A 144,179-nucleotide genomic window follows, 5' to 3' on the forward strand; every position below is an offset into this window, starting at 1 on the left:
TCGTGACCTGTTTATTTCTAGTTTTGTACTTTAGCTTGATAATAATTGTATTAATATTTGCATGAAAATGCAATATACATGCATGAACCTTAATATTTGGACGATTTCTTAAAAACTTGCTGTATATGTTGCATTTGACCGCGTCATTCATTCCATATGCATAAACTCATTACATTATATGGTATTGTTTATTAGTCAACAGCTGTACAGCTCATAGACATATACAATTAATATACACATGTTATAATACATATAATGGTCACTTGAAAAAGGCAAGTTTATACATGAAGTTTTCTGATTACAAAAGCATTCTTAATATATTTACCTAAATTGCACAAATCCTTTACATTTTGTGTTGACAATAATAGAATTAATTTAAAGACAGAGGGTTTAATATAATAAAACTTCTTAAGAGTTTTTTTCTTAAGTTACAGTAATAGGGACATTTCAATATAAAATGATATTCATCTTCTATATCTAAAGTACAAAGAGGACATAAACGTCTTTGTAATGGAACATTGTTATATCTGCCAGTTTCGATGGTAAGACAATGGGATGATAATCTTAATTTACATATAAGTTTCTTATATTGTAAAGGAATTCTTTTTGTTAGATATGACTGCAAGGTACAATGATCAACTAAATATCTATAGATTGTACATTTGGAAGAGGCATTTATGTCAGCTAGTAAAGACTGTTTAAAATTATCAAAAATACGTTGCTTGGCGATCGTTAAAATAATTTCTGGCTTTTCAAAAAATTGGTTTTCCCATAAGTTCATTAGCTCAATACTTGTTAACATATTCTTGATCTCTGCAGCCCAGTTTTTACATTTGTTTTTACCTAAAGTTTCATTATACATATTAACATAACATGAATTCAAAATGCAATTTCTTGATGATAAAAGTTTCATCCAGTATCTTAAAATACGTATTTTTCTGATACATTGCAGAGGCATTCTGCCCAATTCACAATAAATAACTGCATTAGATGTGCCCCTTTTAACATTAAGTATGTTTTTACAATAATTAAGATGAATTTTTTCTATATCTGGGGCAGAATGAAAGCCCCAGACTTCACAACCGTAGTAAGCAATGCTTCCTACATAAGTGTCAAAAAGGGACAAAAGCGTAGTAAAATTAAGACTCATATTACAACATTTCCTTTTCAGTGCAAAAAGCGTTTGTATTTAGATTGGAGATGTATGGATAAAACGCTGAATGCTCCATAAGTTTAATCCAGGAATGTGGCTGGATCGATTTGATTCCGTGAGGAAACTTCCGTCCCCATCCTTACATATGGATGCTATATTATTGAGCAATAACAAAAACTAAGCAATACTGATCCTACCTAACTATTGGTCGCAACGTATGTTTGTCAAAGCAAGGAAAGATCGACAGGAAAACTTCACCATCTGTAAAATCAATATAAACAACAGTTTTATTTATGTGTAGAAAGGTCAAATGTATAGAAAATCGTTATCTATATTTGTTAACCAAAAATACATCATCTTTAATGTTGTTTTTTTTTTTAAATTAAGCAATGAAATGTTTCAGTGAGCAATCCATTATTTTGAATGATGAGCTATTTCTGTCGTGTGGTGGCGATAGTAAATAAGTTATTCATCTTAAGCGATGTGCTGTTCACATTTCATCTGTTTTTTGTTAAGGCGGACCCCTTCTTTCTTCATTACATGCCGTTTAACAGGTTCATTCTGTAGAGGAGCTTGTTGTGGAATGGTGGCAGATTCTGGCCAGTAATTACCTCCCCAGAACAATTTTCCATGTTCCAAATATATCGCTAATCATCTTTTCCTGACACTGAGCCAAAGCGAGGCGATTGGAAAATGAAGAATCCGATTTTCTGCGGATCACATCCACTGTAGTCTGAAGAGCTTTTTTCGGGGCAGGGTTTTATGGCGCCTTGCAATTTGTAAACTGACCAGACCAAACAGGCCGGATTCATTCAATTTAGACAGTTTGTCCATTTAGATTTATTTCTATTTTTTCACATGTACATGTGAATTCAATATAGTGATGAATATGCTGTGAAAACGGGCGGTTACAAGAGTACTAACTGGAGTAATGGAATAACGCAGAGAACTAAGGATGATAAATATGAACACACAGAAAAGGTGAGTAGTTTTTACTCAGTTTAACTCTGCCTAGTGAGTACAGAGAACATACATGTAGTCTCTGTTAGCCTTTAACATTCCAGTCTCGCCTCCAGTACTTAGCAAATCGATTTTTTCTGTTGTCACGTTTCGTGAAAATGAGTGTCTTTTCATTGTGTGTTTTAAACCATATCATAGAAAGAAAAACAGGATCGCCCCTAGTCTAATATGTTTGTAAACATGGCTGCATATACTAAGAATTGATCGAGAACTGCAGAAATGCTGTTATCTTCGGATTTAATCAATTTTCCTCCTTACTCGATATTTTCCTTCAAACATTGCCAGATATTTAGATCACAAGAAAGAGAGAAGGCATGAGAGACTTCAGTAAAGAGGTTCAAACCACTTTCAATATTTTGTTTACATACAAAATACGTTATCCATAAATATGGCTCCTACAATCACCACCTCGTGGAGAGACCACCCAATGAGTGGTTCCGTAGTGCACATATGACTGTTTTCTTTTACTTGACTCACTTCAAACATGACACGAGAAAGAAAAAGTATCGCCAAATTGGCTTAGTTTAGTATTGTAGTTCCACTTTTTATTAACAGCTGTGTGAAATTTTCCTGAGGTTGGCTGTACTTTGGTCACTCGCGGCAGCAAAACAGAATGTTGCTTTCTAGTGTACTTGTTTTACGAACCAATTCTTATTGATTCAAGAGAAGTGTCTGTGTAAGGAATTCCTGTCATTGATGAGATAATGAGTTCTATCGCGTCAATGAAATCCCCTGAGATTAGAATAAGTTCCCCGCCCCGAACCTTGTCCCCTCCCCTGTACCCCCCCCCCTTTCCTGATGTTGAAATAACGAACAAGCAGATGATGATTCATTTACTTTTCAGCAAAATTGTCAGACTTTTTTTTAAAACTGGAATTCTTTCTCTTCTTTTGAAACGACCTAGACTTGGGTCTGAATGCATCAAACACAAAAATTAAACGAACAGCGTAAAAAGGGGGTTTTGCATCGCAAAATCCTAACGAACTAGAAACTTATATTTAAGTTGTTTTTTTTAACTGTTCTGATTTACAAAAACTTGAATGTTTATTGGCATACTGTGTTGAAGTCATCCAAAACCTTGAGCACTGACGAAATGGGATGAGACGCGAGGTCTGGGGGTATAGGGTAACTCAGATCGTTTAAAGATGCTGGAGAGATTCCAATGAGTGACAAGGACGGGCTTTATCTCGCGCGTGACGGGCGGCTAATTGTAGAAATCTTCTTCCCTCCAATTGATTCGATGCTATTAAATCAGTCTTCTAATTTCAGAGGATGAGGCCTTGTGAAGGTTTCTTAACCCATAGCTTTGTAGAAGTTGATTAAAACCAGCTCAAACTGTGCGAAAAAACTTCACATTAAATCCTAAGATTGCAATTACGCTCCGTGAGTAATGATGCAAATTCTTCTCAGATATGAGGTCAATGTGGTTAGTAGCTATTGAAAAAAGCTTTTAAAATTGGAAATATGTAGGTCAGCGTGTTATCCAGATCAGCAATGTGTACCCCTACCACAATGTTAACTAAAGCCATTTTAAATAATTTTAGATAAAGAATTTAGAACTACAGTTACTTAGGGTTTTGGCTGCATCTTTGCGTTTGATGCAAGATTAGAATACTGTGTGTGAGTTATGTTCAACTGTACGTAACTCAAGTAGCATTTGTTCTGCAGGGTTTCTTTTGGAAGTAAAGGGTCAATGGTGGAAACCTGGATCATTGAAGACTTTCCGGAACATCACACGGAATCTGAGGACAACTTCTTCAAGAATTTGGTCAACAGTGCAGACATTAAGTAAGTTGTCTTCCAAACCAAAGAAAAGTGATAGAACAACGTACAAGATAACTTCCCTCTCGCACTGCATACATAATCGTCTTATGGCATTTCTGAACTAAACGACTTTACTGGAACAGTATACAATAAAGAAACCAACATCCCAATGAGGTCATAAACTACACGTGCACCGTAAACTCACAAACTTTTACCAACTGCACAATATTGAACCGTAATAATTTTATTTATTATATGATTGATTAATCCTAGATCTTTGATTGGTTAATATTCAATATTATAGAAAAAATAAAACGTTATATTTACCGCATTTGACCTACTAGGTGAATTGTTTTTACAATCATACGATTGGTAATTATCATATTTTTTCCTTAAAATGTTTTAGTCATGTTTAGTTTTTTGTTTGTTTGTTTTTTGGTGGGTTTTTTGCGTTCACTACATATACGTATGTGTAGCTCGATCCTAAGACGGGATAGAAGGTTATGGGAGGTGATTGTCAGAAACCCTATCAATACATGTATACTTCATCCTCATCATTAACTTGCTAATTATGACCGATCGTTGAACCACTTATTTGGCCCGATTCCACCGTGCACATTCCAACATAAAACTACAGGAGAAGGGGTGGGGTGAAAATCATCCGACATGCACCACACATATTGGCAGTGACGATTTAATTGATTTGATCAAGGACGAAACTATTCATGTGGAAAAACATGAAAACTTGAAATTAATGTCGTACAAAAGACGAAAATACGTATAGGTTCTCCATGGACAATAAATCGTACATGTGTATACACCTACAAGGCGGTGGAGTCAAGGATCGATCGATCAGCTAAGCATGCATGGCGGGCAAAAAGAAATATGGAATCTCAAGTAATTTTCCTGAAACAATATTGCTAAAACGTCACTTTCTATTTGTCAATGATATGCAGAATTCTGGCAACAGCTCAGCACCATCTTTCACTAATATTTCAAGACGGGTTTTGACAGCTAGATGAAGTGTTTCATCGTTAACTTTAAAGAGTTCATCAAATAAACCTGGTCCTCTCAATAACTTATTGTTAAATAGATGGTTCATGACATCGTACACAAATCTATTTCTGACATTTTCCATTTATTCTTTTAGAAAGAGTTATAAGAAAGAGGATCATCATGTTAATACATGTATAGACTTCTATTGTATACTGAATGAAACCTTAATTGCGGCGCCTGTTCTGGGTTCCCCTTGTAAATGATTTTATGAATAAGCGATTTTATGAAATTATGATCACTGGTATATGTTTTAGGTTCAGATGTGGTGCACGCTAATTTAATTATTGGTTACAGAATAGATTTCATGCAGATTTTCTCGGTGCAGAGCCTTGCAGCATTAGCAAAAATTAATGCATTCTATTGTATTGAAACTAGAATTGCGAGGTCTCTCTGTAATAATGCGAGCGGGTCGACGCACTTCTTGCATCGATTTCTGAGGATATCATTGCAGATTTAAATTGCTCAATGACAGACATTTATAATAATTTTCCTGATTCTCATTAACAAGAACAAATGAAACTGACATTTTAAATAAAAGTTGCTGCTTCTCTATCTTCCGGTCCAAATCGATTATTACATAATCAGGAGAATATCCCCCATACACATCAATACTTAACGGAGTAAGGCCTCCAGTCACTGACCGCCAATGTATATGCAAGTCACAGGAGAATAAACTTCACTGGCTCGGACTTTTAGCTGTTGAGATAGATATTGTTGTCTCGAGAGTAGACCTGTCGCAAACGGTTCAATAGAGTATAGTCACGGTTTCCGCAGTCATGCTTACACATTAAGGGGAAGACGGTATTTAGGCTGACCTATCGTTAAAGCCAACAATCAATCCGGCATGGGTACGCTTTAAGTGTTGATGGTGTGTGATTATGCGACTGATCATGTCTCGAATCTTCTTACCTATCAATTAGCTTAAATTGTCAGAAATTTAAGTTAAATTTGCAAGTCGAATTTATATGTGTGCGTGGCCCAGGTAAAATCCATGAGTCATAGCGAACGTTGACGGAAGGCAAATGGAATATTGTGCATTATTTCAGGACTCCGGTGCATGTTGTATTGTACTGATTGTATAGTTGATGTAATCTATTGGAAAAATCATGTCTACTGAACCCAGTGAGGAGGTCTGTCTTAGTCCGGTCCCTAACCACGTGAATACTTCTGTAAAATCGGTGAAGTTTGCCCCGCTAGAAAGTACGCGAAACGAGGAAGGCTATTATAGTGACAATGCTGACATTAGCGATTTCAATTTCAGGGAACCTTCACCAAAAACCCAGGAGTGTGTACGTATATGTGACCTTGACGATCTAGTGGATGATATACAGATCAAGAAAACATCCCAACCAAGGTAAAAATGTATGCCTGAATTCACCTTAATAACTTCATACATCACCTGCGGAGTCGCCGTGTTGACATTTGTGCTTTCTGTTTACGTTATATTGTTAGGATCAATATTGTAATCTTTAAAGAGGTTTTGATATCCACGGCCACAAAAGCGCTACTTTTGTAAGGTTGTGGCGAAAGTAAGAAAAAAACCAATTACAGCAAAGTCAATCTCTAGCCCCCCGTTAGCTATGTCGTACTTATCAAGATCTATGTACATAATCATATAACTGTATCAAAACTCGACCAAATTGATCAGTTTTGTGGCTTTTCCACACGTGGATGGCGATTTAACGTTGATGTAACGAAACAAATAGTCGTTATTACCTGTGTTATGAATGGCTTAAACCGTGGCAGTCAACTGTTAAACATACGAATCAAGCCCTCCAAAATTAGCATTACTCAGGTATTAATGAAATCAATTATTGAAATTAAGTCTTCTTAAGGCCCTATTACTTATATATTGATTTTCACAAAACGTTCACACAGCGTGTGTATTTTTCACTGTATACATTAAGGTTAAGTTCGCTGTGTCTAACTTATCTGCAGGTTCCCTCTTTTAATTTGAACGTAATAATTCGGTGGAAGAATTTTCTCGACCAACTTCTTCAAAGAAGCTCTAATCCAATTAAAAGATACAAATTACTAGACTCAGAAAGATAGGGCAGATTCTGAAGTCTCTCGATACACTTGCCAGAAACTTGTTGCTTTTTTGCGTAGCTACAGAAAAATTTGAATGTAGCAACCGGAAGCACTCGGGGGAATATAAACACATACTTCTGTTTTCTTCTTTCATCTTAGCAACTGCTAAATGTTGAAAAAATGGAGAAATCTGCCGTACTCATATACAGTTACAGTAGGTAATCGGTGGCAGTCTTCTCCTATACCAGTATTAGACAGTTTGTATTCATCTTTATCGTAAAGAGTAGTTGCTATTCATTCAGGTGTTTTTGTTTTATTTTGAGAAAGTAATTCTATGTAAAAAGAGAGAGAGAGAGAGAGAGAGAGAGTTGTATCCTATTAAAATAATCGATGCACGTGGAATTTGCAGCTGTTTCTAGATCATCAAGATTCCATATCTTATATTCTCCAATCAAACTTTGCTTTTTTGACATTCCTATTTCTTTATTAGCTAAATCTTAAACGTTCCGATACGCATATTAAGCTTGCAATTTTTAAGACAGGAAGTTTTTTTAAACGATTTTAAAGCTTGAGTAAAATATTGACTTTTCTGTTTTAAACAAAATGACATGCTCAACATCAATATGCAGTGTATAAATTCGATATACAGAGGTTCAGCTGTAGAATATTCTCAAGTACGACTGCCATTTTACACAAGTTCTTTTAATTAACTGAAAGTAGATGATGTAAGCCCCTGAGGAAGCTACATGCAGATGGTTATGTTTACAAAAGAGAAAGAGAGTAAACGTTACTTCGTTAGAGACGTGTCAATACGTCGAGTCTTATTAAATGAAGGCTCTCCAACGTGTATTCACCTCATGCAGACTCTCTCTGTGCAGCTCAACAAAGCGCCTATAAATCGTCGAAAATTTCCAGGAAATGAATAACGCCTTTCCATATTCAAGAGCAACTTGTTATTAACTCATTTGTTCGAGTAGTAAAAAGGCAAAGAAAGCACTTGTAATGTCATTTATATGTCCTTTATTTTGTATTGAAATTGATTTCCGAATTTTGCTAGTAAACAGAACCTTCCCTTATTTCGATAGATATTTATCAAAGCCTTGGTGAATCCGCCAAGGTTGGAACCTCTGTTTTTTTTGTTGTTCTTAATCCGAAGAAATGTGTTAGAAGCTCATGAATTTATGAATTCATTGATTTGCGCTCAGTATACTACAGTGTCTTCGACCTTGCCATTGCTTGCTTCTAATCTATTATGAGTCTAGTGTATTTCCATAGCAATATTCTGTAATATTTTTGGAAGGTTTACAAAAATGCCTCTAGGAAGCAGGTATTTTAAGGTTGTAGGCGTTCCGTTTATAATTGTCTCTTACTCATTACTCTAAACACCGCTCGTTTTGTAGTCAAGAAAAAAGAGAGTTTCTTCCGAGGACATTATTTTTTCTCTTTGGGATTTGGGGTTCAGAGAAATTTTCGTTTTACACTGAATCGTCTGCCAATAGTTTGTGCTTCTATAGATACGCCGTGTTGTTTTGAGATCCTGGGATGCCATCGCAATCAGAACAGAATTAGCTTCCGTGTTTCTGCGAGAAATGATTGTTTTCTGGAAATTTTAATTTAGTGCTTCTAGATGTTCTCTTGGAGTCTACTGCGGTACAGTGTTGCTTGTGGCTGTCGTTTCTCATCTACACTTGAAATCTATTGACTTTTTCCATTTTCTTGTGTGTGTGACATATATATTCATATATCAAAGCACAACATGGCGGATTGATTTTTCTAGATACTTTAACTGACCAAAGGTTTCGATTTTCTTAAAACTGATGGAAAAAGAAAATAATTCGGAAAATAACAACACGGTTGAAGCATGGGAGTTAAATCCGAAAAAAGACGGATGTTGTTTGAACTGTACTTGTAAATGGTATGTAGAAACCAACGGTTTTCTTCTGATTTCTCAGCAGAAAACCTTTTGTAAGATATACAGAAAATTTGAATTTAGAATTCATAAGATCGAAATTAAATTATCATTGTACTTTTAACGGCCTACTCGGATAAAACATTAAATTTTTTACTACTCAGGATAGTTTATAAATTAGAAGAAAAATTATGATTTAATTATTGATTTTGTTAATCCTTCATTGTATTTTGCCTCGACAAATGAGGCTTATTATTCTTATCAATAATGCTTATATTTTGTGTGTGAAAATAAAGCATCCATAAAACAATAGAAATAGATCTTGGTAGTAAGAAAGTCAGATGCCCATCTGTAAATTACGTTATCTTGACATTTATGTATCGAAGGAAGGTGGACCATAGCAACTATAAAAAGGAAATGTGTTTCAAGTTTTGGAATTTTTGTAGTATTAAATTTAGCTCCCTACGATCAAAGCTGTTGTTTGAAGGCGAAAATATTGTTGCCAGTTAGAAATACTTTAAAACGTGATGGGTAACACCTTTGATTATCTGAATATTAAACTTTAGTGTGAAATACAGCTTATCTTCACACCGAACTGATAACTCCACGCCACATGATAAGGCAGATATTTATTATTTGACTTCAGAAACACGTTTTTTGTGGAATCAAACAGTCAATATATTTTACAACCTGCGCTCTATTCTGTGAGGAAAGCAACAGTAGTCCCTGTTGTTTGCACACTTTATTTTGCTGGCAGCAATTTGTTGGTGATACATGCATTGAACTTTTTTTTTTATTCTATCTTACGTCAGTTGGTTTTAGGAATGTGTCAGATCTCCGATGTTCCTTCTGTGTAAGAATCTTGATAGGAAATACTCGCATCAACGGCCTCTGATGAATTATTAAGTGGTTTTAATTTATTGCTCGCGTGCGGTGATTGCAGCAACTTCGTTTTTGTAATGTGTTGATACACGTGTTTTACTCTACGTGAGATAATAGCCAAAAAAGTTCTTGTACATTGTACTCCAAACGAAAAAGACATTTTTTATCTCCTATCTTCTTTTTCTATTTTCTACCAAATTATATTAGACAATTGACAAATTGGACAAATTTATAACCATACACCGAGATTTTGCCAGATTTAAAGCGTAATTATTCGATTGGTTTTTTTTCCTTTTTCTCTCTTACTGGAAATGATAAAACTAGATGCTGCCAGATCTGATGCATTGTTAATTAACTTGTTTTTTTTCTCTGCCTTGTTATTCAAAATGATGATAAAATGTAAGTGATAAACTAGATAGCTTTAGAATAGCTATGAATTGAGATAGGTCTTTTGTATAGAGATGGACATCTGACTTCAAACGTGTAATGTTGTATTTTTTATGCTTTGATTAGCCACGAAAAGGCTCGGAACAATAAAGTGACATTCTGTGATACTCCCAATGAAATTGCTTCCGCATCACCAGCGCCGCCTAGCGAGCCAGCCTCCACAGGGACTACAGAAATAGTTGTCCTCTCTGACTCCCCCCTCGGAATCTGGCCTGTCAAGCGCTCGGCCAGGTACGTAAGGCGTTTGGTGTTCTTTGGATGTAGCCCCCACTGCTTGTTGGTTTAGGAATGTGTGAAGCCTTCAAAGACCAACTGGAGGGAACAGAATCCCTCAGCATGCCCCTTTTCCTGTATGAGTTCATGGTATAATAACAAAAAGCACGAATTTCCCTTGTTGTGTTAATATAGAGTGACTGTGGAATGATAGATTGCAGTGTTGTATTTTCCTCGGAATTTCTAATGATGTATAGCTCTATTCCATAAGGCTAATATGTTCTGGTAAATCTATACCCTTTTATCTTGATGAAGAAAATTTCTTACTGAACTGAATGTGAACAATTCGCAGGGCTCGCATGCAGCTGAAGTACATGACAACGATTGCTTTGTCTGGTGCTGAAGTAAAGTACACTCTATCAGACAGAACTAGAAATAACATGTCAGGATAAAGCCAAAAGAACAAATGAAGTAAACTACAATGTAGATAAAATGTTGTTAATGCATTCTATATAAATTACATATGTATGTATTTATCTGTAACATCTGTTGTACAATAACATGAAAACGTTCCATGTTTAAAACCCATTTTTAAATCATCTGCGAGGTTAAACTTTATTCATCAATTTACAACCATACGGCATCTTCAGGTATGTACCCATACCTGGTTGTACTTTACATGTACTATAATATAACGACTTCTGAATGATCATTTGGAGAGGAATAATAGAAACGTTGATCTCCATCAGAATGTCAAGGTCACATTTGTTCCTTTGGTGTTCTTGCAAATAGAGACTGATATAATTGGGTCAATGTTGTTCTCCAAATGGAGGTCACTGGTGATTCTTATCAGAGGACATTGTGAATCTTATTGAAGGTCATAGGTAAAATATTTGAATGTGAAGCAGATTTATAGTGTACATACGATATTGTATAAATTTGGTATCCTAGCTGTAGGAAGTATTTCAGATAGAATCTGTATACATGATATGTAAATGTTTCGTTGCTTTATTTTGTCTAAAATTGTTTCTTTCTATCAGTAGTCTATGTTGTCAGTTGTTTCTGTTCAAGGAATCGGGTGGTCATGTACATTTGGGAGGTCAAAGGTCAAAAGCATCAAAGCACCAAGATGCATGATTGTCAAATACTGTAATAGTGACAAAACAATGCATGTCTGTGTCTGTTTATATACTGTGGTGAGTGTCTGGCTTGTCCTAGTTGTTATATAACGTGTCAGTTTTGTGTTGGATAGAATGCATCATCATATTTTTATCTTGCTTCTTGAGTATAGTTTGGATTTTTCATTTTTCGTGCTAAACATTGCATTCTGTAGTCTATTTTATTTACTTTCTATATATTTATTTCACTTGGATCCCTTCCGCTTATTTCATCCTTTCTGTTTCATCGTCAGTGCGAGGTTAATTCTCCTGTCTGACCGTTAACTCGCGTTCCGGCATATCGTACGTCGATCTGGGTTCCTTTTTTATGCTTATTTAATTGTTGAGGTTCCAGACAAGTTCTTTGGTCTCGTTATGATGACAAGGATATGCTTTTAAAGTCAAGCTTGTCAGTCTCCTTGACATAACATTCACAGACGCTTATTTGTAATTTTGTAAATAATGCAGATGAAACCTTCATTTTAGCTGCTTTGTCTTATGTACGGTTCGAGAAAATGTTGCTTTACATTTCAATTAGATCAACAAACTTTTATTTTATTAAAACGCTTGTCAAGTCTGAGTATAGCCTTCAAATTTATGCACTTTTCTTTTAATTTTTTAAGCCAAAATCAGAGTTGAGTGATTTGAAAATTTTGGTGACAGTGGAGTCAGAGTATAAATCTATAATAGATATAAGGTTAAATTTTTTCTGTCATATTAAGTTGTTATCTCTGGAATACTTTCGATGCGATCTTTTACACATTTATATTATTTCAATAAGTGCTATGATTATCTATCAGTGACGTTGTGTGTTAATGTTAGGGTCTGATACCTATGCTAATATGTTATTATTGGTACAAATAACTTCCTTTGACTAATGCAGACACACAAAAGACGAACAAATGTTTGCACTTCATTTTGAGGCAAGTTACTTTGGTATTGATTAATTACACCAGAATTTCATCTAAATAACAATGCGGTTAATACTGCAGACAATGGACTGTTTTCTCCGGGGGAACTTCTCGCCTGGTTTACCTGTATATTACATAACGAATGGATTAACGACTTCTTCCTTGGCAATACAGTGACACGCGTAACAAAGGAAATGAATTAAAAGAATCTTTCATCATTTCATTGTCAAGAAAATACTTAAAGATATAAAAACCCTTGATAAAATTTAGTGATTCCAAGGACTCAAGAAAATACTTAAAGATATAAAAACCCTTGATAAAATTTAGTGATTCCAAGGACTCTAGTTAATGAAAATATAGAGGATTCCTGCTGTGTAGATGTGTTACGGTAGATTACTTGTTTTTGTATATCAAATGACCTGAAAAGTTGTTGCTCCGATGTCACATGCCAAGGAATTTTTTGTTGAGCAATACCATGTGGTGGCGTATTCGCGCCCAGTATAATCGTTTGTTAACGCTTAGTAGAAAGTAACATATGTGTCTGCTCTTAATTACATGAAAATACATGTACAGCACATGTTGATACGTACAAAACCAAGGCACTCCGAATTACACAACACGAAATTGATCAGCAGCCGCAGCACGGGGTATAACTTCTCTATTGTTTTCCTCGAGCGCGGGTCATAAAGGTGAGAAGAATAGCGTGCAATTCTCCCAACAGAAAAAAAAACCTCACCAGACCTAGCTTACAGTGAGTGATCAACGCTGATATCGCAGCAGATGAACCGTGTCTGCCGGTGGCTCAAGGCGTAGTGATATTTGGTAGCCAAGAGGAGGAGGAGGAGGCGGCAAAATCTAGCATTGTAAACAACGCGTGCTATCACTGGTGTCAGGGGACAATTACATTTTATGCAGCGGCTCAATGACAATTGTTGTAGTCTGATATTAGATTATCATAAATTCTGCAGTAACTATAGAAACTAACGGATGCATCTCTAGGTCTGTCTTTGAGTGGCAAAATGGAGGAACCGCGAGAAGGGAGGTAGGTCATCTCGTCTGATGGCGGACAGCAGACGTTACCATTTCTCTAGTCATTGATTAACGCTTGTTTTATGCTTAGTATTGCTCTTGGTTTGTTTATAGGAATATTACGTATCGATCACCTCATTGCATGGAATGTGCCAATTGTAGATACTGTGGTATCTTTGAATGAAAATAACCCATGTCCATTTCATGTTTTGTAAAGAATCTTTACTATTTACATATGTTTTGGGTGCAACTACAACGAAAATCACGGGCTACTTAAGAACTCTGTTGGAACCTAATTTTAATCGAAATCATATTTTTCTTTGTAAAAATGGCATCTGAGGATAACCTTCTGAATCTTGGCTTATCACGAAATAGCTCTGTTATCAGAACCGGGCGGAAACTTCCTGTCGTGTGAGAAGTTACGACTGATGCCGCACTGTGCCCTGTTCGGGCCATGTAAGAACCGTACTTCAGTTACATCCTAGGAACACGTCAACCTAGTGTTATATAACGAATCCTAGATAATGTACTCAAGTTTGCATTATTTAGTTCTTCGTTTATCTTTTCTTAATTAGAAATTACGTGTCGAATTGTAATGCATGTCATACTGAACCCCAGCTAGAATTCTGTAACACGTGTGCATCTTGACTGAAACTTTGAAGTCAGTCGGAATATACATGTATATGAAACAAATAGAAACCAAAAATGTAGAAAATACTGAAAAACCTAAATTATATTTTTCATGTTGGTTTGGATTGATTGGGCATAAAAAAAGGTGTCGTACAATACAAATTAAAGTATCGAATTTAAATTGATAACAACAGGAAGCGACATTTGTGTACACAATAAAATGACAAGTGATGATTAACGCGCTACTAATCGACATTAGTGTTTGTAAAGATGTAAGTAGGCAAGTGATTATATATAAACAGCCCCAAGGTTAGAACTGCTAAACAAACCATTGCTTTCTTGCCGCGACTTATCTGATTACGAAAATTAATACCGCTACACAGCAAGTAACAGCAAAAGGGTGTGTGAAAATGTTACAATGGCGGACGAGTCACCTCTCGGCTACATAGCTTTGTAACAGGGGGTTTGTTTGGGCAATTTTCTTTAAAACATAGCACCTATTCCTCAACGGTCCATGGTGCGAGTTTTACTAGATGAGTAACTCCGGGATTTCCATCTCGATGGATGCTAGGTATTGATCCCCCGTCGTTTCTCTGGAATCTCGGGGTTTTGATATTGATTCGTAGATGTAACCAGAATTCTCCGTAAATTGCTAAGTATCACATACACAAGAAAAATACAAACTCCAAAGATACCATATACTCTTTTTGTGCGAATTTCGCATCAAAAATAGATTAGTTAGAGCCGCCTGAAGACATATGAGAGACCGTCTGCATTGATTGGGGTCGACAATATGATCCATTTTATGGAACAGTTTTCATCAGCAAACTGATTGCTGAACGTACGTGTAGTTAGGTTACTGTGGGGCGGCCACTTAGGTTAATCCATTCCTTACCATGATTAGGGTGTGCATGTGTGATGGATAAATATTGTAACGCTAATTTACGGTAATTGCTCTTGGTTATGAAGTTTGTGTGTCGTTTTTTCAATAACACGACGACTTCAGATAAAATAATAATCTGTTTAGAAGACAGCTTTCTGCAATTCATTGCAACATACTAGTATATATGTACAATTTATAATCTTTTCGTTTTAGCTTGGAGAGCAGGGATAACCCTTTCAAACCAGACGGCGAATTGTGTAAAGAGGCAGAAGACATTTTAAAACGAGCTACAATAATTCGTGATAAGTTCATACTGAACGAAAATCGAGAAAAGGGTGCTTCAAAGACTAGTCTGAAAGACACTGCGAATGGGGACTCGCCTCTACAGGCGGTGCAGGAGGAAAATATATCTCAGACTACTGTGAACCAATCCAAGTCTTCGCCGGTCAGTATTCAGCCCAAGCAAAACGGAGTGGAGGACAAAAAAGTTTCGCCTGATTCTGTTAGAGTGGATGTTGTGGATTCACATGCCATTAATGACGTCAGTTTTAAAGACAAGAAGAAACAGAAGAAGTGTTGCAGTGTTATGTAGCACAATGAGTGTCTTAGTGTTTTTAAAATAGCGGGAATATAGTGCAATGCGGGCTAACAGCCACTCCGGGGTGTATTCAGGATTCGTCCAAAACTTAGCTGTACACGCCATGTAACAGTACCTATCATTGGATGTTGCCCATGTATCGAAATATGTCATTGGTTGTTGCCATTTTCAGCATTCAAACTTGCTTTCTGTGTTAATAGGGTTCAATGCAGACGACACCAGTGTAATAAACATCTGGATGTCAGTTAACTTAATTCTTGGATAGGATAGTAATCCAATGTTCTTCGATGTGAAATCCACTTAACGAATATCAATTTGTTTGAATTCCCTTACAAAGAACGAATATGATAGTGTGTTCTGTGAAAGGATGGTAACTAATGCAAGAAAATCAAAGTCGGTTTGGAGTATAAATTATTATTTCATTAAAGATATATTTTTGTCATTTGTTATTTTGATGTAATATATTTGTGCAAGTTATGGAATACATTGCTTCCTGTTTGACCACGCTTTGTGTTCTGTCCTTTTGAAGGTTCTGTTGGTCGAAAGCCTTGCCGTAAAGCTACATCATCGTTGAAAGGTCGTACAGATCCGTACGCATCCCAACACAAAGGAATTTCAATTGTCAGCAAGGCTTATATGTTATCTTGTCTATTATGACCAGATCTCGCGATATTTCTCGCGCCTTCTCCTACTTTACGGTTGGAGGGTTGAGTATGCCATACCCCTCTCTCTTCCTCTAGCCTTCATAATTTACCGATGTTAATTATTGTTTGATTTCGTGTACAGACTCTACTCTCATAAACTTTGTTATCTATACATATTTAACTAGGGTATACACTATTTATGGAAAAGAAATGTCAATATTTTGTGATGAAAATTGCCGCTCTTGTGTTCCGGAGATCTCTTGAGATAAGATTTCAATTTTTAAATTGACTATTATTCACGAAAATGGACTGATGTGATGACGCTTTGGTGTTTTGTAGAGACTTGTTTGAAATTAGTTATGCTCATAGGAAATCAAGAATATTTTAGTGACACTTTTGGTATGCGAGATACAACAATAATATGACAGAGCTGATAGAGAAATAATACAGAATTATCTGAAAGAGCTGCGATATTCTGAGATTCTGCATATGGAACAAATTATTGGAGAGGCATTGTTACGGTTTCTACTAGAAATTTCGTGCCTTCTATCTTTACCACAAGAATCTCACATCACATACAAATTGTGAATGTGTTACTGTACTTACACACGCTCGTAATTAGGCGTGTTCTTCATCTACGATTATGTCAAGATATTTATGACTAGTGCTGTATGAACAAGAATGGAGTTCCTAGCCGAATGTGGTTTGAGTTTCAGGACACTGACCTACAATTCATAGAGCAAACAATTTCAGATCATAATTGTTTAAGAAAAAAATTTTTTAAGAACAAAACATTAAACACATGATGAAAAACAAAAATAAGAACGTATTTTGAACTTGCAATTGAACAACTTTGTCTCTTGTGCTAAAAGGACTTAATCGTTTAATGGACGATTATTTAATTGAATATATTTATACCTATTTCACTTATCAATATTGCACATCCGAATCTACCTTTCAACTTACTTAATTAAATTGAAAATATAATTGATAAGTTATTGATACATTTTGCATAGAAATTGATATACGCAAAGCATTTGATATTTTCATGAGATATACTTATCATATTAAAAGTTAAAGCTTTAAGTTAGTGTTGGTTTGAATAGTTTGCATTGAAGCACAGTAACACTTCACATCGACACAATTTTAATATGCAAGGAATTTTAAAAAGGTTTTGATTATTTCAACATATATATATTTTCATGTTTCAAATACTGTTTTGATATTTGATTTTTACTTGTAATCGGTCATTTCAGTCAACAACAATTACAGTAAACATCATGTCTTAATTTTCCATGGCTTTCTACATATTTTTCATTTTTATCCCAATAAATTCACTTTTAACACCTAATTCTCTTCGGGATTCCTGCTTTTAAAATTAGAAATTTCTGATTTTGCTGAAAGATCTTGACACGATTTTGTTTTCCGAAATCCCCCGTACCATTTATTTAAGCATTCCATAGTGGTATTTCCTGTCTGAAATCGTTCTGTCCCGCCGCTTTCAACCAACGAGTGAAACTTTCCTACATTATCAGAAGCCCCCTCGGAATTTCCAATCAATTAACGTGCAGATAAAGCCGTCCAAAGACAAGTGTGAGTATAAACCACAGAATGTTACGTCATAGTATCGATTGTCGGTCCTGTTCCGAGGGAGAGTCTCGGTGAGCATTCGGACCCCTCTCGGCCATTTTCATAAAGAGCGACGAATAGGGCGAGGTGATCCGAATGTCGGGGTGAGAGGTTCTCTTGCTGGTGACCATCCCCATTCTGAAGGGGATCGATTTGCGTGACCACTGTAGCAGCTGGAGATGTGGAAAGAAACAAAGTTCTGTGTTATTAAGATAAAGTATGGACGCAAGTGTATTGATTCTTTCTAATCTGGTATTAATACGTGCTAGAAAAAATAGTTTCAAGATAAATGATAGCAAAATTGTGTGTCTTGCTGCAATGCAACGTTTTCTATAGTATAATATCGTCTATTGTGATTTTTTTTTTTGCTGATAATATGTAAAACAAGTAATTCATTTATTGTCTTATAAATTGTTTATTTGGATAACATATTTGCACGTGTAACACCCATATAAATCGCTAAAATTTAACAGGAGCGAAAATAAGAGAAATCAGTACGCTAGCGCTCGTGTTGTTGTTTTCATTTTATAGTCCTGAGATGTATTTATCGATTACAGACGCTGAAAAACATTTTACAGAACTAATGACCCGTGCAATACATCAAACAGAATAATTCATATTATATCCCTATTTTACTGAAAGGCGCAACATCTGCGGACAAAATGTTCGCCATTGTTGTTCAGTAGATCGCTATATATCATTAAAGACAACCCGTCTGCATGTGGTTATAATGAATCGAAGTAAGAGCATTCGTGAAATTCAATGAAACTTCCATCATTTTGCGCTGAAAAATTTTTGTATCAGAAATAAATGATACAAATCGGCGGACAAAAGATCAGTTATCCGCATCTGCAGAAGACATGCTCGGCGTAGTTGAGGGTGCTGCATGGTATACAGCACTAACGACATTCATCGCATACCGTCTCTTCAGCGCCAGTAAATATTCACTTAAAACAGAAAAGAGGAAAGACTGGGAAGAAAATATCCAAAATATTCTTTGTAGCGGACATTTAACCGAGAAAGCCGGAATGGAGTGAGATCTATTATTAGATACATGTATCTTTTACTTATTAACAATAACATGTATTCCAGTTATACTTGTTTATTCTGATCAATTGAATTAAGAACAACGCTAGTCACCCCAATGTGTTATCTATAACAACCAGCGGACATCTGTTATTTTGTTTACTTCGTCGTAAATGTGCATGTTCTTTTATTGAAGTTATTAGGGAACCGCCCTAAAGCTTCTATTGCTTTCAGTTACAGCAACACTCCAGATGTACAGATCACGTGTGCGCGTGAGAAATGGCACATGTGCTAAATGGAACTTTCTACAAATCTATAGAATATCAAATATAGAATATTTCAAGCAATATACAGTTTTTTCTTTGTTTGGGATAATACATGACTATTCTCTTTTGAGAAGTGGACATGCAGGCATAGCCTACATCCATGGATGTAGGCTATGCCTGTCCACTTCTCAAAAGAGAATAATACATGACAAATAGGTGTATTGTCATTATTGGTACTGTTATATTTGTAACAACTGAATATTTGCTCCTATTTTTATAAGAAAAGATGCCTTGTTCAGCTATTAAATACGCTTATTTTCCCAGTATAGATCCAGTTAAAAAACTTCATGCATGTAAATAAATTAAAAATTCTAACTGCACGAAATGACCATCAAAGAGGTATACTTGCCCTTTCGTCGATGTCTTATATTGTAGATTAATGTATTAAATGCACGACGAAGGATAATTTTTGAGCAACTTTGAATAACTTAAAGTAAGCTGTTTATGGCCATCGTATTTATTTCAATTCAATGGTTTATTGACATCACCATGTTGGCATACAGCTAGTTAAAATGAAATCAAATGACAGACAAGAGAAAAATTATAACATAAAGGCTATTCATGACATGACAATAAACCAAATTCACCAGACTGTTCGAAGTTATAGCACTTGACTTTTTTGATACTGAGTTATCTATACCACTTGTAAAAATGAGAAAAAATCAGAATCTCTAAACTTTTTATTACATTGTCTGATAAAGAGAAAGCCTTGCATCTTTTAACCAATGCTTTAGAGATAAATCTGATAAATGTAGAAAATATGCTTTTCCGATAAACTTCAATGAAAAATTCAACGGGCAATAAATCAATCACAACTGAATCATTTGGCATCCTGATAATTGTAAATGATCAAACCCACTATTTATAGTATATTAAACTGGCCGTTATACTTTGAATACCTTAGGAATATCTGTTTAGTTTTGGGGTTTTTTCCCCCGATGAATGATGGCGGTTAGTCGTTTCAAACCACGTGCATTATATTGAATTTAGATACATGTACCTAAGACTTTTTAAACCTGGCAGTTGTGCAATTTGCATTTCTTTTAATATATTCTAACTAAGTATCGCACAATATCGAACATGGCTAATGTTTGCTAATGCATTACATTTAAGGCGAATTAATATGCTATATAAGTAGATAGAAATATTTATTTGGTATAATGCCTTCATACATATAAACATACCTATTCTTATAGTACTCTTCTTAAATGGTCTTAATTTCATAGGTCTACATGGTATTTGAAAGACATAAAATATATGGTATCAAGATCACCCATAAAAGCTCGAAAGCTTATTTCTAATGGATTAATAAATAACGTGTGAAACATTGCGTTTTTGTTTTAGTTTTTACAGCAGTACTATATTTGGTGGTAACAAAGATGTTGGGACTGTGTGACTTAAACCATACACAACACTATAAACTATAGTTAATACTGAGTATACATAAAAACTAAGTTGCTACAGCATTTTTAAGCAAAATTTTGGCCAAGAGAACTACCTAAGATTACTTAAAAATTTTGAGCAGAGGAGAAGTTTAACTCGTTTTCGCATTTCCGCTCATAGACTTAATATTGAAAGAGGACGATATCAAGACATTCCACGACAAGAAAGATACTGTAATAGATGTAATGTCAAATCAGTGGATGATGAAAAACATTTTTTATTCTCATGTGATCATAATAAGGCATTAAGAGATACTCTGTACAAATTAGCTAATGACTCCTGTAAAAATTTTCAATATATGGACAATAACCAAAAATTTTACTGGCTTATGACAACTGAAGATCTACAAGTACTTGTACAACTCAGTGAAATGATTCTTAAAGATGGAATATAATGGTTATAGTTATATATACAGATATATTATGCAGTGTATTTACTTTGGTTTGGGGGGGGGGGGGGGGGTTATGTTAAGTATAAGCATACTGGCTTGAACACTTTGAGTACAAGTAGACCAGTCTAATCGACTGTGCAGGCACCGTCCCTTGGTACTCTCTGTTTTCAGGCCACTTTGTTTCTGTATAGCTGTTGTATTCACTGATGTGTAAATCCCATACATATATTTCATTGTATTAATGAAACATTTTGCATATTGTTGCCTGGACATTGTGAGCAGTATTTCATTCATTATTTGTTATAGTCATGATATTATTATTATTTATTTTTTTTTTTAATGTATATGCCCCCTGAGGGCCCTTGATTGGTGAATAAATAAATAAATAAATATAGGGTATACACACTAAATATATATGATTAGTGTGTAGAGCTGTATTTATGATAGATATAACATTGATAATACCGTATGTGGCTTTTAAGAAAAAAGGGTGTAAAGAAAGTTCGCTCTGTTTGTAAATTGACAAAAATCTCTGGAATATTCTGGACAGTGAGGCCTACAAGGATCCGCGCCCGACATCCATTGACCAATTACGCCGCTGTCTCTAACGAGCATGGATGGAGATACCTCAGAAACATTTGATTTCTTTAATTCATTTAGGGTATGCCAAACAGAATTAAAAATGTACTGAAAAACAAAGGTGGTCTATCTGGGTATTAAAAATAAAAATAAAAACTTACACACGGGTTGTTTATTAATGAATCTAGGCTAAAGTAAATCACGGAACGAACTTTCTTAACATCCTTTATATACTTCTTTTCGACAAGGACATATCAAATTTTTGTAATTATAAATTCACAAGTCCTTTAAGATATTACATTACACGTTTATGTATCAGTTTGTACCATGGACCATGGTCTTCTAAGTCATATCAACATGATCAACATCCTCCAACTCTGATTCAAGACTTTTGTACTACATGCATTTTATACTGTTATTAATAACGAATATATACCTCTATTCATTTTGAATACATAGGCGTCGGAACCGGGGGGCTAGGGGGCTTAACTCCCCCTTTCCTTTTTTTGCAAAGTTAGACCTTACCGTTATACACATAGCATCCGGGAGGGGCCAGCCCCCCCCCCCCCCCCCCCCCCCCACTTTTTCTCGCAGCAAACGTAATTATTCCCAAACCGTAAAACCTAAAAAAGAATGAAATATTAATAATGATATTGTCATGTTGTAAATTTTGAATTTACTGGGTGGGTGTAAATACAAAATTTACAACATGACAAGTAGTCATGTTGTAAATTTTGTATATACACCCACCCAGTAAATTCAAAATTTACAACATGACAATATTGAAAATTGGAAATTATACTAGCGCCCCCCTTCCCGAGAAATCAGTGGGGGACTGATAGGAATTTCATGATTTGGGGAATTTTTTTTTTTGGTAAGTAAGATTTTTTTTTGAGGTATAGATATACCCCCCCCCCCACACGGATTAGGTGGGTTTTTTTTTTATTTGCTTGTCAAGATTTCTGATGATAAGTCTAGCCCCCCCCCCCCCTTCGATTTGCTTCCGACCCACTGGAAAATAAGCAAAATATATACTTATACACAGAAATAATTATTTTTACATTTTATATAATTTACTTAACACTGATGGTGAGGTAAACCCGGCTATTTGGACGCAGGTATTCGTGATATTACAGGCACGTAGCATCGTTTTTTAAATTGGGGGGGGGGGGGCCAGACTCAGCCAAAAAATCTTGACAAGCAAAAAAAAAAAAAAAAAAAAAAAAAAAAAGGAAATTTTAAGTTTTCAAAATTCTCAAAATCCTATTCCGGGGGGGGGGGGGGGGGGGGGGGGGTAGTATATAACTTCAATTTCACTCCTCATTTCCTTATTTTCATATCAATTTTTTACATACTCCCAAAAAAGTGGGGGGGGCCAACTCCATGATACTGCAATTTCTTATATGTAAATTTAAAAAAATTGGTTGTTGCGAGAAAAAGTGGGGGGGGGGGGCAGGCCCCCCCCTTGCCCCCCCCCCCCCCTGATGCTACGTGCCTGTATTAATTTTAGATAAGCAAAAGTGAACCAACGGGAGATCACTCTGGTACATGCAGATCATCGATCTGAGCTCTTTAGTGTGAGAAGGTAACTTTGGAATATGGCTAACATATACTCAGGTTTGTCCACATGGTTTTGTTTACAATGTTGATTTTGTGCATAAGAATACATAAGATTAATAAAATTATCCGCAGATCACTATTGAAACAATTGAATTAACAGTCTGTAACGATTTGAGGTTATTATTTCAAGAATTAACCAAGAAGAAAAAGAAGTAAACCGAATTTGCTCTTCCGTTTATATATTTTTTTCTCTCAAAAATAAACCCCAGTGATCATTGATCAACTTTAAAGTTGCTATTAAAATAATAGTGCGAATTTTACATAAATCTACAGAAGTTATAGAATATGTTGTTTCGCAGACACATTCGCGTATTTGGACCTTTATACATGTTATAAAAAAAGCTGATTTTGCTTGTCAAACTAGTCTGATCACTGGATTCCGATTTTTTTTATTTTTATCAAGAACAAAAGGAATAAATAACACGGAGAAAACAAATATGTACTGTTGTTTTCTTATGTTAATTCTAATGTCCCTGATTGAAAAAATTCAGACTCATGTGTGGATATTGTAATGATATCTCCTGTTCATTCTTTATGTCTTATGTGTAAAACTTTCTCAATATGACTGCAATAGGATCACACTGATTCAATTTACCTGACTATAGATATTCAGGCAGTTCAGGTTCAAATCAATGTATATAGTTCGTTATTATTTCTCCAAGCCTGTTACATTTGCAACCCCTGGAACTGACAGGTTAATTCCTGCCAGGGTAAAGAATTTGGGGATGTTTCTTTGAGAGTGAAGATCATCTTAAGGGTACGTTAGGTAGGAATGTGACAGTCAGACCTGTTTAATCACCAGCACCAGATACTAGTAGTTCAGTTGGTAGTCAGTAGAGCACCTGACTTGAGATTCAGGGGTTCAAAACCCACTCTGCCCTGTTATTTCTCCCATCACTTTACATCAGATCTTGAGACCTTAACAAAGCTGTCAGCCATTTCATGCAACAAGGTATCATTTTTTGCCAATACATGTTATCTAAGAATTCTGGTGTGTTTTTTTATTGTACTGTTTGAAGAATCAAGACTTCCCCTTATGGCAGAGGAATAACAACTTTCAGTATCTGTTTTTCAAGTTGATCATATCAAAGTGGTTTGTGATGAAAACATTTGGTGATGAAAGTTTCATTTATAGCAATGTTATATGTTTACACCTGTTAAAATATTTGCATTTAAGAGGCACCTGCAAACATCACAAATATATTTTGCCCAAGTGACAATATGCAGCAAAATACAATGACAACTTTTGTCTTTTTTTCTAGGGATTTATACTAAGCTAAAGGATAGAAATTGTGACATAAAGGACCGATTGAAGCTTGCAAAGTTTGCCTGGTTCTCAGATAAAGTTATATTGCCCAACAAAGAACAGGTTCTCATTGATTTCCTAAGTGGGCTTCTTTTGAATAAGAAAAGGTAAGTTTTCTAAAATCTGATGTAAGCACATTAGGAGGAAAAGTACATGTACCTATGGCAAAGAAGTTCATGTCTTTACAGGGGATATGCTTTTCAATACCAACAGCAAAAATTTTTTAATATCAGCTAGTTTGTTGGACTAAGATGTTATGACTAAGACTAGTAATGTATACTTTGTGAGTGATATGAAGTACATGTACTTTTAAACAGGAGTAATGTTTCTGAGAATGAAACTTGTCTAGTTTGGAGATGTTTATATGAAGTCCTACAGTCCAAGAAATGTCACAGTCCAGGCAAATCCAAGCAGACCTTGATAATCAAACCCTCCATCTGTCAGGTAAACGGCTCCGCAAGACCTCAGCCATATTGTTTTATTGATTCAATAGTCATGATAAACAAATTGACACAGTCGTTCATAGAAAATTCAGTAAAGTATATTACTTCAAATATTTAAACCTTGTAACATAGCAATGGAATCTTAATTCATCTCAATATAGTTATTGTATGAAAAGTGTTGCAAAATATATTATGCTACATTTTATGGATAAGAAATCTCACTATGTTTTGTTTTTCCACTTAAAAATATGCACTATTTTATGATAATTGAAATTTAGTAGATAAAACAAGTATAAAAAAAAATGAATGAATCTTTCAGTATTGCAATCATTGATATTGGGAAATGAAATTTATAATTTAAAAATCTTCAGCCCAAATCATGATCTACATGTAGGTGACAGTGTCATATATCATTGAACCAATATTATTTTTTTTCTACATCTATGAATTGTATGAACTTATGTGGCTAGTCTTTTTTAACAGGTTTTGTGCAATAGCATTTTGCTGGAGTGCAAGAAAAACTCTGGCTGCACAGCAGATATTGTAGGATGTGCATTAGCTATTATACGATCTCCAACACTGTCCTATGTCTTCACATCAAAATATGACTTTCTGGTTTGTATTCTTTAGTGTTTTAGAAGTGTTTATTAAGTTTTTTGGGTTTCATAATTTTAGAACAGTTGTGATTTTCTAAAATTTAAGTATCAAGCCTCCTTTTAAGATCAAGTTTGAATACTAGTAATGGCATGTAAACCTCACCTGGGGCCCAGCAAAGGGCTCACATTCTCAAATTTGGTCCATAATATTTTTTTTTGTGCTGTGGCTATGGAAAGGATATTCATAGAAATGGGTCTCAAAAGTGTTTGCTATGCGTAAATGCATTTTCCTTCTCATACTTCACTACTGCTTATGGTTGCCTAAGCTTAATATTTTATTGATAAATTGTTTTTATTATAGAATACAACATAGATATTAACATGTATTCAAGTTTTGCATCAGTAGAGTCCAGTACATGATAAAGTAGATCTGATTTTTGTATTAAATACTTTTAACAAAGATAATCTTAAGTATATGTTAACATTTTTTGCACTCAGTTCAAGGACAAAAATCATGATTTACAGAAACAGTTTTCTATCTTGATATGTTGCTTCCATAGGTCAGACTCCTGAGTAACGTGTTACAATTGGTTGTACAAACAATCAAAGATGACAGAGTTATCCCTCCTGATTATATCCAGCTGTTACAGAGATGTACTTCAGCTTACTCGGTGTCCCAAAGAGCTCACCCACAGCAGGAAAAAGTAGGTCAAATCTCTTACCAAATTAGGTCACAGCTCCTGACAATGCCATCATTTATAAAATAAGGAAATTTATTTGTGTTTTGTTGAACATTTTACTCTTACAGATACATGTATTCCTGATAGTGACCATTATTTGATTATGAAAGTATTTAAAATGGACCAGGTCCTTTTATATTTTCTGTTGTCTTATATCATTGAGGGAGATTTTTTGATTTCGTTCAATATGCAACCTTCAGAGAAATTTTTGCTTAATATGTCTAATATTTCATTCATGATTTCTAATTGGTAAAATTAACACTTAAACCTTGCTACATGCATGCATTTCCCCCCATGAATTCATCCTTCTATGACATGAACAAAGAATTTTTGGATATTTAAGAGTTATGAATAATTAATAAAGAAACATTTATCTATTATATTTTAATGAATTCAATGAAATTATGATGAAATAAATAAAAAATTATGTAAGCTTAGTCAAGTGAATCCCACACATTAAGCAAAACGGCAACTTTAATCATGGCTGCTTTAGAGAAGTGGTAATGTACCATAAAACACTCATGTAGGAATGAAGCTCAATTAACAATGAACTGTTTAAAATACAAGTGATAAATACTGGTATTGATGCCATGCGTTTCTGTCTTAGAATATCAGATAGGGACTGCCACTGCAGTCTATTTCCTGAAAACATGTTATATCAATTACCGGTATTGTGATAATTATGAATCTGCATAAGATCATTTCTTCAATGTTACTAATATACAACTTATTTATTCAAAAACATACCACAATCCTTGTTTACATAAAGAAATCTGTACCCTGTATTTTGCTCCTAGCTTGACAAATGACAAACAATTTTTTGATAAAGCATTAGAAATACCCATGTAAAGCATTATTGAATTGAGGACCAAAATGAATAAATTATAAATGCAGACATTTATATTATGGTGATGCATTAGATATATTCAAGTTAAGCATTTTAACATTAAAACTATTGATTTAATTTTTAGGTTTTTCAATCGGTGGTTGACTGTTTACTGTCACCAATATTATTGTTGGAAAATGCGACAGAAAAATATCCTGAACTGAAAGATTGTGCTGAAATCTTGACCAATGTTCTTGACCAGGCACTGTTCCACAAGTAAGAGTTATTTTTCTTTCCTAAATGCATTTTTTGAAAAATAATTAAAGCACAAATTTTTACTCATGCAGTCTTGTAATGTGCAACTAATTGGTATTTTTGTGTTTGGAATTTTCAAAGACATTAGAACATTTAAAGGGTTGACACAATACATCTTAAAAATTTATTTTCTTTCCTTTAGAGAACACCACCCTTTTTACGAGAACTTCTTGTCATCAGTGGTCGGAAAAGATGAAACTAAACATAAAGTTTCCAAGACAATTGAAAGTTTCTTTCATTCATTGTCTAACCTTCTCAGCAAACAGGTGATTGTGGGTTTTTTTTAAAATATGTTCATGTATAACATGTTTATTCGAATTTGTCCTTTAAATTTGTACTTGTATTTTAGAATTAGTCATTTAACTCAAGCGAATGAACCCTCCTCTTTTTGTCTTATAGAACAAAAGTAAAAAAAAAAAAGAAGCCAATCACTACTGAAAGAAAATATAAATTAAAAGAGGTACATGGACTTGCCAGTTAGTAAACCCTAGTGAAGATTTCTGATAAGCAAAGAAAATTATTTTCAAAAGAGGAGTAGGGAGGTAGGGATTGGTCTGTTAGTCCGTCAATCTGTCTGTCCATCTGACATTGCTTATCCAGAGCATATTTTCATTGTTCCAGTCTGACTTATATAAAGCCACTTTATACAATGGGTGATTAAGGGTTAGCACTGAACTTGAACCAAGCTTTATGGTCCAACATTAAGGTTTTCCAGACTTATGTGTAAAATCCTTGTCCAGACCATATATTATATTCTCTGGGCCCAATCTGGCTCATACTTCACCAACAGAGTTTTTGTAGGTAAAAGATGCGCAGTGACATTGAATCAAGTTTCTAGGTTGAAGGTGAAGGTTAAACCACAGATGTCTCTCCTCTCTCTGTCTAGCCATCTAATAGTTTACTCCAGGTGACAACCTAGATTTGGAAATGTAGATCATTTTTTGATATTTCATGCTTATAAGGTTTCGGCTAGACAATTTACATTAATTAAAACTTACAATAATAATATTAAAACCCCACACAGTTAAATAACAGGTTTTGTGTTTGCTTCACAATGTTAATTGATCACAGGCACATGACCTAATATATTTTTCTCATAATAAATTTTATATACCCCATATCTAGAGTATTATTAGATATAGGGTAGATCTATATATTTTTATCATATTAAGAAAAATATATAAAGCCAGATGCATGTGTAAATGATGTATTTAAGAAATAAGAAATAAAGTACAAGTTTTTGTGAATGTTGCAGAATAACCTCAGAGGTCAAGAAAAGTTGTTTAGAAATGCAGCATCTCTTTGATCTTGGCAATAACTGAAGTAGAATTCCAATTAATGTTGTATGATTACATGCATTATTCATGGAGCTTTTGGCTCAGGCAAAATTGTTCAAATATTTCTGTTTGTTGGAGGCATTGGCATTGTCCAGCATTTACTCTTCTTGTTTACATTTTTTAAAGATCTAAAACCATAGCACAATGTATCCTCCAATGAAGGATTTTGGAGTATTTTTAAGTAAAATGCTATGCCCCTTTCTAATTGGAATATGGCGGGAATAATGCGGTGGTTTGAAAAATCTTATGCTAGGTCTTTTAGATATATTTTGTACCACCATGATGTAGTTTTCATCATCTGTGTCCTTGCCTTCTCCTTTCTGTCATTTTACCACACTGTCTTTAACTTGGTTTCAAAGAAACTATTCAAAGTATTTCTCATCAAATCATCAAAAGATACTTACCACTGGTATTGGGAAGAACAATTCTTAAGACAACTGTATTGTAGCATTGACCATTGAAACTGATCAAGTATGTTTTATATCGAAGTAATGACTTATAGTAGACAGTACATTTAACTAGTGCAGTTATATTGAATGTTATACTTTCCATTTTAGAAAGGTAAAGATTGTAACACAGACACAGATAAGATGGCCAGTCGGTATCTAATTGTCTTCTTTGAGAACTTCTTGTCCTACAAATGGTAAGCAGTAGATGTATATAAGTACAACTAGCTAGAACCAAAATAATAGGATGCATGAACTGTAATGATGGTCAAGCATTCAGATTTAATTATTGTTCATTGTTTTTTTATTAAACTTGTGATTAATTTGGCCATTTGAAAAAAATCAGTCGAGGATTTCATGTGATATTAAAAATAGCATAACCCATTTTATTATGTTAACAAAATATGCAGTAGATTAAACTCATGATCGCAATCTGAATCTTTTACATGTAAAGACAATGAAATGTACAACTACACTGAAACATATGCAAACATATATAAAAAGATTTTGTAATAAATCATGAGAGATTCCTGGTTTATCTTATTTTGTTAGAATTTTTTAAATGTAATTTGAGTTTTGCTGTTTTTTATCCTTCATTCTAATAATGACTTTCAGTGAATCAAACAAAGGGTTGTCAATTTTTCACCTACTTGTATTTTCCTATTCCTATTTCAACAAATATTTTTAGCCACAGAATTTGAATTAAAGATGCATCAGTAGCAAGCATCATATATTCTAATTATAATATTTTTTCAGCCATGGTGATAAGCCTTTGACAGGTTTTCGCCTGTTCGTCCACATCTGTGGCCTGCTAGGGGTCAAGGACGACACTCCGGGGCTGTGTAAACCACCGCTGTCGGAGCAGGATGTGGTAGCCGTGGTGTCTAGTCTGCTGAGAAGTTTACTGAAGCATGACATTTACAGTCAGCCGCAGGATGCCGCAGAGGACAACGTCCAGCTCAAGTTTTACAGCCATGTCCTGCTTGTTGTTTTACAGCACAGACAGTAAGTTCTTGTTTTGAATTCGGCCTCTGTCACATGTAGAGTTGGTACTTATTGATACAAATCAACTTCAGATGTATCTGTTTATTAAATCAACTATCAGAAAAAACCTTTCTTTCTGAGAAACTGATTCCAATGCATAATGTTTAAAAAAAAACCTGGTATTTGCCAGTGTATTTTTCTCAAGGATATTTTATTAAATGTCAAAATGCCAGTCAAACTTACTGAACTATGAATCATATCATATTTTATTTTAAATTTATAGCTTTTGTAGTCTGAGTATTAATTTGACATTTTTAAGATAAATATAACTTTTTAAGTACCAATACTGGTATAACAGAAGATTATATTTTGGTTTGTATTTTGTTTGAACTTCATTTTAATAGAATTAAATTTATAACCACTGTAACTTGGTAGATCCTCATCCTTCTTTTCCTGCTTGGAAAGTTTGCTTGAACTCAATCACGTTATTCTGGAAGCAAAAATGACAGAGGTGATCCAGATAGCCTGGCTTGAAGAATCTGCCGAAGTAAGTACCGATATTAATCAATTCACAGTGTTAGGGCTAGTGGTTCACTATACAAAGCTGCAGTCTTTTAGATTTTTAATTGATGTAATGCATTTTTTGTTGTTTTTCTTAACAGGAACTAACAGGGAAAAGACTAACATTTTTAGAGAACTTTGTGACCAAACTGTTTAATACATACTCCAAACTACGCCAAATACCAAAGCTTCTTAATCTTTTGTTGACTTCCCTGAATGGGAAAGTTCCTCACAGTCTCAGCCCACTACTATCAGAGAGGATATCTACAGGGTAAGCAAATACAGGAATATGTCTCTCCCTTGATTCAGGTACATCTTATGATTGAATACTGGACCAGGTACCTTATATCCAGAAATTTTCACGATGATCTAATTTTAGCTTTTTTGATGATCACTTTTACATCACGAATTATTGAGTATGCAGAAATTGAATCCCATATGATTTTCTTTTAAAAACTTTTGTAAATAGCAAAAAATGACTGAAATAAAAAATGTTCTTCCTTTTCCCCATAAATGCAAATTTTGTGAAATCAGATGTATATGGTATGCTATTATCAAAAATAATTTTCTTTTCTTTTATTTGAAGTTTGAATTATTGAAAATGTAACTCTATTAATCATAAACTGACTTGAAAAAAATTATGATTTTTTTTTTTTTTAGTTATAAAGGTTGACGTGATGAAAATTTTTTTCTTCAAAACAATGAATTATCTATATGAATATAAAGATACGAACTCAAACATGAGGAATTAATATCTTCGTAAAATCATGAGAAGCATTCCTCGCAGAGTTTAAAATCTCGCTTTTTTTCTGACAATTGTGCACTATATGTAAGATTAGCAAAATTTGTGTACTGTACTTGCAATTTTATTGTTTTGCAAATTGTTAAAAACAGTAGAAATGCGCAATTATGTACTTGCTTAAAATATAAGGAATCTACAGTATGAATTAAAAGAAAACACAATCAAAACAATACATGGTTATGAAAGGATGTTTTAATATTTTTGTAACACAGATTAGGAGAAATAGTGGAGGGTCTTCCCCAAACTGTGGCAGTTGAGGTCTGGAGACTCCTGCTTAAGGCTATAGAGGAGTACCTCCCCAAACTTGGGCGTGAAGGTGGGTACCAATTTATATTTTTCATTTATTCATGCGCATTTGTATCATGCTCTTTTTTTTCTATATTTCATTGCCACCTACCTATTAATTCGCATCTTTTAATGAATTATGAAATACAGTATTGATTCGCTAATCATATGAATCACCCCTTGAAATATAAATCCCTTAGAACCTTCAAAGTTTCAAAAATTTACAATCCACAAAATGTGGCCCCCACAAAACTTAATGATACTACAATGTCTTAATAAATTCATTAAGGGTTATGTCTTTTGAATTGTTTATTCAGTTATATGCACATTTCAGCTGTTTCATAAGGCTTGTTATTATATTTTACCAGAATCTCTGGGATATGACTGGTATTTTCATTTTGCATTGCATTCACCAGGAACAATATTTTTGTACTTTAATAAAATCAATGTTTCAGTTTTTTCATTCGTTCTTTTCAGGTAAAAAATTTCTGTTTGTAGCAGAGATCTTTGCTGTCTTTTTGTCAAATGTTAAGATAGCGGATTACACAATTACCCACCTCACAAGGTCAAAGGTCAAAGAAGTAATGGCAGACACTCAATTAAATGTCTTAACTCCACTTGCTGAGATTGTGACATCTGAAAAGGTATAATTTATGAGCTCATGTAGGTAAATTTAATTAAGAAATAAGGTATTATACATTATCAAATTTCTATGTATAAGGCAATATGAATACAGATTGGTCACATGATCAAATCCCATAAAGCCCTAAGGTCTTGAATATTTTTAGACTGCCTCCTCTTGGTTAGGTTTTTCCCTCAGGCAAGGTTAGGCTTCTGAATAGTTATAGGCTGTTCCCACTTTGTTGTATGGTATTGAATTGTTTTAGGTTGTTTCCACTTTGTTGTATGCTACTGAATAGTTATAGGCTGTTTCCACTTTGTTGTATGGTATTGAATTGTTTCAGGCTATTTCCACTTTGTTTTAAGGTATTGAATAGATGTACTCTGTTTCCTTTTTAAGCGCTAAGCGCATGCGCAAGCGCTTATTAGGGTTTCTCAGATCTCATGATCTTTCCATGATCTTTCAATCAACGACATCTATCGGTAGTTTCAATCGTGGTTGCGTTCAATACTACAAATATCCAGACGTAGTAAATATATTTGCTACAATCAAGTTTTTGTGAATTGAAGAGATTGGGTGCCGTTTAAGTTTCTATTCAAGTTAAAGTTAGAATTGTTTCGATAGAATATACATGTATGATAATAAGAGCAACGTTCGCCGAATCGTGTAGGACAAAATTACGATTAATATTAACTTTACAAGAGAAAACGTGTAACTTTTTATATACGCGCCCAATGATATAAAGTTTTAATTTAAGAAACGTTTGAGATGTTTGATACTGCACATGAAATAATTTTCAATTCTTCGTCATTTTCTCACTTAGCGGACACATTAGCAACTTAAGATTTAAAATTCGTGGATCTACCTTGAAATCGAACGCAACCTCGACACGACCTCTATCATGATGTAAACAAAGTGGGGTTCTATGATTAGTGTACAAGGTCTCATAAAATATCTCCGCGGTGAAATATAGTTCTAAAAAGAAGGTGTTAAAAGTTTTCATATTGTTGTTTAACTTTATTTCTTTTACACTTTTAATAATGAAATGCCAGATATAAACCATTTACCACTTAATTACTGATATATTCGATTTATAAATGATGAGGTCAAACCCGCGGAATAATACAATATTTACTTCGAGAAGGCGAGAAAAATCTTAAACGTGGGCGAACCTGTAAGCTGTTTAAACAAGAAGAAGACAATTAAAGTAGGCGGAGAAAGAATCATCAGACCGAGAAAAGGTAAATACAATCATATATCTGGCGGTAAATTTGATTGAAGATTACATACAGTGCAATTGCTTTTAAACCATTTTCAAAAGTAGTACGTCGAAGCAGATCTATTCGTTATCATTTAGACACTAAAATAATATGAGAGTATTTGAATGAGAATTTTATTTACGATTGTTTATAATGATATATATTTGAGAGACTTGAGAATCATGAGATACATGAGAGAATTCTGAAACTCCAATGAGAAATTTGACACGACTTAGAATTTTGACACACATTTGAGATTGATGACTTTATGAGAGATTTGATCATACCCTTGATGAGAGATTTTATGAGAATTATGAGATTAACATGAGAATTATGAAACTTCAATTAGAATTTTGACACGACTAAGAATTCTGAGACACGCATTTATAAACAATGAGTCAGCATAAAAATTGTGAATTGTGAGAAACATACAACTTGAATTTTGACAAAGACTCAAAATGTAGATCAATTATGCTTTACAACAAAGTTGTCTTTATGAGAAGTGAGAACTTTGATTTTGTATAATTAATATTGACACTGTCGAACTTTTCTTGAAACCTTGTTTAGATAATTCTAAAAAGGTCCATTAGTTTTGAATTTTGATTACAAATTCAAAGAATATAAGATTTTTGTAGATGGTGTATAATTAGTTTTTTTTTTATAAATTAGAAATTGATACTAGTAATGTAGAGTTTTATGTGTCCATTTGTTTCATCATTTGGCTAAATTATTCTAAATTTTTTGGAATGACAGCTTAATCGATTATTTTAAAAAATATAACTGCGGGATATTATATGAAGCGTAATTTAATAATCGACATAAAATATTTGCCTGCCTGACGTTCAAGTTCCCTTCGTAGTCATGCCAAATGAATCCAATACAGTTGCAAGTATGCTCTACAGATCAGGACTAATTCTCTTATTTTGTGTCAACTTATTTATTGATTAGGATAATAATTTAATACCACTCGATAGTACACAGTTAAAGTATTGAAAGAAAATGGCTACAAATGATTCTCAGAAAAGAGTAGTTCAAGCTAATTTTAGTCAAGGGGATGTTTATTTCTCTAATGAATCCAGGGGTAAACAGTGTATGACAAACTGTGTTGTCTTCATAATGCAGAGTTGTTTGAAAAGCTTTGAAGATATTGACAGAGACGATTTGAATTTTACATTAGTGAAAGGTGATATTTTGTATAAAAAGATGTGTCAATATGGTTTTCTTCGACCAAATCAAGAACTTTTACAGTTTTCAGATTTACCAAAGTTTGTCAATTTCAAATGCGTTAGTTTCTCAATTGAAACTTTATCGACATTTTATGGAAACATGTCAGTCAATGGAAGTGTTGATGGTGTTGGGAAGAAGCTAGAAACAAGTTTGAATTCAGTGTTGTCATCTTCTTGTTCCAAGCAGTTTGCTATCCTAATTTTCCATTCATCTGCAGTTGCAATCACTTTTAATGAAAGAAATGGCACATATGGAGTATTTGACTCTCATAGTCAGGGTTTGAATGGTTTGTGTGATCCAAATGGATCAGGTGTTTTGAGTACTTTAGCATCATTCCAAGATCTGTGTTCATTTCTGAGAAAACTATGTATTTCATTGTCTCCAACATCAACTTTACAAGAAGTTCAGTATGAGATTTGTCGAGTCAAAATAGGAGTTTCCAAAAAGCGGAAGAAAACTTCCTTAGATTTGGATACAGATGTAGATGATGACCTGAACATTACTCACTCAGTAAGTGGCAAAAGATGTGAACATGCTTTTGATATTGTAAATAGCGAATCATCATTGAATACGGAAAAAGCAGAAAATGATTTCACTTTGAAGGATGTTACTGATGCAAGAATAGACAAAGTTGTTCAAAACTTTCAAAAGAAAGTTTGTCATGGACCCTGTTATATATGCAGTTGCTGTACACAAACATGGTTTAGGGAAAATGTTCATAAAGCCACTTCCCTCATTGGTTCATCAGATTTATTGCAAAACTGCTTACTTGGAATCAAAAGTGTGGAAAATACAGAATGGGTATGTAATACTTGCTATAGAAATCTAAAATCTCAAAAAATTCCATCCTGTTCTGTCTTCAATGGAATGGGGTTCCCAGAGAAACCCCCTGAGCTTGACATTACTGAACTTGAAGAAAGATTAATAAGTCCAAGAATACCATTTATGCAAGTCGTAGAGAAACCTCGTGGTGGTCAGAAAAGTTTGAGAGGAAATGTTGTCAATGTACCATCAGATGTGAATTCTACAGTTACATCTTTACCAAGAACTTTGTCAGATTCCGAAACTGTTCAGGTTAAGCTGAAAAGAAAGATGAATTTCAAGCACTCTGTATTGCATGAAGCAATCAGACCAAACAAATGCTTGAAAGCTTTAAAATGGCTTTTGAAAAACAGTTCATTATTTCAGACAGAAGGGATTAAAATGAATGAAAATTGGAACATAGAATCAGAAATGCATGAATGGCTAGGGTATGATGTGGGTAATAGTGAAAGTGATTCACATATTGAAACATTATCAAGTGAAACTGAACTGACTAATCAAAATAATGCAAATCATGATGATGACTCTGATGAGTGGACAGAGGATCCAAATTTTGAAAACAGGCTAACTGGTAGCACAGATACAGTGGAGCCTCACTTATCCGGACACTTTTGTCCCCAGGCCAAATCGTCCGGATAGGTAAAGCGTCCGGATATCTGAATTGTGATATTCACCTTTAATATTATGGAAATATAACTCATAAATAAATTATACAATTAAATATTTTATTTTGATAGCCATAAGCACTACAGAAAAAACTTGATTTATTTATTAAATTAACAAAACAAAATATTGTTAAAAACATTATTTCCACAGGAAAGCAAGCACTACATTCTACAAGGCAACACATGTACATGTACATAACAATCACTGTATTAAACCGATAATTAAATTACATTCGCATAACAAAGCACTACAATTACATAAAGTACTACATAAAACTCAACATTTGAAAATCTGTATATATTCCCTTATTGATAATTGTCCAAGCTATTTTTTTATTGACAGAACTTACCCAAGCTGATTTTACGTATCCTATCAAGAGTTAATTGCACCCAAGCGATATTTACAAGTAGCGTGAACACTCATCCACGCCATGTTTGGCATAAATTATTATTACACTGTTAATTGAACACACGCTATAAAATTAATGTCGATACCCTGAACATCCCAAGCGGTCTTAATAACTTTCGTAAACAGAACTCAAATTATCAAATATTTCATTTCAATTATGTTTTAAAATGAATAGGCGTACGAACGATCTAATCACACTACGATTAAAAGAATTTTAATTAAATCAATAGATGACTTTTTTAAACACAAATTAAACAATTTTCATGACATTTTAATCAAACAATAACACTTCATAAGTTAAATGGCGACAATTAAACATGTCGCATCCATGGTAATCGTAATATCCTTGGGCGAGTACATAGCGTGACACAGGTGACCCCGATTACCGGACGAAGGCATTGTTTAAAACCAACAACCAGTGTCAGATGTTTTTACACCAATTTTCACTTGCGCATGAAAAACTTTTGTGCCCCCGAATACTAAAATGTGACCGTCCGGTTAAATGAGGAAAAATTTAAAGGAAAACTGTATTATGTGGTAAAATTTGACCGTCCGGATCCGGAACGCGGAATTCCGGATAAACGAGACAGATTATTGTGTAAAAATTCCGTTCCCAATAAAAATCGACCGGAAAGTGAAGCGTCCGGTTATCTGGCGTCCGGATATCTGAGGCTCCACTGTACATTGCTTCATCCCGTTGATGTAAGGTCCTTGTGTAAAACCTTTTCATTTGCCCCTGGAGAAGGTCAGGTACCACTTGGTCTTTATCAAGACAATAATGCAGAATATTTAGCATTTCCAAGTATTTACTGTGGTCAGAAACGTCCCGAGAACAAAGACAGGCAAATGCCCGTGCATTATAGCACTATCTGCAAATGGGAATTGAGAAGTGTTGACAGACGTGCAGCTTGTTCAGTTCCAAATATTTTCTTTAAACTAAAAAAATTGCAAATCAAGCAAATTCAAGATCGAGTAAATTTGGCTATGAGAAAGTGTCAACTGAATGGGCAAAAAGTTACAGTAGGACAAGTTCTGAATCAATCAACTTTTGATAATATTGTGAGACTTGATGAGGGTTATCGTGTATTACGGCAGTTGCGTGGATCTCCAGCTTACTGGGAAAGTGCGAAAAGGGATGTTTTTGCAATGATAAGGCAGTTAGGTGTACCTACCTGGTTTTGTTCTCTATCAGCTGCTGAAACCAGATGGCCATCTCTTCTCAAAATTCTTGGACAACAGGTTAAACATGTTGAATACACCGATGAAGAAATTGCCAATTTAACATGGAAAGAGAAGTGTGAGCTTGTACAAAGTGATCCTGTAACATGTACACGATTTTTCAATCACAGAGTGCAAGTTTTCATTAGTGATGTTTTGAAATCATCTAATTTTCCATTGGGAAGAGTTGTGGACCATTTCCATAGGGTTGAATTCCAACAAAGAGGATCCCCTCACATTCACATGCTTGTATGGATTGAAAATGCACCCCTGTATGGAAAATCTGACAAACAAGATTTGGAGAATTTCATTGACACCCATTCTTCATGTCAAAAGAGAAATGATATCCCAGATCTCATCAATTACCAAACTCATAGACATGCTCGCACATGTAGAAAGAAGGGGAAAAATATTTGCCGGTTCAATTTCCCCCTACCTCCTGTGTCAAGAACACAAATTCTTGAACCATTACAGGATGCTGAAAAGGAAAAATATCCAAAAATTGTTGATGAATATGAAAGAATTGCTTCTCTTTTGAATGAAATGAAAACTGGCTTTGACATGTCTTTTTCAGAATTTCTTTGTAAACTTCAAATTTCAGAGGAAATGTACATAATGGCTCTGAGATCTTCATTGAAATCACCAAAGGTTTTCCTAAAAAGAGATGTATCTGAAATCAGAGTCAATTCTTACAATGAAATGATATTGAAATGTTGGCAAGCAAACATTGATGTTCAGTTTATTCTTGACGCATATGCCTGTGCTGCTTACATTGTTTCATATATTTCAAAATCGCAAAGAGGAATGTCGAACTTGATGTACGAAGCTTGTAAAGAAGCAAGGCAAGGAAATAAAACTTTGAAGCAGCAAGTGAGACATATAGGGAACAAATTTTTGACTCATGTAGAAGTATCAGCTCAGGAGGCAGCATATTTGATATTACAGTTACCACTGCGTGTTAGCACTAGGTCATTCGCATTTATTAACACCAATCATGATGAAAACAGAACATTCCTTTTAAAACCATTGGATGTTCTGTCAGAACTACCCGAGAGTTCAACAGATATACAGTCAGATAATGCTTTTAATCGTTACCAGAGACGACCAAATGCTTTAAAAAATATCTGTTTGGCTGATTTTGTGTCACAATTCGATGTTATTTCAGAGAAAAAAAATGAAGGTAATCAGAACAAAGATGGTGATTTACCGGAGGATGAAAGAAATGAAGAAGACGAGGACATGCTTGCAGAACAGGATGAAACTGTAGATTCATTGCAAATGGAGTATCACATGAGAAATGGAACAATTCTTAGGAAACGCAAGACAAATAAAATAATTCGATATGTAAGATTTAACAAAGACCAAGATCCTGAGAACTTTTATAGAGAACAACTTATGTTGTTTTACCCTTGGAGAAATGAGACAAAGGATTTGCAAGGAAACTATGGAACATATGAGGAACACTACAAAAGAAAAGTTGAAATCATAAATGCCAATAAACATAAATATGAGGTAGATGAAGGCATTATTGACATTGTTGAAAAGAATATGACAGATTGTGATGAAGAATTCCACGTGATTGCAGCAGAAGTGCAGCACAATGAAGAAGTTGACCAATATGAAAAAACAGATGATGAAAACATATTTCATGGGTGTTTCAACCCAAAAGATATTGGTCTCGACTATGACATTGGCCTTGATTTAGGCATAACAAGGAAACAAATCAGCATTTGTGATACACCTGTGAACTCACTTAGTCATAATGATTATATGAATTTGGTCAGAACTTTGAATGAAAAACAGAAAATATTTTTCTATCATGTATTACATAAAATGAAGATGAATGAAGGACCAATTTACTGTTTCTTGACTGGTGGAGCAGGTGTTGGAAAAAGCATTGTAACTACTGCTATTTACCAGGCTGTGACAAGGTATTTTGCAAAAAAAATCCATGAAAATCCAGATGATGTGAAAACTCTTTTGTGTGCCCCAACAGGAAAGGCAGCTTACAATATAGGTGGACAAACAATTCATTCTCTTTTCTGTATTCCTGCAAATCAATCTTTGAAGTACAAACCATTAGATATGAAGCAGTTAGATTCCTTCAGAGTCAAATTCCGTAGTTTGAAAGTTATTTTCATTGATGAAATATCTATGGTTGGAAACAAACTTTTCAATTACATAAATCTAAGACTTCAAGAAATATTTGCTACAGAGAAACCATTTGGTGGAGTAAGCATTATTGCTATTGGAGATTTGTTTCAGTTGAAACCGGTATTTGATGGGTGGATCTTTCAGAATTTGGTAGATGATTATGGACCTTTGGCAGCAAATCTTTGGCAAGACCATTTCAGGGTATTTGAATTGACAGATATCATGCGTCAAAAGGATGATAAAAGTTTTGCTGAACTACTCAATAGAATGCGCAAGGGATTGCATTCTTCTGCTGATATTGCCACTCTGAAAACAAGGTTAAAGTCACTTGATTCCATCCCATCTTCTTTGCCTTACTTGTACACTATTAATGCACAAGTAGATGAGCATAACATGCTAGCATACACAAATGCAGAAACCAGTAAAAAATGTACAATTTCAGCCATAGATACTGTTAGTGGAGATGTAACTAAAGACATTAAACAGAAAATTTTGTCAAAAGTTTCTGATGATCCATCAAAAACAATGGGGTTATTCAAAAATTTGCTAATAGTTGAAGATATGCCGGCTGAAATTTGTATCAATATCGATGTCGAGGGTGGTCTCACTAATGGAACAACATGTTTGGTTAAAAAATTAGACTTTCGAGTGGAAAATTCACAGAGGTGCAGTATTATTTGGGTTGCATTTGAAAATGAAGCTGTTGGTTCAAAAGCACGTACAAAGTATGCACACCTTTTTGCTCCATATTGCAGTAAATCTTGGACTCCTGTCTTAGAAATTACAAGAAATTTTAATGTAGGCATGTTTCGCTCTGCATATGTGATCAGAAGACAGTTTCCTTTGCGTTTAGCCTGTGCTAAAACCATACACAAATCTCAGGGGTCAACCATGAATAAAGCCGTTTTGCATTTTGGAAAAAGGAAGCAAGAACACATGCATTATGTAGGTTTAAGCCGAGTTAGAAAATTAGAAGATGTGTTTTTATTAGAACTAAATGAAAGTAAGATTTCTGTATCAAAGAGTGTTGCTGATGAAATGGATCGTTTGTACTCAGAGGCTACTCTACACCCATGTTTGCCACTTTTACAAAATCTGAACGAGGATTTAAAACTACTGTATCATAATTGCAGATCACTGCATTTGCATATCAATGATATGAAGTTGGAGAAAAACTTGATATCAGCTGATATCATTGCTATAGCCGAAAGCAGACTAAAACCATCAGATGATGCTACATGTTATGAATTACAAGGATATAGCACCTTTAGATTTGATGATGAGAAATACATAAGTGGAAGGCCATATCACGGAATAGTTATTTATTCAAAGATCCCTTTCCAGAATATAAGAAGACTCCATATTATGGCAACTGAAACAGTGCTTTGTCATATAATTCACCGGGAAAGAATATTGCAACTTGTCTTCTTTTATTGCTCTCCTCAAAAAGCTTCACAGGGGTATTTGTGTCAGTACCTTCAGAATTTGTTTGAATTGCTTGGAACAGAACATCATTTTGTTATTATGGGAGATGCAAATGTTGACTTTTTTACACAGACTTGTTTATCAGAATTTCTCATAGACCATAAAGTAAGCCAGGTTGTTCACTCTGTTACAAGTGATTATGACTCATGTTTGGACCACATTTATACCAATATGATGTGTCCTTCTCAAATATCAAGTGCAACATTGGAGTCATATTACTCTGACCACAAGCCAATGGTGGCTTATTTGCCATATCATGATGATCATACTGATGAACTTGAATCAAAACAAAAACAAAAAACCTTGAAATAATCATGATGATATTTAAGCATTTTTTCAGTTGTCAATGTAACATAAACTCAGTTGTCAATATAACATTCCTCTTGTGGTTTAGAAATAATTTTTCATACCGTATCAGACTTGAACTTGACATAAATTTAAATTTCAGTTATTCCATTAATACGAAAAATCTGAGTTACAATCAGGTGTATATTAGTTAATTCGAAAAAATATACATTTGCAAAAGAAACACTTTATTCCCTGTTAATTTTGTGAGATAAACTGTATTATCAATATAATATTTTTTTGTGCCATCAAAACAGTGACAATATTGTTATTTCTTTGTAGAATGCCATTCAAAAGCATTCTTGACCTCAAAGAGGAAAAAACCTCGAGCTATACCATACTCGAATGGTATAACTGTCAAAGTGTTTACAAAAGGAACACATCACCAAAAACAACAAGAATGGGTGAAGGCAAGAATAGATGTACCAAATGCCATAGAGGAATCTGCAGTTTAAATGATCATGCCCACATCACCAATAAAGAAGGTTTCTGAAACAAAGACTTCTCCATGGAGATCCATTTTCTCTGTTAAGAGACAAATAATCAAAGTAAGACTATAGTAAAATCTCAATATTTGACATTGATAGTAGAAAACAACATACATTTACAACATGTTGGTATTTTATTCATGTACATCTGAATTTCTCCATTTGTTTATTATAGAATGAAGCCTCAAAAACTGTTACGGTTAATGGAACAACACATTTATTAGATCAATAACTCTTCAAGAAGATAACCCATGTACATTGATGTCACTCTTTAGACAGAACTTGCAGAACAAGAACAACAGATAGGGAATTCAAATCAAAATCTCCCATTGTCTGTTGAATGAGTTGCAAGATATGGAACTCTCAATTCAAGTAGGAACACTATTGTTTAGGTCAATTATTTGTTCATTGACTACATGAATGTATATATGTATTGCAAATTACAACAATATTATAACTGTCATTTTCAAATTTAAATTGTTTTTGTCACACTCAACTACCATATTTTTAAAAGATATACTGATAAAGAAAGTCAATCTGACATTTTTTAATATATATTTGCAATTTTCTTTCTTTGCAGAAAATACAGCCACTTCAAATTCAAATTAGTGGACACATGGAAGCACTTAGGTCTACAATTGCAATAGGGCCATTAAAGAACAATCACTGGATTCAAACTACAGGGACATTACAGTTCAACTATAATCAGTAATGAAACAACATTATCAGAAAGTGACAACCATGCCTCCAGTCTCTCCTTCAATGAACCAAAAGATTATCTCTTGGAGTAAAATCCCAATTAACATTATTACCACACAACAAGGATCTGAAATTCTCAGTCTGAACATTGCATTTAATGACAACAACCACAACACCAATCTCAAATGAGAAGGAGATGGATTTCATACTGTAATTTCAGCTCTATTTATCAACTCAAAATTTTTTGTATACTTCTGAAAATTAATTATTCCCAATAGTTATGTAAAATTCTGAGGAAAAAAAATGTTTTCGAAGTATACACTCTCCCTCCTTTTTATATATGGTTATAACAAATATCATTCCAATTTTTAGAAAAAAACATTTTTTTTTTTTGATTTTTATCGTAAAGGATTTAAACAAAGATATATTCAAAATGTGAAAGAACATTTAAGCTTTTGTTGTGCAGCAATATTGCTTGTTGTGTGTACATGTATATTATATGAATTTTGCAAACATTTTCCATTTGTTACAAATTAAGACATGGTTAAACCTTATCTGCAATTTTTTTATACACTTGTTTGTCCATTACCGGTATTGTTATCGATGAACAATTTTGTGACATGATTACTATTAAAGAAGTATTGTTATGGTTATTAGCATCTTGCAGATTGGATTGTGCTTGTATTTAATTCATACCTGATGTACATGTGTTGGTTTTTAGTTTGTTTTGTTTTTTATCTTATTACATGTTGAAACCAATCTCCAGCACCATTGAATTTCATATTTAATTTTCTAGGCCAGCAAACAGATTTTTGTAATATTTATCACACTTAACTACATTCTTTTATTGAAGAAAATATGTTTTCCTTCATCCTAAAGAACCTCTATTGTTTATTTTTTTTCAATTCTTTTTTCAGTGTCAAATAATGTTTTACATTACCATTGTAAGCATTTCTAACTTTGTATTCATTGTGAAATTCTTTGCAATAAAACTTGTTAAATCTCTTAAATTTCTTTCCACTTTTACCTCTACAAATAACTTAAGACCTGTATGCATTGTGCAAATTACTCTTAATTCCCTTTACAATTTAAATTAAGATATAAACGAAATTATAAATGCATGGCTAATAAAATGAATATAAATGTTTTCATCTGCACAAAACATCAATGTTAATCTGAGATAACCTAGAACATTGTTTATGAAACCAATAATTACCTTTTTGCAAATATTTCAAAAATTGAAACCTTTCATTTTCCAGTAAACATGGTAAGGCTGTCAAATTCAACAAAAAATGGTACACCTTCATTCTTTGACATACTTTATAGATTTTCTCTTTCCTTTAATTGTTGTTCAACAGCGTAGAAAATGTGGTTCAGCAATAACTAAAAATTTGCTAAACTAAATTTTTGCCTTATCCCATTTCTTTTTCAAATAGTGTTCAATTTCAAAATTCTAAAACAGAGAAAGTATATCTCATGTACATTGCTTATTATTAGATTTAACAGATGTTCCTTAATACAGTAACAATTACAGCGAATGCTTAGCGCTTCTCAGTACTTTCAGTACTTTGATTGTTAGTTAGTATTGAATCGTTTCAGGCTCTTTCCACTTCGTTGTATGGTATTGGATAGTTGTAAGGTGTTTCTTCTTTGTTGTATGATACTGAATTGTTTTAGGATATTTCCACTTTGTTGTATGGTATTGAATAGTTATAGGCTGTTTCCACTTTGTTGTATGGTATTGAATAGTTATAGACTGTTTCCACTTTGTTTTATGGTATTGAATTGATTCAGACTATTTCCACTTTGTTGTATGGTATTGGATAGATATAGGCTGTTTCCACTTTGTTGTATGGTATTGAATTGTTTCAGGCTATTTCCACTTTGTTGTATGGTATTGAATAGTTATAAGCTGTTTCCACTTTGTTTTGTGGTATTGAATTGATTCAGTCTATTTCCACTTTGTTTTTTGGTATTAAATTGTTTTAGGCTGTTTCCACTTTGTTGTATGGTAATACGTATTGAATTGTTTTAAGTTGTTTCCACTTTGTTGTATTTTATTAAATAGTTATAGGCTGTATCCACTTTTTATGTATGGTATTGAATTGTTTTAGGCTGTTTTCTTCTTTGTTGTATGATATTGAATAGTTATAGGCTGTTTCCTTTTTGTTGTATGGTATTGAATTGTTTCAGACTATTTCCACTTTGTTGTATAATATTGAATTGTTTTAGGCTGTTTCCACTTTGTTGGGTGGTATTGGATTGTTTCAGGCTGTTTCCACTCTGTTGTATGCTATTGAATTGTTTCAGGCTGTTTCCACTTTGTTGTATGCTATTGAATTGTTTCAGGCTGTTTCCACTTTGTTGTATGCTATTGAATTGTTTCAGGCTGTTTGCTCTGAGCCCATTGTGTTCTCCACCCTGCTTCTGGCCTACTCCTGGGGAGAGCTCTGCCTACTTTTGGAGGAATTTGTTCCTGAAAGTAAGAGGTCAGGATGTCATCAACAGAATGTTTACAAAGACCTTGAGGCCCTCTTCACCATTAGCAGCAACACTTGGAAGGAGCTGCATACCATAGCAACAAGTACAAACCAGAAACGAGACCTGTACTTATGGGTAAGTACTTTTCTTTGATACTTAAATAGAAGAATTTTTAGCTTTTGAAAAATTCATGTACATGTACTGTCCTTCTGATAATAACTTAACAATATGATTTCAGAAACTGTTGACTACACTAGTTTTGAAGGCTGTTAACAAAGGGATAGAACAGAGCAGTGTTTATGTCAGCGAGATTCTTTTAAGACTGTTCTCAGATGTAGACAAAAGTTTTGGAGAAGACGAATGTGTGTCTTATGGAATGGTAAACACTTAGTTTTCATCTTTGTTTGAAAAAAGATTGATAATTTTGATTCTAATTTTTGTTTTTAAACGCTTTTGTAACCCATTTTCGTTTTCTTTCCATTTCAGCTATGGGAAATTTCAGCTCAGAACTACAATATGGCAAGTTTGGATCTTGGTCTAAGTATGGTGCCCCTCTGTGGTACTTTGTTGGCCCATAAAACCACCCAACAGATAACAGATCTAGTGGTACACATTATGGTACATGGAAAGACAAAGAGTAGGTGAGTATATACTGGTAAGCAAAAGAAGACTAGGATTTGGAAGGTATATACTAGGGTATTAGTCCAAGATTTATTTGATCAGAGACCTTTTGTTTGCAGAAAGGATTAATTAATTAGGGGGTCATGTGATTTGTATACTTAACTAAATATCTAATTATTTCTTTCAAAATGAAAAAAAAGTACATTTTGTTACATTATACAATTATTTAATGCTTGAGCAGTTGATAGACCCAAATATTATTCCCTTGGTGAAAGAAACAGCTCAGAATGATCTATTGCCTGAGGCAACGGCCTCGGGCAATAGATCATACTGAGCTGTTCCCTGCACCAGGGGAAAAAATTTGGGTCTATTGACTGTTCAGGCATTAAATAATTGTTTTATTACCTAATTCCTTTTTTAGTACATGTAGTTTGTGTTAACAATTATAAATTACAGGAGGTTTTCATACCATTATGCATTAAGGTCATTGTTAATCAATACCAAGATGACCTAACAGATAAATTTTAAGAACGGTAGTAAAATAAACATAATAAAGTTTTCTTTTAATCGTGTAGCAATTAAACTTTTTCTAAAATAAGTTGCGGGTCCAATAAATCACAGTCTATAGACCGGCAGTTCAATAGATCATTTTCAAACCTGAATACACATACAAAATAGACGAAAATATTTAAACTGTAATAAAACAACAAGATCCCATTGATTAGGTAATAATAAAAAATGTTACTTGTCAGTGTTAGATACCTTGTAAGTCTTAGTTACAATATATAAGATTCAATCATAACTTTAAAATACATGTGTATGTATGAGTTTTAAATATAGAGCCCAGACAGGGTAGGACATAGGGAATACAGCGAATTTCACACTATAAAACAAAGGGTGATGGAAACCAAAAATGACAATAAAGGACCAGTGTATCAGACATTTTGTCATGTTCTCTACAGATATCAAAGAATGATGTTAGTTGGTGTCTTGTGGTGCAAATCTCTCTTGAAGTTCTTTGCTCTCGTTGTTCAAACCCATCCTTTTCATATGATGTAATGTCAACATGTTTTTATCCATTTTAGCAAAATCAAAGATTTAAAACACAAAGTAATTTTAACCTCAATTTCTGATCCCCAATTAAATAGGATAAATTATGACCTGGTAAACATTGAATAACTGAATGTGTTTGTTGTTTATGGCTGTTTCAGATGTGATGTTCACAGTCAGTTACTGGATAAATGTCAGAGCCCCGAGATACAGGAGAGCTGGTCCTGGCTCTCATGTATGATGACATCAGCTCTGCAAGCCCTTCCTCACTTAATCCGAGAAAATCAAAAGTGAGTAAGCTAAAACTGTATGAATTATTTAGAAAATATCTTGTTTATTTCACTCTTTTAAAAGGATCGATGCCAAGATAAATATATGAAACACAAATATGTTCTAAAACAAGTTTTTATATAAACCTAAAAATAGTACATTATATATAATATTATATTAATATAATATTATATAATAATATGTATTATATTTATATTATACAAATATTGACTGGGGTTGAGGGCAACAGTGATTATATTAGCCCCCGAGGGACGAAATATTGCCCGACGCGAAGCGGAGGGCAATATTTTCGTCCAAAGGGGGCTAATATAATCAATGTTGCCCGAAAACACAGTCAACATTTGTTTTGTTATATGAAGAAACAAACCAAAATTTAAGAAATTAATTGAAAACAGTTCGCCGTAATTTTCTCAGCTCAACAAAGAATTCACGAATTCAATTTTGTGCAAAGTTCATTTCAAAAATATCCTCAGCATCAAACGGCGCCGTCACTTGTGATATTCCGCCGACCGTAAGAATTATCAGACAGGTGTTCTACCTGATTTTACTTCACAGTAATTCGCAAATCCTTATATCCGTTATGATAGCAAACCGTTGCATTGCGCGTTCGTTGTTTACTTGCCTTGACTGACTGTCTATTATGACGTCACCTTGTTTTGGAGTCGCAAAGAATTATTTACGTCACCGTTTACGAATCAACAAATCAGAGGCGATTATTTGAAATAGAGGGAATGTTCTCTAGATATTATTCCTAGCCGGTCAATATCTAAAAAATATTGACCGGTCAATATTTTTCGGACGAGCTGATATTACAATTATTGACTATTCGTCTATATAGAGTTATATAGTGAGAATATACTACTGAATATAACAATATATTATATTATAAGATAATATGTATCACATGTACTTTTACAGTATTTTTAAAATGATTCAGTATAATTTCAAATCTAATGCCTGTTTTTGAGCTAAAGGATTTTAGTGATGTTTTATACACACTTTAAATACAATGATTTTCATCTCTTGACAGCACACCTCGTAAGAAGAGAAGACCCAACCCCAGCAGTTTAGAGGCTGTGATGAATGGTCTGTGTGATTCTGTGTTCACAACAGCTGATAAAAGGTTAGGGGTTTCTCATTTAACCCTGTACTTTTACATTGACTTACTTCATGTCCTGGTTTTTTTCCATTTATTTGTCTATGAATCAATTAAGTTTAATTGATAAAAAAAATTGTCAAATGTAGCAAGAGTAAACTGAAGCTTGAGTGGCTGAAAACGAAAAAATGTCAACCTTTACTGGGAAAAAGAAAAATAGCCCCCTGAAATGTCAGCCAGCCCCAACGATGCATTTTAACAGTAAAATATATACAGCTGATAATTTTATATATAGGTTATTTACTAGAAAAAACAGGTTGAGTTCGAATTTGGTTCAGGTCCAGTGATTTCTGACAGACTTATGCCTTTTGAACTTAAAAGAATATGAGGAATTTTCAACGATTTATAACTTCTTCTGTAATCAAGTAAATGTTAAATACTAAATTTGGTATTTGAAGTTTTGGCCACCTGCGGGAACATTCATGGCGTTGGGACACATAGTTAATGTAATGCAAAACCTGATCATTTCATTTCATTTTTGAAACTTTTTTGGTTAGAAAAACAAATGCTTTGCAGCCTTTCTTTTGATACTCTTTTTTTTATAGATGTCCTAATTTTTTTTTTATTGTCCTTTTGTTTTACAAAATTGATGTTAAAATGTATATTAAGAAATTGTATATCACAAATGCAGTTATGATGCATTGTTATGGTCACATTACTGTATATCCCTTCCTGTTGCTCACATGGCCTACAGAAATGTTATTCCAGCTTTCAAACTACATGTAGGTCTTGTTGTTAAAAACAGATATAAAAGATAAATACTGTATACAGGGTTATTTTCGCCCCATGTAATTCTCGCCCTTCTACACTTGCAAACAGTTTGCCCAGTGTGCAATTCGCCCAGACACAGTTTTGTATAAAGAGAGATAATCTAAGAAATTGGAATTTGCCCAATCTTAAATTTGCCAACTGACAACAAGTGCGAAAGGGGCGAAAATAAAACAAGGGCCAAAATTTCTCTTTATAAAGTATATGTTTCAGAATTGTATTCTATGGTCTTGCAATGAATCCAATTTGTTTATCTGCACATGGAAGTAATAGTTGAATGTGTTAATTAAGATTTGTAATTGAGCTTGCTGTTGCAGTGAACAAATGAAGAAACTGCAGCACATATCTAATCTGGTCAATGAAGGAATGCTCAGTGTTGAGGGGAAATGTCTACAGGAAGTGGAGACTTCTTCATTGGTGAATTGTATACAGGTTAGTGGGGCCCTTATGAGTCCTTATGAGTCATTCAATATAGACTGAAATGAACATTCTTAGGCTAAGCAAATTTTCATAAAAACTAAATATAACATGTAAGTGATAACAAAGCAACACTACTTCTTGTTATTCCAATTTTTGACTGAAATTGAATTTAGAAATGTTAAAATTTATCAAGTAGGTTAAATTTGATTACTGGTATAGATAACATATAACATGAATTTTAAAGAACTTTTTGTATGATTGTACACATACTTGCATGTTCACATTTAGCATTGTACTTTAGATTATTGCGGTCATCCAGCAAAGTGACCACTCCCCAGAAGAGAAGCTTCGTGGGTTCTTGGGAGGATTGGCTCTGTTGTCACAGGGAATATCCTCAGAGGGAAAGACCAAGGAAGAGATGTTGGATAAGATTATAACATTACTCATACAGATTGTGGAGAAAGTGGGACAGGTGCCTGTTTTTCACCTGCTCGACATCAACAGCTATATCTGTTGGTTAAACTCCATAATACACGGAAAGAACAAAACGGTTGGTTGATTTGCTGGTTTTTTTCCTTTTAATTTGTAAATGAAGAAGCCAGACGCATAGTTTTAATGCTTGTAAATTCAGCCAATGAGGATAGACTCTGACCAAGTTACAGATTCTTCTCGTGGGAATTAAAGAGATGCATGGTGACTCACAATCCCACGATTTACCAAATGTGGAATTTTGGATGATTTCCTCGTATTTTATATATGAAAAGAATTTTGATGTCAAAAGTTAATGAAAATGTTGTGTTTTTCACAACTCCCACAAGACACAAGTACTCTGAAAATGTCTACACAGAGAAATCAGACATATTATGATATTGAAGTAATGCTTTTTATTTATTTATCAGTATATTAAATATTATATATAAAGACAGTTATTCCAGTGTATAACACAAATTAAAGCCATATATTGCCCTATATATTTCTTTTTCTGCAGATTTTACAGTTTTTTAGTTACAAAATAATATATCCAAACTGTAACTTACCTTTCATTAATTGATTTCCTTTTCAGTTCTCCTGGGGTCTTTGCCGCAAGTTTGAGCTCTTCCTGGAGATGTCCTGTAGAGTGATGGTGACAGATTTTCAGATACTCCCAAAACTGTTGAATATCATCACCAAGGTGTGTAAACAAAATTTTGATCATAAAGTTGAAGGGAACTTTGACACAGCTTTTCTCATGATATATTCACTGATATAAACATATGTTCACACTGACTGCCAAACTGGGAATATACACCTGATCTACTATGAAAGTACTATAATGTATGTTAAATATTCAACATGTTCTACACTTTCAGGTTAACTTGGGATGTGCACCAAGTTTATGCTGTTCAAATTTTTCTTCGAAAATAATTTCTTGCCTTGTCTTCCATTTACCGGGTATATGCTTTAGGTCTGTACACCTGTAAGCTTTTTTGTGTGCAATAGTGAGGCCATCAAACTTTGCTGCTATTTAATGCATTTGGGGGGGGGGGGTGTCTTGAGATCTAAAGTTGTGTCACCATTTTGATACATATCTTTCAGATCAAGCTAAAATCCAAAAATATGTTATTCATTACAAATCATCTCAATATTTCAGCCAAGGTTTATTGATAAAAGGTTTAAAACGAAAATTGTGTTAGGGTTCCTTTTATGAATTGCAGTAAATGTCAAATGTTAGGGAATGGTGGCCCAAGGTTTTAAGGGCATATTATTATTTTCCAGGAATTGCAGGATTCACAGGAAGTTCCATGTTTTTTGGCACCAATTCTGAAGGAAATTTCACAGGTACAGCGTTTCTTTGAATCTGTTTCTGTTTGTTGCATACATCTGTTATTTCACAATACAGTTAGATCATCTGTGGGTTTCATGTACAGCAAAACTCATTTAATATATGAAAATTACTGTATGAAAAATTGATGAAAGAGATTCAAAGTGAGATGTAAATGTTATAGTAAAATGCTTTGATTGGGGTTTCATATGGGATTTGAAGGTGGCAATTTAATTCTTGAAGAAGAATATTTCAAAAACTGCTTAATATTGAAATGACAGTTTTGAAACAAAAGTTTGGTGGGGTTTTTAAATGAGATTTTCTGAAATTTATTGCAGTTCATATTTATAATAGAACAAAAGTCTCTATCATAGTTAAACTTGAATCTTACGGTCTTGAGTCTGGTGTTTTATGCATTCAGCTACAAATCTGTTATTATAATTGATACTATTTAATGACTTTAAAGAATGAAACTGGAATGCATTTATAAATGTATAAACATCAGAAGATGTTTGGGCAGTCAAGAGAACAGACAAATTTGCTTAAACAAAATTCAGTTTGTCTGCTAACCTGACAGGCTACTGACAGATAATGACCTATATGATTCATATCTTTCTATACTATTCTTGACATTTACTGTTGAAATTGGTTCTATGAATACCAATATCTCTAAATCAATATAATTTGCTATTTACATTCTGCATTTTGACATCTGATTTCCGATATCATTTATCTCTTTTCTGCTTACCTGGTCCATTGTCTGTTTTATTGAGGTTTGCATTAAATTTCCACTTTTTTAGCTAACCAAGACTAGTCTGGGAAGCTTATGCAATACCCTTGGCATCAACGTTAGTGTTAATGCTTATTTCACTGAGAAATAAAAAGGATAGAAAATCTCATTTGAAGAAAATTGTAGGATTTTTTATATTCATGAAAATACTTGGAAACTACTTGGATCTTTAAATTGTGTTCATAAATTTATTATCAACTTTTTAAAGACAATTAAATTTTAATATTGAAATATATGTAACTGAAAACACATATTCTGAAGAACCCTGATTGTTTCAAAAAGGAAGCCTAAACTTTTTATGTGCAGTCTGCATTGAAAAATAACTGTGAGATAATATCAATTGATACACCAAGCAAAAAAAAGTTGATGCTTAAATAATTAAGGTTTAGCACTCATGCATGTAAGACAATCACATTTAATTTCAATAACTCAAATAAAACCAAAATTGTCATTCTGCAGAATCCCACTAAAAATAAATAGTTACATTTATAGTATTTAAATGAATAATATAATATTAAACTGACATGAAATTCATGTGGATCAAGACATTTTTGCAAATCATTGTATTGGATCTAGTCAAACTAGTAGGATCATAAAAAATATTTGGTCAAAATTTGACATTGTTTCTCAGGTTAGCAATTTGGCCCATGAACCTCTTGTAATTGTTATTTGTATATTTCAGCTTTCAAATAGGTCATATCTAAAAGGGGATGTAATCAGCCTGTGTCAGACAGCTGTCTCACAGGTGTACCTAAACCTGCAGCCTCTTTATGCCACCGACAGGAAGTCAGCGGAGACATTAACAGTCAGTCACGTGCATGTGATGTCTGCCATAGTGGGAATCCTACCGAAAGACCAGATACTCCAGGGGAATATCAATTGTGTCTACCAATTCTGTCTGAAAGTCTTGGACAATCCAGAAGTAAGAACTGAAGAACAGGGGTGTTTGGGACTGTTCAAGTACCAAACTACATGTATGATCACAGTCATGCCAATCATTGACCTAAATTTTCTATTTCATATGGTATATGTATGTATAGTTTCATTTTACAAAGTGAATAAAACAAGAAACTGCTTCAATATTCTCAATGCATCAATTACTTGAAATTAAATTTGTTTACTTCCCAAAATCTTGTCTATGAAAAGACCCATAGTTGGGTGATGTCCATGCCATATTTACTTAACAAAAACAAATACTTGCATGTACATGAATGTAATTAGGAAGAGAGATCTATGACCTATTCATTTTTTTATGTAAATAATAATTCCAGTCATTATAATATTGGTTGTACCAAAATTCTAAAAGAAAATTAATTTTAATTTATCTCAATCTGTTTATCGATAAAAGGTTTTTTTACTATAAGTGAGTTGTCAATTATTTATGGCAGAAGGTGGTATACATGTACTGTGTGTGACAATCTATTAACATGCAATGGCTTGGGTGAAGAAAGAAGGAGCCAAAGTACATTATAAACTTTATTAGGTGGAAATCAATTTTTCAACAAGTTAGTGTCGATTTGAACTAGCATATTTCTAAAAGTACCCATCTCATACAAATATGCAAGGTAATTACACTTAATTTAGAGAAAATTGCCTTCCGAGAATAGAAAAAAACCCTATATAGACGCCAATTGTTATACATTTACAGTTTTTAACCAAGGGTATTTACCCATATAGAATAATATTAGCTAAAAGATGGTTTTGAAATCAAATACATTCAGAACTGATATACCGTATATTACAAATAATAAAAATTCATAATTTGAAATTAGTTATATGAGACAAAAGCACAATTTTGTGTAAGTAAAATTAATTCAAGGAGAATCTGATTTTCTTTCAACCTACATCCCTAAAGTATTTGACTACCAGGGAATAAGGCTATTCAAGTGAAATTCACATCACAACTCAAAACAGAATTAATGTTTGTTTGGAATTGCCTCCCTCCTCATTGAAATACCCCCTGCTGATAAAATCTCCCTTCCTCCTGGGTCTAGAAACCCCTAGGCGGCAATTCCAAACGAACATTTTTTTAAGGATGGCCTAGTAGATACTGAATTCTTGATACAATTCATAACATATAGCACTGCTAACATGGATTAGTTTGGAATGAATTTTTAAAAAACTATTTGACTCTTATATCTTAAAAGTTATTCTAAAAGCATACAAATGATGAGTGACTTACTGTTTACAGGAAGATGTTCTGGTTACAAGCGCGTCCTTGGGCTTTTTGGAAAGTTTGTGTTTGTGCATAGACACCAAAAAAGATCTTCTTAGCTCGGAACAAAAAATTATTTTGTGGAGGACTTTGAAGAAGCTTTTCTATGATTTCTTTATCAATGGCAACAGACAGAAGAAAACTCTAAAGAACAACCATCTTGGAAGAGAAGCAGTGGAAAAGCTTCTGTACTTTACAGACGACCACATTGTGTCACCATTGCAGGATAGAGAGAAAGAACAAAGTTGGCATTGGATGAAGAAGAAAATGATTTTTGATGGATGTTTGTCAGGTGATGGCAGGAAACTGGTTTTCAAGCAGATCCAGAGTACTATTGGAGCCTTGGTTTTCTCTCTGGGCACCGATCAGTTTCAGATAGTTATTGAAACACTGCTCTCTGATTGCGTATGTATCTACTGGTTTGTTGACTTGTCCCTTGACATCTAGTTTACCTATTATTAGATGGCAGTATTTTTCTCCATAGAAGCTAAGAAAGTTTTGGAGACTGTTTGCTGTGAAAAAACACATTTCACTTTGCCTAACAGTTTTGTTATCATTTTACCTTGTAGAGTCTGAGAGAACTCGTAGGCGATGACTTCTGCCGTGTGCTAGCCTCTCTCCACTTGTGGAATCAAGTGATACAGAATGAATTAACAGAAGAAAAAGGATCAGTGGTTGTACGGGCGGTAGATGAGGTAAATATCATTCTGATGTCTGTTTAATGAAAGCTGCAACCATTATGAAAGAGAGCCTGCGCAACTTAGCTAGCTAAGGATCCTATTTGATTATTCTAATTTTGCTCTGGATGGATTTTGCCTAATTCATTACTGCCATTTAGCAGTTATTCACTTAACATATGTGAAACAAGATGTTTATGGCTAAAAAAATTCTATTCAAAATGAAATCAGAGTCTGATAGGTAATTACGATAGTTAACCATAGAAACTCCTTGAATATTAAAGTGTTGCACTAGAGTGTATAGTAACATTAAGTTAACTGTTTTAAATGGGTTTAAAGAAAAAGGGTATTAAGAGATAAGATTTCTGGTTTAATTACCCTTTTCAATTTTTTAATAAAGTTGCCATATTTTGTGTTGATTTTTTTCTTTCAGATGATGATCAACTTTCAGTCTGCCATCATACAACTGAAGGACATCAAAGAGGAGGGCATCTTTCATCATCTTATAGTCCCACTACTAAGTTGTCAATCAGACATGCTGAATTTTGGTCCTGTAAGAATTATTAAGCTTTTTTTATTAGTCCCCTAACTGTGAAATCTGTTGATATTTTCATACTACATCTTAACATTGCTGTGATTTTTGATCTTCTTAAATTTTACAAACCTCAACTGATTCTGTCACCTAGCTACAGCATTAGGTACAATAAATGGGGGCGGGCTGAGTGAACATATACCATATATGGAAGAATTGGCTGTTCCTACAATACAACATGCTGATCAACAGTAACAATAATTTTGATTAATTTGCATGGATAATTGAAGATACAATGAATTAGGAAAAAGAAAACTTATTAGACAGTTTAAAGCTTAATTTCTTCAGTGGTTTATATTGAGTAAGAAGGTAGAGATTCTTGTAGAGCTAGGCCATCCCAAAAGCACTTGCTTTATACAAACTGGCAACATGAATCATCAAAGAATACATTTTAATTAAATTATTTAAATCTTGTGTAGGTGCATGAAAACTTGTGCTGTTTCACAATGTTAACAAAAAACGCCAATCAAGAATAAATGAGACGAATGTCAAGTTACTTTATATAGGTAAAAATTAAGTTGGATGAGTTATAACAGTCTGCCATCACAGAAAATGCCAGACAGTTTGTAAAACAAAAAGCATCTTGATTAACACTCAGAGACTTTCATTTGACATTTTAGTAAAACTTGATATTAAGATTCTACCGCTCATTGGTACATGTACTTTACAATGTCGTAAGTGGGTGAGGTGATGATTTAATTCAAATAATCTCTTCTCTGAACATGCATGAAGTCAGCAATTACTTATCAATACCTAATTAGTAATTATTGATAAGGTTGATTGTTAATTATATAAGTTGTGGGTTTAAGATAAGATTTTATTTATGTGTATGTAAGAATTAAAACAATTTTTTTTGTGTTCAGAGAAATAGTCTTGTTAATTTATACTTATATACTAGTTGTGGACCAGGTTTTTTTTGGCAGGAACAAGTTGTCTGTTTTAAACCAAGAGTTTTGAGTTTTCAAATGTGATAATTAAAATACAAGATTTGCAAAATTAAAAATCCTCAACAAATTAATAAATGTAAATGAATTCCCCAAAAACGGCGAAAATATCCAAGTACATTAGCGGTTACTTGGAATATGAAAGTAAATAATAATTTGTTACCTGTTGATTTACTTCCTTTAACTTTCAGGCAGATGTTTATAAATGATGTACAGTACTGTCAATCTTATTAAAATACATATCTCCACATAGCACTCAGTGAGCTGTGGACTATGTGGAGATATGTATTTTAATCAGATTGTAGGACTGTTCGTAATATTTGAATTTAAACTTCATAGTATCCCAAAATAAAATTTCAATATGGGGTTTGAACTATGAAAATCCTCTAAAATCTACAGAATGCTAATACATTATGTTATAATTGAATGGTTAAGTTACATACCATTGTGTGTGTAGAATGTATTACTGGTATATACAGTACATATATATAGTACAGCACCAAATTGTGTGTGTAGAATGTATTACTGGTATATACATTACATATATATTGTACAGCACCAAATTGTGTGTGTAGACTGTATTACTGGTATATACAGTACATGTATATAGTACAGCACCAAATTGTGTGTGTAGAATGTATTACTGGTATATACAGTACATATATATAGTACAGCACCAAATTGTGTGTGTAGAATGTATTACTGGTATATACAGTACATATATATAGTACAGCACCAAATTGTGTGTGTAGACTGTATTACTGGTATATACATTACATGTATATAGTACAGCACCAAATTGTGTGTGTAGAATGTATTACTGGTATATACAGTACATGTATATAGTACAGCACCAAATTGATTTCATGAATACTTTAAGGAGGCTGGATGGTCAATAATTTACCAGTTAACCGTCAGATCTTCCTTTAATTATTAGACATGATTCCTTTAGCCATAAACTACTTGTAACTATTATCTAGAAACAAAAAATTCAACATTTTTTAAAATTGGAACATTTTCCTATATCTTCAGGCGCGTAGCTAGGCGTACGCAAGTACGCAAGTGCTTCCACATCATTTTCACCAAAACAATATATAAGATAAAACTTAAATAATGCTGATTAATGAAAACTTTTTAAGGAATACAAATTAAACCAAGCTGCTGTTATCTCAGAATTTCCTTAAAGATATCACATGCCTTTCACTTGACAGCTTGCCTTTCTTTCAGTTCAATAAAGAAAAAAAATAATAAATTGCTCTTCTGATATTTTCTATTATTATTTGCATACAGTTCCATAACCCGAGTGAGAGGTTAACAATGATTATGAATATATTATCGAGATCGAAATAACGAAATCTAAAATTTTAGATATGTAATTATCTTTTGTATTATAAAAGTATTTTTGTAGACAAAAATGTTATAGACCATTAGAAGAGAAAGCACAAAACTTATTATATATGAATTAAAGTAATCTCATTATAAATCAGGCACTACTTTTTCTTATTAATCGTTAATTTTATGATGATGATGAAGTTAGCATTTTACACATTAAAAATTGGGGTGATTTTGATGAAACTCCTTTTTTCTGGATATTCAAAATTTATTGTCGAATTGCTGAGAACTAGGCAGCTTCCGGGGGCTTCGCCCCCTGGTCCCCTACCAGGTCTTTTCTCTGTACCCATTGGGGGGGGGGGGGGGGGGGGGGCTCAAGGTAGCCACCAAACCACCTTGCCTTAATTTGCTTCCACAATAAGCAAACCCTAGCTACGCCCCTGATCTTTCTAGTGAGCTCTTATTCTGAAAGAGATCAATATAGTCTAACAATGGCCACAATTAACCAGCCCCCTTAACTGCAGTTGACTGATACAGTACTGTTACTGTATAGAGTACAACAATTTATTACACAGCATAAATATATTGATGCATAAATAAATAAAGATTTAAACATTAAGTTAATTTCGCGTTGTTACTGTATACATGCATGTAAAACTTATAACTTGTTCTGTGGTTGGTCACAAAACTCTCCATTGGGAGTGTTTTCAAAGACACTAGATTCAATAAAAGTTGTTCTGTATTTTACATTCAAAATGTCATTGAATATAGCTTGAGAGAAAGAAAGATTAGAGGGTAATGAATTTAACTCTTGACGAATTTTAAACAGAAATATTGACAGGAAAAGAATATTCATGAAACAAATACTGTAAATTGAGTTAGCTGATAACTGGTCTAGAACCAGAATAACTTAGTTTGTTTGCTGTGTAATGTGTATAAACAATAAGTATATACTTATGGAACAGACCAGAATAGAAGGCCAATTCAATACATGTAAAAGAATGATTGTATTTTATAGTGGGATTACACATGTACTTTTAATTAAATGTATGTATACATATTTTTTTCAGGCATTGATGTCTTCTCAGTGTGCAACAATGGCTCTTCAGAGTTGTGGTTATATCCCATCATGCATCTTGTCTCATTACCCAGCATTCCTTGCTGTGTGTGGCGTGTTGACATCTTTGATTGTTCATCACACAGAGACCATCTTCAAGGTCATTCCGACCTTCATTAGCTGTGCAAATCATATCCTTTTCACCACAAATGTATTCGATAGAATCTTAATAGTCAGTGGGCATTGTGTAAGAAAAAATGTGATTTGAGAGTCTACTTTATCCAATTTGTTAAACATTAATTACTATGATGAATGATCTAATGCAGCTTAGTAGAAGTACTAGCTCAGATATGATATTTCTTGTTGGCAAAAGGCTCTCTTACTTACATAGACTGTTTAATCAAAAATTATCTGCATGTATTATCAAAAGACTTGATTCTTTTGATGCTGCAATCATTGTAGGTATGAAAGCATTATAAAAAGTCTTGAGAAAAAATATAGAGATTACAAATGTATCCATTATTTGATAGTGGGGAGGAGAGTATAACTTATAATCAAAGTACTGAAGTACTGATGGGAGTTGATTTTATCGATTATTATTAATTTTAAAATCAGCGATATGTTATTTTGCATGGCAAGTAGTTTCTAATCTGTATTTGAATTACGCACATTTTTATAATATGAATTCTCAAACTTTTCTCTGACAAGAATTTCGAGAAAACCCCATATAAATCATGTATCAAAATACTCTAAAAGTTGTACACATGTCTGGATCCAATCAATATTGAATATTAGATAATATTGTGAATATTAGATATTAATAATTATATGATATTGTCTCGTTCAACCAGACGCTCGGCCTTCTCCGTTAATCTCCGACTACCAAGAGAGACTCTCTGTTGGAAATTTACGAATACAGGCGAGCGTCTGGTTGAACGAGACTAAATTGAACTCAGGCGTAGGAATACGTTCGACTAGAAAAATATCTAAATTGTTTGTACTATTTAAAATCTGACTATTTTCAAGGTATTTATAAATACATTTCTTTGAAAATTAATGGTTCAGCATACAGTACACCAAATTTATCTGTTATTTTCAAGATCTAAGTCTTGTCAGCGGTGATGATTTGTGCTTGGGTCCAAACACTGTTTCACTTTTGGTTTGCCAGAGTAACTGCATAGGACAGTTGATTAAAATCAACTCCCAAAAATAACAGATTTTTTTCTTAACACGAGTACGTTTGATGAAATCTTTGATTACCTTTGGCAACCAGGACACCTTAATTGATAAAGACAGCATCAATGATGCCAAACAGTGTGCACATCTGTTGAACAAGTAAGTAGATGATACAGTGTACTGTGTAGTTGTTTCATTTGAACACTTTATTTATTGTGTATTAAAGAGACCTAAACTTGTTTTTGTCATTTGGAGGTAAACTTAATAATTAATGTCTGTACTTTAAATCATTCTTGCAGTCTTTAAGATGAATTTTACTTTTCTTATTATTGAATACTTCCTAGTTCTCTAATTGGATTTTTATTTAATTAAATGAAAATAATGAAATGTCCTTTTTCCTTCTGCTGAATATAGCATCCTCATACATCTTCCACACATGAATCATGTTTGTGTACCATAAATGGTAATCTTTAGCACCAAGAAACTGTTAAACAAACAACTCAAAAATAACATGAAGGTTGTATTCGTAAGGTTGTATGCACTGATGGCTTCTCACAAACCAGAATTCTCAAAGGTAGCTGTGTACATGGTGGCCAATTATGTGACAGAGATTCAGAAAGTCACCTTACATCCAGTCGTCAAGGTAACGGGGAATTAGTTAATGCCTTGGGAAAAAATCTCAGAAAATAAGATCTTAATGAGGCAATCCCTAGAATCTCCTTTTCTATCTATGTCTTTTAGATTTTAATAGTTGTACAAATATTTCATTCAAAAGTCAAATGGATAGTACATAAATTTTGCTTTATAGGTTTTTACAATATACTGTAGATTCCTGATTAAACACAAGGAATTAACATTTGTGTAAAATCACAAAAAACACCCCCATATGTTTTTAAATCTTGCTTTTATTTTGTTAGAGTCAAGAACTATAAGAAATTAGGATAAAAGATCCAAATTCGTGATTTTATGCTCTGGATACTAGTATTTGAAACAAAATGGTAAAATTGCAGAATTAAATACTCATGAAAAATTAGGAATCTACAGTATCTAAATGTTTAACATCTGTTTAGAATTTATAGTGTCCTATAGCAGCAATGATATTATCAAAATAAATTGTACATTTAATCTAATGAATTTGCCTTATTACACATAGAACTTTTGAATTTTCATTATTGTAAGACAGTTTCAGCGTCATGGTCATTCTGTCAACTAAAGACCTATTGTAACTGTTGTATCATTAGTTGGTTGCTGCATTGACATGTGATTGTCCTGTTTTTCAGCGTGCCTTGCTTCCTGCTGTCTATGCTGTTCTAGACATATGTGACACCCATGCTGTTTCTCAATTACATGTGGTTTTGAACCAAGGTGTGAAAGAGGTGTTCAAAATGCTGTATGCTGACTACATGAAATATCATCATTATACTGGAAAAGTGTGATATATACTGTGTTTTTAAGTTGCCTGGAGTCAATGTTGTATTCTTATGCATGATATATTAAGCAGTTCAGCTGTTATGGTCATAGATAAAGTTTTATCAAACTAGCACAATGTGTTTTGCATTCATTATTACACACTAACCTTGAAAAGAGCACATACATGTACCAGTTCAATCTGTGTTGTCGCCATGATTTTACGAGTTTCTGAATGCTCTTTATTACGGCCTATTTTTGGAACTTTATAAATCTTACTGTAGATACAAACTTGCTCCAGTACATGTAGTTAGGAGTCACACCAATTTTTGGGTCAAGGTCATTAACATGAAGGTCTGGAAATTTTGTCTTATGAGAAACTTGATGACTTGTGCATGTAGCAATAACAGGAATTGGTTCCTAGTATGATGGAAAGGTAAAAGGAAACTTCATTACTTGCAATTAGAATCTATTAGTTTTCAGGTTCTTCTTACAAAAAGTTAAAAGCAAAATGAAATATTTTCCAAAATTAAGGAGGATATTGTATCTTTTAGAAATCTTATACCCGCTAACAATAACCTGTGACTGGTGGGGTTACTAAGTAGATAATAAGAGACTGGTTACAACCCAAGTTCCAGGTAGACTACAATCCAAGTTCCAGGTAGACTACAATCCAAGTTCCAGGTAGACTACAATCCAAGTTCCAGGTAGACTACAACCCAACTTCCAGGTAGACTACAATCCAAGTTCCAGGTAGACTACAATCCAAGTTCCAGGTAGACTACAATCCAAGTTCCAGGTAGACTACAATCCAAGTTCCAGGTAGACTACAACCCAAGTTCCAGGTAGACTACAATCCAAGTTCCAGGTAGACTACAATCCAAGTTCCAGGTAGAATACAACCCAAGTTCCAGGTAGACTACAATCCAAGTTCCAGGTAGACTACAATCCAAGTTCCAGGTAGAATACAATCCAAGTTCCAGGTAGAATACAATCCAAGTTCCAGGTAGACAACAAGGTTTGTTGCAGTTAAGAAGATGGGGGAAATAAGGCAGGTAAAATGCCAATATTAGGATAGATGAAAAATATTAACAAATGCTTTGAATTTGCAATATTGTTTTTATTTATATCAAAAGATTTTGATTTTTTAAAATACATTATATTATATATTGTATTTTACAATTAAACCAGTGGACATTTGCACCATCTTATTGCCCGATCTTCTCTGATAACAGAGTTGATACATGTATGTGTATAGGATCATTCATTTATCTATACCACCTTGTACTTGCAAAACAATGAGATTTATGGTAATTAGTTATAAAACAGTCCCCAAAGTAAGACGTATCAAGTTTGATCTGACAATGAAGAGGAACGTTTCCTGCGGTAATTGTGACGACTGAAGCCAATTTAAGCCGAGTGTCCGTGCAATCAGAAGGTGTATTTAAGGAGTGTCAGATTCAAGTCTTCAGTAATCCCTCTAAATGAAGACACCATTGATTTACAATCTACGAAATCTACACGGGAATTTTTAATTCTGTAGAGGGATGAAACATCATTTGACTTTGCGATGAATCCAATCCGTTTTTCATTGCATGACTGTAATTACAATTAATAATTTCCGACATAAACACGTGGTGACGCACTGCTGACGTTGCTGCAGATGACACCACGAAGAAATAACAAATTTAACCTCAAAACAACTTGTTAGAGTCTGTAAAATCATTGGAAATCACTCTTAATGTGTGCATCTAATGCCATTATCAGTTCGTTCCCAGCATTAGATGCGAGTTGTTACAAAGATGAGCAGCTGATTGTGTTGAGGATCATTGACTGAACAGAAATAGCAGCCACTGGTGGCAGTATATGAAAGAGCTTTGAACCATGAGTTTTCACATTGTTGAACACTTGTTGCAACTGTTGAATAACTAGATTCAAGGTTTTCTGAAACTTTCTATCGCACCAAGGCTGTATTTCGGGGGCAAAACCGTTCATGTATGATATCGCCATGTGACTTAACACTATCATTTAAAAAAAAAAAAAAAAAAAATAAGCAATTTTTTGACGCAAGCTACAAATCTTTTCACTTTGAACGTTGTTGCAGCAATGCTTACTCTAATTATTTTATTTTTGGTAAAAATTTTATTAAATATAAAATCGTTGTTATGTGAACTTTTATGGTAACATTAATGCGCGGATCCAGAAGTTTTTTCCATGAGGAGGGGAGGGTATGATGCATATGGATATTTGAGTTTGAATTTTCCAATTGGAGGGTGGGGGTGGGGGTTACGGACTTCCAACCTCCCTCTAGATCCGCATGATATTCATGTATTAGTTTTCAGAATATTGTTCCAGTCACAATTCTATAGGATGCCCTTTTTACTGGTATATGTAACGGGGTCTGAAACCTCGAGTTCAACCAGAAGTCTGGCCCGTGAGGCATCGTGTTAGCGCTCTAACCACTGGGCTACTAAAACCTTATACACTGAATGATGACAGTCTGATGTAAAATGCTTTTAGTAAAATTGTTCCTAGTTGTGGGCTCGATTCCCGACCACAACAAAATATACATACAGCGTTTCTCTTGTCCAATAGGAAGGGCCGTTCTGATAGATATTTAATACCGGTCGTACAGGGAATTAATTCAATCCGTACGAGTTAAATATCCTGAACAGGAAAGGTAGCAGTATATCAATCAATCAAGCGACAAGTTCATTGTCCCAGTGTCAGGTTTAATGTATTTTTTTTTTTTTTAGATCTTTGAAAATTAAATGTAATTTGCCCCGTATCCAGTTCAGTGTAGTTGCCCCAGCTTCAGGTTCAATGAATAGTTCCTGTATAAGGCTCTATGAAATAAGTCTCCATATATTATTCCGAACAATTCTCTCGGTTTCATTCAAAGTAAATCTCCAAGTATCAGGCTAAATGTATGAAGACAACATATAACTCGGGACCAACCATATGACCTGTTGCCCCACCGATGGCCAGTCTTGCATGCGCATTAGTACCATTCTGATCGACGGTCAGTTAGCGTTTGCGAGACTGGTCGCAGGTTATCGACGATGGAGTAACTTCTGTGTCTATTGATCCTATGATCAACACTATATAATTAAACCCGGTGGTAAATATCAGCTCCTGAAGGACGGTCAGGCCGACCTATTACTGGAATAACTCTACATCATTAATATTTTAATCCTCAGATTGATTATACAATTATGCCAGCCTTTTATTTTTTATCTTTGAAATTGGGTTACAAAAAAGCGTTTTATAAATACACCTTTCTGGCTGCTTTGAGAATGCAAAATGTCGCGTCGATTCATATTGGAGCTATACATGTATATTTAATTGATTTTCCTTTCTAGATGTATTGGTCTTTATTTCAATGGGTCCGTCAGATTTTCCTCTGAAAGAAGTAATTACTAAAGTTAAATGCCTTGAGATATAATTGCAAATATTCAATATTTAACGGGGTATATTGGGCCCATATTTTGTTGGGTGATCATCTGTAGATTTTATTTACGTCCAAATCGCACCGAATCGCACAGAGATTTAAGGTAACATAAAACATACAATCGAAAACAACACAGGTATACGTGATACTTAAATTCTTGACACGGGTTTGGGGTTTTAAAATTCTGCTGCATATGAATCAAAGATAATGGATACGAGTAGAATTAAAATAAAGTTTTTAGCTTACAACAATACAAAAGACCTAAAACCAAATCGGTGTTCAGAGCAAAGGGCGCATTAAAACACTTATTCTGAATGCAGCGGTCATTATTGTTAAAACCGACTGGATTGTGTGAGGTGTGATTTGGTTAATCCCGCTGGAAGACTTCATTACTTGACCCCACGTCTTGTTCCAATTCTACAATATGGCACTAAAAAGTTACTCCAACTCTTAAGAAGAAAATTGAATATGAGGGCCCAGTATTTCCCATGGAAAGATGAAACCGTGTGAATTGATATTTAATATCTGTCGTTGGATTTGATTTTTTTGATCAGTGCATTGAACTTAAAACAATAGGCAAGGGCGATTAACACGACAGAATTGTGTTTCTATCACTTGGCAGTTTAAACCTTTTGTTTTGTCTCAATATGAGAGGAGATCTTTATCTCAGCAACGAGCAGGATGCTCTTTAAATTATGGCCAGACAGACCCTTGAAAAACGGGTGTTAGGGCGAAGAGAGAGACCATTGGCAATAGCTCGGTAAGTGATTTCTTTATCTGGGTACGTGAGAAGGGAGCGATGAATTACGATGTTTACTCTCCAGTGTGTACGGCCAGATTTGATGCATTGTCATACCTTTAAATATTTCATTAAGCTCTGTCTTATCGGAAGTGATTAAATCATATTGTTGCTGGGGTTTCCGTGTATTTCTACAATGAGATGCGAAGAAAACGGTAGGTGGTAATTCCTCATCTGTTTTCCTTTTTTTTGTCAAAATTTTCACTATTCAAAAATGTTGTATATCAATTTATGCCAAACTCGTTCATGTGTTTCATTAAATGCCTCTCCCTTACCTTTTCACAGACAGAAAAGGATATACATTACAACGATTTTTTGATTTGATAAAATTTAACTGTGTTATATCTATCTGGAGGCCTTAAGTGTACTTTTAGTAAGTGTTCGTGAAATGTTCTTTTAGCATTGAATATTTTAACACAAATGTGGCAACTGAGCGCTGGAACGACGTTAGAGACATTTGTTATGTCTGCTTTAAATGATCCAACATTGTTCAGATTTTGGCACGTAGTTGATCCGAGATTTGACGAACCGTTAAATATTAAACCAAAAAAAATGTTTTTAAAAAGCCAAAAATATGAAGAAAATGATATAGGTTCATTGATATATGTTTTCGAACATGCTAAATTGTTTACCGACTTTTTTGCATGATTAAGTGTCATTATTTATAAATCAACACAAATTGTTGACGGAATTTAGAAGGGCCCCAGACTTCAGATTAGCGTGCCGATTTCGGTGCCCGTTGGATCGCTACTGTCTGGAGAACTCTTCAGCTCCGTTAGGGTCCTCGAACAGCGTACTTGAGATGGCTCTTAAAGCTGGTCATTTAGACAAATCTCCGCAATAATAAAACCAGATTTGACAAACTCTGATTAATTGACTTTTCGAGGAGAAAATCGATAATGTTGTGTATTGTTTGAAGTGAGATTGTAGATAATTGCTCTACTAAAAAAAGAAAATAATAAAAAAAAATATAGGGCCATTCAATTTCACCTTTCACTATATCATTTGATGTTTTTAAAGAAAATCTTTTACTCTGACTTTTTCTTATTCTAGCATTTAAACATTAATTTTGAACAAGGTGCTTTTAATTCAGTTATTATAGTGTAGTTACCCTTGCAGTTTTAAGACCCTTAATTCATCAGAAAATATATGTAGCTATTTAGATATTTTGCCAATAACATTCGCAATTCTATAAACATTGAGCTATTGTGTAATATAGATCTCTTCTGTTTTACATTTAACACCATAAATTAAAGTGTTGTTCTTTTCCCGCTGCGAGAAATACCTTTTCAACTCCATGGTATATCAGTCAGATCGAAACTTTCATTAAAAATCCCTGTGATCTCTCTCTGTAGAGATCGGTGAATTCTCGTGATTAGCTTTCCACTAGAAATACAATTTGGGTGTATCTCAGCAACTCAAATACGTAAGTGGATCCAAAATAGTCCCAAAGAAGCCAATTTAATGGAGTTTTAACGTGCAAAGATTTATGAACAGGCTTTTTCGATTTAATCTAAGTGTTAACTTTCTTCTGTACATCTGTTTGCCGTATTTTCACACACATATACACACACATGTATGTAATAACAAAAAGAATTGACTGCTTTGATCAATAAAATTTACCGACGACAACTAGTGAAGTTCTAAACAAACAAGGAGTTAGATTTTAAATCCATTAACATGCCAATAAATCTATTTTGAGTGACAAATGATTAGATCTTTAATCCTCGCAATATGTCTCCTTAATTAAGCTCCTTTTCGGACGTGTAAGAAAAAAACTTAAGTTGATGATTTTATTCATTAGGTTACTCACATTGCTTTAAACAAGTTGCTACAAAATAAGTATAATATTTAACTGAATTAAGTAAACTTTTCCGTAAATAGTTATTCCATTCAGAAGAATGTTCTCGGCAAGACAGAGGGAGTCTATGTGAGTATTGTGTTTCTGAGAGTCACGTGGTCAGACCACGTGACGAATTTTTGGTTGTATGATGAAGTGGATGGTTTTAGTTAAAATATTGTTGATATTGGCATTTTGTGAGTTTATATGCAGGGTGTTGGTTTCATTCTGTCGAAATGAATACTTTGCAATACGTTCTTGTTTGGATTTTGGTAATATCTTGGTTTGTGTTAACCATTTTAAATTTTGTGTTATGACTTGTATCACGTATTCTGTCTTTGGAGTGTTCGAACTAACATGTCTTGTCCTCTTTACATAACTACTCACTGTCTCTGTCACTAGGGGTTGTGGATATATGCTCTATATAATAAACTGATTGTAATTTTATTCTTAATCCAGTTGCAGTCAAAACTACGTTACACCGCGATAAATTTGCATCAGATTAATAAGCCCACAATTATAACGCCATGTTTATGTTGAAAGTGATGAAATTTTTGTTTGAAAGGGAAAAGGTTTGGGATTAATGCAGCAACCGATAAAAGATGATATTAAGAAGGCCATAATGGATTAATAGGATATCAAGAAATTGTATTTCTAGTTGGTTTGAGTACATTTTATTACATATGTAATATGCTATATATGTGTACAGTTGGTTTGAGCATATTTTATTGTATAGATTGTATTTACAATAAAATACTATATACAATATATACATAAATTTTGCAACTTACTAGTTTATCATTACTTCTTAGACTTACAGCTTTTTTTTCTAAATAGGAAAACTCCCAAATTTCAGCGACTAAATGGCTGGGATCTTCCTGTTGGAAATGACCCTCTAGGTATTTAGTGATAATTTGTGTAACGTTATTAATCTTCAATAAATCAAAATCTAAAGAATACCATGGATTTTATCTTATCTTTTGATCTAAATATGCGTCTTGTTTCAGACATAGTTGCATGGACGAGTCTTCAAACTGCTCTTCACTCAAAGAAAGGTGGGAAATAATAAAAAATCATTTTTGGTATTAACGAGAGAAGTTATTGTTATTAAAAAACTTATTTAATTTTTTTTTTTGGGGGGGGGGGGGGTATTTGCATCATGTAATAGAACTTATACGTAGAAAAAGGTCCTAAATATTCCCAATTTTTTTTTCAGACCGAAAAAAATCAAAATCTCCTGCAGAGGATTTAACCCACAAACATGTTCCAAACTACCGTTGTTCAGCATTAGAGGAACCAACAGAGTTCGAGCGGAATAGCCTGCACCGAAGGCTCTTTGTAAAAGAAGCAACAGCAACAGAACAGTCACAAGTTAGACCGATAAAGCGGTCCAAAACAACCCTATCACTGACCACAGTCCGAACCAATCAAAGTACTGTACTGCAGAAAGTCGTCGATGTGACGGAGGAGAGCTACAAGGAAACAACAAAATCAAGAGACGATATTGATGTACTTACTAGAGTTGTAGAAAAAGAGTTGGAAAGCAAAAATGAAACTGTTCCTAAGCGGAGTCGGAGTGTTCCGGTGCCTTTTATACCGGACCGATCGGAGCAAGGCCCGTCCTTCCGGCGGTTATTGTATTACGCGCGAAAATACGGATCAAAAGACGGTCCAGTGGAAGAGGAAGACGAAGGTTATGGGTCCAAAACCCCGAGCGCAGAGGATAAAGATGTCACTAGTCTTTTTGAGGGTTTCTCGGCCCAAGGTTTTCGAGAAGCTTCTTTAGACAATAATGGACATATGGAGAAGGGTAAGAAATTTGCAAAATTCTTATATACGCATCAAATTCCTAGAGCAACGTCATTGTTTGAAGAGTCAGAGGACGACAGAACCAATAGATTTGGTAGACAGAGTCTGAAGTATTACAAGACAGGATATGTAGAGGAAAAAGAGAGTTTGTTTGTGAGGAGAATGTTAACTAGATCACACACGAGTGTAGGTCAGTATGAGAGTTCTTCATTTCACAATATTGAGGACATGAAACCTGCCATTGTTCCCAGAAAAATCACCATTCAAAACGCGCAGGAGGATGAGACAACACCGAGAGGCGAACAACCCGCCGCCCCCTTAGAAAAGAAAACGTTTTACGAACCGCACAAAACTGTAGTGAAACAAAATGCATTTGCTCAAAGTCAAAGTGACAGGCCGCAATACCCGGTGAATTGCACGAGCCCAGAGTTTAAATTTGCACACTTACCACAACGGCCAACGTCGAAAAAACAGCAGAGAGATGCAAACCCTTCCAGCAGTACGAGGAAAGGTTTGACAGAATCCGCCAAGAAACGTAGGACCCCTAGTTTTGAATTGTTTAGGGCCCACACTAGTGTCTGTATGCCGTTAGGAGATCTGCTACCAGCAGTCGATCGAAGTCTGAAAAAAGTAAGCGCTTCAAAGTCCAAACAGAACCAGTCATCTCAGGTATCACAGTCCATGCCAGAATCACTTAGTTCCATATTGTCCGTCCGGAAATCTTACGACGAGGTCCAGCAGGCAGGGCTGGAGTATATCATGAACAAACACGGAAAGGTACGGGGAAAATAACAGGATGCATCCAGTCTACCTGAGGTTTAAATACATTCCCTTAAAATGAGTTTATGAAAGTAAGATGAATATGTTTCTTCATTTTTATTTAGGGAATTGTATCGCCACCATTTCGAAATTCAAATGCCACAACAAACACAGAGCCCACTACCAACGTTAAACCAATGTTGGAAAAACCAGTGAAACCTCAGAACACAACGCCATCTAGAATCAGCCTCGTAAGTCCCCGCGCTATATCTTGAAGCAATATGAGCTGTATTTTTTAGAATGTTATTTTGCTGTAAAAACCTGCTTGTTTGCACGTAACTTAAACTTTTATGATAAATAAGGATGGAAAAAATCATTAATTTTTGTCAGAGGATAGATATTTCTTCTAATGAACATAATAGCAAATCAATTTTTGTACAGGATGACAATAATTCAATTTCGTGATTTTGTCATTTTAGTAGAAAATAACATTTTCCTTAAAAAAAATCATCATGAAAATTGCAGCTCATATTGCTTTAAATGTTTAAAGATGATAAAATTTTCTATGGAACACAAGTATGATAAAACAAAATACATTTATAAGATGTCTGTTACATAAATACTTGCAACATACATTTTCCTAAAATTTACATATAAAATAATGAATTTTGAAGGAGCTTTCTCCCCCAACCACTTTCTGAAAGCCTGTTAAATTTATAAAGAAATAAACATTATTAAAGTAGTTAAAGGTCCTACGGACTAACCCCCCCCCCCCCCCCCCCCCCGGATTTGCATTTAGGAAATCGGCAAATAGGGTTGTTTTGGGGGTTTTGTTTTGGGGTTTTTTCGCTTGCCTAGATTAATTATGTCTGGCCACCCCACATTCGAAAGTGATGCTGCGTGCCTGTAATGTATTTTCAATGCATAGCTGTATCAAGTCGAAACAAGTACAAACATATTTCTCGTTGTCTGATGTCGACGAATTCATGATGTTTTTTGTTTGGTTCTTGAAGGACGATTTTGCATCCGTGTCCTCGCTATCGACGTCAAGAGAGGAAAACAAAGCGAAACCAACCCCAGCCACATCGAACACCCCCAGCAAGCAGCGGGAGGGGTAGGTAGTTTGTAAACGTTTGTGTCTGTTGGGACAATCAGTAAGTTCAATATCAGTCATATTTACCACAATGGCCAGCGTTGACCGTACAGAACACATTTAAGTTAAGTTAAAAAAATGGAACACATCATGATCTCAATGCTTGGGTGCTTTGTTTGCTCCAACAGACCACTTCACGTTTAATTTGTTAATATGGTTGTTTATTTCATGAAAATGCTTTTGTAGATGATTTAACCATTAACTACATGGTATAGATACTCACGTTTTGCCTGCACAAACCGACTGTTTTTATTTTTTGACTAAATTAGGGTCCCGTCTCTAGCGCTTAGCATGTCGGGAATTGATATCGAAATAAAACACGGGATTATTGATAAAAACTTGAAGGCCATCGGGAAGTAAGATTGCAATGCATCTGCTGGTACTGTCCGCTATGGTGGTAGACTCTGGTGCTTTCAATGTTATGTATCTGCTTGAGTAGCTGGGTTTATAAAACTCAATTTTAGTTTGCATGCTTCCTCAATTTTTCCTCTCTTATCATTAGTTTTTTTAGTTTTTTTATATTAGTAAAAGGTAAAATATGTTAAGGAATTGGAGATTTCAATTTTTTGTAAAGAGAATATATTTCATGCTAAAGACATACGATGATTGAATGTTTTGATGTATTCTACGAAAAGTGCTGACACTCTTTGTTTTATAAAGCTAGGAAGTAATAAGCAAGAAAAAATAGATAACTTTTCGGTTTTGACCCCCCCCCCCCTTTGTGCTATTGCTATTTTATTCATAGGATGAACGCCATTAAGGCTATAATTTTACAATAAAATATTGTAAATATGTTTTAATTATTTTGAAAATATATGCATTGATCTAATATTAATGATAAAAAATGGGAGGTTCATTTCATATATTATAAAACTAAGCGCAAGTGACAGAGGAGTCACATATTACACTGACTTAAAGTATGGAACGGTCATTATGCATTTTAATAATAATATGCAACAGCACTATCAGAAAGGAATTTCATTGTAAAATATCTTGAAAGTATTTCAGTGGCATTATGACGTCATCGATAAGTACTGTCGATGGAACACCAAACCCTTGGGAAAAATTATACTGTGTCGAGATCTGCTTGAGCAAGGATCTTGGGTTTTACTTTCATTCGAGTCTGATTTACCAACGTCCCTTATACCGCATGGTGTACACAATTTTTTTCTTCATTACCGATTTTTGTCGCGAACAAAGCTAAAAGAAGATATAAAGCATCGCTCTTTAATTTCAAGTTAAGACGTCTGGATGTCTAATGCCAGGAATACAACCTTGGAATATATTATTAGGTTTCTGGTCAGTGCCCGGACCATAATAAACCTGTCCTCTCGAATTAATCTCCAGGTAATAGACATAATCGTTTTTCTTGCAGCCAAATATCGCCTGGTCGCCGTAGAATTGGTTTTTGGCATAAGGATTACCGCCGCTCAATGGAACTTAAAGGCAATCATAGAACAAAGAGAATGTTTGACTAAATTGATTACAAAATTCCCCTGTAAACGTTTATACTTCACATGACTGAACCATTCTACTCATCATCTGCCTACTAATTAACACTCTAATGAGCACATTTTGTTTGACTAGTCTGTGTATGTTTTTTTGGATTGCGATTTTTGTTTTGTTTTGCGTCAGAGTAAAAAAGTGTATGCGAGAGTATTTGTTGTTCCTGAGTGTTTAAATGTATAGCATGCGATCTTCTCTAAACTATGTTTAACAAGACTTTTTTTTATCGTGCCCGTTTTTAATGGGCAGCGTATCAGTTTGAAAACGTTCTAAATTCCGACATTTTTTTTTAGCAAAAAGTAAAACTGCTAGGCTTGACATGTTTTTGCATTTTAATTTAAAAACATGATATTTTATATCTAAAAAGTACAAATTTTTGAGTGATTTTACAAAACTCGTTAGATGTTATATAATGATGTTAATCAAACATTAATATTATTTTGCCATAAATTGTGTCGAAAAACATGAAATTAGAAAAACATAATAATTAATACTACTCATGTTTCATTAAAATTAATTAAGATTAATGAAAATTAAAACTATTTTGCAGGGTACGTTTTACCGCCCATCCGGACAAAGACACGAAGAAAAAACTGCGGGACGCTTTCTCCCGATTTTACAATAAACAGCCCTATGGCGCCAATTCCCCCGGCAACAACTGGACAGAGGAGCTGAAATTTATGTGGAACACGTGACTCATGTCTTTCATTTGAATCTCCTATTTTCATGAATATTTATTTTATTTTAATTATTATTTATTTGTATTTTATTTATTATTAGATCATGAATAAATTATTACGTTACTTTTTATCAGGATTATTATTTTTATTGTTTAATATTTAAAATAAGTTATGTTATTTATATGATTTTTAACGTAAAAAATTCACATCACCAGGTCAAATGTCATATACTTCAACACATTTTTTACTATTGATTGGAATATTTCAGTTATATTTACATGTATTTTGGTAAGGTTATTCTAAATTTCATTTAATGCTTAAGACGCTAGATCCCGCCTATCTGCAATGAAAAAATATTTTTTTTCGCAATGATCGCTACGATCACAGCCCGTATGAAAACGAAATAAATCATTGCGTATTTACTTTGCCATTTCTTTTAACTTTAATATATCCAGAATCATTCACGTAAAGTGATTATCAGTTCGTTACATAGAAGAAAGGGCAAGTCCTTCCATATATGGGTATTACTACAACTATCTGGGTGTCTTATTTCAGGCGTGCATTTTGTGTTTACAAAGTAGCCATAAGATCATTACATAATCTTAAGTAGCAACAAAAAATGTAAGATAGCATAAACATTCGTGTAACTCATTAGATGTCCATGATTAATTGCCGTCACTGAAACACATACATATATGAAAACAGCGGCTTCCCACAAATGTTTATTTAACAATAAAATACAAAACTCTGACACAACATACTTCTTAAAAGACCTATAGATTTTCTTTAATATACCAGTAATTCGTAAAATTCGAATAACATGAAACTTATATTTTTACCAATTTCTTTCTTTAACGACAACAAGAAAAGCTTGTAGGAACGGTTATTTTTAATTGTAAAAACAAAACAAAAAAATCATGCACTTCCATTCGTTGTATGGCTGTTAATCATAACCGTTGAATATTACATACATATTTGTAAGGATGTTACCGCCTCCTTCACCAATAAAATACCATAAACGCTCTTCTATATCTAAATTTGCTCTATCCGTGATCGAAAAACTAATTTTTTTCAGGTGATTAAGAAAATGCTTAAAGATAAACATTAGCGACCACATTAGCGGGTACACTATATTTGACACTCTTTGGGTGGAAAATGCATCCGTTACCCTGGTGATGAGAGACACCAAAAGACTTAAGAGATGTTCAGGACAGCTTACAAGGAGATGCAACGCTTAATTTTAAATGTCGGTATTCATGAAGTAATGGAACTACCCAGGTGCACGTGCACCTAGTTTATCTACTGATAAACCTGATCTATATTTTGCCAAGCAGTAACCAAAATCTTCTGGACACAGTTATGTCATGTGTCAAATTTACCGGGTGAAAGTAAATACAAAATTTGCGACATGACGACGATTTTTTTTATTTTCTGCCACCCGCCGATTATGTAAAATTCAGAACATAACAATCAAAACGTAAAGTTGATACCGGGTATTGATATTGTCATACATGGACCCTAAAAACAAATGGTAATAATAACACAAACACGTGTTCTGGGAATATTGCACTTTTAGTGGTTTAAATCAAAAGCCTTAAGATTCACAAACACATATGTTAGCAAATGAAGTTTTGTTTATGCATACATCTATTAACGGAAAACAAATCTTAAAAAATCATAACCCAGATAAATAATTTGACATAGTACGGTAAGTGACAACGTGTACATATTGATATTTAACAATGTCAGTAGTTTGTCTCTGTCGGTAGAATTTATTGGAGTCGATTCGTCCGTTTCTTCACAGCGCTTCACGGGTTTGTAAGGTTCTGCGTATTTAGGCTGCACTGTCATGCGTCATGTAGACCTTTTGCGACGTACGTCGTCATCAGACAAATCTCCTCCGGTGGATTTTTCGTGGCCCCTGTCGTTGTGCTGTTTTATAATTGAAACCACATTGGTATATTTATTTTGAATTATTAATCATCGCTAATGACTTTTTTCAACATCAATTTTTTTCATTTGGTTTTATATGTACATGCGTGTTTTTTAAAAATTGTTTTGATAAGAGAACTGACTAGATTTTTCCCCAATAATTGCACCAGTGATAAATCATTGAACATAAAATGCCATATAATAGAATTATGTTTTAAAGTTTCCTTAGCTTATTCCCCGGCCATGAGGCATATATATTTTTTATATAATCGCATAATGATGCAATCCCCAAATCGCTTTGTGAGTAACAACATTCAATTCTGATTACAAAATTTAAAAAAAGCAAATAAACTTATTTTGCACTTTTTATATGCACCTGCCTTAGATATTTTGCACCGAACCCTTTTTTGAGAAAAAAATTAATATTGAATTGGGTATATAATGTTCCGATTTATGAGATGGACACGATACAGCAGATAAATTAAGAAGGGTTTTTTAAATCTTATTTCGCGCAGCATACACCATTTCCAATTGTAACGTTCGTTTTACTTACTATTTACATTGTCTACCAAGGTTTTCAAGGCAGTAAAATGCATAATAAAAACCCTGGGATTAGCAAATTAAATACTAAAAAGATTCAAGAGTAACCAATAACGTGTGATATATAATTTTCTTCTTCAATACATCATAAACAGAAGTCTGCACGGTAAACTACAATACAGCGTAATAAAACCAAAATCATCTAAAACAAAAAACAGTACGCTTTGGAAAATCATTTTAAAAAAATTGTCTCCTATTGGTCGTCAGACAAAAATTAAACGGGCAGTGTGGGTGACCAATTAAATAAGTAAGGGGAGTGTATAAAAAAGTGCACCATAACAGAAACATGATATACCTGTCTGTTGTCTGGGAATGGCCTGAAATAGATGAGATTTCAGTTTTATCTAAATGTACATTGTACATTTTCATGTGTTATATTACATCAAAAGACGTCAGAAGTGACGCTTACAAATGTCATGTAGCAGGTTTGGTTTAACTCTAAAGAACTAATCAATAGGAAGCTTGTTTGCATGAATCTATTCATAACAAAACACGGTGTGATCTCATTCTAACACACACATTTTCATACATAAAACGAACCAAAATTTAAATGCCAATTAAAGTAAGACCGGGCATTTTTTTTATGCAAGCACTATGAATAGAAGATTGTATATAGGTTGGGTTTTTATATTTTAGTTCTGCATATACAAAATGTATCAGGATTTAAGAGTTCTCAGCATACTCGACCAATAAGCGACGTCAACTTACTTCGGTTTTTGACCATTCTCCTACACTTGCAAATGGTGACATCTTTACAGATCATCTGACGGAATGCCGTTCTGAATTTTCCTGAAATAAAATCAACATGTTTTTGTTTTAGTGAATGACGTCACTGAAAAGGATCAACATGGCTGCTTTATATGATTTTTATTTCTCCATCTTTGCAAGACACTGACCGCTCATGATAGTGTAGATGACCGGGTTAATGGCCGAACTTGTGTACAGGAGGAGATGTGACGACAGGGCAAACGACTTAATTTTCGCATGATCTACGGTAAACAACACTCCTACATACCTGTGTAAAAATATTACGTAATTAACACAGGTGTATTCAAATCAAGACCATAAAAGGGAATTTAGATCGTGCAGAAATTTAAAATCTCATCAAAAATATAAGTTGAAGAAAAAAATATTTTGATAAAGCCATAGGCGTCGAAACCGGGGTGGGGGGGGGGAGGGGCTAGGGGAGGCTTAGCCCCCCCCCCCCCACTTTTTTTGCAAAGTTATACCTAACCATATGCCTTAAAAACATAGCATGATAGAGGGTTCAGCCCCCCACTTTTTTTCGCAGGAAAGATTTTTGTACCTAAATTTACCTTGAAAGACTGAGAAGTTGGATTTAGAAGCATACTAGCCCCCCCCCCCCTCCCACGGATTAGGATTTCCATGATTTTTGGGAATTACTTTTTTCTCAATATTTCTGAGGATTAGTCTAGCCCCCCCACTTTCAATTTGCTTCCGACGCCAGTGAAAGCAAAGTAAGAAATAAGATAATGCTTTAAGTATTTTTCTTTCCCGGTGAATTAAAAGACTGCTTATTCTAGTACCAATAAAGTTAGCTACTTAATAAGTCACAAGAGAGCCAGACACCTGACGTTATAAACATTTCTTTTGATAGTAAGATGATTTCCTGTATTAAGACAAATACTACAGGATATTATCTTTCAGGTAACATAATAGACCAGATAACCTTGGATATATATAAAAACCTATTTTTTCTGAAGTATTATTAATTTATGTGAGTACTAAACTGATTCCGCATGGCTAATGAATGGGAACTAGTAAAAAAAAAGTTCAATAGTTTCTGTAGAATTTCCGCAGAAGGTGAAATTAATATAATCAATAGCTTTCATCTTTTTCAAATATTTTTAACTGGGAGAATTCCGTGTACAATCATGTACTAAAACCATTGAGCAGCAGAATATGTGGTCAAATAAAACATAGTTTGAACATATCCTTGGTAGTTTTTTTTTTCTAACTAACCATTGAGAGATACTTCAGAGTTCCATCTGACAGTAGAAATTGGTGTTTTGTCTTTAGTGTTAATATTTTTAAAAATAATCATTGTACATTTTTGAAAAAAAAGAACAATGGCTTGTACTACAATGGTTGAACTGGACCAAATGTATAATAATATAGTTCTGTAGTGAAACTTAATGGCAGTTATAATGCTATTATGTTGCATTGTACATACAATGCTATTATGTTGCATTGTACATACATGATTAAATGTTTTAATTGTTTTCAAACATCACGTTTAATAATGTTCAATTATCATCCAATTTCATTTACATCCTTGTCATACCAATATTTTATAAACAAACTTTTCTTCCCGACCGTTATCTTAGAATTGTACCATACAGCAATTTTTATCAAAAGAGGTCTGTCAATAAGACAAGAAATGCTAACTCTATGACAATCTATGTTAAAACAATACAGTATTGTTACATATGCATTATGTATATAACATGTTTATGTTGCATATCAATATGATGCCTAGATGTACAGTGGGCAATGACCTTTAAGTACCAAATAAACATCTTATCTTATCATATCTTATCTTACCATACAGAATATAAAGTAACCTTGTGAGAGTTTTGTATTAATAATTAAAAGATGATGCCAGTACATATAACCATGATTTTAAAACATCAACCCAGAAGTTATTGGTTGTCTTTTTCTGAAATTTCTTGATAAAATCATCACCGAAATTCAAAACTTTGTTGACAACACTGTCACCTTATATTGCATAAAAAATTATCAACCAATAATGTTATCTTACAATAAACAGAAAATTATTTAACGTCAGGTGTCTATGATCACAGCTCGAGGTAATAATTCAACCAAGAATGATGAACAGGATTTAAGTGAAAACTTTCAAGTACCTTAGAATGTTAAGTATATAGACAGGAAGGTTGCAGGCAAAGAACGCCGCCACCACCACAATTAGCATCTTGGCGGTGATCTTGCGGTTCTGAATGACGGTATTAGCAGCGTGTTCGTTGTCTGAAAAACATCCGGTACAGAAAGGTTAACGTCTTCATTTTCAAATATTTTATTGATAAATTGGAACAACATTAAACGATACTCGGAATAACATTAAACGATACTCGGTACAACATTAATCGATACTCAGAACAACATTAAACGATACTCCTGGTTAGTTTCAACGTATCTCTATTTCTACCGAAGATTTGGATAAATTGAAAGATTCTTCAAGAATACCGGTATTTAATTTAAGCTCTTTACAAATATTTGTCAATATAAAGTTAATTGAATGCGGAATTACAATAAAATCAACACAATCATAATACAATTAATATGCATATTTTGATATCATATAATATATTACATAGACTTTGTTTTAAAAAAATTGCAGTAAAATTTGACTTTATACTTATATTATACTTATACACTTCATTCATATCTAGTAATACATATTACATTTCAAATCTTTTTCTTACCGTTCCATGTATCAGCCCAAGAGAGATATCAACTCGAGGGTCTGGTATTTTAATTGTGTATTTTATAAATGATATATTGAGAAATTGACTGAAAAAATACTAATAAAAGATCCAAGCAATGGAATTGAAAGGTATTGCATTTAGAGTATAAATACGTTTATATTTTCAAAATAATACCAATAAATGTAGTTTACAGGAATTAAATTTTTTACACCTTTCTTACATTTTCACAGCATTTTAATTCATCACCCGGGTGTCTTATGCTAAGTTTTTAAAGTTTTAGATGTGTCAATAGAGGATACGTTTCAAAACTTGACTTTTAATTAATACTGAAATAGTAAGCATAATGTGTCGGAAATGGGAATCTGCATTGGACGTTGTATAATTAAAACGTTTTGTTTTAAGGATAATTCTTACTGATGTTTGGTAAGCTCTGAGTACTCCTCCATAGGCAAAGGAAAATGTTTGTGTAGGCAAATCCCATTATGGCGAGAGGGATAATGAAGAACACAAAAAAGATGACCAGTTGCTGTGTAACTTCCACCTGACTGTCGGACGGGCGACAGCTCTTCAGTAAATTGATCGTGGGAGGTATGACGTTATCAGGAATCACCGTCATGTAGTACGCATCCGGAATAGCTGTAACCATGGCGACAACCCATATGCCCAATAGAGCGACCCGTGTCTTTATCCGTGGGAGAAAATCCGACATTGGATGACATATTCCAAGGTATCGCTCGATGCCGATGGTGGTGAGAGTCAGTACTGATACTAGTACAGATACTTTCTACAAAAAGATTAAGCTATCAACATTCTACGTTACATGAAGGTTGTATATTTTTTATCGACTCAATAACTATACTGAATCATTTGAAAATATGTATTGATAACGATGGTAAAAGTTTGATTTTCTGTCTAAATAAATTATTCTTATCATTAGTTTTTCCTAACACAAGGGGGAAATCAGCCGGAATTGTTACATAAATCAATAACGAACGACTATAGGGAAAAACTAAACTGGTGACTTTTAGGTTTAGAATTATGTTACATAAACGTGTTGCCGTCCTACTGCCTGAACTGGTGACTTTTAGGTTTAGAATTATGTTACATAAGAGTGTTGTCACCTTTCTGCCTAACTGGTGACTTTTAGGTTTAGAATTATGTTACATAAGAGTGTTGTCACCTTTCTGCCTAACTGGTGACTTTTAGGTTTAGAATTATGTTACATAAAAGTGTTGCAATCCTACTGCCTGAACTGGTGACTTTTAGGTTTAGAATTATGTTACATAAGAGTGTTGTCATCTTTCTGCCTAACTGGTGACTTTTAGGTTTAGAATTATGTTACATAAAAGTGTTGCAATCCTACTGCCTAAACAAGGAATGTAGGAGGATCAATTCGATAAAGAAAATAAGAAGTAGAGGCCGTTTCTGTACATGTAGGCCTACATGTATCAATAGTCAATTCTCATTTGCTCAAACAAGATTGCCTACTGCACCATCTGTAGTAGATGGTTAAATTGTCAAATCAATAGACTGGCAATTGGAAATCTGAGACCCTTTCATTACCTGTCCTCGCATAACCTGTTAATTGCAGCAGATAGACAATAACACGTTCTTATACCTTCACCAAAAGAGCCGTGTGTATGTTAAATTATGGACTAAAATGAAAAAAAAAAGTATTACTCGTGCGAACCCTATACGTAGAAACTGACACAATATGAACTATCAGCAATGTCATATTGAGGTACTAGCATTTTCTATTCTCTCTGTGTTAATATACAAGTCCTTTCATTCTCCCTGCATCTAATTATAATATTGAAAATAATTCACTTCCGTATGAAACACATTAATAATTTTGTAGCAATTATTTTGTAGGAACTGACTCTATATTTCATCTAAGGTAACAATTGTAAATTCACTCAACTTCCTTATTTAGTCAGGTTTATCAAGTTTTGTCTTGTTTGGAGACAAACGTTTACTAAAAACCTCAGCCTCGTTAATTACTTTACTCAGGAAACATATCCTGCAGATTCCTGAAAATCCTATTTTCATCAAAAGCACTCACAGACCACAAGCTGATCGTAGACTTACTGATTGTCAGTATTTTTCTATGTTCTTTTTTTGTATTCTAGAACAACGTACACTTGCATTTAAAAAAAAGACTTTGTAGTTGAAACAGAAACAGTAGATTTTAGTGGATCTTTAATTTACTCATAAATTTAACATATATTAACATCGTACATCATATCAATGCTCTCAGGCGCATAACTGCACATGTGAATTTTAAGTCCCCCCCCCCCCCAAAAAAAATCAAATAGAATAGAACTATGTGCATTTCCTCTTAAAGTTTGTTTACCATGCAGCGATTCTGGCCTCATTAAGAATGACAAACAAGATGCTTTTAGTTTTCGATTAAGAGGCAATAATATTCACACTGTCTTAGATCCGTGGTTTTTGGAAAATCAAGAGCCAGACATAAAACGACGATTCTCCTCTTCAGTTCTTGGTTCTAAATTTACTGGGCTTGTAGTTAGTTCCTCTTAGAAAATTCAAAACTACAACCATAACACTTCAACAAAATCAGGCACTACCGGATTTATTTCTGAAATGAATTGCTGCTCAATGTGAGCTCAAGCTGAAACAGATGACTTAACCTCTCAGAAAGAGGAAGAAGACATGCTCATTACTGACTAGCTACAATTTAAGTCTGTACCAGGAATGCACGGAGCCATATTAATTGCCGGACCGTGATCAAATATCGAGGGTTTCTGTTGGCTGTTTTTTCATAAATTAATCCACTCCAACGGGAAAATTTGCTTGTCATCCTATATGAAACATTTTAATTTCGGGTCCATTTGGGAAGGGATAGTTTGATTGCGGGGTAAAATCGAAACTTAAAATTGAGTTTTTCACACCTTACTAGTATCTGTTGTCCTGGATAATTTGAATGAAGTGCTCTAAGCTCAGGATAAAAACCATAACACAGAGATTGCGTTCTGTACATTTTATGTCTGCCTCTCGAATATTGAGTAGGCAGTGAGCGGTATGATTGTTGTCGATATTATATATAAAACAACGATCAATTCAAACATCCAATAAAAAAGGCATAAAACTTTTTTGTTATTTCAATGAGGCGACATAAATATATATCAGGTTTTCTATGTGTGATAAATTTGTGATTTCTCAATCAATTCTTATACTATCTAACCGGAATCTAAACACGGTAAACAAATAGAGAACTACTTTGAAGAATGATATTTTATTTATTTCTCTTGTCAAGATGATTTTTAGATACTGTTTTTCTGTTTGCTTGCAATTCTTAACTTTACAATATATTTAAAACTTGGCATTAAGTGACCACACATATTGAAAATGCGAGATGAATTGCGAAAAAATAAAACTGTAAACAAGATATGATTTACGTTCAGGAAGAAACCTACCTGTAAGTATGTCACAATTTTACAACCAACAGTTCCTAAAAACCAAGATTCCAGTGCATCGTGAAGTAGGGTGGGAGGCAGGCACACAGCGATGACCATAAAGTCCGCCACAGCCAAGTTAACGAGATGGACATTCGTTAGAGTTCTAAGGTTCCGGTTCCGCCAGACGGCCAGACAGACCAACAGGTTTCCACTAATACCCAACAGAAAAACGACCACAAACAGCCCAATCAAAATCCAGTGCTCCAGTCCAGGTGCGACGAATTCCAGAATTTCTTGGTACCACTCCTCGTCTGTTATCTGTTCAGTAGGCTCCGTTTCATTGCTCTGGTTGCTCCTCATCCTGAACGAGATTGTTCTGAATTCCACTCTGCGACAGAGACAAAAATGACGAGGCGAATTTTAATGAACTCGCAAACTGCTCTTTTATTTTTACGAGCAATTGTTCTTAATGAAGTAAGAACACAAACTAACCATTGAAAAAGTCAATACCCAACATAAACTGGAAATGATAGCTATGTAAGCTTAGGTTCTTCACTGCGTGCTGGTCCGGCGTTATGTCGCTAAATGTAACAATCTGCCTGATTTATCCTCACCGCTGATAGAGTTAAGACATTCTTAAATGTCCTCCTCAGATAGCCTACACTCTATCAGTTAATTAAATGATGATATTACTGGCTGTCAGAAAAGTCCATGGCGTCATTGCAAAGCACTTTTTGTCAAAGCAGGCTGACTTGTTGCAAAGCAAGATGTTATGTTGGACACCTTCAGAACTGTCGATAGTTTCGTACTTACATAATTTGTGTTTGCAGTATTTCATCTTTTGTAAATGGCATTTGAAAAAGCATAAATCTGCACTTCATCTGCATACCCTTAAGAAAGCTGTGTAATATAAATCATCTTTTCCAGAGTTCATTTTGTCAGGAATAAAACAATAGACACATTATCCATATCGCCCACGTGGGCAACATTATCAATTTCTAAACTAACTTTGACCCAAGTTGTCAACTAGCTTTACGAAATACAAATATTTTCTATACATCTTAATTCATAAATTCAAATCCCCGTCAAGTAATTTTTTCCATGCCCGTTTAATTTTTAAAAAAATTGGGCGAATTGAGTGACCTTGTGTTTAAAAAGAAGGAGAAACAAATGATATGAGAGATAATGGACGGATACGTGGAGAAATGGGATAGTTCTTGTATGACCATCGTTAGCGCCAGTAACGGACTGCTAGTAATGTATCATTTATTATAGGTGGATTTTTACTGTCGTTGCCGTTTGAACAATTATAGGGGTTGTCGGTTTAACTAACACACATACAATGCAACTTAATCCAAAACAGCTTTGCTTTTTAACTCCCGGTTGCTCCCTTTTAAGTTGTGATAATGGAGTTTGTAATATGTCTACATCATTTTTTATCATGTTTATGTAATTATCCCCCCAAAAAGACAGAAATCAATACTTCGCTACACGGAATAGAGTGCAGACAATTAAATTAAGAATACTGATGTCAGTTAATCCTTCATTTCAACAATACTTTTAGAATGCATTTAAAATGATGGCAATGATTCATAAAAAATTTTCATTGCATCAAGGAATCGTGAAACACTGTGGAAATTAATCTATATTAACGTCGGAATTTCATAAATTTATTCAATGAAATTAATATTTTATCAATTTTAAGTTTACACCTTCAAATTAAAGTATTGTCTTCTTTATGTATTATTTTTATTGAATTGATACAATTTGTAATGTACCAAAATGTACAAATTCAGATCCTATATTGCTCTTAAAATAAATATTATTGCATTGTATAGTTATTGCTATAATTATAAATTTATTGCCACGCATAATTATCTCCTTGTATGTTCAAATCAAATAACCTGCACATAAGCTAATTACTGCACAAAAAATTAACCACTGACAAATTTCAGACAGAGTATTTTTGTTTTTTCTTTTAAAAACTAAACAATACATAACTTTCATTAAAAAAAAATGGGATGCATTCAAAAATTGCATAAACTCTATGACAAAATATGACATGACATGGCATTACATACCAACAGCGCCGCCAAGCAGGACATCCACTTGTGACAGAAAATGGTCTGTGAATCTGTCTTGAAGCGAGGAACTTATTTTTTTATATACTCGATAATGTTGGATAAGATCGATAATCTTGGAAACAAATAGCGACTGACAAAGCTCCTGTGAGACTTTGAGTCTGACATCGTCATGCTTTTTTTCGTGCAGTCCGTGATTTTTAATAGGTCGTTGTAAGTTTCGACCAATCAATAAACAGTTTTGTTTTGAAGGATTAATTTTATAATTGCAGCTATTGATAGTTACAATTATTAAATTTATCCTTTATTATCAAAACGGATTTGGTGTGCTTTTTCCAAAAGCGTCACGTTCAATTCTGTCAGCTACGTCATGCATAAACAATACTCGCTTCTTTATCAGCTTACCGCTGAATTGCTGTTGGTGCATACCAAATTATGCACGGAAGAAGGTCGAAGTGGCCCCATCGGAACACCATAACGGACAGAACAACTTATCAAAGAATGAAAAATTCACTGTGTTACTCGTGACTGTCGGAATTGGGGTATTTTTCGAAAGTGTATACTTGTGGCAAAACATACATACAGTATACATAGCTCTATGAAGAAAATGTGAGTTAGACTATATTTACATGTAGCTACAGTGCATACCATACTTACGAAAAAATTGCAATTTACGGCACAAAATATACGCTAGTTTTGAACAAATTTACATTATATATCATACCACAATCAGTGCATATAATCCATGTAGAACTTCCTTCTGTTCATAGTTGTCGCTTTAGTTGCCCCAAACTTTCTCCAATAAACAATCTTTGGCTAATCGACTTCGGAAAGCGGATCAAGAGTTGTCATTTTATATGAAAACAAACCACGCCACTGTATCTGGGACTGATGATGGCGTTTAAAAGAATTTCAGCGACAAGTGAAGAAATGACATTTGCGGTAAAATGTATGAGGATATTTTAGTATTGATTATATACACGGGATGTGGTGGGGTAAAAGGAGAATAAACGATTCGGACACTTGCCTAGCGAAGATGTGTCAGTTCTACATACACATATGTACATACCGGTATACCCCCTTGCACTTTCCACTACTGTATTATCACATCATCGTTTAATTCGTTTATTGACTGTTGATTGCCGATGGAAAGGTGTAGAAATCGAGAAATTCATGTCTATTATTTCTGGTAAGTAAGTAGGTAATACATGTACATTATACATTTATTTCAATGTACATGAAATAAACGCGGAGTACATACAAATTAATTTTTATTTAACACCATTGTCGCAACCCACGGTCAACATGTACGTGAGTTTTGCATATAATTTAAATAAAAGGGGAGAGTCGATGTTGGGGGAAAAATGAACTGTTCTGTGAAATCCATAATCTGGAATGAATGAATGAATGAATGAAAACGAGCTGACCAATCATGAAGTTTTAATACCGGCGGTGTGTATTGTTTATGCGTGATGTAACTGACAAAGTTGATCGTGGCGCTATCGGAAAAAAGCACACCAAATCCGTTTTGATAATAAAAACAAAACTAGATTCATTCAAACTGGGCACAATGCAGCAATATTGTAAATAATAAAGTCTTTTTGCAAATTTTAAAAATAACAAGCACAAACCATCACCTACGTTGAAAGTAAATGGTCAGACATTGTTTCATCCTATGGATAAAGCTAATGCACTTAATAAATTCTTTACAAATATTTCTACCATAGATGTATCACAAAATTTAGTACACAATGTACCAGACCCACCACTACAACAAATGAACACACTTTTTATTAAAGACACTGAGGTTTTAGACCAACTACAGACTATCAATATTTCTAAACCATCAGGCCCTGACTCAATATCACCAAGAATTTTGAAACATATTTATTTAAAAACCTCTGGCTAAGTTATTCAAAATATCACTTAGTAAAGGAGTACTTCCTCACATATGGAAAACTGCAAATGTTACATCTGTTTTTCAGAACATAGGTTCTGCAAATGATGTGAATAATTACAGACCCATTTTAGTGACATCTGCTGTTTGTAAATTATTAGAAAAAATTGTTTTTAAGCAATTGAATAACTTTATTATTGAAAATAACATTTTACACAATCAGGTCAAGAGTGGGGATTCAACCACTAACCAACTTGCTAAAATCTACAATACAATTATTTCTAATTTGGATAAAGGCAAAGATATTAGGTTCATATTTTGTGATATATCTAAAGCATTTGATAGGGTTTGGCATTAAGGTATGATTTATAAGTTAAAACAGTATGGAATTTCAAATCCAATTATTAACTGGGTGGAGAACTATTTATGGAATAGAAAACAAAAAGTAGTCCTAGATGGTTTTCTTTTGATTGATATTGTCCTGCTTCTTTAAACAATTGTCAGTTGGGCCTAAATCATTAACCATGGATAGGCTATACATTTGATATAAAATACAAAATAGACGAAAAAAAACGAAATGTCAAAACTTAAAAAGGGAGTTGATTTTTGTAGGAATTTCTGAACATTGCTGACCAGTGTCGATTGTTTACTCCCTTCAACTAAAGGAGAAGTCTCTGGAAAATATTACATTCTAATTCAACCTGTGTTTTTTAAAGTGGCTCGACACACTAGAGCATTATTTGATGGATCGATAACAAATCGTACTTGAAATTGGATTCTACAAAAATATATAAAATAAGACCAATATCGGCTTTCAATTTTTTTTAATGATTTTTAAACGATTTAATAGAAACGAGAAACATTGTTTGGCTGCGAACAGGATATTTTAGAGCTAAAAATTCCGTAACAATTGATGCACAATTCAATTACATTATCAATAAATACATGACAAAGGCGGTGAAATAAATTTTATGTTATTTTGAATTTTTTTATGTATAATAGTTATAAAAAAAATAAAGTCAAGAATCACAGGCTCATTTTGAGGGCAGCCCGGACATCCTTTGTGATCAAAATAAAATTCTAGTAGTACTACAGTAAATTAGTTTTTATTGTTATTCATTGATCTTTAATATGTCAAATATATCTAGAATATCCACACACAGAAATTCAAACTCCCCAAACCTAAGTTTGCCCGGGACTCACTGGACCCTCAGCCTTATTGAAAACCTATAGAGTATACAAATCAAGTGTCGCTTGCATTTAGCAATATTGTTATACCATCATATTTCAACAAGAAATTAAAACGAAACTGAAATTCAGGAAAAGGGGAAAATCGTAAATTCGAACCGATCCCAATTGTAATAAAACTGATCCCGAACAACATCATATGAAGTTTGAGGCTGTCGAACACTCTGCTTGTATATATTCAAATTAATTTTCCCATTTCACTGAAAAAATACCCATATAAAATGATTGAATAAGTCTCTTTTTGTGAAATCATATATGAAAAAGAATCTTTATTAATTTATCAAATAAACTGTTGGGGTGCCGAGAAATCTTTAAATTTAAAACTACTGTAAAAGAATTGTCATCTCGCAGAAAAATTGATCTTATTAAGATATATAAACCTCTTCATCCCCTCTCCTTTGTAATTATTCTTTGAATCAATAGTATGCGTTCAATGAATAACGGAAACACTCTATATTTTTCAATAGAATTATTTTATGCTGCGGATTCATCAATGTAAAAAGTAACAGGTCTACATCACTTCCGGTGCGAGTGATTGATTTAAAATTCAACGAACAATAAAGCTAAGAGTATAGTATTTGAGAATATGCCTTGTGTAACTTACATTGTATATGATCAAGTGTTTAATTTATCAAGGAAATAAAAAACATTTGAAAAGAAAGATTCTTTCGCCGCAAGGAATTATTTACCATGCCTAGACAAGAACTCGTGTCTTGAAAATAAAAATTCGAAAAACAATCAATTTGCACCAGTTTCAGTCTCTATGGTAATTAGACACTATGCTTATGTGGTCAAAGTAATTTTCCATAAGATTTGACTTTTCTGTCAATTTGTTGTGTTTTATATCTTAATAGATGTGTTTCTTCGGCCTATATGACGGATTTACAACAATAATTCTTCATTTAATACTAATAGGTTTGATACATTATTTCTCCACAGTATTGCGAGAGTGTACTATGTCAGTTATATTACTTGTAGGTTAATATTAAAAATCTCAAAGAAGATGAATTTAATTCGAATTTGAATAAATGACGGCTAATATAAAAAACTTGATGTTGATTTTAAGACTTTGTATCATATTTTTATGCTAGAATATTGAATATCACCAGTGAAGGATTCTGAAATTAATACCAAACTTTTACTCGTTGCGGTCGAATACGAAAGCCAAGAAAGTTCGTTCGAGATTCTTGTGTATTATGATTAACGTAAGAACTGTTGAAAGTTCGTTCGAGATTCTCGTGTATTATCGTTAACGTAAGAACTGTTGAACACTGCACTCTTGTTTAATTTCATTGATTTTGTCTCAGTGATGTCAACGTCATCCATATGGGATCAGTAATCTCCTTTCCTGTATATTTGATGTACTTACCTTCACATAACATCCCTCTAGAAAATTCTTACATTTTATACCTTTTTAAATATCACAATGAATTTCCCCACCTATTCTCCATCTTCCGTTCCGTCCTTTTTTGGGTGAAATAAAATATTTTATTTCTTTCATGGAGTTTAAGATGCTTTGTCTTCCTGATTTAAACTCTGGTATCAGAAACTTACATTTCCTTTTACCGAGTAGAATCTAAAAGAAATAGTAGAAAATAAACCTGTAAAAATGATTAGGACAAGGATTTTTATTAATATAAAATATCAAAACATTGGACGAAAATTTTATCAGTCAAAATATTGATTAACGTAAACAAGAGTAAAAAACAGTATTATAAAACAAAAGTGTCATTATAAAAGAAGCATAGCAAATTACTGGGTCGTCCATCCGAATTTTTCAGACCGGGAGCTACAGTCCTGCAGCTAAGCAAATTGGTTGAAGTAGGAGAAGAATATCGTAGTAATTCTGTACAAGAATCCAACAGCTTAGCCAGTAAAATAATCATCAAGTTAGGCGATATTGAAGATTGGATTAGTTATGAGGAATTTGGAATCTTCAGGGAATTAAAAACTCTCAAAGACTGTGGTTTGTGTGACTGGAAAATTACAATTGTCAAGACCTTAAACACTCTTGATTCAAATTGACCTGTAATAGATATCCGAGATCTGATAGTAGTTGAGATGAATTCTACGACATGTTTTGGAATTAGCAGCCATTTATAAGCCGTTTGAATAAGATCGAAATGAAAAAGAATATTTTCAAAAGCTTTAACTGCAAACAACATTGAAAAAAATCATACAACTCTCTGGTGATACCTATTTTTGATGGCAGCAAATATATATATATATATATATATATATATATATATATATATATATATATATATATATATATATATATATATATATATATATATATATATATATATATATGGAACGCCATGGCTGCCTTATAGCATAAAACTATAGGTACATTATGTCAAATTATCATTACATTAGGTCAAAGTCCATTACGTGGTGTGAATATATCTTTACGCTAGGTCAAATCGTTATTACGTGATGTCAAACGCACGTTAGGTGAAGTAAATATGTCTTTACATTATGTCAACTTTTTATGTTGTTATGTAAAATCATCCTTACGTTATGCCAACATTGTACAACCAAAGGTCAATACATCATGACATTATTTCGACACTGTATTACATGGGGCAAATGTATCTTTACATTATGTCATCATTTTATTACATGCTATCAATATATCCTTACATTATATCAACACCGCAGTACGTATCGCGATTCTATCCTTACATTATGTCAACATTTTATTACATGATATCAATGCATTTTTACATTTTATCAACACCTTAATACATGGTGTTTACACATCATTTCATTATGTCAACACTTTATTACTTTATGTCAAAAGTACATTACTTGATACGAAAATGTCTTGACTTTTTGTCTAAGCTTTATTGCGTGATGTGATTAAGTCTTTACATTAGGCAAATTCTCTATTCCGTGATGTATACGCTCTATTACTTTAAGTCGAAACATCATTACGTTATACAAACACGAAATCCTTGGCCTATATATTTTACATGTTTTAAATTCAAAATTTACAACATAACATATATATAGAAACGGTACGTCAATTTACCCAAATGGACCCACGCAGAAAAACCCCAACAGTAGATACTAGTAAGAAGCAGTGATTTAATCATACTAGAGTGAAAATATATATAGGTACATGTATATAGGTATATAGGCCTACGTATGCTCTTCTGAAATCTGTAAAAGACTTAGTTGCTGACAATTTAATTTCCCGAGAGTGAATGAACATCTACGTATTTAAACATTGAATTTATAGTTTAGATAGACCTAAGTTATAAGAATAAGACTTTTAAAAAATGGAAGTTTTCTCGTGCTCATCGGCCCTTGAATGTTTAAAATGAAATTGATATAAAATCTAAAATTAACCCCTTTATTGTTTTTTTTTTTGGGGGGGGGGGGATTTAAAATTTTATTTTTGATTAATACTTTTTTACTTCAAGAGAATTCAAATTACGTTCGATACTACACACTCAGTCATTTAGGAGTCAGGGTTCTTTATCGTTCCAAAGCCTGTATGTCGTGACACAGACACCCAGTGCATATTTAATTTTCTAAAATTTAGTCTCAAAGTATTTAGTAGTTAAAATAAAGTACTTAGTAGTTAAAAATAAACGTTGCTAATGCTTTTTTAAGTTATGGATATTGACCCTAACTACACATGTAGTTATGGCCGTTCTGCTACAAAATTATTATGCTATGAAAATGGTTTTTTTCTTATTGCTGCAGAGGGGGTGGGAATGGTGTTTGTGGGGGGGGGGGGGGGGGGGGGGGGGGTACGCTGCGTTCCTACACGTACGAATAAATTTTCTCCTTTTCATTCAAGAGGGCACTTTATAACTTAATATGAAATAAAATCTACAAATAAATTACAATAGATCTTTAACCCCTTTAAAGACCTTCTCCATCTTGATATAGATGTTTTATGAAATGTTTGTTTTAGGTAATTGTTCAGACAGAGGGTATAAATCAGAAATATGTCATAATAAACCGCACAAAAATAAGAGAGGGGAACTGTATTCGCCGATTTCAGAATTTATTATACATGTAAATAAAGGCAAACACTATTGGTAGAATCGGTACTGTCTTCAGGGTTTGCCTCATTAAATTAAATTGTCAGCAACTAAGTCTTTTACAGATTCCAGAAGAGCATACGTAGGCCTATATACCTATATACATGTACCTATATATATTTTCACTCTAGTATGATTAAATCACTGCTTCTTACTAGTATCTACTGTTGGGGTTTTTCTGCATGGGTCCATTTGGGTAAATTGGCGTACCGTTTCTATATATATACACATGTATGTTATGTTGTAAATTTTGAATTTAAAAGATGAAAAATATATAGGCCAAGGATTTCGTGTTTGTATAACGTAATGATGTTTCGACTTAAAGTAATAGAGCGTATACATCACGGAATAGAGAATTTGCCTAATGTAAAGACTTAATCACATCACGCAATAAAGCTTAGACAAAAAGTCAAGACATTTTCGTATCAAGTAATGTACTTTTGACATAAAGTAATAAAGTGTTGACATAATGAAATGATGTGTAAACACCATGTATTAAGGTGTTGATAAAATGTAAAAATGCATTGATATCATGTAATAAAATGTTGACATAATGTAAGGATAGAATCGCGATACGTACTGCGGTGTTGATATAATGTAAGGATATATTGATAGCATGTAATAAAATGATGACATAATGTAAAGATACATTTGCCCCATGTAATACAGTGTCGAAATAATGTCATGATGTATTGACCTTTGGTTGTACAATGTTGGCATAACGTAAGGATGATTTTACATAACAACATAAAAAGTTGACATAATGTAAAGACATATTTACTTCACCTAACGTGCGTTTGACATCACGTAATAACGATTTGACCTAGCGTAAAGATATATTCACACCACGTAATGGACTTTGACCTAATGTAATGATAATTTGACATAATGTACCTATAGTTTTATGCTATAAGGCAGCCATGGCGTTCCATACTACTAGGAATACATTATAATTACATAAAGATGATACAATCCAAACTTGACGTACAGCTTGAAGCGTTATAAAAACAATTGTAGAAATGGTTTTAACTTCCACGAGAAAACAAATTTTTTGGGAAAAAAAGACATCAAGATAGCACTTATTGAACAATTTCTTAATTATTAATGACATTTTCAAATCTCTGAAAATTTTATTGGAAAGAATGCTTTTTTTCTTTTATTTAAAAGACTTAAAAGATATCATAAAAGCTATTATTGTTCACGAATAATCGGAAAATCGCTGGTTCAAACCCCGCTGTGGTCACTTGATGTTGTGAGTTGTGCACTTACACACTTATCTAAATTGTCTCAGACAAGACTCTCATCCGCTTAGCACCATAGAAACCGAGGACAAGCAACGGCCTTATGCGTCATCAGACACGGAAAGGATGCGACTTTTTAAACTTAACTTTGGAGATAATAATGGATAAGGTTTTTTGATATTTTTTCAAACACTTAATTCTAAATTTGAATTTAAAAATTAATAATTTATTCAATTTTATTGTAATATACAATGCGTTTTTAATTATAAAACCAATGATCTTATAGATGAATGTATTAAGAGGTGTTTTGACAAGAGCTTGGACTTGGCAGTGCGTGACAAACTCCGAGTTTCGAGGGCGGGGTCTACTCATGGCTAACAGTAAAGTCATTGACTAATGAATATGAATGCATTGAATTAATAGAGGTAAATATTTGACAACTTTATAGTTACATCCAAGCAAAAGTCCAAGCTCTTGTTAAAATGACTAAAAGTTCCGCCTGATACATTTATTACATAGTCGTACTATCAAGCGGTCTGATGTTGCTGCATCCGTTGTTTTATAACCCACATACATGTACTGATATACTTCTTGGTAAACCCTTCTTTAATTACCTTAGTCATACTCTTATGATTAATGAACACGATTGCTGTCTGGGTTTTTCTACTTTCTGTGACATTTATCCAAAGATAAGACTCAAATTTTAAAATATAATAGTATTATCCAAGTTGCAAATGCCTGGAAAATTCTCTGTTTACGAAAGAAATAAAAGATTTCAGACACATTTTTGGATTATATATACACTATTTTGATATGTACATAATCTTTAGAAGAAAAGACTGTCTCAGCAATTAAAACAAAATGGAGTGAGCTTAATTTAATAAAGGGGAAATACATGTACCAGTAATCCATCAAACTTAAAAAAAAAAGACAAAAGCCAGTAAGTTAGAGTGATTTAAATAAAATGCATTTGAAACAAATTCATTCCTTCCTCATTCAAATTAAAAAATATAAATACTTGATTCCATATGTATGTTGTCATTATGAGTATGAAGCAACAGAACATGATTTTTTGAAGTGTGATTTTATTTATCCGAATCCTGCTGGATTATGAAAAATAGATCAATCTACATGCTGATATTCCAAATCAAAGGAATCATTTATTTGTATCGGAAACAAGAGGCACACAGGCCTTGACATTCACTAAGTACCGTAACCATTAAGAGGACCTGTAAGAAAATCTCATGTTTCCATTTAAATCTTCATTTTGAAGTGTAAACCCTAAAATATGAGACTATTCTGACTGTGACCCCGCTTTTTTTTTGTTATGTTTGATGATGTACAGGGGTAGGGTTCAAAAGTCGAAGGTATCTCGGATTATCTAAACCTTATCTTTGAGGGGCAACAATTGTAAACTTTTGGTAATAAGAGAGCTGCAGACCTTAAATAGACAGTCTTTTATAATATTTACAGTTTCATTTATAATGCACACAAAATGCATAAAGCTATTTTCTACAAGTATACGATGCACAGGATATATAAGTAGATTTCCTAAAACAGAACACATATATACCCTAAGTAAAAATACTTGTTCAATATATGACCATATTTATCACCCCCCCCCCCCCCCCATTACAAAAATTGTAACAATTGGTCTTATAAGTGTAGTTTTCAAGAAGAGGTTAAAATGTAAAACTGTTAACGGACGACGCACGCCGCACGACGACGGACGAATACCAATGGCAATAGGTCACCTGGGTGACTAGTTTGACTTCAAAATGTGTACATAATAAATACAGTACTGTGTTATTGTTGCATGATCACAGGCAAACTGTTTCTTCTTCATTGTACACACGTGCAACATAACGCATATATTCAGCTCCGATGAGTACAAACCTTGAAAACTGAGAGTAAAAAAGCTGAAAAAATATGAAAGAATACTTTTTAGGTGATTATTGCAGGATATTGAGGTAGTGACATTTTAGAAAAAATCCATAACCCACGTTTGGTTATTGTTTCCCCGTTTTGTTTTTAGTCATCACCACTCTTCTCAAACCCCTTTACAGAATTTCGATTTCGTTGCAAGTATATACGGTAAAATGTGTAGATATGGATATTACCAGGAAATCCCGATTCCAGTATTACTTCTGAAAATGTATCTTTTAACTTAAAATTTTTACCATTTTTAAATTAAGTGACGAATAATTTTTTTGGGCAACTCACGGAAAACTTTGTGGGTATTAAGGATACAGCGAGTAGATGTGTTTATTAGGAGGAAATTTTGATTGCATTACTATTCTAGGAATTGTACATGTATCTCTATAAATCAGGAATGGGGTTATTTATCAACAATTCGTCGGCACAACTTCCTTGAAACCCCATGCAATGTCGGGCTACGTTGTACGTACATGTAAGCTGACACAAAATGTAAAATACCAGGAAATTCCGAATCCTTACTTTTTTCTGAGAAATTTGGCCTTTTAAGCTTACAATTAAGAGAGGCATTGAATACAATACTTAAATAAATTGTTTAACTTCTCTGAAACTGAAACATTGTTCCCGCAAAAAATAGAAGTTTGGTGTTTAAAAGTAAATAAATCCAATTAAAAAGAGAAAAATAGAAATTTTCGTTAGACAAACATGCACAATATGTAGTTTCCCGTCCGCTTCAAGACACACAAGCGCTATTATAGTAGCTCTAGGAGTATCAGATTTGATGGAAATTTTCTTTTTCGGATTCCTACTTATATCAGTTCTACAACTGACATTTTACCCAATCCTTCAGTCGATCTGTATCTGTTCTACAACTGACATTTTACCCAATCCTTCAGTCGATCTTTAAATTAATAGACCCCTAATCTTATTAGATTTTCCTTTAATTTAAATAAATTCGACGTTCTCATTGTTATTCACTTTTGTTTATACCAGTAGGTAAATGAAATTAAACAATGATTCAAAGAGGCCCATTGACCACATTTCTCAGTACTTTTAAAAGACTGTTATTTCAAATTTATAATTCAAGCACTTTCTGACCTTCATTTTTTAAAGGAAAAAAAACAACAATTTGATGTGAATCTTAATAAATTCTTCTCATATTAAGCAGTGAAACTGTTTATCACAAATCAAACAAGTAATATCATAACTAAAAAAAAGAGTATTCGTAAATTAAAGCATCATACCAAAATATATAAATAATTGTTCAATTTTATGTACAAAGAGTAACAAAAAAAAAATACCAATCGTAAGAAGTGATTTAAAAGTTGCTGTTTGTAATGAAAGTATATTAATGTCTCTTCTGATGTATCAATGCAAAAGCCGTTCTGCTTCAATGCAAGCAGAAGTGTTCGGCTCAAGATTAGTATGTATAATATGAATTAAAACAGGCACAGATGAAAACTAACTCAGCGTATAACATCCCCTCTTAAGATGTTTAAGAATGAATATCACTAGTAGTAAATTTGAATTTGCCTAAAGAATGATCGCGAATGACAGTTAAGGAATTGTGGATATTTAAAGAAACCCCTTAATGCATATTTGTATGAAGGTCATCGCGAAAATTAATGTAATGTGTATCTATTCAATTTGCCACAAATCTATTTACTAAACGACGAAAATTGGTCCCCACAAATTGAAATATGAAATTGATATCGTGGATTAGTATAGATCCGCTGCGAATTCCAACCATCTGGTGTGTGCAACATTCTTCAAGTATTTCAACAGCTTCGAAATTGCATGCAATCGACACAATATGATTTAAGGAGAAGGTTCATAAGGAGTTTAAATTACTATTTACAGAGTGTTAATAGACAAGATCATGAGTGGCAAACTTACGCCACTGTCTGTAGGAAATTACATATTATATACATGAAATAGGTGCAGTTATTATATCTCATTAAGTTGCGAATGCAAATACCAGATTTGACTGAACAATTTTCTTTGCTTAAAAGTTCCATTTCATTATATGCTGACGTGCCTGTTAAATTCTGCATTTATCTCATCAGAAATAAGTTATATGTATAGCATAAAATATTAGATAAACTATCAGAAAAAGAAATTTAATATCAAAACAAGGATGGCAAGGAATGGACTCTCTCTCTCTCTCTCTCTCTCTCTCTCTCTCTCTCTCTCTCTCTCTCAGTTACATTTATACACAAAATCACAAATTCAGTTAAATTTCAAAAGTGAATACGCCATTATAATACCTATGAAAAGGCAACCAGTCCTTGAAATGTTCTAGAAACTATCATTATGCAATAAACAGTGTTTCTTACATTGCAAAATATACATGTTTGTATCTTAGTTTCATGTTAATACATTTTGTTAGATTAAAGCCACATTATATAATAATGGAATAAAAAAGGAAACACAGAAATACACGTAAAAATAAAACGGAATTAAGTAAAACAAAAAACTCATGGCACTCATTGTGAACACATGGACATCGTAACTTAACAAACTGTATAATAAATAAGTTGATTTGACTACGCTTGATGAACACTTGAGTATTGTCATTCACTGAAGCCATTGGTCAGCTACTGCATGGATTTCTTCGGGAGGGGGATGTCAGTCCTCTAATACATAACGATCTAAAAGTAAAAATTCGATAAACACGATAATTGACCACACCAAAATCTGCGCTCATTGTTAAATGCTTAATATAAACAACAAGTCTTGAAAAACTCTCATTAGAAACAGTCAATAAATACATTTATCTGTCGCCAATTGCTATGTTAAATGTTTATTCGTTGGGGTTTCTTTTTCTAGCAGACAACAAACTCGTCCAATATGAATCTTGTAATGATACATGTATATTATTTATAAAATGTGTGTACTGATTTAAAAAATATATAAATATGTTCCATAAAAATCCTCTGAAATATACAGACCTGTAACGTTAAGGGGTTGCGACGCATTGTATACACCATTAGAGAACATGGCGTTACCCGGCTTCCGGATCACCGACGCTTTGTTCCCAAGGAGGGGATTGGCCGAGAGCGGCGCATTGGTCTTTGATATCTTTACAATCAAATCCTTGTTCGTCTTCTTTTTTCGTCTGCAAAAATAAAATATTTATTCCTGTTTCATTGAAATATGTTGAGTTTTGTGTATTTTGAAACGCCCCTCAGCACTCTTGAAAAATAATGCGATAAGGACTATTTTCCCCAACAGATTGAGTATATAGATGGAGCTTTGCTGATATAATACTGTAAAAACATAGAAAATTAAAAATGTAACAATATATCATAAAGTTTGTAAATGTTTTCCTGTTAGTTCCAATTACTTATGGGAAGAATTATATCAAAATTATTTCCCACAGAACTCTCTGTTTCCCTGAATGCGGAAAACTGCAAACCACAATCAACATAAGAGGGACTAAAGTTATGCTGTCTAAGTTCCTTGATAAAATATTATATTTTTTTTAATTTACTTGCCTTGTAAAAAAAATAATAAATTTTTGCTGACTTTTTTAGTTGATTCCAGAAAAGAGATGAATATGACGTAAAATAAAAAAATAGGGATGAGGCAACATACACAATACATCCAAAACAGTAAAGACAGCAATAGAAATGGCTTACCGAACATAGCAAATGCAAATGACAACGATGACCACCATAAAGAGGAAACCGATGACTAACACAGTAACGATGACCATCATCTGCATTCCTATCTGACGGAGAGGCTCTGCACAGACAGGGGGCTGGTATCCCAGCTTACACCCGTTATGGCAGTGCCCGTCCCTGCTACATGAAAAAGCATCGTGACAGTTCAGGCTACAGTTTTTATCACACATCTCGTCAAACTTTCCAGGGGCACACTCCACACAAAGACCTGTTGTTTTATCACATGTAGAATCTTTGCAGTTTGGCTGACACGTTTTGCTACAGAGCGCGCCAAATTTTCCTGGAACACAAACTTTACATTCACCACTCTCCCTATCACACTGAGCACAGGATGGCGCACATGTCTGTATACACAGTTCTCCATACCGACCATGAACACAAGTCTTACATATACCAGCATCATTGCACCCGTCCTCTCCACATGGTCCTTTACAAGTACAGGAATCACCAAACCAATCCTTCTTGCAAACCAAACAGTTTCCACTTTCTCTTTTGCAAGTGTTCACATCGCAATTTTTCGGACAAGTATCTAAACACATTTTGCCATAATATCCAATTGAACAATTCTGACAAATGCCATTATCTAGACAAAGTTCATCAGTGCAATGGCCACGGCAAAGACATCTTTCACCCAACCAGTTTGACTTACAAGATACACATTTACCATTTTTTCTATCGCATCCATTTTCACAATTTTTCGGACACTCAAAATCACATTCATTTCCATACCACGATAAAACACAATCAAGACAAGTACCATTTTTGCGATAACATCCATTTGAACAATGTTCAGGACACTCGGTTTTGCATATATCTCCATACCAACCAATCTTACAGTTATCACATAAACCGTTTGTATTGCATTTATCATCTTGACAATGACCCAAGCAGTGACACTGACTTCCGAACCTGTTTTCTATGCAAGAGAAGCAGGATTTGTTTCTAAAACAAAAGCTTTCTTTACATTCATCAGGACATTTTTCCAAGCATTTTGAACCAGTATAGCCAGCATCACAAGCATAACAAGTTCCATTGAGGTTGCAACCTCCCGAATCACATTTTCCAGTGCAGTTACATTTATTACCATATTTTCCGCTTGGACAGCTTTTACAGAACCCAGTTGCTCGATTACACCCAGAATCATCACAATTAATTGGACATGTGAGCAAGCAGTTACTTCCATGATATCCAGATGCACACTCTAAACACGTCCCATTATAGCTACATCCAGATTGCCCGCAATATCCAGTGCAAGAACAAGTCTCACCAAACCAGTTTATTTCGCACTGAAAGCACTTTCCAGTGTTTCGCTCGCAGCCGTTTCCACAATGTTCTGGACATGTCTTATTGCAAGAGGACCCATACCAACCGTCCACACAACTACCGCATACGCCCAATTCATTGCAGATATTGTTATTGCAGTGTCCATAGCATTCACAATTCTGTCCATTCCAGCCAGATTCACAGGACCGACAATGACCATCCCGAGTACAAGCAGATTCTCCACAGTTTTTAGGACATGTCTGTTGACACATATCTCCATACAAGCCATCCTTACATTCCAAACATCGACCGTTTTCATCGCAACCACCAGAACCACATAACCCGGTGCACGAGCATCTACTGCCATAGTAGCCAGTTTTACAATCTAAACAAAGGCCCGTGTCCCTCTGACATCCTGTGGAATTACAATTTTCTGGGCAAGAAGACCTGCAATCTCTTCCATACCATCCGTTTTTGCAAGTTGAACAGATTTTTTCAGAGTTGCAAGTGTCATTACCACAATGACCAATGCAATCGCACATTGGTCCAGACCAGCCTGGCTTACATTTTGTACAGAATCCAGTTTGCCTGCTACAGGAAACATCTGCACAGTTTTGGGGACATTTTTTATTACACTTTTCATCGTATAAACCAGCCTCACATTTGGAACATCTTCCGTCTTTATCACACCCTGAACTGTCACATTCACCTGTACATGTGCATTGCGAGCCAAACCACCCATCTCTGCACTGAAAACATTCACCTGAGTTACGGTCGCATCCCAAATAATTACAATTTACTGGGCATGCAATAATGCAAATATCTCCATGATAACCCTCAGCACATTCGTGACAAATACCAGTATTAAAATTACATTCTGTTTTCCCACATTGGCCGATACATAAGCACTTTTCTCCGTATCTTCCTTCAGTACAACTCGAGCATCTTCCAGTGTTTTTATCACATGTGTTATTACTGCAATAATTTGAACATCGTTCATTGCAAAATAATCCATAGAAACCCGTCGGGCAAGATTCACAAATTCCCTGTGTTCTGTCGCACGAACTAGGGCAGCTTGTTGGGCATTTGAATGAACAACCCTCTCCATGATATCCAATTTTACAATTATCACATCTGAAACAAATAAACAATAGTGACAAAATTTAAATGTAGGTTGCGCTACCACTATAAAAGAAATTGTTTTCACATACTTCAAGAATATGAATACCAACCTTCCGTCTGCAGTACATTTATCCTCGTAGCAGAATCCCGTACAAGTGCAGTTCTTTCCAGAACGTTCTCCTTCGCATTCTAAACATTCCCCCGTTTTGATGTTGCATTTGTTATCTTTACAATTCCGTGGACAAGAATTCCCACATGAAGTACCATAAAACCCATCCTTACAGCTGACGCAGGCTCCCGTTTGTCGGTTACATTCGCTATCTAAACAGTTGCTCGGGCAAGCTTTCGTACAGTTCGACCCATGCCATCCTCGATCGCAATGGGTACACAGTCCAGATTTCAAATCACATCCTTGATCATTACAGTGGCCACTGCATAAACACTGACTTCTCTCTACGAACTGACCAGGTTTGCATTTTTTACAAGTACTGTCGTATCGATTGCATCCTGAATCATCACAGTTCTCGGGACATTTTTCGGTGCACTTTTCCTCCCAGTAGCCATTTTCACATTCAACACACCGGCCTGTGGTTTTATCGCAGCCATTCGATAGACATACACCAGTACAATAACAACGATCTCCATACCATCCTGCCTGACATCCAAGACAGACCCCGGTAATTCTGTTACAGCCATTTAGACATTTACTTGGACAGTCTTGGTTACAATCCGCCCCGTATATACCCACGACACAGGCATCACAAATTCCATTAGCCTGACAGCCATTATTTACCAAGCAGTGACCTTTGCATTGACAACGATCTCCCGTCCAACCGTCATTACACGAAAAACAATGTCCCGTATCTTTCGAACAGTTCTGAACCCGACAATTTATAGAACAGCGTTCATTGCAGGTGGAGCCAAAATAACCAGGTACACAGCTATGGCATGATCCATCATCTACATCGCAGCCCGCGTCACTGCATCCTACTCCACATTTCTTCTCACACTGTTGTCCATAATAACCAGGTTTGCAACTACTGCAAGCTCCACTACCTCTAATACACTGTCCACCAACACAGTTTGTAGAACAGTTCCAATTGCAAAGTGAACCATAGAAGCCTTGTTGACAGGTGGTACATACGCCATTGACGTCACATCCGTCGTCACTACCCGAGGTCAGACAGTGACCTTTACATGAGCATTCATCTCCATACCAACCGTCGTTACACTGCACGCACTTCCCCGTGAATCTGTCGCAGGCTGCGTCCCTACAGCTAGATGGGCATTGTGTGAGACACTTCTCGCCATAAAACCCTTTCAAACAATTCTTACAATTTTTTGTTATATCACTACACCCGGTTTCATCGCAATGATAATCTTCGTTATCACAATAGCAATTACTTCCATACCATCCCGAATTGCATCCCTTAGTACACGCGCCTGTTACATTATTACAATGTCTAATATTTTTGCGATAATAATCATCATAAATCTCCACGCAGTTTATTCCGCATCCTTCGTCGCAATTTCTCCCAATCCATCCCGGTTCACATCCAAGAGAGCAGACCCCGTTATCTGGATCACAGGGTCTCACACCTTTTATAAAATCTTCTTCACATCCGATGCTACATTTCTTATCACACGTATCGCTGTAATATCCTTTAGCGGCGTCACATCCTAACGAACAGACGCCTGTTACTCTGTCACAATGTTTACCATTCCTGCCGTCTTTTTCACCGTAAATACAGCCACGCCCACAATCCAAGTTGCACGTCTCTCCATATTTTCCCGGATCGCATTCGGTGCATCTTCCGGTCTGTCTATCGCAGTGGTTGGCGGAGTCTCCGTTCAGACTGTAGAAGAGACAGTCACCACTGCATTGCACATTGCACTGGTCCCCGTACCAACCACCGTAACACGAGATACAAACGTCCGTGGACGCGTCACAGTTCTTGCAAAGGTCTGAACATGCTGATTCTGAAAATTAAAGTTTGAATTTAAGTCACATTCCTTCATTTTTTTAAAAATATAAATGAAGCATTGATTCAAAAGTTTTATTTTTCTCTATATTGCTCAAATCAAGGGTTATTTTTTTTAACAGAGCAAATTTATACTATTTTGGATCACACAGTATTAAGATTAGAGTTTTATTGCACCCCACGTATTTGTTGTTCTCTGTTTACATATTTGTAAGAAATACTTTAAAAGTATTTCATTTTTTAAAGTATTTCTTTTACATCAAATGAAATGAAATCTAGTACTGGCGTGTAACACATCAACAGGAATCCAGTCATCGAAGTGTAACAAGCCGGTACTACATCCATTTCTATTTAATCACATGTAGCCATATAGTTTTATTTTTAATTACCCCACCAGTGAAACCAGAGGGGACTTTGTCCTTCTCCTTTGCTTGGTTGTCAGCCTGTCCATCAGCTTGTCAAACTATCTATCGTTCTTTCTTTCTATCTTTATCTGTATTTTTAATCATTTCTGTTGGATCAAATTTAGCTTATATGATGCGTTATCAACAGGAAAAATTGCCTTTTTGTTTGTTTATTCCGTTTAACATATCTTTAAAAAGTTAAACAGGATGCCAGTATCCACAACATCGCTTCCTGGTTTGTGAGTTTGTTGGGAAGGGGGTTGATTTAGACTGAGGGTTGGTTGGTGACTTATATGTTGTTGTTTTTTTTATAGATAAAAAAGATGTTGTATTATATATATATATATATATATATATATATATATATATATATATATATATATATATATATATATATATATATATATATATATATATATATATATATATATATATATATATAAAGGAAATTCTCTATATTGGGGTTCCACTAATGCCGGAGCTTGAACTCACGACCTCTGGAACCCGTACTCGTAACTGTGAGCGGCCGCAGCACTAACCACTCGGCCATCTACATAGATTAGAGATCAAACTCTATATTACGGAATGGGTGGGCCCTCTAATGTATATTATGTCCTGTCTATGAGGCGCCAGAATGTCAAATGATTTTTTATTATCCATAAAATCATTAAAAATTATGACTCAATCCTTTTATATTTAAAAAACACTTCAGCGTTGTGTTTTTGAAATATAATGTCATAAGAGGTGATGTAATTGAAAAATGAAAAATGCCTGAAATGTGATGCTGTTCAAGTCACACAGAAACAATGAGCCACAGCGGGTTGTTTCGAATTTGATCAACTCAAGCGCTGTGCACCTGTTCTATATATTAACTTTTGTTGATAAATAGTTTCTGTTAAAAATTTCACATAGATGAAACTGTTTTTGTAGGAAACTGTTTCATGAAATCCAACAGAGGTAAATTCTTTGTCGATCTTTTGTGTTAGAATAATAACCTTTGTAGGTCTATATTTTTTCTTTGGCCATATAGCACTGTCACTAGACCTGTATCTAATAGGTGTCGTATATTTAAGGGTAGATATATTATGCACACTGGCTTCGATCCTTCATGATTCAGTGTTTATGACGATAATAACTCCTTAGGCGTACATGTCTTATATTTCTTGTTGGCGCACCTAGTAATATATATATTTCTTATCTACCAAGCTGATTTCCAATGCAGACCAACGGACCATCGACGTCAAACTTTCTTATCATTTCATTTTTTTAAACTAAATTTCGAAATTCATGAAAAGAATTTCCTCCTTTTTTCATTACCCACATCAAATTAAAATTACGCAGCTCTTCCTTAAATTTTCTATCGCATAATGAGCCTAGCTGTCGTTCAATTATACCTGAAAGACAAGTTTTATTTTGAAAGGGACGATCTTAAGGTAAATAGAATTTACATGGAGTATTTAAGATAATGATGTTTAATGCCCTGCTCTCATTCTGTCTAGTCTCCTTTAAATTTTTCCCGTAACTTAAACGTACATGGGTCGTTTAATTCTTTAAATGAAGCTTTTGTTCTTAGGTGACAGCCGCATAGGTCTGAACGAGCTCGGTTTTCTATAGTTGTTGCGATTGTTTGTCTGCATGTTTATTTGTGCGTTATAATGAGTTTCCATCTGCAGGGCATGGGATAGGCGTATAGTGTGCATTGTTATCAGCATTTGTAATGAAAGCTGTCTGTGTGGATACCCCAACGGACACCCCCCCCCCCCAAAAAAAAATATCATCGATCTTCGAAGCCTTTGTTCAGAAAAAAAATCGACAGATAAACAGTCCGGCTAAAATAAACAATGGCAATAATGACAATGAGAAGAAAAAGGAACTATTATCGATTAAATCTGATAACGTGATATTGTACATACCGGAGCATCTGATAACTGTCAGCAAAACGAGTACGACCACCACGTGTGTGTCTATAGCCATTGATTGTGGTCACAACACTAACGACTTTTGCTTCCCAGAATCCAGCCATTTATGAATCACTCACTTCTAGTTATGGTATCGTACAGATAATTTTGGAATTAAAAAGTATTCTTTTCCTGTTCAACATTGCATATCGTTTCCGTTCCACAAAGCGAGTTGGTACGAGGCCAGCGATGATCCTTATTTACAAGCACATGTTTTTATAAAACTGTGTGTCATCGATTTTGAACACTCAAGCCAATATCAACACACGTTGTTTTCTATCTACACACCAACAACCCACACACACCTGCAGGCCCCGAACTCAACCACGCACTTCCGAAATTCATTCATAAAATTGTCAAATCTACACACCGGGAAAATGACTGCACCTTGAATCAACTCGTCTAGGTATTAAACAAAAGCACCGTAAGATTTCTGTAACCTTTGACTGGTTCGCTTCCTGTCTGACATCGATCGATTGTGTAATCGGATTATCGATTCGGCAGACATATGCCTTCTGTGAATCTTCGAGACCCCCCCCCCCCCTCTCTCTCTCTCTCTCTCTTAAGTAAGTCATTACTTTGATGTTTTTTACCCACTAGGGAATTCGTCGTCATGCCCGTATATTGACCTTTAGACTGTATTTTTAATGGTACTTCAACCCACTTACACAGGAAAAAGAACCAACACTGTGGGAAGAAGTAACTTGCCCCAACCAGATGAATAAAGTATAAGCTCATTTATTATAATTAAAAATTCCTTGTAATGTTGTGTGTGTATACTGTGTATCCTTTATACTAAAATCTAACATAAGTAGTGATTCTATAGTCTGTTCTTCTTTACTTATATTTTTTCCCTGTATGAAAATGTACCCCTTTGTCTGTACCTCTGACGATTTGTATTTGTATGTATTATATATATGTTCCTCTTGTACCAAATTATTTGGTTTGAGCGAATAAACTGAACTTGTATACATACATGTACATATACTATAATAACAACCTTTTGATTTGGGAGATATAAATGTAAACGATTCCCTTTTCCCTTCTACATGTATAAAGTCCTGTTCAAAATTTGCCTTGATATTCTAATTAATTCTGGATATCAGGTTTGAGCAGAATCTGTATTTCATTGCTTAGTCAATAGAGAAAAATATAAAGAAGTATTATGTAATAACAACACAGTTTACTGAATAAACTATGAAACTAAAACTCTGACGACTTGAGCTTACATTGCATAGAAAAAAGTATCTAACATGTACATGTAGGTTAAAATTGTCGCGAAAATTAAAAATTCAGTATTGAAATAACGTAAGCTTAGTTGTATATTATATTTGTTTCGATCTAAGAATTGTTTCAATTACATGTACTGCAAACTAAGATAAGAATCCTGTCAGTTTTATTATAAAATCGTTCGCGTTTGGAACTTCATGCATGTGTAGCCATTGCAAGTAAAATTCACAAAGGCATTTTTAATATCTTTTATATACACAATGACATAGCAAGATGATGGTTGGATAAGGCGTGTGAATTGCCTGGATAACATACTGAAAAATCAATTATCAACATTTGATTTTTTTTAAATCATTCAATACAATTTTTATTTAACAAATCATCGGTTTCTTATCCATAAATACACATATATATCGATCATGTATGTTCAATACTTGGAATATGTTGATTTAAACTGGTGTATGCGTTTCAAAACCTCCAAATAGTGTCATTTTTCAAAACTTTAATGCCTTTTTTGTACAATGGGTCTGTGCTTCATATTTTTGTCCTTGTCTTAATAATGCCTAATAGAGAGCAAAACGATTTTAAACAACAACAACTTGGAAAGATGACCCACTTTACATCAAAAATATCATTTTATATCCCAAGAATTGGCGTTTTAGAAAAATAACACAAGTCCATAAATTCGTGACGCAGTTGTAACTGAAATGGCTCAGTGGTTAGAACACTAGACAATGGAATGAATAGATCAAGGAAAATATTTTTTTTTTCTCATCGTTTCTCAAAATATTCTAAACTGAGTACAAGTATACGAGTAGTTAGAAATTGTGCTCTTTTGCAATTCGTATTTTAACATTATTAAAGGGACTTGGACACGATTTGAGATCAAAAATTTTATTTTTATTTTTTATGTATAAAATGGTTTACTGGAACATTTTAAATGATTGACCAAAATATTAAATGTTAAAGTCAAGTTACAAGCGAGATAAAGAGGTAAGAATTGATAGTTATGTAAACAAAGCTCGAGTCTTATAGTTGTTTACAAAATATGTAATGTAGAATTTTACCATTTCTTAGACAAAATGACATGTAAAAAACAATTTAAATTAATTCAATATCTTCATAAATACTATTATCAACAAAAGAAAGATACATTTGATTGAATCTTATACCAATACAACACATATGTAAAAATGACTATATTCGAGCTTTGTTTACAAAACAAAGAATTATGAACTCTGTATCTTGCTTATAACTTGATATTCGAGTTTCAAATTTTGACATAGTATTATAAACTTCTATATTTATCAGTATAAACATTGAAAATGGAAAAACAAGATTTGAAAATTTTCAGTCAAATCGTGTCCAAGTCCCTTTAAATAGATTTTATTTATTTTTTTAAATTGAATTTTACGACTTAACCAAATGGACACTTTCGCTATTTTATCCCCCTCCCTCCCCCCCCCCCCCCAATCTTCATTCATCTAAACAAAAGTGTTGCAAATTTTCTGCATAATATTTTCCTTCTGATCAGATACAGTCTACCGGGTATTTGAATATCTTAGATACAGTTCATCTTCAGTCAAAATCCTAACAAAAATTAGACAGTATTTTTAGTTGTGTTGTTGAATACTTTATGAGCTTCTTATTTATACTCAGTAGTCTCTGTTCGAACTTTAGACAAATTCATTGTTAAGAACAGTATTTTCTAGCTCGTACTTATGGAGTCGTCTTACTTCCGGGATATTTATAAAACCGTTGAATTATGGAGGCTCGATGGTCAACTAATTAACCATTATCAGGCACGTAGCAACCGGGGGGGGGGGGGGTCTCTCTCTCCCCCCCCCCCCCCCCCCACTCGTTTGTGCAGCAAAGGTTTTTCGTAAATTTACAAACAAAAAATTGAATGAACACGGAGTTGCCTCCCCCCTTACTTTTATGGGACCATGTAAAAAAAAATAAAAAATGAATTGAAAATAAGGAATAAACAGTGAACTTGAAATTTAAAGTAAACTTGAGATATACGTCATTATTCTCTCGAATTCGCCATTTTATTTTTACTCGGACATTTACCGTTCCAGGGGCCCGTTTCTCAAAAAGGCGTAAATTTGGGCCTAAGTTAGTCCGACTAACAAAGTTACGCCAATATTTAGTCGGGTCTAAGTTGCGTTTCTGAAAGAGGCGTAATTTAGGATTTAAATGTCGAAAAACTTAGACATCTCCGCTGAGTACTAAGCATGCGCATATCGTATTTTGTTTTGCTTTGAGGCTATGATTATATGTGGTGGATCAATTTTCCAATTCATAGTACATGTAGTACCCGACAGTACGCATGTTATACTTTACCACTGAATGTGCATAGTTCAAGCTGTTCATGACATTTTATGTTAATAAAAGTAGAACAAATGATTTTACACTTCTTAACATAATGACATTTTAGAGAAAAACAGTTGATATGAAAGCGGCATATATAAGATGTTTCAGAAACCAAATATGTGACAATTAAATGCATTGTAGATGATATTGAGGCACAATCTTACATATTAATTGAACAAAACAATACATAGAAATTAACTTCAATGTTCGTGTAAACTTCAAATATTTATGAAATACAGGGACAAGGTACAGTGGATATGCCCCAATACGTCTGCAGAATGAGAAGTATGCTTCATAGACACTGTAGATCTTTAGACATTTTCAGATGCTGGGATAAGGCTTGATTCTTTTTTATCAATTCACTATATTATTTATAGAAAATAATATGGCCATGAGTATAACAGCAACCAACTGAAATCGAAAATATCTACTGTATAAATAATATTACATGAACCTTGTCCATCATCTGTTCCAATATTGAAAGAATGTAGACAATGACATGGAAACGATTCTTGATTTTCTGCGATTCAAATGATAATAGTTTTGAAAGATATTAATAGTCAACAATTAACAATACAGGAGTTATCAACATTTGACGCCGGGGTCTCCCCAACTCCCTTTCCTGTTTTTTGGTTTAATCGATCGATTGTTTTGTTTTGGGTTTTTTCGGTGGGGGGGGGGGGTTGAAAGTAATATACACCATAAACAGGGAATAATTCGCCCTGTTTAATTTTCAATCATTTTATCCTCGTTGTCAGCGGGCGAATTTATGTTGATTTTCAATATCTAATATTAAGTAACTTAACAGCTGTGACTGGACGAGGTCACGTCAGAGTGAAACTGTTTGCAAGTGTAGAAGGACGGAAATTACACGGGACCAAAATAACCCCGTATTCAGTATCTTGATTAAAATAAAAATTTAAAAGCAGTTATCTAAGAACACCCTTCCTATTTAAAGAAAGTTTTATAAATAAAAGGTTTTTACAAGTTTAATGGAAAAGGCATCTAAAAAAATCCCCTATCCCCTTTCGGATAAGACATTTTGCATCTTTGCGGTTTTAACAAGTGCATGTGAGTTTTACTTTATTCCCTATCTGCTTTGGGTTATTGGGGTGGGGGTGTATACAATTGTTTATATAATAAGTATGAAAAATGCAAGCTAGTTAAATTTGTAAATAATGCACACTGTTGTAAAACTGCTAAAACAACGCTTTTGTATTGCAAGTCGACAACTTCGAAATAAAAAAATCCCTTGATATACGTACATCTTAAATATGATGAAACAAAACTATCATGAATTCAAGTAATTAAAGATCAATTTGATTAAATGAGTACAAATAAACAATGCATATGAATATGCACGAAAATCATTGATAGTACATGTGCCCCATACCTATTTTAAAAGAATTACGATCGATGTTAAATATGAACGCAATTGATCACTTCATCCTAGAATTAATAAGATTAATGAATTTCATTTCCAAAAATTCAAGGTGTGCATGTGAAATTTTATAATATTCCATAACCTTGACAAACGCTTGTCAACAGATCTAAAATTGATGCACACTCTGCACGCTTCTAAAACATATTTTTAAGTAATATTTTAACAAACAAAAATTGATTATATCTAAATGCGAGTTCATAAACATGCCATAATACATGTAGCTTTCATACGGTCTTGTAAAGATACTAGGAGTAAAAAAATAAAAATGAGAATGCATACGTGTTGTAAAGTTTTCAGTAATACATGTATAGGGAAAGAACAAACAAACACACACAAGGACAAATTACAAATGTTAACGTTTTGAGTTGCTCCTATTCATAATTTTGAAATCAGTTTCGTTTCACATGTTCAAATTTGATTGGAAACATTAAATTCTAGTTCATGCTTACTGAGTATTGATTAAAAAAATCAATAATCTATTCGTACTTATATACATCTATCTTGTTGGGGAATACATGTTTAATTTAGAAATAAAGCATCTTTTTAAATATTGTGTGTATATCATTTATCGGGGTATACCCATCTTTGATTCTTCACACTTTAGGTAAATTTCATTACGAGTAGTAATGTATATTACATACGTTTATTAAGGTGAGCCCATTTTTTATCAAATTGATTTAATCTTAATTTATTTAGAAATAGAAACAGTTATCGAACAATAGGTATTTTTTAAAGTTATATGTACATGTACAAATATTTAAATAAATGTGAATGTTTTCTTTAATAACACATAAAACAAAGCAAAAAATAAAATTCTATGTATATTTTGCCATAGAAACAAAACACTCGCCATTTTTGTGCACAGACTAAGGACTTACACCTACCCATTAACAGGCGTAGATTTAAACCCAAATTTAGACCCGACTAAGTTTCCGCCTTTTTGTGAAACGCAACTTGGTCTGGTTTTGAGGTTTAGTCCCTGATTTAGTTCGGACCAAGCTTACGCCTGGACGTAGGCCTTTTTGAGAAACGGGCCCCTAGTCTCACGGTGGGATTTTGCCTATGACAACAGCAGTATTGCAACATGTCGAGAAACATTCGCACTAATCTTTCAAAATCTCACATCAAACGTATGCTTCTTATAATTACACCTTTAAATTCCGATAAAATTCCTTAAATACTCTCCAAACTGAACTTTTATTCTGCAGCCACATCAACTTCTGACCAGACCGGCCATTGTGATAGCTAATGTTAAACTCAGTTTAATTGGTTAATATTCCTGATGGTCCAATCAGAATTAGTCTTTCTCGAAGACGTCAAAATGGCTGGCCCTGACAGAAGTCAATGTGGTTGCAGAATAAAAGTTCAGTATGGAGAGTATTTAAGGAATTTTATCGGAGATTTTGTATGTAAGTAGCATACGTTTGATGTTAGATTTTGAAAGATTGGTGCGAATGTTTCTCGACATGTTGCAATACTGCTGTTGTCATAGGCAAAATCCCATCGTGAGCCCTGGGGCCCGTTTCACTAAAAGGCGTACGCCCGGCGTAACCTTACGCCTGTCGTTAAGTCAAATATTTGGACTAAGGTCCGTTTCACTAAAAGGCGTAACTTTGCGGGTAAACGGCGGGAGTAGCCTCGACTCTCTTAAGGTAGGCAAAGCTGGCCGTTCTAGCAGCAGTGGACGTCGCAGGGCATCGCGGGCATCGCAGGCTTCCCCCTCGTGTAAGTGTTAGAGTAAGCGCGGGTAGGCGGCGGGAGTAGCCTCGACTCTCCCAGGGCCGGTAAATGTCCGAGTAAAAATTAACTGGCGAATTCGAGAGAATAATGACGTATATCTCCGCTATTTTAAGACCCATCAACTTGAATTTCGGCATGAGTGTATCTCAGACATTACTTTTATGAAAAATACATGCATATTGCGAGTGTTTTAAAAATTAATTGATTTATAAGGCTTTTGAAGCGAGCTGGTAGTTTTTTTTTATCTGGGTCAGAGTTCGACCCCTTTCTTTATTTATGGTTACATTGAAATTAATGTTAAAACGGGCTTGGTCCCTGTGCAGTTATGTCGAAGTCAGGTTTGGAATTTGATATTAAAATAAGTTACCTAAATGTAATGTTTGTTTTTAAATTAAGCAATCGCACATGTATTCTAATAATACTATATTCGGATAATACATTCTACTTACATGTAAGTTACCCACTTTAGGGTTGCTGTACATAGGGGTTGTCGATCTTTACTAAATCGAGGCCAACCTTATTATCGCTTCATCATACACCGTGTGGCAGACTGTATTGTATTGTATTGTATTGTTTATTGGCTAAATTCAAATGAATTATAAGCTGTTGAAACATATGTACATAATTATAAATATATAATGCTACACTCTATCCAATCAAAATCAAACAGTTCGCTATTGACGTTAAACAATATTCTAAAAAAAATATTATTCATACATGTACATTCATAGGAGGAGAGACCCTATAAATCAATAAATCAAATGATTATAATAATGATAATAATGATAATAATAGTAATATTAATAATAATAGTGATAGTAATAATACATCAGTTGGATGTACTAGTTATCCGACATCCCGTTTTTTACCTGCCTCACGCAGAAACATTGCGAGATGGCACAATTGTTTGCGATTATGAATGGCAAGGAGTTGAACTAACTTAAACATTGAAGGACGAGACCAGTAATATTTTTTTAAATACAATACCCGTAGACTTTTATAAAATGGACAGATAAGTATGAAATGGAATTCATCCTAGACTATTTCCATCCTATATTATACTGAAAATTAACACCCACAGATTGTCGGTATGATTGGACGAGTGTTTGAACATGTAGTATATATTTATCACAATGCTGTTCAACAAGAAGACCGAAGTTTGAAGTGTATTTATGGCAAAGGTGTTTATTAAAATCATGATGCTATTGGATTGCTGCAAACAAGCACGTTACAATGGCTTTTTAGTATATTCAAAAGAATTATTTAAAAACGTTTTATTGCATTTGATGAGACATATTAAAATTGAAAGTTTTCATTTGGATTTTCTTTGTATATACCTTTATTAAACTGAAATTAATACAACAGAAGAACGGAACTTTATTTAAACATTTATTAATTACCAAGAATATAGATTCAAATACAAGTAATTGTCGATATACATGTACAAGACACACTAGTCAATTTCACCAAAAACCGAATCTGTTTGGCTGTCCATGCGTATCACAAAACTTCTCGATCGCTGCTTGGAGATCCGAGGAGAGAGGGGTAGGAATGGTTTTACTTCCTTAAGAACGGTGGACTGGCGGATCTCCTTGCTCTCTCGCGGAGAACACTCGCAAGAACTGACGTCTTCAACTGGCGGCAGAGGCAACCGGGCGTCGTCGTACAAAAAACTACGATACTGGGTCCTGTCCCTCCCAAGAGACAACTTTTTTGGGGAAAGCGTCACACCGGCAGACAAAGAAGGTTTTAGCAGACGTTCACTTGATATACTATTCGTAGGAGAAACGTTCCCTCTGGATGATTCGTGGGTTGTTTCAGACATGACACGTGCAATTCTAGATCTTGGTCGAGAGCATGGCATTTGTAATTCCGGAATGTTTAGAGTCATGACGCTTGCTGTAGAAACTGACCACCTACTGTTCGATTCCACGGAAGCACCCACATTGACAAGCATAGAATCTACACTGTCTGCATTGGTACTTTGTAGGGAGTACCGACGGTCCATGTCGATTCCAGGCCGTTTGCTTACATTGTGTTTTAGAATAGTGTTTTCTTTCTTGGAGGATTTCGACCTTTCACTTCCAAGAGAGGACGAGCTCGACATCCGAGTTTCCTCTAAACAATTATCACTACTAAGGTTAACCTGAGAGGATATTTGTCCGTGAATTGTTAGTGCAGATGACTGTCGCAGGAAAGTCGGGATGTCACGACAAAGCTCATTCTCCTCTCTAGGTCGCGGCGATCTTCGTATAAGTCGGAAAACATGCGTCGGCGTTGTTTCGGCATTTCTTCTTCTGATGAAATTAATGAACGACTTTCTTAAAGCACCACTTACTCCAAAAAGAATAAAAGGTTGAATAAAACCTGCTATAGTGTAAAACAAAAGACTTATTCCGGCAATTCGACTCTGATTATCCACCCAGAAGAAAGCCAGAGTCTTCAAACAAAAAGCAATGATATACAAGACAGACAATGGCGAATTTAAGTAAGACAGAGCAATGGTAGCTCGTATTTCTACTCTCGGAAGCATAATGGCTTCGTCGATTTCACGGAAGACCGTGGCCGTTGGAAATAACGAAGCCCGCGCCATCCCGATCCTGTCCATCCGGAGCCGGTTGACCGTTTCGGATTCCTCAAGCGTCGGGTTGACAGAGATCCGGTTACCTCCACGACATGACGTTGTCTTCATCAGAGTCAGAATAGAGAAGAACGTTACGGCCATCAGTGGGATGACGTATGTCAAGAGATTTGAGAAGAGTGGGAAAGTTTCGGCGGATAGGACGCAGTGATAAATCCCCGGCATGTACTGGTAGCTCTGGCTTTGCAACAGAGGAAATCCGGAAAGAAGACCTTCAAAGAGAAGATGTTGAATTTTTAGGAATTTTGAAACTGTTTTTATTACGTATCACCTATCAAGAACTAGTTTTAAAAGCACAATTTCTTTGCTTATTTCGAGTATAATTTCTTGCAAAGAATAAATTTGCAAATAATTAAGAAAGATCAATACAATTGACATTTACCAGAAAGAAGGAATATGCCGACAATCCCGCCGTTACAAAAACTTGTCAACGCTTTGGACGGATGTTTCGTAACTAACATATAAAATCTACAAAGAAAAAAAACTCCAGTATTTAAGTATACTTTTATCAGTTCCCATTTTACATTCCATGACATATATAATTTAAATAAGAAAAAACCAATTGAATTCTTACCTCTCTATGGCCAAACAGAGCATGAGAAAACAGTGTGAGGAGAGCAAAGTGTTGGAGAGAAGTCCCTGAAGAATGCACCCCCCGTCCCCGAATATCCACTCATTGCTCAGCATAACGATACATGAGGGCAGGACAAGTAACACACCCAATGCGGCATCTGTCAGGGTCAGGGCCTTTATCACTTTCGCTAAAAAAAGCAACGAAATTCTTAATTCAATTTAACGTGAGTAAAACTAATGATATTTTTTAATTTAAAAAAATGAATTGATCTATTCAGTGAAATAAATTTTTATCAACAGAATTAAAAAGAATGAATATTGCCATCCACTACATTTATTTGTGCTATTCATTTCTTTTAAGAGAATGGGATTGTTCGAATGAAAATAAAACTTACCCGTTGCACTGTTGAGCTTTTTGGAGCATATCCCGATGATGAGGAATAGATTTCCCATTTCCGAGAAAACAAAGCTCATGAGCATAAAGCCTCCAAAGAAGTAGCGCCATTCTCCTGAATCGCCCTAGATAATCAGAAGAAAATGAAAAAAATTAGCACAGATGATACACTTCTTAGATCAAGAATTCAGTTCAAGATTTTGTGCGAGAGGACAAGCCAAAAGTAGAGAAGGGTAATTTGTTCACCTTAACATAAGTTGTAATGGATTCACTTTGATTCATCCTGGATTGAAAGTAATGGCATGGCTGAAGCTGATTTGTGGACTTATATACTCTTGTTAGCTTAAAGGTGAAAATTAAGAAGCCAATGGAAGTCTTTGAATTCCAAGTCCTCATTGGCCAACAGAATTTTCAATGACATTTTGTTTACATGTAAATAGATAATTAAACATATCAATAATTTGTTCTATCTTACTACAATAAACATATCTATAGGGTATTTGTTTGTTATGAAATTCAGCTAATTATACACAATGATTGTGCAATAGCTTTGTCAATTTTACTGTATAGAATATTTGTCTGTTATAAAAAAATAATGTATTTATACACGTATCATAAATTGCAATGCTTATCGCACGTTACCTTTGTCAATCGAAGGTATATCTGTATAAAGTACATGTATCAAAATTTGTTGTTTGTTATACAATTTTTCTATTAATATACACGAATCATAAATCTCACTGCTTGTTGTATACTTCATGTAGTTTGCCAATTTTTTTTATAGAATGACAATGTGTCAACAAACAAGTGCATTCTTTTTGACTGGTAAAATATACAATCATAACAAAATTGACGAAACTACGACAGAACGCATCGTTTTGGTCCGATTTTATAACTTTAGTTACGCCGTAAAACGAGGGTTTTGTTTTATATGTGTATAATGATAAATATAACGGTAGTTTTCCCGATCTACCTATAAACTACCTAAAGTCCAAGCTCTTGTTAAAATGGTTCTATTAACTAATCTTTCTTTGTTGTCTTTACAATCGATGCATAAATGCGGGCTCTATAAACCTATGTAAGAACGAAACCAAACGTTTCCCTTCTCAAGCTTATGACGCAATTATTTTTGTGCAACTATACAGAAATTATTTTTTTTATTAACTTCGAATATTTCATATTTCTATCTTTTAAAAAAACTACCGATTCTTCTCGTGTTAGAACCATTTTAACAGGAGCTTGGACTTTGGTAGTTGTGTCAAACAGCAATATGAAGTAGGCCTGTCTATATCATTGTAGGCCACTCAGCCATGGCTCTTTGAAATCAACAAGATTTGTCCGGCTTTTGAGCCAAGACTACACAATCGGTGTATATTTCGCTTGAAACCAGCGTCATTTTAAACTTGTTTTGACGAAAGAAATAGATAGCTACGTCCTTCTCATCTTCCCAAGTCAGGGGCTTCTGATCCGCCCCGCTCTAAGTTTGTGTTGAGCGGAGCGGATCAGAAACCCATGACTTGAGAAGATGCGTCCTACTGAAAGTCCAAAGCCTTGTTAAAATGGTTCTAATGGGTTAAAGTTTATAAAATATTTGGTTTGTATTGAAATTTTTAGATCTGTAAGAGCCAAAACAAATATCGGACCAAATAGCTAAAAGATGTCTGATTAGAAATTATTTATTTTTATCAATATACCATCGATAATCATACAAATTAATTATTTTGTTAAAGAAAGAGAGAGAGAAAACTTTTTATTTTGGATTAATCCAGCTTATTGAACAATAAAATCAATTTAAAAAGTAAGGACCGAAACATACAATATTTCAAACTAAATAAAAAGAACTCTGCATTAAGATATAGACAAACTTCACAGGTGCCTGACGTTAAGATATTAAAATCCCGTGTAGGACAATAGATATTATTGTTAAAAGGAATTTTTTTTAACGTCAGGCGCCTGTGAAAATCATTCAAATTTCATAGCGAACTTATATGGAATTTTTCTTTACTTAACAAAAGTTAACTAAATAAACCATTTTTAAAAATTTAAGGTAGACCTGACGGTTAAATAGACTTAACTCATTACATAACATGTTAGGTTTCTTTATGGAGACGAACAGAGTTAACCCAGGAAAGATAACTTCTGTTGTTAGAACCATTGTTATGTTATTGTCTTTATAAGGAAATTTTTGTCATAACATGCGCAAATACCCCGCGTTATTACCATAGGGGCCAAGCCCGTTTTAACATGAATTTCAATGTAACCTTAAATAAAGAAAGGGGTCGAACTCTGACCCAGATAAAAAACAACCAGCTCGCTTCAAAAGCCTAATAATTATAAATCATTGATTTTTTTTAAATCTCGCAATATGCGTGTATTTTTCAGAAAAGTAATGTCTGAGATACACTCATGCCGAATTTCTAGTTGGTGGGTCTTAAAATAGCGTCATTATTCTCTCGAAGTCGCCAATTTATTTTTCCTCGGACATTTACCGGTCCAGGGATCACGATGGGATTTTGCCTATGACAACAGCAGTATTGCAACAAGTCGAGAAACAATCGCACTAATCTTTTAAAATCTTACATCAAACGCACGCTACTTACATACAAAAACTCCGATAAAATTCCTTAAATACTCTCCATACTGAACTTTTATTCTGCAACCACATCGACTTCTGACAGGGCCAGCCATTTTGACATCTTCGAGAAAGACTGATTCTGATTGGACCATCAGGAATATTAACCAATGAAATTGAGTTAAACATTAGCTATCACAATGGCGGGTCTGGTCAGAAGTTGATGTGGCTGCAGAATAAAAGTTCAGTTTGGAGAGTGTTTAAAGAATTTTATCGGACTTTAAGGATGTAAGTAGCGTGCGTTTGATGTGAAATTTTAAACGATTGGTGCGAATGTTTCGACATTTCAAAGACGATGCTACGTACACTTTGCACAAAATATTTAAAACAACATAAACATGGCAACGGAAGCTATATTTCTTTAAAGATACTGTACGATTGAGATACTTCTATTTCCAGCGAACATGCAATACACATCTATAAAATTAGTTAATTACCATGTGATCTTTTGCAAATCGGTTCTGCCGGATGTTTAGAATTACAGGTAAACGGCTTTCATAAGATACACCGAATAGGTCAGCTATACACTCTTGAATGAGAAAATAAAGATCTCTATTCGTATGTATGGTGTACAAGGCTCGATAATATGAGTATATGTATCAGGATATCAATAGTGATATGGGGCACCTTTAGATGTCAATGTGTATGAATAATATTGCAAGAGCTAGCCATACCATCTGTTGCGATTTATTTAAACCAAATCATATATGTTACGCCCCTTTTGCTATATACATGTATATGTCATACTCCTTTTAGGTACATAATAGATACAATGTAATTATAGCATGGTCCGCCTCTTGAGCTCGCCTGTCTATTCCGATCATCAGCATCGTCATCAGATGGTCTTCTATCTTCCCCGGATGACCATGACATTCTCTGGTTGGTGGGTCAGCAGTGGTGGCCAATCCACTACTCGACAGAGCATTGCGATGGTGCCATATTCAACATCATGACCTAAATGACCTTATTGCTGCCTCTCACAGTCTTCTTGTCTCTATCTTGCATGTTCTTTTCTGAAAGTTCTAATCTTGTGAGCAACTACCATACCCAATCGCACCATTCTCTGCCTTTGCACTCTTCCAAGAATTCTGTACACTTAGATTTTTCCTTTCATGTGCCTCCTCGCAGTTTTTCTTTCTATAACATGGTCATGTACAATGCGACTAGAGTCTTTGACTGTTGGTACACTTACGGGGGGGGGGGGGGGGCTGGCGAAGTATATCTATAACTTCAATTTTCCTCTTCGTTTCCTTATTTTCATTTCAATTTTTTACATACTCCCAAAAATGGGGGGGGGGGCACCCCCCCCCCCCCCCGTCCACCCCCTGCCCTGATGCTACGTACCTGTATCCAGGTCCTTTTTGTGTTTCCAGTCATTTCCTCTACCCTGCCGCTCAAGTTCTTACCTGTGCCAGGTTTCGCCGAACCTTTTGTTATTATACATATACCTCGGGGGTAAAATTCTCAGTCCTTCTTCATTACAACAATTTTTACTGAAGTTACTAGTAACTACACAGACGTACTTATAACTGTAACTGTAATTCACTGGTGTTATCTTTGATAGCAAATTACAATGCGAGTGGCAGTAACTCGAAACATCCCCACGTGTGAAGTCTGTAGGCGTTGGATGTTAAGGGACTAGACACTGTTCGTCCCCAGGGTAGAATCCGTGCAAATCATGATGGGATATTAGTAGTTACTTTTCTTGATATTTATATGAAACCACATGCGCATGACGGCTTTTGATATATATAAGCTGTGTATTTGAAACCTGATAAAATTTAGGGCGTTTTAAGAACAAATCGGGGATATTTTATATTCTTTTGAATGGACATCGCTTACAAGTACTTTAAAATACTAAAGTATTCATAAATATCGAAAAATTAGGGAACTTGTGAATCGATAATATCATGGGACAGAGTATACCCCGCTTTTCATTTTTTTACGTAACAAAAACACGGTATAACAAAAAATGATTTGTTTAGGTAACAGATATGTAACAAAAACTAACTAAATAAATCATTGCAACAACATTTATGTCTCTATTTGAGAATGAAAAATATAATTTTTTTATTTTTAAAAAGATAGGAAATAAATGAAACAAAAGAAGGAATAAGCGTATATTAAGTTCTTTTTTTATGGATTAATTTTGCATAGTTCCTCCCCACAAGACAAACCACGAGACAAAACTAACTTCCGTGTATTCTGTGTGCAAAGTATATGTAACTCAAAAACATAAACAAAGTTACAAATGAAAATTGGTTGATTGTGACAAAGTTGCTGACATTCTTCCTTTTATGGTTTGTGAAAACAGTCACGTCCTACTCTCTGAACTGATAATCATTCTGTGTGAATCATCACTGCACCTTGGTTTTGTAAAATTAAATTAATGAGAATGAGATACAGTTTGTATAGGCGTTATAACATTAAGAAAGGCTAGATGGTCAATAAATTAACCAACATATTAGCCCTAATCTTTTAAATCTAGATTTTTTTAGTTATAAAGTATTGATGAGTAAATTAGCAATTGGGTTTTTTTTAGATTTACATTTCTAACATTTTCCTTGATCTTTATACAAGTCTCTCCGTTTAATTAAAGGAGGTAATTATGAAGCTTAAAAATGGTTTGAAAGATTTGGCAAGGAAAGAAAAAAGAGGCCGACAGACAAGGATAGGAACAAACGGAAGATCGTAATCGGAGACCATGTAGATTGATGGAATAGGAATTAAAGCCGAATCAGAATTAAGTTTCCATCATGAAGTTGTACGGGTTTGTGTTCCGTGTCTTTACTAACCACAAGTGGATTTTCATTTTGAGAAATTTTTGAATAAAGATTAGATAAACACTCTTAGTACATGCATCCCTCTGGGAGGGGATATTTTAATTTAACTCCGTTTACCGTGTCTGTGACGCTAATTTTGTATTTCGCCTTTTTTACACAAAATAAAAAATTTATATCGTTCTACAGTAATGAATATCGGAATAATAATGCTTCGGGTATCATCTAATACAAGAATGATCTAATTTAAGAAACGTATAACGTGATTCTAAATTGTAAACAAACTGTTCTTTCATCGTGTTTTTGATGGTGGGTTTCCCGCACTCATGCGCAGTGGCGTTATAAACGGCGGATCACATTAATATTCATCAGACTTGTAGCAAAGTTTAGAAACAAATAACTAAAGACAGATAATATTTTACGGGCCTAGAACTGGTGAACGGTCTAATTATAAGAAACATATGCATGATGTATATTTTTACTCAAACTCATGTCAAAAATACGGGGGGGGGGGGGTACGGTTGTTTCCAGGCTCCTTGGATGAAGATGGTACTTTTCATACTGTCTAATCATATTTTTTGTGCTGTCATATAGTTGTAATCGGCACATAGTTTGTCAAGTGCATGTTGCACTATAATTGTAACGCCAAAAGTGATTTTACCTTTTTTAATACTTTTAATTTGAAGTTAAAAATAGTAAGGTAAGTTATGTGTTGACAATGTCGGGCTAAATGGTAAGTTACTACATGAATATAAATAACAAACACCATACAATATTATTTATTTTTTAAATAAAAAAAAGAGTAAGTAAAGCAAAGCATTAACCCATTAAACTGATTTTCAAGATTTAAGTTTTCCCCATCTCGTGAAAAATAATAATCTATCAGCCTTTATCCAATAAGAACGGATCATCCCCCTCGACCCCCTGTGATTTTATTTGTATCATTATTTGGGAACAGCTTTACAGTTTATCAGTATTTAAAGAAGATAAGATAAACAAAAAACGATGATTATAACTTGTTTACAATTCTGCGATCAATGTCCGTCTGTTTGAATGTCTTTCATTGGCCTGTACTCATCATGACCTCCAGAATATGCTCTGCTCGTTCCTCCTGTTCGCCTTTCTCCCTTCGAGCTTTCTTTTCCCTGGTGAGTTGGAGCAAGATTTGCGTATGATGTCATTCTGTAAATCACAGTCCTATCCGGTATAACCTGAGACGAGAAGGCGGTATGCTGTTATCGCGGGCTTATAGAAGGGTAACCAGGGGTTAATATATGAAGCCTTTATTTTTGCAGTTGATGGATCTGTAGACTTTAGATGCATTGAGCAGAATTACCAATACCTGAGCTGTCAGTGGCAGTCCTCTAGTGACGTCTCTTGTTGGTCCTTGACAAAATCCATGTGGGTATATCGATTACATGTCATAAGTATTTTGTTGTTTATCAAAAGTATATCATGAATATTTTCGTATCTTTTTATCATGAAACGTATGACATAAAAGTAGATCGTTTCAGCCCAAAATATCAGAATTCATCTGACCGATAATTGTTGGTCTGTTGAGTTGTTAACCTTATAATATCTCTGATATTTCGTTATTTTCTTATCGAAGGAATTTTGAAGTACTTAAAAAGGTTACATGTGTTAAGTAGGACACGTGGTTAATTTTGGTCCGCGCGTTCTTTTATAGATGATTTTGGAAACGTTGACGCAAGATATTTTCGTATTTATTAGAAAACACTGGGGTCTGATATGTCTGATATAAAGCTATTTATTTTAAGCTCAATCAGAATGAGATAAGATTTATTTTATGCTGTTGGGCGATAAAAGTTTCCTTAGGAATGTCATGTTTTTAAATAACGGACACGTGAATTTAATTTTAAATCATTTAAAAAAGCTGCAGATGTATATCTGTACAAAATTATATAAGATCTTATACAAGTGAAAAGCTGTCAATGTGACAGCAAACCGGGTTTTCTTTTATATGAACTGTATCCATAATCCATATCAACCCATATCCAGTGAAATGGAGTATCCTATATGCAATATTTTGCCAAAAAATGACTAGGTTCAAATGCTGGTATATTTTTTCATAAATTATCAGCAATCAAAATCCTAGCAATATGCACACCTCTAATATATGTACAATTGATCTTCAAAAGAACAACTTCTTATCTTGAAAACTGTAGGAGGAGTTATCCGTACAATGAGGGTACCCTATATGCAATATTTTGCCAAAAAATGTTTAAGTTCAAAAGCGGGATTTTTTTCATAAATTATTGGAAGTCAAAATCCTAGCAATATGCACACCTCTTATATATGTACAATTGATCTTCAAAAGAACAACTTCTTATCTTGAAAACTGTAGGAGGAGTTATCCGTACAATGAGGGAACCCTATATGCAATATTTTGCCAAAAAATGACTAAGTTCAAAAGCTGGTATTTTTTTCATAAATAATCGGAAGTCAAAATCCTAGCAATATGCACACCTCTAATATATGTAGAATTGATCTGCAAATGAACAACTTCCTATCTTGAAAACTGTAGGAGGAGTTATCCGTACAATGAGGGTACCCTATTTGCAATATTTTGCCAAAAAATTACTAAGTTCAAAAGCTGGTACTTTTTCATAAATTATCGAAAATCAAAATCCTAGCAATATGCACACCTCTGATATATGTACAATTGATCTTCAATAGAACAACTTCCTATCATGAAAACTGTAGGAGGAGTTATCCGTACAATGAGGGTACCCTTTTGACAGCCGCCCGCCGACCCGCCCGCCATTTTCACCATTTTAACCATTTTAATAACCGGATTTTTCCGTTGGAAAACCCGTTTAATAAAGTAACGTTAAATGACAAATTTAAAGGGCAAGTTCAGAAAATCCAGGATTGTATTTTATATAATAATTTGTTTTTGTTTATTTGTCTAAGAGAGTCTATTTTGGTACATAAAGTCTGTTAAAACACTTTATATCAAACCGATGTCCGTTACAAAATTTAGATTCTTTAAAACCAGAATTTGTACATAACAATTCATAAACTATTATGTACAAAGTTTGGTTTTCAGGCATTTAATTTATAACGATCACATTTTGTACCTAATAAATGAATGGTCCGATATTCCTAATCATGGTATCATTTTGATTAAATAAAATACACCATTAAAGAAATTTTCCAAATTTTTACCATTGTCCAATTATTTGCACCTTAAATATTACGTTGAAGTCTATGGACCACGCATGGTTTTTTTTAAAGTATTTTATTGGTTTACAATATGGTACATTACATTAATATTTAACATTGTACAACAGAAGGAATTTGGTCACACGTCACACTTGTATTATTTAATCAAAATAATTGCAGATAACTCTTTCACATACAAAAATACACCAAAATAAAAAAAGAAAGATTATTGATACTTGATTTAGAATAAAAATACGGCTAGACAGACGCATGTTTTAGTAAGATATTGTAAAATGTAATTGAAATTCATAAAAATCTCTTGATAAATATAATTATGCATAAACTTTCTCCTTATTAGAATATGACATAAAATGAATCATTTAAAAATCAATATTAAAAATATTTTTTTCACCAAGTGAAGATAAACCTTTAAAAAAGTTAAAAGTACAAAATGACCGGCTTCTTACATGTATATGTTGTCAGTCATGTGAATTTGGTTCAATTCACTTTCATTGTTATGATTTAAAATTGTTCAATGTCCCTTCATTTTACATTGAAAACCTTAAACATTTGGAAACGACACTGACATAAAGTTCATTAAAATCCGACAGTCATTGGTTGGTGTTGATACAAATGCCGACAAGTGTCATAAATACAAGAACTATGAATTTGTTTTATTTTTCAGAGCCTCAAATTCCAGTTTTCATGTTTGTGACATACAAAAAAATGGAGACAATTTAGTTTGCAATATTTCACAACATTTCTACGACTCTTTAAGCGAAAATAGCTTTTTATTGAAGAATTCATGTGAAAATGCTTCATTTACGCAAGTCTTTTCTACGAAGACGGACAAAAACGGTAACTAGTCTTCCTTTTTATCTCTTATTACAGGCACGTAGCATGGCTGCCCCCCCCCTTTTTTTCTCGCAGCAACTAATTCTTTTAAATTTACATATAAAAAATTGAATTATCATGGAGTTGCCTCCCCCCCCCCCCCACTTTTTTTGAGAGCATGTAAAAAATTGATATGAAAATAAGGAAATTAGGATTGACATTGAAGTTATATACTACGCCCGATTAGGATTTTGAAGATTTTTGGAAAGTCCTAATTCCCCCCCCCCCCCTTTTTATTTTTATTTTTTTTTTTGCTTGTCAAGATTTTTTGGATGAGTCTGGCCCCCTTTCAAAAACGATGCTACGTGCCTGCTTAATTCATGAGTGAATTTGAAAACCAAGAAAACTAACCCTGAAATATCATTTTTTTTTTTTATGATTATGCAGTACAACTGATTCCTGTGAAGTACATTCATTCTGTCCGGACTTCGGAGACGGAAGTTAATCTAACATGGCCACTTCCGGTGTACCCCTGTATGACAAATAACTTCACTGGTGGAATCAACTGCACGGCTACTGTTTCTACCCACACCAGCAATGTTTCGACAAGTTCAGGAGAGCCTTTGCCTAAGGTATAAAACAGGAACATCTTGAAAACAAATACGAGTGTATCAATCGCCAAAATAAGTGTATACGCTTTTTGTGTGCATTTGGTATAAAGTTTTGCTACTTTTTAAAATAATTATAATTAATCGCTTATTTGATATTCATTTTGTTTAAAATATTGACACGTCTTGACAGTACCTTTTTGATAACAAAATTATGACAACCAATTCTGAATTCCATGTTAATATCGTGCTTTTGACTCGTTTTTTTATATTCAAATTATGTCAAGCAAGAGAAATAAACAAGTTGAACAATCTACGTAATAAAAAACCAAAAAACATTTAAAATGAATAAAAAATGCTTTATTAAATGAAACTTCTGACTTCTTGCTAAGCAGAACATTTCTTTTAATATTCAAAGTTTCAATTCTCTCACGAATCTTTGATATTTGAATGTTGAAGATCCTTAAATAATATAAAATACTTAAAAATCTTTTATTAGCATCTTGGAGGAGTAATATTGTACATCCATACATGTATAAGTGTTGTACTTTTAAGAACACCTGTCCTTATGCATATTCTAGGTACTGATGCTTTTATGAACGCGCTTTATTTAAAAATTATATCTAATAACTGTGGAAAATATGACATAAAATAAATGTATCATTTCTTCGTTATTCAGCGGACACATCAAGAAAAGTGGACAGCAATCAGTAGACCAGAATCGGGTTGTTTTAATCTGCCGGATTTGTCTCTAACATTTACGTCTCTCCAGCCATCTACAAGGTACAAAGCGTCAGTAAAATGTCGTCCTCTGGGATCAGTGTTCTGGAGCGGTCTGACGACCTGCTATTTCTGGACAAATATAACGAGTAAGTTTAAATACAGACGAAATGATACTGCAAACGAAAATGATATTTACATTTAAAACGAATTAGATATACCTTTGTGTTGGTTTTTATCGATACGTTAGGGAATCTATGATAATCTTTCTTTTCAATTAAGAAGTCGGTTTTCTTTTCATAGAACCCCAGGGCGTTCCAATCGGCAAACCTGGTTCCTATGTCCTTTATAGATGTGGACTAAACAACTGCCTTACCCTCTACTGGAAGGTATTAATTGTTCTTTGCTTCTTTTTAGCTCACCTGAGCCAAAGGCTCAGATGAGCTTTTCTGATCAAGATTTTTCTGTTGTCTGTCGTTGCTGTTGTCGTTGTCATCGTCAAACTTTTTTATTTTTTCATCTTCTTCTCAAGAACCACTGTGCCCTTTTCAACCAAAATTTTCACAGGGCATCAGTGGGTGAAGGGATTCAAGTTTCTTCAAACGAAGGGCCAAGTTCTATTTAAAGGGGAGATAATTTAGAGTTATTGAAAATTTATTAATATTTTTCAAAAATCTTCTAAAAAATAATATGGCCAAACATGCTGGTAATTGTTCGGACGCATCCTCAGGTATTGTGGATTTAAGTTTGTTCAAATCATAGTCGCCGGGGGAAGGGTGGGGCCACAATGACAGTTCAAGTTTATGATAAGAATATATAGAGAAAATCTTTCAAAATCATCTTCTCAAAAAAACTACATGTATTAGGGCAGAAGAGCTAGTACTTTTACGGAAGCATCCTCGGGTAGTATAAATTCAGATTTGTTCAAATCATTGTTCCCGGGGATAGGTCGGGCCTACAATTGGAGAATGAATTTTTACAAAGGAATATATTTAGAGAATCTTTAAAAATCTTCTTTTCAAAAACCATTAGGCCTGGAATCTGGAACGTGTATGTAAGCATCTTGAGGTAGTGTAGATTCAGGTTTGTTAAAATTATGGTCCCCGTTGGTGGGGTGGTACCACAATTTGGGGATGAATTTTTACATACCTAAAATAAGAATATATAAAGAAAACCTTTAAAAATCAATTTCTCATAAACTATCTGGCTAGAAAAACTCATATTTGTGTGGAAGCATCCTCAGGTTTTGTATATTCAAGTTTATTCAAATTATTGTCTCTAGGGGTAAGGTGGGGCCACGATGGGGTTATCAAGTTTTACATAAGAATATTTAGAGAAAAACTTTAAAAATCTTTTTCTCAAAAACCAAAGCCAGAGGCGCTTTAAGTTGGATTGAAGCATCCTAATGTCATGTAGATTTAAGTTTGTTCACATCATAATCCCCGGGGCCATAAAGGGGGGGGGATTAATTTTAACATAGGAATATATAGAAAAAATCTTTAAAAATATTTTGGAAGAAAAAGCTGGAGCTTGTGTGAAACCACAGTTTGTGAAGATTAAAGTTTGACCAAACCATGGAGAAAAGGTGGGACCACAAAGGGTGAATTTTATTAAGTAATTAAAAAAATCATTTAATATAGAAATGGAGAAAAATCTTCTCACAAATACTAAAACAAAAAAGGCTTGGTATTTACTTTATAAACATATGGATAAAAAATGGCATATTTTTTTTGGCAAGATATACTGTACCTTGTTGTCAAGATATTTCGATTTTGATACTGTAATGCTGATTTGATCAGAGTTATGGCTATTGTTGCTCAGGTGAGCGATGAGGCCCCTGGGCCTCTTGTATTAAGTTGTGTCTGAACATTTCATTAGGGGGCTCAATACACCTTGAAATACTAGTAGTTTCTTAAATCATCAGAACAGTTCTTGATTATGAAAGATAGCATGATGCCTAAAAAGCATTTTATGTCAAATGGCTATATTTTTTGCAAAGTTAGACCTAACCATTATAGAGGGCTAGCCCCCCCCCCCCCAACTTTTTCTCGCAGCAAACATATTGTTCCTAGATTTACCTTAAACAGAATGAAATATTGATAGTAATATTGAAAAGGAAAAATGAAAAAAGAATTTTTGGAGTTATAGGTATAGCCCCCCTTCACGAATTTGGATTTTCATGATTTTGGGAAATAGGTTTTATTTTTGTTTTTTGCCTTTAAAGATTTCTGATGATTAGTCTAGCCCCCCCCCCCCTTTCAATTTGCTTCCGACGCCACTGGTACATGTACCTTAATGAGCTGAAGATCTGTTGTGATAAGTGTTGTCGGACAATGCATTGCATGGCATTGCATAAACACTGTGACATTTATATCATCATTTAATCATATACCTCGTCTAGACTTTCAGACAATTTTTACCAAAAGTCTATCAAGAGATTTGAGTCTTAAATGATTTTCATTGTTTCTTCGCGTAAAAATCTCAAAATCAATATAAAAACTTGAGAAGAGAATAGAAAACAATTGATATTTACAGTAAGAGGACCGAAAGTTCATGGCTATTTTTAGACAATATTAACATTCATGAGAAGGGCATTATTTTACAAATATATAGAAAAATAATGAAACATGAAGCTGAAATATTTGGATTTTTTTATAAAAGTCATATTTTAGAATTTAAGGGGTGCGTCTTTTTACCCCAATGAACCCCAATGATACCCCAATGAACCCCAATGATACCCCAATGAACCCCAATGATACCCCAATGAACTTTGAAATACCCAAATGATACTAAGTATGTTCATAATTGATACACTTAATGAATTTTATGAAACAACATATTACACAAATGAAATTTCAACTACGTGCCATTTTTCACTGATTGGGCCAGTGTAATGGGAAATAAGCTAAAATTTGACTCAAAGATTGTTTGTGACCTGTAATTATGTCCTGATGGGAGCTTTGTTCATTTGTGCTAGTTCAACATAACTTTAAGAAAAAGAGACATATCGATTCTTTTTCGTTAGAGAAAGACTTCAGTTTTGATATTTTCATTTGTGAGCTTGCTTGCAGTATCTCAAGTTTCGTAAAAAAACCAAACATGATCAAAGTACATTGTATACATGTATTAAATCATACAAAACATATCCCCAATATTAATAACACAAGGCACCTTTAACGTGTCGGGTCTAATGTATAGATACTAAGCAAGTAAATTGAAGATATTTTAACTATGCACACATTTAGTTTCATTGGGGTATTAATATTTCAAAGTTCATTAGGGTATCATTGGGGTTCATTGGGATATCATTTGGTATCATAGGGGTATCATTAGGTGTATTTGGGTATCATTGGGGTTACATTGGGGTTCACTGGGGTATCATTGGGGTTCATTGGGGTTTCATTGGGGTAAAAAGACGCACCGGAATTTAAGGTACATGTTGATCTGATGGTTAATTTGTTGAAACAGTAGAAAACATACTTCAAATAAAAAAAAATATCCGTGTATTTAAATATTTTTTCGTGTATTTTCATGAATTCTATAGACTTTATTGTAAGACATCCACACCTTTGTAAATATAATTAATTAGTTGACGTATTCTAGTAAAAAGAAAATCCAATCATTAACTAGAATATAATATTTTGTCAAAAATATCAAGTCTAGACTTAAATGCCATAATGTTTATATGTTTGTGTCTTTTTGATATATATTATAGTATTTTACAGATGACCCGATACCATGATGAGGAAATACTTAGTTACAGTCTCAGTATTCCCCAAACGTCATCAACAGCTGTCACCGATGCCGACATTACCATGGCAACATTTCGGGATTTGCCAATGCAGCATTTCTACGCCGTAACCATTCGAGCCACAAATACTGCCGGATCTTCCGCTCCTTTGCAAGTGTTGATTGACACCCAGACTTCCGGTAGTTTCAAAATCTTTTTCTCACTTTTCTGTAAAAATATATTTTTTTAAATTTTTAGAACTTTGTGTATTAATTTAATACTTATGTTTCTAAATACCTATATTTTCTATTTTAGACAGTTATATACCTCGATATGTCTCCGCTATGCAAGTAAGACCCTTCACGTTTGATGTAACATTTAGCCATGCAGATTTAGGACACCCTGTAAATACAATTATGTATTTTTGGTGTCAAGGGGAACAAAGCGGGCTCGTGGTAAAGTGTCTGGTAAGCTTTATAATTCCATCGTTGTTCTTTTATTATTTATAATTTTTACCTGATTTGAAACTATATCTTAATTAACATGCTTTTTTTAAGGGCGACATTAATTGGAAGGAAGTCCCTATTGGCGAAGTGACGAGGTATTTGGACAAGTACAAATACAATTTAACAACAGCCACTGAAATTGAGCAACATTTTGCAGTGGCGATTGTAGACCATGGAAAAACCTCAGGGATGGTGTGGGGAGAAACGGTTTATGAAAGTCAAGGTAAATCGGACTAAGAATGTAGGCTCAAAATTAGACTGTCATAAAGAAGAAGAATCTTTGTAAAATATTATACAAGAGAAGTTGATAAATGAATACCATATAAGTGATGATAGTGGGGTTAGGGATGGACCTTTTGAAAAAAAAATTGTTGGATCTGTGCAGATGGTTGAGATTTTGGGTATTGAATTGGTCATCTGAGGTCTCATTCGTTATGTGGCTGTCAATGTAACATTTATTTAGCAACCGAAACAACGTCTTGGATCACAAATATTTTCATAAATTATTTATATACTAAGTAGTATCATAGTATATAGCAAATTTCATAGCGTACTCAGAAATTATTGAATGTCTCTAGTAGTTGCGTATGTTTACTGTAACTGCTACAATATACGTATTTTTGTGTACTTTTGAGTTCTTTATCGGATAGACTTATTTCTTAGTAACAAAGAATCTTCAAACAATTCTTACATACTTTGCAGGTCAAAATTTGATAATGGACATTTCACAGCATTGTTAAAGAACATTAGCGGTATTATAGTCTTCCCAAGATTTTATGAATCACATTTGGGCTATTTTTAATAAAAATACATATACCTGTGGAAAAAAAGTGCAATAAAAATACATGTAGATGAAAGGGTAAATATCGAAGATAATTTTTTTCACATTTTATCATTTTTTACTCGAAAGAATCCACAGGTACAAAAACTGATTTCTAACGGAGATTTATAATTGGGAATGTTGACGTCTTTCCTCAGTTGGGAAGTCACTCGGAACACCTCGCACAGTTTTTCAACGTTATCATCCGGGTTTTCTGCGATTCGAAATGCCCGTAGATATCACATTTTTAAGCCATGTATTGAAACCTGATAAAGAGGAGGCGTTTCAAAGCAGAAATCTTGGAAATTGTTCATACCTTTGAATAAACATTGCTTGAATTCCAATATCAAGTAATGAAGCAAAATGTAAATCGATGATATTTTGGGACATAGTATAGTACGAATATTTTTATGAAAGTTTTCTCTCTTAACAAGGAGATATTGTACCTTAACTATAGACTGTGTTTATTTTTATAGACCCCAGAGAAAGTACGACATCCTTACCGGTCCTTGTTGTTGTTCTCTGTGTTACAGCAGGGCTTCTGCTCATCATTTTTGTGACCATTGTCACGATTTTAAAAAGGTTAGACATTCCGTATACAATGAAATTAAAACAATTGGTTTAAGGTACCTGACTACACCTACACTTATACTTTTTAAGACACTACGTCACAAGATGGCGATTTAAATGTTTTGTTAAACTGTTTATATCGTTCGGTTGGGTTGTATATCGTCGTAGCTCAGTGATTAAAGTATTGGGCTTCTAAATGAGTTAGAATCCGCCAAGAGCTTTTGTTCATGTTAACTGAATTAAATTTTTGAAAATGTAATTTTAATCCAAAATTGCACATTTTTTGCCTATTGGACTTAAATACTTCTTATCCATTATGATATCTATCATAATCAAGTAGTTTTCTGCTGATTTGAGAAAATGTTTCACGGTGTAGTGAGCCACCTTAAACGATGGAGGGTTGGATGGTCGGAGCAATTTCAGCCCATATTGATCTCCCTTTAAAAGAAAAGCTGTGTGTAAATATTAAAGACAAGATGATTTTTTTAAAATTTAAAGCTAAGGTGTATTGAATAGCTCTTTACCAAATAAACGTTTATAGCCAAAAAAATCATTTCTAAATATTGAAAGTAGATCCGATGGTGTCTTAGTTAACCACCTGTCTCCTGAAACGGTTAAATTCATCTCCCCTAGCCAAGGTTTATGGCAACGGATGCAATTGATTCATTATAATCAATTTGAGTGCTTTTGAAAGTAGTACATGTACATTTATTATAATGCATTTCTTTCTATCTACCAGGAGGAGCACGGCCACATATGATATAGAGATGATAGACATACCTACCACAAATAGATCTTATGACGTCATAAACACAACGTGACAAAAATTATATGTCCTCCGCCCAGATTTTGATGTTGCAAATGCTGACTTCTACAAAGAATAGAATGTAAGGCAGCTGTTGGTCTATGTTTTAAAGGAGGAAATCCGTTCACGATCGGTTCTGATCACAAATATATTGTATGCATTGCAAACATTTACAGAGACTAACACAAATTGCCTTTAAGGTTGCCGTATTCACTGCTCTTGTTACCAATCATATCGTTCTAAAAAAACTGTAAATATAAAGTTGTGATTGTAGCATGATTTTAACATTCAGTATTTACAATTATATTTATTAACTGTGAAATAACTACTAGTATATTAAATTGTCAAAACGATAATTATGATTGCAGTCAGTTGATGTATGTCCGTTTTATCATGTCAGATTATTTAAAAATGTCTAGTCTGTTTCCTGTTTTATCCGGTTTTGGTTTTTTTTAACTTCTAAACCTAGAGAAAGTAGGTAAGCAGAGGGCGTTTGTCGTGGGAGAAGTCAGTGACTGAGAGTTAGTATATGTAGAAAATTAGAGAAATCAGTCATTAGGAGATTGATAGAGCTTAACAATCTTGATAGAAGATTTGACAGTGCTCGTGGCATGAAAAAAGTTCTGGATTTTGATTTATAGAGATTAAATGTATGCTACAGAGTACTGCTAAATAAAATAGCAATTTTAATGTTGCTGTTGGTTGAATACAGTGGGTGTGTATATATATATATATATATATATATATATATATATATATATATATATATATATATATATATATATATATATAATGTATGTTTGACGTATGAGTTTAACGTTTTCAACAATGCTGGATTTATTTATTTATTTCTGTCTAATGATTTGTTTTGTACGGAATAACGATGCAAATCCTTAAAGGGGGCGAAATGACGCGTTGTGGCTTGTTCAAATGCAAAATTTAACATTTTTACTGATATTCTGCGTGGTGCAGGCAGATAGCTAACCATGCACAACAAACGTTACACGGTGTCATATTTTATTGCGTGGAATTTCCGTTATGCAAAAGATTGGTCAAATGTACAACAAATAAAAATGAAAAATTACAAAATTGTAAAATGTAAAACCATTTCTTTATACCTTAGAAAAAATATGTAAATTACTTTAAAGACTTTAATGACGTGCCATACTTTTAAGAATTTTTTTTTCGTATAATAAATTTCCTTCTGTAATTATCCTTAAAAAATACGATTCAACACCGACAAAAGATGTTTATATGAAGCTCAAAATAGTTAGCTAGTGCCAAAGATACTTCACATGAATTTTGAAATTGAAGTATAGATAACACAACTGATAATTTTGAAATTTGTAGACATGATGACTTACATAGCATATTTATTATATTTGGATGTATACCAGGATATAAATACGGGGTGGTCACCTGATGAAGTCCCATAAAGCCCGAATTTCAACTTCTCGGGCCTTTCCGCAGGCTTGGAAAACACCTCTATTAATTAACATTACCGGACGTTGGAATTAGATACAAAATGGAGTCACATCTCTTTGAAATAAATATCGGCTAGACAGCCCTGTATGTCGCTTTTGTGGTATATTTTAGGGTACTAGTATATCATTTACTTAAATGAAATTTAGCTCACATCTCAATAGATCGTAAAATGTGTTGTATTTATATTAAGTTTTTTTTTTTTTTTTAAAAGGGTGTTGTCATAAAAGCCTATGTAGGTTAATACATTCGAGGTGTTTTTTTCGGAGCCTGCGGGAAAGACCCGAAACGTTGCGATTGATAAAACCCGAAGGCTATCAAGAACGCACAGAAGACAACTTGTATGAGGTAGAGAATACCTTCAAAAACCTCTACCTATTCATGCGTTACTTTGACCTCTTGAACCACGCTGATGTTATGGATTTTCATCGGATTGCGCAAACAGAGTTATATAAGGGAAAACATTTGCAAGTGTAAATATAAAAAAAAATATGTACAAAACATTATATATTTCTAAATGCGTTTCTGCTTTTAAGTGTCTTACAAGTATTAAGTGCTTTAAAGTGTTTTCAAGTTTTTTGGGGGTTTTCAAAATACATGTATTTGTTGAACCTATTACTAATTAAACTTTTCCCCTTTTCTCTGAAATACAGGAAACAAAATCATAGTAGTATAATGGTATTTCAACAAATTGCTCTACTTTACATGTTCGTAGAAGGAGTATACACGACAGCGGGTAAAAGGAGTCATAATAACAACGTACAGATTAACAAAATACAGAGGTGTCATAAAAAGCAAACAAAATACACAGGAGTCATAGTAACAAACAAAATACAGGGGAGTCATAGAAACAAGCAAAATACAGGGGAGTCGGTGTAACAAACAAAATACACGGGAGTCAAAGTAACAAACAAAATAGAGGGGAGTCATAGTAACAAACAAAATACACGGGAGTCATAGTAACAAACAAAATACACAGGAGTCATAGTAACAAAAAAAATACACAAGAGTCATAGTAACAAACAAAATACACAAGAGTCATAGTAACAAACAAAATACAGGGGAGTCAGGGTAACAACCAAAATACACGGGAGTCAGAGTAACAAACAAAATACACGGGAGTTATAGTAATAAACAAAATACACGGGAGTCAAAATAAAAAACAAAATAGAGGGTAGTCATAGTAACAAACAGAATACAGTGGAGTCATAGTAACAAACAAAATACACGGGAGTCAAAATAAAAAACAAAATAGAGGGTAGTCATAGTAACAAACAAAATACACGGGAGTCATAGTAACAAACAAAATACACGGGAGTCATAGTAACGAACAAAGTACAGGGGAGTCATAGTAACAAGCAAAATACAGGGGAGTTATAGTAACAAACAAAATACACAGGAGTTATAGTAACAAACAAAATATACGGGAGTCATAATTATAGTTACAAACAAAATACAGGGGAGTCATAGTAACAAACAAAATACACGGGAGTCATATAGTTACAAATAAAATATAGGGGAATCATAGTAACAAACAAAATATAGGGGAGTCATAGTAACAAACAAAATACAGGGGAGTCATAGTAACAAACAAAATACAGGGGAGTCATAGTAACAAACAAAATACAGGGGAGTCATAGTAACAAACAAAATACACGGGAGTCATATAGTTACAAATAATATATAGGGGAATCATAGTAACAAACAAAATATAGGGGAGTCATAGTAACAAACAAAATACACGGGGGTCATAGTAACTTACAAAATACAGGGGAGTCATAATAACAAGCAAAATACACGGGAGTCATAGTAACAATTAAAAAAAAGGGAGTCATAGTAACAAACAGTTACATCGCATTCACGGTTTTAGCATGAATGTGGAACACATTACAGGGCATTGCAACAATGCACTGTTAGAATAGAAAAAAGTAACGAAATGTGAAGGCAATAGAGTGTGGTAAATTTGGGACCGAATCAACGCATTTATCTTTTTTTAAGTTCATATACGTCATGTGTGTACATCAACGTTTTTTTAAATCGTGGAGACCCTACGCGCTTTAGGTAATTATGGTATAAATTTGAATAATTCTGTCATTTTTATCTTAAATCAAAGCCATTTCATGAAAAAAAACAATTGTGTCATTCCTTATTCATTATAACATCCCTCTCTCCACTTTCTTAGTACGACATTAACAGCATTCAACAAATGTATACAAAATAATGCATAAAAAAGCTTAAAAAAATTTCAAAGAGTTAGCATATATGGAAAAGTAGTTATCTTTAGAAAGTTTTCATCTTTTAAGTGGAGCACATCTCATTGCGAAAAACGGCTAGGTTTTGCGTCAAGCTATTCTGATATATTGATCTCTTTATTTCTGTAGTTGTCCTGTGTTTTGAACCAAAATGGGATCTTCATTACTTGACATATGCTCAAATTCATGCATAAAAATATTCAAAATAGTTTCCAACAATAGTCAAATAGGTTAAAAAAAAACAGGTGTTCGGGTGCGCACTGACATCTTTATCTTTATTCTTAGGTTTTTCTTAAAATCAAGTATCATTTTCTGTATAATTGCGGTAAAATTGTTGACGTCATCACAGTCATCTGCTTGATTCTTTTATCTGTTGACATCTTTCTTAAAATCAAATAGAACAAAAACAAACGTTTATTTATATAATTAGGACTCCGTTTTGCGCATGTCATACAGTGATCAGTCTGGCCATCCGATTGGTCATTTTGTATCAAAACATTGTCAGTTTTAAAATCCATAAATGTGCAGTATACTTTCGTTTAACGTCGCAGATAATTCAGTCAACAAAGAAATGCGAAGTAAATGTAATGTCTAAGTAGAGTAGTTTGATCTAAAACCACCTTGATTTTCTTTCAATATTCTAGTCATATAAGAGTTCCATTAGGTCCATATAATTTGCCTTTTGAATTTGGGTATTTCCCTATATTTTTACATAGAGCTGTTTTTCTAAAGGAGATCAATTCAGTCTAAAAATGCCCATGTCCATTGATCCCTCTTAAGAGTAGATGTGGGTTTTTTTACTTGTTTAGTCTTTTTTAAAGGATGGTCCTCAGGACACCACTGGATTGTAGTTACTCTAAGCAGAACTTGTGCTCTAGTACCCAGTACTTTCAAGGTGAACAGTATTTGCAATAAACTATGTTTTAGATGTTTTCTTTGTGCAATATGAATGTGTTAGATGTAAAAAAAAAAACAAAAAAACAAAACACCTCCTTTTATGTAACCACATGACCTAGAATCAGACACCTGATGTGCTACCTGGCAGACCAAATGAATACCCTATTAAACAATTCAGCAAGGTATTGAAAACTCTACCGGTTATCTGCAATTTGCTGTAACTTCTATTGAAGAAAAAAATTTGCCAGTTAGATCTTTTTAGCTACCTTGGAAGAAGAAATGTTCTTCTAAACTGCGTTCCGTTTCAAATAATGGTTTAGTTAAGAATTTTACAGGACCCATGCTATACAATAGCACGACGGGACAATGACAGAGGGATAAAAATTTAAGGCTTATATTGGTGGTTAATTAAAATAGTGACAAAAACTTATTAAGGTACACAGAACCCAAAAGAACTGCTTTTCATGTAAAATATATGTTGATGATGAATTCCATTTCATCTTAGTGTGTCCAGTATATATTGAATACCGTAAAAATATATTGAAAAGTATTTTTATAGAAGCCATCGATGTTCAAACTGCTGCAATTGTATAATATTAAACGAAAATTTTAAAGATATATGTAAACTCAACAAATATATCTACTTAAATATGAAATTAAGAACCAATGTCTGTAACTAACTATAGATGTTGTTTTTTTGATTCATTTCCCCTTTACTTATGTCACATTTCATATTTATGTATGTACAATGACTCCTGTAAAACACCCATTTCTGTACTTTACTATGCTCTTTAGTGTCAATTTGTATAATCTAATGAGCTGCAAGAAATAAAGAATGAATTAACTAAATTGGACATTCTATTACATATCGCCTTTTGGCTCTGCAATGGGTATCAAATAGCATTTTCTTTCGAGCCTTATTTCAAAGAGTCTAAAAATATTCATATGACGTATGTATTACCTGGGCATTCGTCTTGTATAAACACTTGCTCCATGTGCCTAACCATCGTTAAAAGAATGTTTGTGACAACCTTACAACATGTAGGCTGGGCTATTAAATTCATAATAGAACACATAGTAAGGCGGGTTTATGATACCCTTTTTGAGCCTCGGGCTCTTTACATAAAATGACCCTCATCCTTTACATACTGAGGATGCTTGGAGGAGGGCCTATTATTTCTATCAGAAAGCAAAATAAGTAAACGTGTACAGTTGTACGCATCCATTGCTTTAAAATGAAATAGTACATCTTATTATATAACAAGACCCAGCTTTATTAAATACCTGTTGCTAAATATCGACTGATGTGTCTATTTTATTGCAGTATTGAAAGAAGCGATAGGTCATCTTGCATGAGTTTGAAGGCGGTGCTTATTTTCTCGGTCTTTAAGACTAATATTTTTCCATTCGGGGTAAAATGTTATCAGTAAATTGTCAATGGTCAAAGTTGTTTTCTGTGGTCTAATTATGTTGGGTGAATCGTGTACATAAAAGTTCATGCGCTTTTTCACCAGACTTGTTTTGATTTCTCTATTAACGTTTTCAACAATTGACCCTGGGAGCACAGTTAACCAAGTGGAAAGTTCGGATTTTAAATGCCGGGCCTTTGTGTAGGTGAACATACATTCATGTCAGTCTCGGGTAATTCTACCCAGGATTATATTTAAAAACGCGATTCTCTTTACAAGTTGGATAAAATCTCCTCGGAACTCATCGTATTGATAACTGTAACTCTCTCTGTTTGGAATACATCGCAAATACTCGACCAATCAGACCAATAAAAATGTACCCCCACAGTGGGCGGGGCGGACCCTACCGTGGGGACAGAGAGGAGGAGTACATTGGATCACGGTACTTGAATCAGCAACATTTACGAGCACCTGCCAGTGGGTCGTTCAGTAGCCGCGCCACATCCTCGGACCGATACTACCCATCTCACCGGATGGAACCCCCCGTAGATTACAGAGAGAGGGACCTGGAGGTTAGTTTACATCATATGATTAAAATAAGTATCAAATATCCATTACGTGTATACTTATTATTGATAAGGCTCCACTGTAGATCATTCCAAAACAATTACACAGCAAAGAGATGAAAACAACATATTCTTGATAATCGACAACATTTTTAACATTGGTACAACCAGGCCATTAGGCTTCAATGTAAATAAGACGCTATTGATGTACGTGTATTATGATCCTCTATTCAACGTCAGATCGAGCAATAATGGTTTAATTTACGTTCTTCAAATTAAAAGTTTTTCGTCAAACCCGAGTCGGGGTATGATGGCCGTGCAATGATTATCCACTTGAAAATAATGTGAACATCGGAAAAAAATAACCGGATTACATTCAATGTATACTTAACACATGAATAGAGAAATTTCTCGTTTTTTCCGTAACATTTCTTTTTTACACATTATACGTACTAAAATGTCAATGATTTTTTCAATATTTTTCTCTCAGTGGCTAAATACGGAAATTGTTAATTCTATTGTGAATCCGGCGTAGCGTAGAGAAGATGGCTATTTAGATCCACCAACTTTTAGAATGCTTATATAATTTCTTTACTTGAACATATATCAGATGATCTAGTCAATGAAGTGAATTCTCTAAAGGTAACAACAAGAGCAAAGCACAATATCCATTACCTGTAGCTATGGGAACTATAACTTGTATAACCTCGTGTGTCTATAATTCATTATTACTTAACTACATAAATTGTTCGCACCTTAGTGGGGCAAAGAAAGAAACCTGAAGGCAGAAGCATTCAAAGAATGTGAAAGATGTTATACATACAATGTGTATGTACAGTAGTTGAAATAGTTGTAGTGTAAAGAAAATTTTGATCGAGTTTATTTTAATTTTAAAAAAAAAGAGTGTAGTCCAGATGTTACTCATATGCTACACAAGAAGTCCCCTTCCTCATCTACCTATAATTCTTACATTAATGATAATATGGAAAACCATATCGACTTATAAAGATATAAATAAGAATTACATCGAGTCAAAGACACTGGCAAATGTTTGTAAAATAAGTTTGTTAACAAGGCTATTTGTTTTAATGACATTGTCTCAGATGACAGTTAATGTAGTTCAGTTGATTGCAGGATAGAAGATCTACAGAAAATGGAGAAGATAATGTATCCTTTGCGAACTCTATGGAAAAAAGAAAATCCTTGCGGAAGCTCCTCAGTCGCTTTGCAGACAAGACGGCAATGCAAGGTGTGGGCTACATAAGCTCTGCCAAATACTGGTATTCACGGGCAATTTGGGTATTCCTTCTGTTAGTGGCCATGGGATGGATGGTCTTCCATCTTTATTATCTTATATCGCAATTTACGGACCTTCCTGTTCAGACTAAAATATCCCTAGGGTTTAACAACCTACAATTTCCGGCCGTGACGCTGTGCAGTATGAATGTTGTCAAATTCTCGGAGCTCCAAACCACCTCCGTTGAGTTTCAATCCCTCGTTGCTCTAACTCAACCTAGTCGGTTCAAACCCGAGGACCACATTCCTGGAGGGGTAAGTTCTCTCTCTCTCTCTCTCTCTCTCTCTCTCTCTCTCTCTCTCTCTCTCTCTCTCTCTCTCTTCGTGAGTTACTATCACGAATTCTATTCAAAAGAACCTCAATTACCACATAATAAGCATATTCATACAAAACCTTTAAACCTCTTGAGTCATTGAAATAGTGATCACGAGACTCCCCGCTTTTCCATCATTCTGGCCCTCTTTATTGTAATATGTACATGTCTTTTGTGTGTTCGTACTTTTAATTCTGTACTTGTATCAGTTTTTTTAAAACCATTAAGTGTATATCAAGTCAACAAATTGTTTAAATAGCTTAAGTTTTAATGTACACAGTGATTAGGACTTTGAAAGTCCATGTTTGTACACTTATTTCGGGTAAATGTCTTGAAATCCTGTATATTGTATCAACGACGCAATCCCGTCGGTTTTACATGTAAGAAATGTACATATCGATTTGGTTTGCTGTGTATATATTCTGCAGTTCAATATATCAAATAGATGCATTCACTGGGGATTAAAGCAATACTAGTATGAGCTGCAATTTTCATGATGAATTTTTTTTTACGAAAATGTTCTTTTCTACTAAAATGACAAAAAAATCATGGTTTTTAAATTTCTTTTCGCCAAATTTTTGTAAAAAAGACCATTAAGAAGCCTTAATTGGAGCAAAATTGAATCATTGTCATCCTTTACTAAAATTAATTAGCTATATGTTCCTTAGAAGAGAAATATTTCCTCTGACCAGATTAATGATTTTTCTAATCTTAATTATCAAGTTAAAGTTTTATGCAGACTTATCATTCTAGCTGGTTTTTGCAGCAAAATAAAATTCTAACAAATACAGCTCATATTGCTTTAAACACCCGTGATGGTGAGAAAAATCAAATCTTTACGATGAGTGTTATATTATGTTTCAATTCTATACAACAATTTTTGTGATCTGTTTAAATCAAGCAGGGTGATTTTTCAGGGCCCTCCGCCTCCTCCCCAACCCCCCAAAGACCGGAAGGTAAAGGTCACGTTTAGATGACGTCATAAGTACTAAATTCCACAGGTCATGTGATCACCCCTTCATCTGGGTGGAGAACACGTCCCTAGTATACTAACCTCACCCAACTAAAAATAAAATAACAAAATGTCTATTAGATATTTAGATAGATGGTGATTTGATTTAATTTGATCTGTGGGACAAACCTATTCTATTTTTTCAATAGACATAAGTGGATTAGGCAGCATGAAGGCATCGACTTTATAATCCGTAAGAAAATGGTGATGGAGGGGGGGGGGGGAGGTATATACTTTTTATTCATTGTAGGTACATGCATGCATTTAGTATTACTGGGAAAGGGTGAAATGAATTTTTGCACAGTATAAATGATATTAAAGAGAAAATTAACCTGTATATGTTTTATGATTTTTTAAATGATTGAATGTTGGTTCAGGTTTTATCAAACAATTTCCTTTTATGTGAATGTTGCAATGAGTAAAATTCTTTTAAAACTGCATGGATGACTGGGTCATTTTTAAATGAAATGTGTTAATGTTTAACATGATATAGATCGAATGGAATTGCTGTTAAAATAATAAGTCTAACTTTTAAGTTAATATCATGACTGTCAGAAGACATTAGAAATATTTAAAACACCGTGTGTTATCTAATATCTTTGTAGAATACACTGTCCACGTTCATTATTGATAATCATTTCAATTTGTTTGCGATGAGATTGCCTCTTCGTTTGGTCCTTTGTATGCAATTTTAGTCATTAGCAGGGATTTTTAAAACTAATGGTCTTCTTTCATTAAGTATGTTTGGTTAGCTAATATTTGAATACTTCTGTTAATTGCTTTGTCGTTCTGCATACATCATCTGCGCCATTTTGTTATTGTAGAGCAGTCATGAAAATCAAACATAGAATCTGATAATGATTGTGTTCGCAAATTTTTCCTCCTCACAAAGTTCATAAGTTTACTTTCGCATTTC

At 34.1% G+C, this 144,179-nt stretch overlaps 8 protein-coding genes and 2 long non-coding RNA genes across 25 annotated transcripts in view; 7 read left to right on the forward strand and 3 right to left on the reverse strand.

Moving 5' to 3' along the window:
* The first annotated feature begins 1,373 nt into the window (after positions 1 to 1,373).
* On the forward strand, positions 1,374 to 16,184 carry LOC105327591 (uncharacterized). 5 transcript variants are annotated; one of them, XM_011428162.4, is made up of 5 exons: positions 1,374 to 2,134; positions 3,842 to 3,961; positions 6,255 to 6,347; positions 10,329 to 10,493; positions 15,299 to 16,184. In XM_011428162.4, exons 1-5 carry the CDS (start codon positions 2,109 to 2,111, stop codon positions 15,675 to 15,677), a joined length of 783 nt encoding a protein of 260 aa, XP_011426464.3. In that variant the 5' UTR covers positions 1,374 to 2,108; the 3' UTR covers positions 15,678 to 16,184. The 5 variants fall into 5 exon arrangements, with proteins under 5 accessions (XP_011426464.3, XP_034314691.2, XP_065921889.1 ...); XM_034458800.2 differs by lacking the exon at positions 10,329 to 10,493; XM_066065817.1 differs by lacking the exons at positions 1,374 to 2,134; positions 3,842 to 3,961 and having other exon boundaries at positions 5,848 to 6,347.
* A 7,104-nt stretch (positions 16,185 to 23,288) lies between these two features.
* On the forward strand, positions 23,289 to 62,286 carry LOC105327644 (unhealthy ribosome biogenesis protein 2 homolog). Its single transcript, XM_066066440.1, has 30 exons — positions 23,289 to 23,338; positions 24,604 to 24,754; positions 24,965 to 25,091; positions 25,574 to 25,705; positions 26,247 to 26,390; positions 27,398 to 27,528; positions 27,710 to 27,833; positions 29,462 to 29,547; positions 30,107 to 30,355; positions 30,770 to 30,881; positions 30,997 to 31,166; positions 31,910 to 32,013; positions 32,460 to 32,626; positions 45,764 to 45,991; positions 46,095 to 46,235; positions 46,343 to 46,497; positions 47,689 to 47,817; positions 48,849 to 48,941; positions 50,060 to 50,174; positions 50,464 to 50,712; positions 51,226 to 51,333; positions 51,918 to 51,980; positions 53,436 to 53,675; positions 54,945 to 55,373; positions 55,538 to 55,663; positions 56,079 to 56,198; positions 59,584 to 59,760; positions 60,808 to 60,905; positions 61,278 to 61,389; positions 62,027 to 62,286. The coding sequence occupies exons 1-30, from the start codon at positions 23,320 to 23,322 to the stop codon at positions 62,180 to 62,182; spliced, it is 4,455 nt and encodes a 1,484-aa protein (XP_065922512.1). The 5' UTR covers positions 23,289 to 23,319; the 3' UTR covers positions 62,183 to 62,286.
* LOC136270239 (uncharacterized) lies at positions 33,735 to 44,373 on the forward strand. Its single transcript, XR_010707985.1, has 4 exons — positions 33,735 to 33,845; positions 42,471 to 42,736; positions 42,852 to 43,048; positions 43,257 to 44,373. It is a non-coding gene; the product is annotated as an uncharacterized lncRNA (long non-coding RNA).
* Positions 62,287 to 65,721: 3,435 nt separating the features above from the next.
* LOC105327645 (uncharacterized) lies at positions 65,722 to 74,278 on the forward strand. 6 transcript variants are annotated; one of them, XM_034458804.2, is made up of 9 exons: positions 65,729 to 66,364; positions 68,288 to 68,333; positions 69,081 to 69,142; positions 69,251 to 69,298; positions 69,460 to 70,829; positions 70,937 to 71,062; positions 71,825 to 71,925; positions 72,234 to 72,320; positions 74,021 to 74,278. In XM_034458804.2, the coding sequence occupies exons 2-9, from the start codon at positions 68,305 to 68,307 to the stop codon at positions 74,163 to 74,165; spliced, it is 1,968 nt and encodes a 655-aa protein (XP_034314695.2). In that variant the 5' UTR covers positions 65,729 to 66,364; positions 68,288 to 68,304; the 3' UTR covers positions 74,166 to 74,278. The 6 variants fall into 6 exon arrangements, with proteins under 6 accessions (XP_034314696.2, XP_034314693.2, XP_034314695.2 ...); XM_034458803.2 differs by lacking the exon at positions 65,729 to 66,364 and adding an exon at positions 66,386 to 66,558; XM_034458805.2 differs by lacking the exons at positions 68,288 to 68,333; positions 72,234 to 72,320 and adding an exon at positions 73,340 to 73,410 and having other exon boundaries at positions 65,722 to 66,364.
* A 764-nt stretch (positions 74,279 to 75,042) lies between these two features.
* On the reverse strand, positions 75,043 to 86,537 carry LOC105327592 (orexin/Hypocretin receptor type 1). Of its 5 annotated transcripts, none has more exons than XM_011428165.4 (8): positions 86,374 to 86,537; positions 83,587 to 83,956; positions 80,564 to 80,933; positions 79,568 to 79,688; positions 77,579 to 77,697; positions 77,391 to 77,471; positions 76,978 to 76,999; positions 75,577 to 76,082 (listed from the first exon to the last, which is right to left on the reverse strand). In XM_011428165.4, the coding sequence occupies exons 2-8, from the start codon at positions 83,926 to 83,928 to the stop codon at positions 75,998 to 76,000; spliced, it is 1,140 nt and encodes a 379-aa protein (XP_011426467.2). In that variant the 5' UTR covers positions 83,929 to 83,956; positions 86,374 to 86,537; the 3' UTR covers positions 75,577 to 75,997. The 5 variants fall into 5 exon arrangements, with proteins under 5 accessions (XP_065922978.1, XP_011426467.2, XP_065922977.1 ...); XM_066066905.1 differs by lacking the exon at positions 86,374 to 86,537 and adding an exon at positions 84,061 to 84,605; XM_066066904.1 differs by lacking the exon at positions 86,374 to 86,537 and adding an exon at positions 85,650 to 85,791 and having other exon boundaries at positions 75,578 to 76,082.
* An 11,598-nt stretch (positions 86,538 to 98,135) lies between these two features.
* On the reverse strand, positions 98,136 to 106,974 carry LOC105327593 (cell death abnormality protein 1). Of its 2 annotated transcripts, XM_011428166.4 has the most exons (5): positions 106,402 to 106,974; positions 102,213 to 104,082; positions 99,673 to 102,114; positions 98,983 to 99,149; positions 98,136 to 98,682 (listed from the first exon to the last, which is right to left on the reverse strand). In XM_011428166.4, the coding sequence occupies exons 1-5, from the start codon at positions 106,460 to 106,462 to the stop codon at positions 98,660 to 98,662; spliced, it is 4,563 nt and encodes a 1,520-aa protein (XP_011426468.3). In that variant the 5' UTR covers positions 106,463 to 106,974; the 3' UTR covers positions 98,136 to 98,659. The 2 variants fall into 2 exon arrangements, with proteins under 2 accessions (XP_011426468.3, XP_019922530.3); XM_020066971.3 differs by lacking the exon at positions 99,673 to 102,114 and having other exon boundaries at positions 106,402 to 106,972.
* LOC136270185 (uncharacterized) lies at positions 105,819 to 116,949 on the forward strand. The gene is made up of 3 exons (XR_010707919.1): positions 105,819 to 105,921; positions 116,470 to 116,674; positions 116,812 to 116,949. It is a non-coding gene; the product is annotated as an uncharacterized lncRNA (long non-coding RNA).
* Positions 114,649 to 117,240, reverse strand: LOC105327594 (uncharacterized). The gene is made up of 5 exons (XM_011428167.4): positions 117,091 to 117,240; positions 116,846 to 116,969; positions 116,452 to 116,638; positions 116,260 to 116,345; positions 114,649 to 116,089 (listed from the first exon to the last, which is right to left on the reverse strand). The coding sequence occupies exons 1-5, from the start codon at positions 117,238 to 117,240 to the stop codon at positions 114,690 to 114,692; spliced, it is 1,947 nt and encodes a 648-aa protein (XP_011426469.1). The 3' UTR covers positions 114,649 to 114,689.
* A 6,005-nt stretch (positions 117,241 to 123,245) lies between these two features.
* On the forward strand, positions 123,246 to 134,728 carry LOC105327595 (uncharacterized). Its single transcript, XM_011428168.4, has 11 exons — positions 123,246 to 123,404; positions 123,552 to 123,657; positions 126,128 to 126,300; positions 126,724 to 126,908; positions 127,564 to 127,753; positions 127,908 to 127,993; positions 131,330 to 131,534; positions 131,650 to 131,801; positions 131,892 to 132,063; positions 133,137 to 133,242; positions 133,970 to 134,728. The coding sequence occupies exons 1-11, from the start codon at positions 123,350 to 123,352 to the stop codon at positions 134,049 to 134,051; spliced, it is 1,512 nt and encodes a 503-aa protein (XP_011426470.3). The 5' UTR covers positions 123,246 to 123,349; the 3' UTR covers positions 134,052 to 134,728.
* A 5,472-nt stretch (positions 134,729 to 140,200) lies between these two features.
* LOC105327596 (amiloride-sensitive sodium channel subunit alpha) overlaps positions 140,201 to 144,179 on the forward strand; it is an 8,585-nt gene continuing 4,606 nt past the window's right edge. Inside the window, exons 1-3 of one of the 2 annotated variants that reach the window (XM_011428169.4) lie at positions 140,201 to 140,647; positions 141,776 to 142,192; positions 143,169 to 143,207. In XM_011428169.4, the coding sequence (XP_011426471.3) occupies positions 140,450 to 140,647; positions 141,776 to 142,192; positions 143,169 to 143,207 (654 nt within the window). In that variant the 5' untranslated portion in view covers positions 140,201 to 140,449. The remainder of the gene's footprint in view (positions 140,648 to 141,775; positions 142,193 to 143,168; positions 143,208 to 144,179) is intronic. The other variant, XM_011428170.4, reaches the window with a different exon arrangement.

Source organism: Magallana gigas, chromosome 7, assembly GCF_963853765.1.
Source record: "Magallana gigas chromosome 7, xbMagGiga1.1, whole genome shotgun sequence".
Taxonomy (NCBI): domain Eukaryota; kingdom Metazoa; phylum Mollusca; class Bivalvia; order Ostreida; family Ostreidae; genus Magallana; species Magallana gigas.

Bases quoted from the DNA above. Each gene is read 5' to 3' on its own strand.
- LOC105327644 (XM_066066440.1), top strand. The intron at 24,755-24,964 runs GTAAGTTTTCTA...ACTTTTAAACAG, and splicing joins CTTCTTTTGAATAAGAAAAG to GAGTAATGTTTCTGAGAATG. The intron at 53,676-54,944 runs GTAAGAACTGAA...TACTGTTTACAG, and splicing joins AAGTCTTGGACAATCCAGAA to GAAGATGTTCTGGTTACAAG.
- LOC105327595 (XM_011428168.4), top strand. From the start codon at position 123,350: ATGCTCTGCTCGTTCCTCCTGTTCGCCTTTCTCCCTTCGAGCTTTCTT. The intron at 127,994-131,329 runs GTATTAATTGTT...AGTATTTTACAG, and splicing joins GCCTTACCCTCTACTGGAAG to ATGACCCGATACCATGATGA. The intron at 131,535-131,649 runs GTAGTTTCAAAA...TTTCTATTTTAG, and splicing joins GATTGACACCCAGACTTCCG to ACAGTTATATACCTCGATAT.
- LOC105327593 (XM_011428166.4), bottom strand. From the start codon at position 106,462: ATGGCTATAGACACACACGTGGTGGTCGTACTCGTTTTGCTGACAGTT. The intron at 102,115-102,212 runs GTTGGTATTCAT...TATTTGTTTCAG, and splicing joins AAATGTACTGCAGACGGAAG to ATGTGATAATTGTAAAATTG. The intron at 99,150-99,672 runs GTAAGCCATTTC...TTATTTTTGCAG, and splicing joins ATTTGCATTTGCTATGTTCG to ACGAAAAAAGAAGACGAACA.
- LOC105327645 (XM_034458802.2), top strand. From the start codon at position 66,300: ATGGCCAGACAGACCCTTGAAAAACGGGTGTTAGGGCGAAGAGAGAGA. The intron at 66,365-69,080 runs GTAAGTGATTTC...TTTTCTAAATAG, and splicing joins AGACCATTGGCAATAGCTCG to GAAAACTCCCAAATTTCAGC. The intron at 69,299-69,459 runs GTGGGAAATAAT...TTTTTTTTTCAG, and splicing joins TGCTCTTCACTCAAAGAAAG to ACCGAAAAAAATCAAAATCT.
- LOC105327591 (XM_066065817.1), top strand. From the start codon at position 6,100: ATGTCTACTGAACCCAGTGAGGAGGTCTGTCTTAGTCCGGTCCCTAAC. The intron at 6,348-10,328 runs GTAAAAATGTAT...TGCTTTGATTAG, and splicing joins AAGAAAACATCCCAACCAAG to CCACGAAAAGGCTCGGAACA. The intron at 10,494-15,298 runs GTACGTAAGGCG...TTTTCGTTTTAG, and splicing joins CCTGTCAAGCGCTCGGCCAG to CTTGGAGAGCAGGGATAACC.
- LOC105327594 (XM_011428167.4), bottom strand. From the start codon at position 117,240: ATGAGGACTTGGAATTCAAAGACTTCCATTGGCTTCTTAATTTTCACC. The intron at 116,970-117,090 runs GTGAACAAATTA...CTGATTATCTAG, and splicing joins CCATTACAACTTATGTTAAG to GGCGATTCAGGAGAATGGCG. The intron at 116,639-116,845 runs GTAAGTTTTATT...TGCTTTTTTTAG, and splicing joins AAAGCTCAACAGTGCAACGG to CGAAAGTGATAAAGGCCCTG.
- LOC105327592 (XM_011428165.4), bottom strand. From the start codon at position 83,928: ATGAGGAGCAACCAGAGCAATGAAACGGAGCCTACTGAACAGATAACA. The intron at 77,472-77,578 runs GTCAGTGTCTTG...ATTTTATTTCAG, and splicing joins CATCTACACTATCATGAGCG to GAAAATTCAGAACGGCATTC. The intron at 76,083-76,977 runs GTATATCATGTT...ATTATAAAACAG, and splicing joins CATTCCCAGACAACAGACAG to CACAACGACAGGGGCCACGA.